Source organism: Ixodes scapularis, unplaced genomic scaffold (assembly GCF_016920785.2).
Source record: "Ixodes scapularis isolate PalLabHiFi unplaced genomic scaffold, ASM1692078v2 PGA_scaffold8__174_contigs__length_109621045, whole genome shotgun sequence".
Taxonomy (NCBI): domain Eukaryota; kingdom Metazoa; phylum Arthropoda; class Arachnida; order Ixodida; family Ixodidae; genus Ixodes; species Ixodes scapularis.
Genome location: NW_024609883.1, coordinates 49098374 through 49242552, shown reverse-complemented (window position 1 = coordinate 49242552; position 144179 = coordinate 49098374). Strand labels below are relative to the sequence as shown.

General features: G+C 44.4%; 6 protein-coding genes and 1 pseudogene across 6 annotated transcripts; 5 read left to right on the top strand and 2 right to left on the bottom strand.

Moving 5' to 3' along the window:
- Positions 1-1072: 1072 nt before the first annotated feature.
- LOC120836051 lies at positions 1073-3864 on the bottom strand. The gene is made up of 3 exons (XM_040209665.1): positions 3838-3864; positions 3256-3387; positions 1073-2284 (listed from the first exon to the last, which is right to left on the bottom strand). The coding sequence occupies exons 1-3, from the start codon at positions 3862-3864 to the stop codon at positions 1379-1381; spliced, it is 1065 nt and encodes a 354-aa protein (XP_040065599.1). The 3' UTR covers positions 1073-1378.
- Positions 3865-15329: 11465 nt separating this feature from the next.
- On the top strand, positions 15330-28121 carry LOC120839312 (zinc finger protein 493). The gene is given in 2 exon segments (XM_040500610.2): positions 15330-15826; positions 26859-28121. Coding segments are annotated over 2 exon segments (1698 nt in total). The 5' UTR covers positions 15330-15342; the 3' UTR covers positions 28073-28121.
- Positions 28122-43395: 15274 nt separating this feature from the next.
- Positions 43396-53491, top strand: LOC115311228 (zinc finger protein 660). The gene is made up of 2 exons (XM_040209573.3): positions 43396-43599; positions 51349-53491. Exons 1-2 carry the CDS (start codon positions 43578-43580, stop codon positions 52908-52910), a joined length of 1584 nt encoding a protein of 527 aa, XP_040065507.1. The 5' UTR covers positions 43396-43577; the 3' UTR covers positions 52911-53491.
- Positions 53492-66168: 12677 nt separating this feature from the next.
- LOC115325623 (zinc finger protein 883) lies at positions 66169-83997 on the top strand. The gene is made up of 2 exons (XM_040209564.3): positions 66169-66429; positions 76960-83997. The coding sequence occupies exons 1-2, from the start codon at positions 66408-66410 to the stop codon at positions 78768-78770; spliced, it is 1833 nt and encodes a 610-aa protein (XP_040065498.1). The 5' UTR covers positions 66169-66407; the 3' UTR covers positions 78771-83997.
- Positions 83998-86658: 2661 nt separating this feature from the next.
- On the top strand, positions 86659-103018 carry LOC115311229 (zinc finger protein OZF). Its single transcript, XM_029969864.3, has 2 exons — positions 86659-86929; positions 99198-103018. The coding sequence occupies exons 1-2, from the start codon at positions 86908-86910 to the stop codon at positions 100499-100501; spliced, it is 1326 nt and encodes a 441-aa protein (XP_029825724.2). The 5' UTR covers positions 86659-86907; the 3' UTR covers positions 100502-103018.
- Positions 103019-114098: 11080 nt separating this feature from the next.
- Positions 114099-120526, top strand: LOC120839374 (annotated as a pseudogene).
- Positions 120527-137612: 17086 nt separating this feature from the next.
- Positions 137613-143839, bottom strand: LOC120839291 (4-coumarate--CoA ligase-like 2). Its single transcript, XM_040209556.3, has 3 exons — positions 143607-143839; positions 138832-139083; positions 137613-137906 (listed from the first exon to the last, which is right to left on the bottom strand). The coding sequence occupies exons 1-3, from the start codon at positions 143833-143835 to the stop codon at positions 137788-137790; spliced, it is 600 nt and encodes a 199-aa protein (XP_040065490.1). The 5' UTR covers positions 143836-143839; the 3' UTR covers positions 137613-137787.
- Positions 143840-144179: the final 340 nt, after the last annotated feature.

Below are 144179 nucleotides of genomic sequence, written 5' to 3'. Positions count from 1 at the left end.
CCCCTAGAAATCTGAGTGATAAAGTCCAGCATCCTCCTGGCTCTTGATAATGCCTGGTTGATGTGCGTAGTGAACTGGAAGTCGATGGTCAAGCATAATGCCCAGCAGTCTTGTTTGATGACTGTGGTGGAGGGCCCTGCCAGCAATGGTTAGTGTCGGTTGCACATCAGGCTGTTTTCTGTGGGAGACCAGCATGGCAGAGCATTTGGAAGGGTTGAGCGGCAGGCGATTTATCAGTGACCATTGGTGTATAAGATCCAGGTCCTCTTGCAACTCCCGATAGTGCCTAGAGCCTAGGGCAGGTTGTAGCAATGTGACATCATCGGCATAGAGAAAAGGTGCAAATGAACATGGTCTCAATGCCAAGTCCTCCCCGAAATATGGATTTTATGCTGAAGAGTTAACTACAGGCAAAAGTTTCAAGCACAAAGCTCTAGCTGCCTTTGGTACAGGAACATATGAAGAAATAAGGTAAAATTTAATCAAAATTCTTTATACTCTCAAGTACAAAGAGAACACACAAGTACAAAGAGAACACTCTGCAAACACCTTATGAACAGTTCTCGGTTATCATGCACAGTTATAAAAGCCACATTGTTTTATAGAGCAAGGAATGAAGTGTGTCTCTTTGTTGAAGTTTGCAGGCATCACAAATAAAACATGGGCAAAAGGGTATCGTTTTGTGATCTGTACAACATTGTAAGTTTTGGCAGCTTTGCGGAATATTGCAGTGCGGATGTGTACACAGCAATATATATATTTATAAATAATTTGTCATATATTGACAACATAACTAAATACAAAACATACGCCTGTTCCATTACGTGCACATTAAATCCACATTAAGCGCCAATTCCCAAATCTGTAAAATCTGAGGAAATACGCGAAATACATTTATATGAAAAATCGATGACCGGGCAAGCGCCCATCCCCCATTCTCTTGCGATTATTTCTAAATTTCGAGTGGGCGCTTGCCCGGTATTTTACGGTAGAATATGATCAAAAGAGTGAAAAAATAACTTTCCACAGGATTATTCAATCATACGCAAAAGATTGGGTGTCCAGACATCTATGATAGCAAGGCTTTTATTGAAGCCAACAATAAATAGTAAAATCACAGTCAAAATCCCTTGTGAGAAATGAAACATACCATATGGCTCTAATAAAAAAAAAAAAAATCTGCTAGTGTTTAGACAATGATATTTCTAACACACAAGCCCAACAAAGCATGCATCATTGATCGTAGCACTCATTTCAACTTACACTAAGGACTATGAAATAAAATGCTGTCAAATGCCTTATAAGTTATAAAAAATTATAAAAAAGGGACATGCCTGAAAATGCATGGAAATACTTGTTTACACTGCAGGGGCTATGTTTAACCCTTCTCAAATTCCTTGTCCCTTATAGCCTCCTCTGCCCTCTGACTATAGCAATGTTCCAGGGCGGTGAGCTTGGGTTTTTTTAGAGCAGAAGTGCCAAATGATGTCAAAGACCTGACCCATTTTCTTTTTCTTTCTCCTGAACAGCCCTCAGTTGGCAAACCCCGCACAACAATGTCACCTGATGTAGGTGCTCCTTCCAATAAAAGTTTCTGCGCTTCAGTTAGATACAGATGAGCCTTCTCTACCTTCTTTTTGTTGGTGCAATACACTGCCATCCCTTTTACTTTTTCCAAATTGTTCAGTAGAGACCCTCGGAGTTTTGACAAGTGGTTTGTTTTCCTGGTTGGAAGGCTGCCGGAGCCAAGTTGGTGTGTTTCAGCCTCCGATTCTGGCGACTGGATGTTTGACCCTCTTTGTGACAGCCCATCAACTGTGTCTATCGCTAGTGGCATTCCTGACCTGCAGTCGAAGAAAGGGGCAGCGACCTCCTGATCGAGGTCGCTGCACCTTTCTTGCCTTAGCGCCATTTGTATGTGATTGCCAATGTTAGCATTCGTAGGGTAGAATGCTCGGCAGCTAGGGTCAGGGGGTTGTTTCCCCGCAAAGAGGACATCCTCCACATAGTGTCGGAGACATTCTCTCACCTCTGGCACTGAGGTGATGCCTTCACGGACCAAGTCCCTGATTCGCCGACTGACACTTGCGTCCACGGTCAGTCCAAAATTGGTGAACACAGAAAAGTCATGTTCTGTGTGGCACGATTTTCTAGACATTGTCAAGAATATCATTTTGTGTGTTTCCAGTGCTTGTCCCGAAGAAAGTGCTTCAGTGAGCCTCGCCAGTTGAGCAGTCTTCAAGCGTTTAAGTTGGTGCTTTGAGGTTCCTTCCGCTTCCTCAACCTGTGAAAGGTACGGAAGGACGCAGAAAATTACATGTGAAAGAAATGCTACTCAAGTGTAAACAAAGCGGACAGCTCAAGCGGTTCCGCATTTGAGCAACTGGCCCCAAATTCAAACACGAAACAACACAACCAGACCGGAGAATAAAACTATCGTCATTACGCCAGTGTTCGTGCCGTGCAAGACGAGTATCACGCCAGCGCTCGCTTTTCAGACATTTTTCTCTACCAACAGATAAGACACACAGAGAGAGAGACAGGGAGAGAGAGAGAGCAGTGGGCGTTGGATAAACAATTATGTCAATCAGCCCCCTGTGCACCTTTGCCACGGAGCAGGGGCTGTGTGCGGTCAACGGAATAGCCTAGCAGACGAAGCTTGCACCGGAAAGATCTTTGTGCGCATGCTAAAGGTGCAAAACTATCAATAGTACTATCGATAGTATCGATAGTCACCAGAAATCTGACTATCGATAGTAAACAAACTATGAATAGTATTATCAATAGCCGACTACCGGAAAAATATCGATAGTACTATCGATAGTCGACTGTAGAAAAATCATTGATAGTACTATCGATGGTCAACTATAAAAAAAACTATAGATAGTAGACTATCGATAGTTCTGCAACACTATCGATAGTTTTGGAAAAACTATCGATAGTATCGATAGTCAATTTGTCGATAGTTTTGCATCACTAGCGCATGTGCCTAATCTCTACCGTATCACCGCACCCCTCGGCGGCATGGCGCTGGCCAGCCCGGTGGTCGACGCTCGCATGATTTTATTAAAGGCTTGGGCCACTGTACATGTGCCTCTTCTGCTTTTCTGCCCTCGGACATAACCAGAGCTAACTCTATTTTTTCGTAGTTATATCTCCAACTTGAGCTTGAGCGCTTGCTTGTTATTTTACGATAAACATTAACACAATAGCGATAGGTTTCTTTATAAGTTTAAAATGCTTTCTGCTACTTACCTTGAAATCTGGAAATGTCTCAATGATCTTAAGGTGCATGGATGCCACACAGCCCTTTTTTTTCGTTTTCTGCAGTTTGGTCTTTGTCTTTCTGAACGTCTCATGAGTCCAATCGTGGCTCTGATCTTTAGTCTAAGGCAAAACAGGAAAGTGTTCAAATTTTTGTTTCACGAATGAGTGTATAATGCTATCCTCATTATGAATTGAGCTTGTAATATGAAATTTTACTTATGGTCTGCTTTCACCTAAATTACTATAAGTTTTTTTTTGTGATGCTATATTGGTAAATTTATGGGCTAAAAGCAACTACACTTATTAAATTAAATGCTACAAATGGTGTGCCAAGATGCCACTTCATTTATACAGTTTTTTGTGCACACCACTATTAGGCTGTGTCATAGATATCTACCCCAATATGTCTGCTTTTTAACCTTAAAACGTAACTTACGAGCAGATACGAGGAACAATACAGAAATGACAGGACAGGAAAGATATTTCCAGCCTTTAGCGATCTCTCACTTAGCAATAATCAAGCTTTAAATAATTGTCTGACTGCTCGTCCTTTTTTGCGTCCTCCTTTACTAGTCTTTGCTGCAGCACTCGGTTCATAACAGAAAATAATATTTGTTTGCTTTTTAACGGATAATTTACAAAGTTATCTCTCCTTATTAGGCCAAAATGTGCTTGAGAAAACTGCTCATCGCACAGAAAAACGATTGATACCATATCAGTCAGTGTGAGAGGCCATTTAGTGAGGCACATTGCATTTTAAATAATCTGTCCGCATATTCTCAGCAACTAAAAAAAATTTGTGCAATAGACCGCTTGCTTGATCCCCCAAGCGCCCCAGACCGCACTCGAGGAATTATGGGAACAGTGGTCCTGATCAGCTACCTAGTGATCAGTAATTTCGACCAATTTGATGGTTACACAGTTTCGAGTGTAATCCGGAGTCACCCTGAACAAGCGTCGTTTAAAGTCCAAAGACCTGTCATATCACTTTTAAAATTTCTCGTCGATGTCAGCGTTTCTGATACTGTGCATGCAATCCACCTTTTACCCTGGCTGAGCTGCAGAACTCTCTTACAATATTATCATTTTTTGTGATTGTTCTTTTAGCAGGAATTGCTTAAAAATCTGAGGAATCACAACCAAAACCAGGATTAGTTTGGAGTCAGTGGGGCTGTTTATAGTATTTTAGCATTTCTAATTTAATATCAGTCTTTGAAGCTGTACAAGAATGATAGCGTAAAATACCGGGCAAGCGTTCACTCAAAATTTAGAAATAATCGCGAAAAAATGGGAGATGGGCGCTTGTCCGGTCATCAAGCTTACATATTAATGTACAGTGCATATTTTCTCAGATGTTACAAATTTGGGTATGGGCACTTAGTGTGGTATGGGCGGATGCGCGGTATTTTACAATAATATTGCAAGAGATTTCTGCAGCTCAGCCAGACTAAAAGGTGGATAGTATGCACAGTATCAAAAACGCGGACATTGACAAGAAATCTTGAGCGATATTACAGGTCCTTGGACTCTACGCGACGCTTGTTCAGGGTGGCTCTGGATTAGACTAAAAACGATGTACCGTATTTGCACGAATATAACGCGACCACGAATATAACGCGAGGGCAGTTTTTGATGCCCCCCAAAAGAAAAAAAATATTATTACTATTATAACGCGAACCGATGCCGCGTCAATTTCTCGCACTCGGTGGCATAGCAGAAGTGAAAAGTCAATGGAAATAGAAGAAATATCAGTTTATGTTCTGACTGCACTCATCCTCACTGCTCAGGTCCTTCCGTTTACAATCCACTTGGCGACTACGCAGGTATGCAGCAGCACGGCACCTGCTTGTCTGGTAGTTCTTTTTTCTTCCGTGGGAGCTCCTCGGCAGCCCACAATCCAAACAAGGCGCGGAAGCAGAAGCACCAACACACAAACACCAGACCACTCTGGAGCAGAAACTAAACAATGCGCAGGCAGAGAAAAGACAGCTGAACCCGATACACGATCGTACTTCTTGTTCTGGTCCCTCTTCGGAAACAAATGCCTCGTGTTGCACGATTGCGTAAACGCGGTCGGTGGTCTTGGCTTGGCTTGTGTTGACTTGACTTGGCCCGGCTTGGCTTGGCTCGAATTGGCCGGTGCCCGCATTCCCGCATGGCGCGCGCGCGTGCGGCGTGCGCGCATTGTAAAAACACAAAAGCGATAAAAATGCTTTTTTATGTTTTCTATTCGCCCCTTCACAGGGCCCAATGGCTAGAAAATGCCCCTCCACACCCCCACTTCTTTTTCCATTGGATCTTTTGCATTGAGCTGGAGGGATGACTTTCTCCTCAGGCTTTCTCCAGACTCGCGCGCCTCGTGGCTGAACTCGATTCCGAATATAACGCGAGGTGCGTTTTGGAGCACGTAATTTCGAAAAAAAACTCGCGTTATATTCGTGCAAATACGGTAACCGTGGAACTGGTCAAAATTACCAATCACTAGGGCACAAAAGGACCACCATTCCCATGATCCCTCAAGTGCGGGCCGGGGTGCTTGGGGTATCTAGCAAAGAGTCTATCGAAATTTCTGGTCTAATGTCTAAGGATGAAAGATTTTAAATATATATTTGTTTTAATTAGCTGCATGATTAAACAACACATGATTATACTATTTATGTTTTAATTAGCTGCGTGATTAAACAACACATGATTATACTGCTATCTCCTCATAAGGAACAACATGGAAATTTTGATCACTACATTTGTGTAAAATGAAGAGGTGAACCTGCTGCTATAATAATTACACTGCTATAATAATTATTAAAACCATTTCAGTAACGATCTTGACCATTGAAGTTGCTCCTTCTTCTTGGGTGTTGTGCCGGTCCTTGCCAAAGAGACACTCCTTCTGTACCTTCGAGATAACCCTGAATGGCACATCCAGGCGAATTGGCACAGCACCTTTGTCCAAGGAGAAAAGAAGTCGACCTGCAACGATTAAAAAAGAGAGGAGAAAGCTTAATGGTGTTATTGTCGAAGCTCACAATAGTGTACTTTTTTTTTTTAGAACAACATTTGTAACGTCTAGCACATTGTATAGAAACACCATCCAATGATTGTTTAAAAAAGACGGCATACAAAGCAAGGTTGGGCAGTGAAGATGTACGGTATTTGGAAATACAAATACTCGGTTCATGACAAAGACAGCTAAAATACTGACACATGAAATACTTTCCTTACTGAAGTGTCATGATACCTATCAGAAATACATTTGAAAAATGAAAAAGTAGTTGGAAATACAAATACAGGAATTCAAATTTTGCCAGGGCACTATCGCTCAAATACATTTTTCTTAAAAAAAAAAAAAAAATTGCATTGTCATTTTTTATATACCACTGGGAAAAGGTTACGATTCAGAAAACAAAAAAGAAACAACCTTTTGCTACATATTCTATTTTTCTTTTTTATGGACGCAATCCCAAACAAAAGTAAGCATACGACTTCGCCGCTACACTCAACTACATTTGATGAGAAGTAACTTTTTAAAGAACCCGCCGGGCAGCCGCTGTTGATTTGGGCAACGAGTTATATTATAGTGACAAAAATTAAGCAGTCCACAAGTGTCAATGAACACGGGTTTATATTAAAACAAACGAAGACCGCTTTCACAAAAAAATTTGAAACCATACAAATTTTTTTTTTTAATGTGTATGAAGACTTTGTTTGGAGGTAGTAATATGCAGGCTTCGCTGACAGGGTTTGTACTTTTAAGGTAAAAAAGAAGTCCCCCAGTGAAGACAATAACTCACGAACCCGAAATTAGTTTCGCATAGAATTGCAATTTTCCTTTTAACATGAAGCTGTGAGAAATATGGGGGTCCTCAATAGATTGAAAATACTTTCCATCCTGCATGAAACGCAGTTCTCCTTTAGAGATGTAGAACGCATTCAAAGCACTATCATATGATCCTCTAAATTCGTTTTAAATATATCCAAATATCACCGAAAGGTCAGCACCCTCTAGTCCCGTGTCGGTGCCTTTTCTGCAGTCATTCTAAGATGTCACCTTGAACTGAAATAATGTTTGTTTATTTGATGATCTGAAAAAAGAAACTTTACGCTCACTCTAGAAAATGTACACTTGTAAAGCTCGTACACACAGCACCTTCAACGTTTTGGTTCAACAACAACAGTTGCCCCACTGAAACACCCCAAAAGACGTGTTATCTCTGGAAAATATATAAGGGAGTCTCCAATCTCAGGGTCATAATGTTTGAGACAAACCTTGGTCTGCATGATGACAAAGTCTCAAGGTCCCATTTACTGCACCTTCTACCCCCCTGAAGCACGGAGAAAGAAAGGAAACAGTCTCTTCAGCTCTCAGTTGGGGGTCACTTATTTATTGAGCATTGTAACGAGATACATTGGCCCGGTATTGCATTGCGATACAAGGAATACACCGAAAATATATTCCGATAGTTAAATCAAATACTAATTGGAAAATTGTATCACGATACAGAAATATAAATGCTAAAAGTATTTGTGAAATACTATAGCGGTACATTTGTATCACAATACTGCCCAACCCTCATACAAAGCATCTATGGCATAATAGGATACTAACGTGTGGCAATTATGAGTGAACACATCATAGAAAATTCCAGAGGTTTTAGCCTATTTCCCATGAAACGTCACAAATTAAGGTGCAGTGAAGTTTGAAAATAAAACTAATAAAATGGGCTCTCAAATTATTGTAGCCGAAGTTAGGCTTGTGCAATTTAACACAATCGTTATTGGTAAGTGGCAGATGCATAAAAATAGTAATGTAAGCTAAAATATGTTTGATTTCATTTACAATTTTTTTTTTGTATTTTTTGCACATGTACCTTTTTCATTAGCTAATTCAATCAACTTCAATCTAATAATTTGCACACTTTTGTTTGTTTATACCTTGAGCTTCCATGGAACTAGTGTCAATCTTATAAATATGGTGTTAGAAAATTGTGTCTTTATTTGACAGAATAATAAAAGAATTATATCTTAGTTTGTTTTTTTTTAATTTTAGTAAGACAGGTAGAAATATGGCACTTTTTGCCTATCACATTTGAGAAGTCTACAACGAGCAGTTTCTTGTAAAATGGTACAAATGTAAAAAAAAACACAATAGATAAAGCTAAGAGATGTTAAACTATATTTGACCTTATTTTTATTTTTTACGTTTCTACCATTTATTGATAACAATTATAATAAAGGTCACGAGCCTTACTTTAGTCATGCACACCTTAGAGCCCACATTATTCGGTTCACCTTTCAGAGTCCCACCCCACCTCGATATACCATTGATTACAGTTGGATTCAACGACGGTCAAGAAAATAACCTTTTGAAGATTGCACACTTTTTCCCACGACACTACCTACTGGTACATAGGTAGGATTTCTGGTCGCCTAAGGGTCACACGTATGGTGGACTCATCCAATTTATATATTTACCCGACAGCGCTCGCGGTGAGGCCATCATGCGATATTGCAAACAAATTAAATACTATAGTGACATTGCAGACTTCGATCTGTGGCAGTGTAACATGAACATGAACAAAACTATCTTCATTTTATTGTAGCACATTATCCACCTGAAGATCACGGATTATGGATACTGCTGACACATTAGGGGGTATAAAGTTCTGAAAGGTAAAAGTAAATTTATAAAGGAAGGCTTACCTGGATTTCCCTCCAAGTTTTCTAGTTTGGGGAGCCTGGAGAACACAGTCTTGAAGGAGACACCTATGGTTAAGAGCTCGCGCTCCATAGGCTCAAGTAGATCTTCGTTTCTCCAAGTGTCCCGTCCATGATTCCCCGACCTTGTCGAGATATTTCACATACTTCCGGAGCACGGCTTCTTCGTCGTCATTCGACATTGGGCGAGTGACTCCAGCAATGTTGTTTCGTTTTGCAAAAAATTGTCCATCCACCCCTCTAAAACAAACCAAAAAGCAAAAACAAACGGATGAGCAGTAAGGCCACAAAAAATAAATCACAAGCTAGGGAGAGAGAAATGGCAGAGAAGAGGACGAACACTATAAAAACAAAAACCTTAACTTTGGGCCGGGAAGGTGGGGGCACATATAGGTGCTCGCGTGGTCCCTGTTGTCACATGACTGCGCCCTAGCAAAGTGCAAAACAGGCGTCCCACGGGCCTCCGAGGTGGGGTTGTTGCCTTCCTGCGGTGCAGCCGCTCTCCTAAGCAAATAAATATTATTTTTAAAGATTTGTTAAAACTTTATTATTTTTATTAATAGCGCATAAATGTCATTCCGAAGTGAGCGTATAAGTGACTACCTTTCCTCCTGCAAATGATTGAATAACGTGCAGCGACCATGAAAATGCCGCACCCGTTGATTTCTCGAAGGCGCCGACAGCTCAGCGAGAATAAAGGATTTGGTCCACTGGCAGCGACAAATCACGCGCAACTAGCCTCGTCCCACTAGAGCAACAAATACAGATTTTTGTCCGGCAACACCGCAAAGTTCTGTGTCGCTGATCCTGTCCCACTGTAGCGACAAACACCCCTGGCAACAGCCGACAAGCATCGACAAACAAACGACGATGGACAAGTTTTTCTTTGTCGTCCGACTCAAAGTGCCACGAGCTGTCCCACTGAGGAACATCTATCGGAGACAAACTTGTCCTCCCCGCCAGCTTGTATCCTTGCTGCCTCTCTTCCCAACCTTCCTTCCATTCCTCCTGTGGTTTGTTCAGCTGCTCGGACTTGGGAGAAGGTCTTGCCGGCCACCTCGGCTTCCTACTTGTTCCCGTCCCTCGACAGTATGCTTCAAGGTGCCGAGGTCTACGTCCCTGCATCAGGATGGCTACGCTGACGTTGGAGGACTGGAAAGAAGACCGCTGAACACGAAGTAGGAGACGACATTCCGGCAGGCAAGAGACTCATAATTTGTGAAAGTCGGGATGCTGTATATCCCCCAAAAAACGCCTGTCCTCGATCGCTTGAATATAAAAGCATACTCAAAATCGGCACGAAATTTCGCGATGCTCAAAACAAGGTACGGTTCGGGAATTCGTTTGGAAAAAGTTGGGTGTCCATAGTCACGACGGTCCGCAGAAAGTCGCCAATGGCAAATTAAGACCAAAGAGGAGCTTTAATCAAGAAATAAATTAATCGTCTCTACTTTCACCACATTTGTCGGCACGTTTTCTGCCCAAAGAGCGGAGCACGAAAACCGCGTTGCCCAACTCTGTTTGCCAGTGTGTTTTGAAGCGTATAGTTGACAACTCCAGTCCCACTAGGAAACGGGTTTCCTTGTCCCCTTGTTTTGCGTCATGTCTGCCAGATGGGACAGCAAATTCAAGTGTCGTTTGTCGCTCATAGTTGCATGACGCCTTTTTTGCACGTGGTCGGGGCACAGCCACGTGACAACAGGGATCATGTGACCACCTTCCCCCTCTTCCCCTATCTTCTCAGTTCCTGTTTTTATTCTCACTGTGTTCTCCTCACTCCAAAACATTTCTCTCCGCACATTTTTTTTTTTTTTTTTGCTAAAAGTTGGAATTGGACATCGCGCCTGAAATAAATGTGATGTGTGTGCCAACGTACAGCTTCCGGCAGAGCAGTCAAAAACTTTGTTTCTGGTTGCGGGTCTAACAATCATGTTTTTTTAATACAGATGTGGTATTTTCCATGGTTTTTACACATAAAATTGTTTCTTTGGAGAATAGGTGTGACAAAAGAATTATATCTCGGTGTGCGGCGATATGCAGCAAGCTAACGAATCCAACCTTCAAATTTATTTTTCTACTTGCGCTTTCACTTTTGGCTTTCACATATTTTGTTGTTATATCTTCACCGTGCGGTAAACCAGTAGCCCAAGCTACAATTATGCAATAGAGAATATCGGGCGTTGACTCCTCTACAAATTGTACAAAGCATTCGCCTACACATTTCCAGGGTTTATTATTCTTTCAATTCAGGTGTGTTTTTCTCCCGGTTTATTTCACAAGAAATTTTGTTTTAACCTTGCACGGCTTCTTCGTCGTTATCCGACACTGTGTGTGAGACTCCGACGTGGTTTCATTTTGCAAAACCTTTCTCCACCCGCCCCTCTAAAACAAATAGAGAAGAAACAAAAATAAACGGGCAAGCAGAAAGGCCACAAAAAAGACCGAGTGGAAAGCGCCGAATAAACAAGGACGGAGAAGGGGACAGAAACAAAGCATACTATCAATTGAAGGTTTATTGAAACAAACATTGGCTATTACAACCGTCTATCTGGGTGTTGGCACAAAAAGAAAAACTCGTTATCTGTTAAGTGCAGTGACGGCGCACTAACACACACACTCTCCCCTTGCTCTCTTACGCAGAATGCCTCATGTATTTCTCGCGCTGTTCTGTTTGCGTATCTTCCCAGAACTGTTTTCTTTTTCTAATTCCAGGCCACATGGGCAGCTATCACAGTGCGCTGCAAGATTGCCCAGCCAGGACTGTTTCACTGGCCAAGCATGTTCCTTGGCCCTCTCATTTATGCAATGCCCCGTTAGGCCCACATACGATTTCCCACATATGGGCCAAACGGGGTGTTGCATAAATGAGAGGGCTAGGGAACATGCCTGGTCAGTGAAACAGTCCCGAGCGGCAATCTTGAGGTGCACTGTGATAGGTGCCCATGTGGCCCGGAATCGGAAAAAACAACAGTTCTGGGCAGATACGCAAACAAAACAGCACGAGAAATACATGAGGCATTCCACATGAGAGCAAGGGGAGTCTGTGTATTAGTCACCTTCAGTTGAGAGTGCGCTTCGTCTCTGTCCCCTTCTTCGTCCTTGTTTATTCGGCGCTTTCCATTCAGTGATGTACCAACTAGTCCATTTATCTATTCTACACATAAAAGAAACCACAAGCAGGGAGAGAAAGGTGGATCCGGTGGATCCTTGTTGTCAGGTGACTGCACCCTGGCGACGTGCAAACATAGGCGTCCCGCGTGTCACTGTTTGTCGCTCTAGTGGTTAATAAGTTCCAGGCTTCCTTTCCTTTCAACACTTCTCTCTCTCTCTCCTTTCTCTGGGACGCGGGAAGCACGAGTGGGGATACAAACAAATAGCATTCTTCCAACAAGGGAAGCGGAACACGCAAGCTGCGAGGGCAAATTTCTAGCGGTACCTACCGCGGTCGCGCAGGAGAAGAGCACGACGGTTGTACGGTTACAGTCGCACGGTTGCAACCTGCTCAAGGCTCAAAACGCTCAAAAGTTGCGCAGCTGCACGCTCCAGCCTCCACCACGCAAACGGGCTGCGCCATGTTGGTCTTCATGCTATGTTCATGTGGCTTCTGCTTCGTCAACGCCTCGGGGGCCGCTTGTTGGCGTCAATATTTTTTTACAAAATATGTGCTGAGTGTTTTTTAATATAACCTGCACCTCTCTTTTAACTTTTCTAAGTTATGAACAGAGTAACTCGTGATAACTGGCATCTATCAGTTAGGGGAGTTAGGGTACTCCCGGTCACGGATTACATTTTGGCGCTACTGCTTCTGTCTGTCTTCTGCAATCTTCCGGTCGCATCCCAGATAAGTTTGTTGTGCTGCTGTGGTAGAGGCGGTTGTGCCAGTTGTGCGTTGTGCCGTTGTGCAAACGAAAACCGAATAGTTTCGACTGACGGTTTGGACTCGTTGGGACGGCTTGGACCAGTTTCACCTGCGCGACTTGCGTTGCCTGGGGGTTGTTGCGGTTGATGTAACCTGAAGATTTTCCGGCACGTTTACACAGCGCTCGCTAAGTTCTCCCTCCCCAGAGATGGCCAGACCTCGCAAGATGCGATCTCCGTCCGAGGAGCGGGCATGGCAAGCGCGCCGCGCTGAGCAGAGTAGACTGAGGGCCGCGGCGGCACGAGAACAGCGAAGGGCGCAGGACCCCGACTATCATGCGCGAGAGGCAGCGCGTATGCGCCGAAGGCGTCAGGACCGCCAAGTACGCGAGGAAGAGACGAAGAGACAGTGTCAACGGCGGGCCGAAGGCGACGAGTCGTGGGAGCACGAGGCAGACGCGAAGCGGCGGGGACGACGGGACCTGCCCGACGTCGTTCCTTCCACTGTGGTGACGGCCGAATGTCAGAGGGCATCCCTGGACATCACCTCTGGGTACGTGAGTAACCGGCAGTGGTTTCAGGCACAGTGCTCACCAAACTAATCCGGGACACACGAGTTGTGTCTTATCCCATGGGAGCGCTATCCTGGCGCCAGCCGAAGAACCGTGGTACACTAAATAGCCGTATATGTAGGGAGTGGTCATTAATTGATGAGATAGGGCGAAAATAAGAGCGCGTCATTGACGGAAATTGTTTTATTGACCTTAAGTGTGTTGATTGAAAGCACTTGTGACCAACCACCAGAGCCGTAAATGGGGAGAGTCTGGCCAGTGGGTGTGGCGACGAAGGCGCTGGAGAGGAGAACATTGAAGGAAAGGGAGAAGAGCGCCGAAGGAGCGGGAGAGAAAGAAGGGGGCAACAAGGAGACGACCGCCATTTTTACGCAATGCTGTCAGCATGCCGAGCACTGTTGAGGCTATGTGTCGTCTGCTACAGGCTGCTTTCTTTTTCGCCTGAATAAAAGTTTGCGTTCAAACATGAAAAAAACCTTACTCGTTAGCTCTTGAAGCCACGGAGAAATAACACTATATTGTTTTCTTGCAAGAGCCTGCCAAATTAAAAAGAGAAAACCGAAATTTCAATGTCGATCCCATGCATTCCACTTGCATTTGAGTGACGTCGTCAATTTTTAACCTTTCGAGTAACTCGAACGTCGGTGTCCTAGTGTATGCAGCGCGACCATCTGCATGCCGGGTAAACTGCTCTTTGCACAAACGCGTAAAGATATTGCTCGTGCATAAAAATGCAATTGTGTGTCATGTCTTGGGCCCGTTCGTGTTGTCCATGTGCTTGTGTTGTTTCCCAAATAGCCTGTCTTGAAAACTTTTCAGCATGTTTATGTCACTTTTTTTTTATGCCTTCTCAAAACCTCATTGAGTAAGATTGGCACGAAGTGTGCGATTGAATTTGAGTCCTCGTCAAATGCTGACGCAGTACTTATTTTCGGTACGAGCTGAGCAGGGAGTTCTCGCCCGACACTGACGCAGCTCTCGTGTCCAACACGCAGTCACAGTATGTTCCTAAATGATGGCATACTCGGATGATTGCCGCAGCAGCTACTAATGCCATGCCCTTTTCAAGAGGGTCCATTGTGTGTCCACGAACGACTTCGGAGTTTTTTTGGTCGCTCGTGGCAGCAAAACATTTGGCTAGCATGGGGGAGGCAAACGGGAAAACCCTTTGAATTGACTGATAGACCTTTTCCGGAATTCAGTGCCATCTGGTGACTCAAATGGCAGTTTAACTTTTACCGTACTAATGGCGGCAATGAACCTGTGGTCTGCAGTATATTATGGGGCACCGTCACTTTCGCAAGTCAACGGTAAACGAGAATGTGCGCTTCACTCTAAAAAGTTCTTTTCCAATCTCTTTCAGTGTCAATGGCGAAAAGATGCAAACAGTAAGAACGAAGCGCCAGCCCAGCTTCACAAAATTTTATGCATCAAGGGGGTTTGAAGCCGAGTGTGTGCTACTAAGAAATGGACAGGGCCCGAGTCAGAAATGAACGGGAGGCACTCGCTTGATCGAATGACGTTTTAGCGAACGCCCACGTTTCATCGAACGACACTTTAGCGAATAGTCGGACGCCGCGAAGCGGCGTTTTCGGGTGGGCCAAATGGGTTCACATTTTTGTAATGAGTTGCCGAAGACTGTCGCCGCGAAGCGGCGTAAAGCGCAGCGCGACGGATGGGTTAACGCTCGCCCCCGTTATTCGCTAAAACGACCATTCGCTCAAATGTCGCCGTTCGCTAAAATGTCATTCGCTCTTGTGATATGGACCCGAAATGAACGCTTACGCAGCTCTTGCATCCAATTCCTGCTTCACGTCGCGCTATTGTCTAAAATGTATAGGCATCGAGTCCTCTGCTTAGGAGTATCTTCAACTTCCTTCATCACTAAACAGGAGGCCGCCATTAGTATAGCACATATGCCATTTTTCAGATGACGATAGTTATCAAAGTTGCCAGACTGAAATCCGGAAAGGGTCTATTACCATCGCATCAAGAAAGGCTTAGTGTTTCTCAATGCGAGGGTCATCAGCCATCGCATCGCTGTTGCCACTGCCAAAGAAGGTTGCGGTGTCAACGAAGGGTTTGGAAAACTCATCACCCTACTTTTGTTCACAGATGCGTCAACAATCCTGTTCCTGGCACGGCATCATCTCCTGTGCCACATCAAGGCCCTGTGCCACATCGAGGTCCTGTGCCACATCAAGGACCTGCGTCACATCAAGACCCTGTGGCACATCAAGATCATGTGTCACATCAAGACACTATGCTACAACAAGACCAGCCTGCCATTGAACAAGAACCGTCAGTGCCAGTATCGTCGCAAACTGAGAAGGACCTCTCAAGCGGCGACCATCTCTCCTGCAGCGACAGCAGCAGGGTGTTCGCAAGACTCGCCAGCCTGCTCCTTCTTACAGGTTGGAAAAGCAAATCTTTTTTGCGACATTTATAACTTTCCATCTAATTGCACTGATGCTGCCGTCACTTGACACTTCCTCATTTCTTGTTTGTATAGTTGCGCGTTCAATGATGGCAGATTTCGCTAAACTTTGTGAAGGGTGAAACAAGGGTGCCGAGGCTTCCATTCCATTATCGAGAGAGAAGTGAGGAAAGTGCTGAAAGAGGCAAAAGCGAGTCCAATAACTTTAACAAAGGGGTCTCGAAGAAATGAGGGCCGAGGTTGGCACGCTTGAAAGGGAAAACAGGTCCTCGAGAAACATTGGCGTCCTATTTCCAAAAGGAGCATGTAATTTTTGAAAAACCGAACTGAACAGAAAAAATATTGGCTTATGCTTTGCGAGCATTACTTTGGAAACCATGATGCTGATATGAGGGAGATCGGTGGCTGATCGTGTTAGGGCACTGTAGCATGGAGTACATCTCAGCCTTTGCCAGTTTTGATTTGTACAAGCGTCGTACTGGCATGCGGTTGTATTGCACCGGCTAAATTTCTCATCTACAGTGGATATACCGAGCACCCACCAGGGCCGGCTAACTTCCTTTCTAAAAAGACTCCCAGCACAATTGCTTTTGCAGTGCAGATCTCCTTTTGTCTGCCATTTTGTTTGACCAGCATGACCCCTTTAGGTCGCTGGAATCACAAATAGTGAGGGTAGGAGATGTGTGAGGCGTGCTGATTTTGCAGCCTGACTGGCGTTCTAAATGTCGGGAGTTACACCGAGAAGTTCGGAAGTTTCCAAACTTCTCGAATTTGAATTTCCAATAATTTACCTTATCATTATACCCGTTTTCACCTCAAGCAAAAAGGAAATTTTGCTCAATGTTCATACGCCGCACAAAGTAGTTCTTACAAGATTTAGTTGCCGGAGGCAGAAGCAATGCTTTTGGCATTTGAAACGCGTATGTCTTGATAAGATAATGTGTATCTAATCTAAAATGCACCTACATATATCTCAATTTTCGGCATAAAGAGGAAAATTAGTAATGCTCTGCGAGAAGCCATACTTTTCTTACTACGGTTCTTGTGGTGAAAACGAGTATTGATTTATACTCGTTTTGCTAAACACAAACACAAGAAAAAACTAAAAATTATTATTATTTTTTTTACGTGTGTTTTTTAGGGTATAACGGAGGCAGAAAAAATTTAACGGCTTAGCATCGGCTTATTTGTTGGCTTTCCTGCATTCTGAGAGAGCATTTTTGTTGACATATCCCCTGTTCTCACATCGCTTAAAGGGGCACTGACACCCCAGGGGTAATATTTTTTTTTGTCTAAAACATAGGCGTAGACTAACGGTGGGGGAGGGGGGGCATCGGGGCTCGTGCCCCCTCCCCCTTGTGAAATCCAGGGGGTGGAGCCCCCCCCCCCCCCCCCCGGGCCATGATCTTTACCGAGACGCTGTTTACATGCCATGTAACGAGCTTCTAGTAGTGGCATGTAAACAAAATAACGCACACAGCGACGGACACAGGGAGATATACATACGCTGTAAAATGTACCCCCTCTAAAATAAACTACTTATAATTGCTGGTGTAAAAAAATTGTGCAGAAAAGCACCCCCCCCCCCCCACCCCGGAGAACTTCTCAGCCTGCCCCCCCCCCCCCCAGGAAAATGGAAAGTCTACGCTGCTGGTCTAAAACGATGCAAGTTGTAGTCATAGACACGCAAAAAAATACCGCATAGCGAAAGAAAATATTCTTACGCACGTGCGTGCCTTTTTATTTTTGTTGTTTTTCTCTCCCGCTCCTCACCTCCTCGCTTCTTTTGATTTGTGACGTCAAAAATCACGAAATTTAGAAGCTTTGTAGGCGACATTTCTATAAAATTTAATAACGGCAATTGTAAAACATGTTTTTTAATGCAATTGCGAACGCACTACGGCCCCTCTTTTTGAAACACCAAAAATTGGAGTCCGGTGTGATGTCGCCTCCTGGATTTGTATCCTCCCACGGAAAACATGCCGCCTGGGCAGGTGGCACCACTCGCCCGGAATAAAACCGGTTATTTCCCGTCTGCCGGCGCCCTTATCTCCCGTCCCTCACCTCCTCGCTTCTTTTGATTTGTGACGTCAAAAATCATGAAATTTAGAAGCTTTGTAGGCGACATTTCTATAAAATTTAGTGACGGCAATTGTAAAACATGTTTTTTAATGCAATTGCGAACGCACTACGGCCCCTCTTTTTGAAACACCAAAAATTGGAGTCTGGTGTGATGTCGCCTCCTGGATTTGTATCCTCCCACGGAAAACATGCCGCCTGGGCAGGTGGCACCACTCGCACGGAATAAAACTGGTTATTTCCCGTCTGCCGGCGCCCTTATCTCCCGTCCCTCACCTCCTCGCTTCTTTTGATTTGTGACGTCAAAAATCATGAAATTTAGAAGCTTTGTAGGCAATATTTCTATAAAATTTAGTAACGGCAATTGTAAAACATGTTTTTTAATGCAATTGCAAACGCACTACGGCCCCTCTTTTTGAAACACCAAAAATTGGAGTCCGGTCTGATGTCGCCTCCTGGATTTGTATCCTCCCATGGAAAACATGCCGCCTGGGCAGGTGGCGCCACTCGCACGGAATAAAACCGGTTATTTCCCGTCAGCCGGCGCCCTTATCTCCCGTCCATCACCACCTCGCTTCAGGTCGCGGCGGCAACAGTACAAAGTCATGAAAAAAAGTAGACTCGCAGGTCTCTGCAATATTTGACATCAACGCACCGGCGTGAATCGCGCGGGAACTTCGAATTTGGCATTTGGAAATTGTTTTTTTATTTCACAAATACTGAATTCCCAAGTTTCGAATTTTGAGGGTAATGTCCCGGCATTGTTTTCAATCATTTCGGTTAATAAACAAAATATGATTTTGATGTGTCAGTGCCCCTTTAAAGGTAAGATGATCAGACGTCCCGTTTTGACCGAGACAGTCCCGTTTTAGGGGTTCATTTCTGCCGTCCCCCCTTTGGTCTAACGAAGCCTCATTTCCCATTTTTGTGGGAACATGCTTGGTTGTTGGGAAATCAGTACAGTATTTACTCGCATAATGAACGCACCCCCCACAACGAGCATGAAGATTTTGGCTTTTTTTTTCCCCCTCGCCTAATGAACGGATTTCCAATATTGACTCCGCAAGTCTCGAACTGCGTCCAATCAAGCTAGCTACCAAGCGGCCAGGCCAAGCCAAGCCAAGCCGCTCTCGTAACGGCTGCAAGTGCGTAGTTGTGGAAGTGATCAACCGTGAAGTTGAGTGGCGCACACCTAACGAAGCTTGGGTCGAGGAATAGCCCAGCCCTGGACATGCTTCGCCCATTGGATGCATTGATGCCAATGATCACGTCGTCGTCTGTGGTCCGTTTTCGGACAGTGGAATCGTGAAAGTGGTTAGGCCTAAGACCGGTCGCGTCGCTCTTCATGCTGAGTGAGCTTCGCAGGTCGCTCTTCCTTCGGCAAAAGCCCTAAAAAAGGTTTGCAGTTTATAGAGTAGAGCACTGTACAGGTCGGAATTTCTAGGCCTGGCCCGACCCGGCCCGTTAGAGGCCTGGCCCAGGCTAGGCCCGAGCCTGACAGAAGATTTCATTTCTAGGCCTGACCTGGCCCGGTGAAGGCACGGCCTTGGCCCCGCCTGAGCCTGATAGAAAATTTTATTTCTAGGCCCGGCCCAACCCGGCTCAGAAGAGCTGCCCGGGCCCGGCAGAATTTTTAGAGAGAAGCTTGAGCCCGGCCCGAGCCCGATAAAATGTTTTTAAATATAAACCTGAGCCCGTCCCAAGCCCCGACATATTATATACATGAGCCCGAAAATGTTTGCAGGCTTTAACCTAAAAACTGTCTAAGCATAAGGTGAGCATATTTGGTTTAGATTTCTTTTAAACTCGGACAGAGTTTTTTTGACACAATATAAGTATCGCGACTTAAACGATGCATTTTCGAGAATATGGGCGAAACATGCTCTTCAAAAGTGATTTTAAGAAAAGAAGGACAGTATTTTATTTACTGTATGCATTTCTTGAAGAAATATTGGACTTTTCGTTGTACAATTTGTTTCACAGAAAACTTTCCTCTCTACATGTTGTGAAGAAACAATCAGAATCACGCTAGTGCATATTCAAAAGGCTGTATTAGCTTGAAATTATTTATGGTAGTTAGCTTATCTTTGGTGGCATAGTAAGGCCCCCTGCACAAAATGCAAAGTCAAGCTCGTGTTTCTTCTTCTTTTTTTTTTTTAGTTTGAAAGGCAGAGGACAAAGGCTCATGTTGTACCCTGCGACTGGAGTGCCCTGGTTTTTTTTACCTCACTTTCCCACTATGCTGGTGGAATCCATACGTTTCCTTTTATCCACGTGATAGCTTTCCAAAAGCAAGACGTCTTTTTTTTTTTTTCCTGGAATGGTGCCATAGTGTTGTTTTTTTTAACCTAAAAGATTAATGAGCACACTTTTTGTTAATTACCAATTTAAGATTTTCGGCACACGACTGCGGAGCGACGGCCTGGCTCGGGCCAGCTCCAGCATGGCCTGAAAAATATTTGGTTCAAGCCCGAGCCCGGCCTGGGCCCGAGAAAATGCGTGCTACCCGGCCCGAGCCCGGCCTGTGGGCAGGGCCGGGCCAGGCTTGGGTTTTCGGGCTGGCCCGGGTCCGTGCAGTGCTCTATTATAGAGCATGGGGACTGTGGCGCTCCCATAATCAGTTGCAGGTGCGCGCTGCCATGTCATAATGGCACCTATGATGACATTCGCGCAAAGTGTATAAATGCAGAAATTTTACCCCGCGTAATGAACCCCAATATGTGTCAATGTTTCGGGAAAAAAAGAATGTTCATTATGCGCGTAAATACAATACTAAGCGACTGGAGGAAAGCTGAACGAATATTTATTTCTTACAGATGTAATGTTACAAAAATAAACATAGTATGAAGCATACAGTAGTTGCATCTGCCAAAACATTTTGTTTACATAAACCTATGTGCAGGAAACTCTCCTATATTACTGAATGTGATGTGCTTCAGTTGGCAATATTTTTTCCCCGGTGTTAAAAATTGGGGAACATGAATACCACTTGTCAACCAAGCACTTTGGAAAAATGTGCGCGTTTATGTTTATTTGAAGCAGAGCTTTTTTATTCTGCCCTTCCCCTCAATGACTCGTTTTTTTACTCTGAGGATTATGGTCACCCTATTTCAAGGCCAACCTTCACATGGCCTGCACGTGACGTCGGTCCATTCCTCTTTCTGGTGGCGAAAAGCTCCTCGTTCACACAGCAGAAGCTACGCTCTCACGGGCCCTTCCTCATTATGTCTGACCAAGTGACATCACTGCGAGCTATGTGTAGAATCGTCTTGTGCTGGGCAGAAGACCGGTTCCCGCTTTCCTTCCCCATTCTCTAGCACTCTTCTCTCCTCCCCTATAAAAGCGGGTCTCTGAGCTACTCCCCACTGAAAAGAGGAGGGTCCTCCCTCTTTGTCAGGTGGAAAGGAAGTATTGAGGGAGGGTCTCTTCCTTTCTGTCTGCTCGTCGGCCTTTAAGGCAGTTTCCTTGCGCTTGTCATTTGTTGCAGTTGGCCCCTGGGAGGGCCAACTTTTGAACCCTTGAATTAAAATTTTTAATTTATTTTTAATTATTTAATTAAAAATTAATAATTAAAATTTACAGGGTAGGTTGGCGGTCATGCTAGAGAGTGCATAACAAATTTCAGGTCTGTCGGTCAAGTGGGAAGGAAATTAGGGCAGCTTCTATCAGCAACACCCCTACATTGTTTAGTTAATCTATCGTCGGAAAACTATCACATTATTCAAGATTTCTATTCACTAGATAGGTAGCAGAATGCCTAGGAGGTGCGCCTATGGAAAGATTTTTCTAAAAAGTCATTGATTTCTATAAATTTTCTTTTCTGCAATTTTGGTCTTCTGCGTCTTTGACAAAATGTCAACATTTTTTATAAAAGACATCCGTAAAGTGACAAACAAACTCCATAGCCGCATTCCTTATTAAATTTCGAGTCAGGAAAAGTGAAGAATGAGCCTTCCCTGTATTCCCATTATCAAACGATAGATTGGCTAAAATGGAATTTATACCAAAAAGTGGAACGGAGAAAAATGTGTTCGAAGTGCTCCAAACCCTACCTTTTCTTTAGCTTCGGTGGACAGAAAATAATCTATAAAAAATGAACTATGCAGTGTAAACTAGTGAAAATTTATAGGAATACTCTTTGGATGTAGATTGATGAAAATATGTAATTTTTCAAAATCAATGTTTTTTGCAGAATTGTTTTTTTCTCTGGGTAGTGTCCCCCCTTAAGGGAGCTGTGCAACAATTTCGGGGCTTTGCTTAAATAATTGTGGAAGTTGATGCCTGACACTTCTGCAGTGAACTACAGAAAACAGATTTGGCCTGGATACCCTAGTTTTTATTTAAAAAAAAAAATGAAAAAGATCCAAATCTTTGCCGCCTCTCAACTCGTACGTCGTCTTCCGGGTCACGTGCGCAGTGACGTCACTTGAGTAGGTGCGGGGTTCCGGAAAAGTTCCCTCTTTAGAGCCATCAGCGAGGAGCGAGAACTCATCCGCTCGCGACCACGTGACCACGTGCTGGCGGGCGCCCTGCGAAACTTAGGGTGAAAGGAGGAAAGTCTCATCCGGGTTCGGCCATACCCGTCCTTGCCCGTCCGGCGCTGTCCCCCTCCCCCTCCGGCTTCTGGCGGCTATTCGCGGTTTTGTGGACCAAGGATAGATGGCGCCACTAAAACTCCGAATAATAAAAGTTTTGTCGACGATACCAGGGTTTTGATGCATTTATATATATGTTGGAACAACAAGATTTATAGAAAATTTACCTTTTATCGAGCAGGCATTCGTGCAACTTGGTATCTTTCTACAAGATTCCCCACTGACGTCACGCCGCTTGTTTCTCATGGCCGCCGCTCGTGGCTGCAGGTCGGGAAATATTCTAAGTTTTGCCTCGCTATTACGCAGCGGAATCGCAACATTTCGATGAAAGGAGGTGTGTTTTCTGTAATTTGTGACACAGTGAACATTATGAAAAGCAGAAGATGCCAATTCTTTCATGCTGTATTTTAAAAGTTATAGGCAAATTAAAATTACAAAAACAAGCAAAAATAACCTCCTTCATGAAGTCCTTGGTCGGTTGAGTTGCCGTGAACTAGAGGGGAAGTAGTGAGCTCAGCGAGCGCTCACGGCTGCCGCACTCCGTGTTGACGGCTCGAGAGGGCGCCACTAAACCATGTTCTGTTTAGGGTGTATGAAGTAGACAGCCAAGGTGGCTCGCATTGCACTTGCTGCACGATTAAACACTAATTCGGCATGACACTTCATTGGCCACAAACTACAAAAAACACGGGGTAAAGATCAGTTCAGAACGGGAGCCACTTTGCGCTGCCATACCGCCAAACGGCCAAAACGCAAGCCAAACCTTCTCGCCGGAGGCATTCCGAACGCTCGGAACCGGTCGGATCCTCCAGTCCTTATACGACCGCAGCGCCGCCGCATACATCCGGGACCTTTCTATGCTCGCTGCTCGTTGGTGCCTGATCCCACTACACCTTTCTACTATGCGCCGCCCTTTCCACCGGGTATGTCGACGGGTCATTTCTTGTTTTCATACTTTCTAAACTGCATTTCTTTCTTTTCTGATCTAAAATACTGAACAGATACTACTTTTATAGATAATTGAAACGGTTCGCGCTACTTATATATTGTATTTTTACTGAAAAGAAGCTTTTCGTGGCTTTGACGAGTAGTAAGCCCAGGACCAAAGACCACATTTTGCACGCTTTTGGCACCGCGGGTCTCCTTTGTAGCTGGAAGAGGTTTCCGCGTCGTCCGGCTAAAATATGACGCACTGATATTTAGTTATTCTCTCCGTGCCCGCCGGCTTGCCCGAACGCCAAAAGACGTGGAAACCGCAAAAAGGGTAGACGGTTAAATATGATTGCAGGGCCCCTCCGAGCGAGCAACAAAAAGCGAAATAAGCTGATGCAGCAACAACAAGAAGGACTCACTAACCCAGATTCAGCGTCTCGTGGGCCTTGAGCGTGCGCACGTACCGATAGCATGGCGGCAGGCGTAGAGCACGTGCCGGAGGCCGGACATTCACAGGACATTCCCTGTCGTTATCATTCAGTCAGTGATGACAGGGTCTTCTCTTTTATCGGGCAAGACAACTTTTGAGCAATAAAACTTAGTAGCAGCCGTTACCTTCAAAATCCTTTGATGCATGAAATGCATTACAGGGTAGTGGTGCGTTACGTGACGTATATATTTTCCTGCCAAATTTAGCGGGGAAGCTGAACTGTTGTACAGGTCAGGTGACGTCAATTTCCCCGGCTGAATTTAGCGGGGAAACTGGGTTCGTGTCTAGGTCACAAGACCCGAATCTTCCCATTAAATCTAACAGGTAAGTGAATTGGTGTATGCATCACGTGACGTCAGTTTTTTGCCAAATTTAGCGGGAAGACCGAGTTGATGTCTTGGCCGCAAGACAGGAATTTTCCCGCTGAATTGAGCGGGGAAACTGAGTTGTTGTATAGGTCTTGTGCTGTTAGTTTCCTCAAGGTGTATGATTGCGTGACTTCACCTTCCCCGCTACATTTTGCCGAAATTGCACTGAATGGACAAAATTTTTGGATTGGGGGGGTAGCGCTAAAAAGCATTTCATGCTTTAAAACAACTCTTTTGTGTCGCTCAATTTTTGTGTATTTAGTGGTGTTCCATGTAGGGTTGGTAGGTCAGTATACCGGGTTTTACAGCAAGGCTTTAAGAAATTTCTTAACATAATGTTTGTTTGAGAAAATTAACTTCGGAAAAAAGTGCCCGCCACGGCAGATGTCAAGAATTGTGGAAAAAAAACGGACATACTTTGAGCTAAATAAAACTAAAATTTACTGATACAAGTCAGGGGTGGCATTTTACGGCGTTCCAAAGAAACAAAATTTATAGTCAGCTTTCCGAGGGAGGGGGCTGGTCGGGATGGTGATGACCGATGATGGTGTTTGCCCGATGGAAATCCCCCAAGAAGTCAAATAAGAAAAAAAAAAAAAAAGATTAAAAGTTCTTCGATCTTGCTGGACACATTACGACGTTGGTTGGTTTACAATGGCCAGTGTGGCCATGTTTATTTCAATACAGAATGACAAGTCAGCAATAATATACAAAACTTCCAAAATTAGAATCTATACTTTAGTCCCCAGTCTCAAGAGCCGAATCCCCTGATCTCAAAAGCCGAATTCCTCGAGAATCCTCTTGGCACCCCTTTTCTAGACTCGTAAAGGCCTCCTTTTCCTCCAGAGACTGACCAATCACTTCAAATTTGCCCATTGTCACGTGGTACACTCTTACCAATGAACAGCGAGCTGTCAACGTGACCCCCCTCTGATACCTCAACAGTCAAACCCAAATTCCTTGTAGAGTCACTACATGCTTTCGTCGTCGCTTGGCTGGCGCCACCCATTTAAGTTATTGTGTTGATTAAAAGCGAAGTTTCTACACTAAGCGGCGAAATACACAGGGCACAAGCACACCCGCTTAAAAGCCACAAGTGCGGAAAGAAGCCCAAGACACGGGTGTTCCGGCGCACCAAACTGAAACCCAATCGATTTGTTAACGAGCAGGGTCCGACTCTTCTCCACCGAGCCCCGCGGTTGCTCGAAGCCCCCCGCGCGTGGGGGCGGAAGACGACTCCTCGTTCATGCTCTCACTTCCTGCCGCGGGTCTGCGAGCAGACGGCCAAAAATGCAGACACAAACATAGGCAGACAAAAAAAAACTGCCGACGCAACTGTAGAAAGATAGACTTTAATAAAACAAATCTTACTTATTTCGAACAAAATCCTTCGTTACTTAGAAGGTATCTTACCGGAGTGCATCTTAGCACTCACGGTCCTGCTCCCTTGTGGCCTAGATGCGCAAGGTGCATGTGCCATACTTCCTACGAGGGAGGCAAGGCGATAGCTTCGTGCCTTGGCCACTGGAGAGCAGGACTGCAAGCCGAAGGATGTGCTCCGATTAAAAATACAATAAAAAACCAAACCCTAGAAATGTGTCCAAATTGAGCATTTTTTTTGGAACGCCATAAAATGCTGCCCCTGCACTGTATCTTTCTAAGATGAGTTGATTTAGTGATTTTTTATGATACTTAGCATGCTTTTCATTGAAACCATATTTTTATTTTCACCTATAAGAAAGGTAATTAAGGAGTTTGAGTTAATTATTTAGATGATTAGCATACTTCTTGCAATTTTTGATGCCTGGCAGTTTGTTCTTGGAAAGAATAGTTTTTTCTTTGCACTTTATTTTTTATATTTGAAAACCTTTTTGAAACACCTGGTATACCATAGAAGGAGTGCCTTAGTGTGGTCCATTTTAAAGCTAAGGATGACACATGCTCTTCTGTATCACAGTCCTTACTGTCCTTACTGTTCTTCATCTGACTTTATTGTTATGCGTTGAACTGTTGGTGTTTGTAGAGAACTGATACTCATACAATCAAATGTGCTTTTGACTTGGGCGATGCAATGAGTGATGCCATTTTTAAAACCCATGTTGCCTGAGGAACACAAAATCTTCAGTCACAAAATTGACAAACCTTTCTTAAATTCTTTAATTTTTTTTTTTTGTGGTTAATTTGAGAATTGATTTAAGAGCAAAACTAGTGTGCAAGTGTATGTTGTCATCACCGACGAGGCCTATAGAAACAATTATTTTTTAATGTGAGCCAGTAGAAACACTTCAACCATTTTAACCTTGCCATGAACCAAAATGCTTACTTAGTGTTGCCCTGGTATTCAAGATAGTACCTTTCGCCAAAGAAACCATATATAGTATTTATTGGGGAAAAAAAAACACCAGCTTGCATGGACCAGTTCACACTAAATAAATAATTAAAGTAAGGTATATTGGTGTTAGCATGAAGCAAATTCAAAAGGAATCGGGAAATGAATCGCTAAACCTAAGCCGTTTGTCATAAACACATGGTTTATTCTTTTAGGTAAACAGGCTGCACTGTTGGAGGATACTAGCCACCTGTTAAAGGGAACTGAAGACATCCTCTTCAGATGCTGGTTTTGCACCCACATCACCACAGATCTACGTGGAATCTTAAGTCATGTGGTTGCCCATGGAGATGAACAGTTCAAGGGCCAGTGTTGTTTTTCGCTGCTTGGATCTCTGTCCATATTGTGCAGCCCTTTTGTGATCCACAAACCTAATACATCATTTGACCATCTCAGCCATCTGAACTTGTCCCCCAGTAAGCAGCTCTGTTTGACTCCTGTTTGTGTACGTACAGAACCGAGACCCTACAAGTGCCAGCAGTGCACCAAAGCCTTTAAGAAAGGCAGCAATCGGAATAAGCGCATTCAGACATACTCAGACGAAATGCCTTTCAAATGTGAGCAATGTCCCAAGAGCTCTTCTCACTCTTGCAATCTGTCCATTCACATGCTAGAACACAGTAGTCAAGAACCCTGCAGGTGCGAGTTGTTGCTCAAAACCTTCACTGAGCTTGTACATATTTTAATTTACTTGACTGAAACACCCTACAAGTGCAAGCTGCATCCCCAAAACTTTAGAATGCATGAATTCTTTACTATTCATGTTAGAATGCACAGAGGTGATAAACCGTACCAGTGCAAGCATTGTCTCAAAGCATTTTCATTCAATAACAATTTTACTATTCATGCTCAAATGCAAAAATATGAGAGACCTCACAAGTGTGAGCTATGCCTTGAAAGCTTTTTTAATCCTGAGGTACTAACCAGGCATGTTTGCAAACACACAGGTCAAAAACCTTGCCAGTGCAAGCATTTTTCTAAAGCCTTTGCTGCCAGTTATAGTCTGAAGGACCAGATTCAAACACAGGTGAAAAACCTTACAGGTGTGAGCATTGTTCTAAAGCCTTTGCTAGAGCTGCTCCGAAAAGCCACATTCAAACACACCAATGAAAAACCTTATGGGTGCAAGTATTGTCCCAAATCCTTCCCAAGAATTTCTAGTCTGAAGAACCACATCCATACACACCAAGGGAAAATCCAAAGATGAGTATTGACTCTAACCTTTGCTTGGAAAAGCACTTTGATTGTGCACAATCAAATGTGCATGGATATAATGCCGTACAGGTGCGAGCAGTGCCCCAAATGTTCACCTGGCTTGAACTCTTTACCAATTGCAATCAAATTCACAAGGACAATCATTACTTTGTGATTCCGGCGAAAAAAGAATTGCTGTCCCTCTTCTTCCCCTCCCCCCCCCCCCCTCCCTCCGGCGAAAGGGTTTTTGACGACCCCTGTTGCCAGTTGCTCCTTCCCTTGGAGGGGGGGGGAAAGAGAGAGGAAGAAAGAGGGAGATATTCTTCTTCTTCTTCTTCCTCTTCTTCTTAAAGGTCCCCCCGGGAGAGGGCCAAGGACCAGGGGGGAGGGGATGTTGAGGGATGGGGACGAACCCACCCCTTCCCCCCCCCTCCCTTTGGGAGGCGGAGAAAGGGGCCCAGGTGGGAAATACGGAGGAGGAGATTGGAGACATCCCAGTCAGCCGGGCAGGGAGGATGGTGGGGGGCCGTCCGCCTGATTTACTCAAATTACTCCCTCCTCCCCCCCTTCCCCCCTGGGCCCGGGACATGTCCTGGCCCCTTCCCATCCTGGGATTGGCCACAGGTGCAAGCTATGCCCCAAAGCCTTTGCTTGGAACAATACTCTTGGTGACTACTATATACAAAAGAAAAAAAATTTTAGAAGCATGAGCATCAGCCAAAGTCTTTCTTCAGAAAAGCTGTCTTACAAGCCACATTCAAAGGCACGTTTAAAATTGCTAGCAGTATGAAATCTTTTGGTTGGTGTGGTTTTCTAGCCCACCACTCTTTAGCACGTGTGTGTATGAAATTAACCATACAAGTATGAGCAATTGGTCAAGACTTCAAACCAAGTGAATGCTTTGAGACACTGTTTGCACCTCTATGACATTTCACTCGTGTGCATTTGATTGTGTATGATCAAACTGACCTTCTTTGTGACAACACTTCCACTTTGAGTGTTTTTACCTTGGTGTTAATGGATGTGGTTCTTCAGGCTTGCATTTTTTTAAAAGGATTTGGGACAATACTTGGCATTTGTAAGGTTTTTCACCTTTGTGTGTTCGAGTGTGGCACGTCAGAGTATGACTTGCAGCAAAGGTTTTGGGACATTGCTTGCACTTAGACGGTTTTTCACCTTTGTGCGTTCCAATGTGTCAAGTCAGCCTTTGCGGTGTTGAAAATGTTTCGAGGCATAGCTAACATTTGTAAGGCATTTCACCCCTGTCCATTAGAGTGTGAAGTGTAAGACTAATTCATTGAAAACATTTTGGGCCAATGCTTGCACTTGAAAGGCTTTACAGCCAGGCGCATTTGAGTGCGCTCAGTCAGGTGGCCCTTCCGAGCAAATTCTTTGAGGCAGTGCTTGCACTTACATGGTTTTTCACCTGCATGTGTTTGAGTGTGTTTCAAATTGCCATTTGCAGCAAAAACTTTGGCACAGTGCTTACACTGGTAAGGTTTTAAAATTGAGGGTGTTAATATGAGGACGGACTGGGAGATCAACATTTTTCAGATGTGCGGTGCTAAGTGCTTTTTTTTTTGCTTTTTTACTTGTGTATAACTAGCTTTTCTCATGTATATGCTCTGTATTCCCTCTCCTGCATTGGCTGCCAATTGGCAGCCAGCAGTATGTATAAATAGTAAATAAATAAGCCGCAGTGAGATGGGTTGAGGTATGTGCTGTTTTGGGGTGGGGCATATACATGTTTGTAAACATTTTCATCTCAGTTGTTTGTTATCCACTCTTATGTCTCTTGCAAAAAAACATGAAAGCCTTACAGACAATAAAGGCGTGACTGGACTTCTGTTTTGCTGTTTTGGCTAGTAGTTGAACTTGTGTGGTACTTTTTCTCAGCTGCTGCACACCTTGGTCAGCTGAAGGAAGTCTGTTATGATTGGTAGACGTCTAGTTAGCCTTCAGAATTTTTTTGTTTTCTCCTTTGGAGTGCCTTGGTTGGTGCAAATGGCTCGAAAATTATGCTCAGTACTATTGCAGGTCAATCTTCTTTGGTCTTGACTGTAGGCAAAACTTTCATTTTAAAAATCTGTGTCGAGAAAGCGGGGAAAATGTGGGTCAATATTTGAATAAGTATGGTAGTCAAGGTTGTTCCCTTGGAGATGTTCATTGAAAGGGCACCGAACTTTGACCTATTTCTGGTTCCAACACTGCTAAAGTGCAGTGCTACTTTTTAATGTGCAACCATAGGTTTTCATAGTATTTGTTGATGGTAGTTTTTGCATCTTGTGATATGGGAATCTTGAGTTTTCAAAGTTCAGAGAACTTCGTAAGACACATTTTTATTGATAGATGTCTTAGTGGATATACTGTTTTTTGCAGGGATTTTATAGGAATTACATTTTCAGGCTAAATAAGCTATTGAATGTAAAAGGGAAGGACAGAGGGGCTTTATCTCAACTAAAGTATTGCAGTATGCTTCATTTTAGATTTTTTTTAAATACTATTTATAATTGTAAACAACTATTTTGACTTGAGCCTTGTTTCTAAAAAGAATGCTGTGCGTTACATTTAGCAATGGAATGACTTTTTCCTTTTCAAGTGATGAGCAAACAGATGTTGGCATCTGCTCTAAAGGTGTCAGTGGCTGCTCCAGACCAATGTTTTGCCTGCTACAGAACCTGCTACAAAATGTCGAATGCCGCTTCCATCAGTGCTAACATCAACGAGGACCACTTGATCAGTGCACGAGGTTTAAGCCGCATCTAGTCAGTGCAGCTGAAGGCGGTTTTATCGCATGAATTGCAAGTTCAAGATGCGACATTTTATTTCATTACATCCAGATAAACATGTTACAATTGTAAGTGAAAAAGATATAAGCGACGAAAATCCCCAAGACATGGTCGCAACCCAAAAATAGCTTTCCACGGAAGGAGTTGATGGAAGCAAGGAATTCTAGTGTTTTCATGTACTGTATCCAGTGGGTCAGAAGGAATGAAACCACTGGTTGTAAGTCGGGTATTGTGCAAAATTATGACTTAATTTCTTAACCAAATTGCTATCTTGATTAGGTTTTTTAAGCATTCATAAATACACAGTTTTCTTTTAGGTGATCAAGCTGCACTGTTGGGCAGGACACGCTACCTGCTGAAAGCCACTGAAGATATCCTATTTAAATGCTGCTTTTGCTCTCATGTCGACACGGATCCGCGTGGAATCGTTAGCGAAGAACATAGCCCCAACCGTTCGAGCAAGATGCCAAAGTTTCAGCACCAACCGTTATCTTATACAAAAGTTATAAGCGATTTTCTGAAATTTTCAATGGGGAAAAAGGGGCCCATTTTTGCCCGTTTTCGGTTTCTGGCGCCGTAGTCAAATGAGCACACATTTCACGCGATTTCCGCTCAAATAGAGGACATACAACCAAAATATTACATTTCTAGGTTCTCTTTTCTGGTAGTTTACTGTTATATCTAAACAAATTTAAAAAAAAAAAAAAAAACATTTACAAAAATAAGGTTTTTGAGAAAAGCGACCTCAAACTTTCAACATTTGTTATTTCTCCCAACGTTTACGTGAAGGTAGCGGAGCGGCTACTTAGCGGATAATAATGATATTATTATATCTATACTGAGCATGCTTAGGGCTTTCTATAGAGCTAAACAAAGAAAATGTACCTTTAGTACAGACCAGGTACAGACAAGTAATGACCTGTCAAAAAAGTTGACCAAAAATTTACCTGAGTGACGAGGTTGACATTTTTTTTAGATATCAATAACATCTCTATAAATATTTGAATACATCAAGGTATCTTTGTAGCACCTATTAAATGAGGGAGAAAAAGTTAAAAGGGTGTAGAAAAAACACTCGCGCCAGTACAGGGTGTCAAACACGCGACCTGCGACGGCGGGCAAAAACACTAGTTTTTGCCACTGCGGCTTCTACGCTTCGTAACTCGAGAACAAAAAAATCAGTTGAACTAGACTTCCTGTATAGGCTCCCTACGAGAGCCAGAGTTGCGCGTTTGTTTTCCCCGCGCCGCCACGCCGCTATTCGCCGAGATCCATCACGTGAGGAGCAAAGCATCCGGTGGCGTGCAAGAAAGCCACCTTTCCGGTCGCTTTGCCGTTGTTTCTCGCGCCCCGGCGTATGTTCCCCTGCTTTCCGCCTCCTTTTCCTCCTCTCCTGTTTTCACGCACGGCGGCGCGCGCGGCACCGTTATTCGCCAAATTTAGTCACGTGAGGAGCAAAGCATCCAGGTTGTGCGGGAAAGCCGGCGCTACGGCCACTCGCCGAAGCTGAATGCGCAACTCTGCTACCGTAGCAGAGTTGCGCATTCAGCTTCAACTTAGGAACTCTAAGTTGAACATGCGGTTTGCGCCCTCTTTCATCCGAAAAATGCCCCCAAAACATATTTTTTTCGTCAAAATTAAAAATTAGACCCTTTTAGCCTGCCCGATTTGAGATGAAACCACCCATATATATGGGTGGTTTCATCTCAAATCAGGCAGGCAAAAACCAGTGTTTTCTAGTTGGCACCAAAATTTCGTGGTTGGCTGTAGGGCTATTCTTGGGCTATTACTAAGGGTGCGGCGAACTCTTGTCGAACCTCAGGTTCGACTAGTTAATTATTAAAACTTCTAATCAATTTCGAAAAAAAAAAATTGTTTCTTTTTTGGCTAGTCGAGAGGAGCTAGAGAGAGGAAGGAGAATGACTTCAAATTTCTACAAACTTTGGGGTTTTCACAATGCGCAGAGAAGCAGTCCTAGCAGAGTTCAAGCGGTCTCCCCACAGCGCAGTGGAACAAATCAAACAAACAGATTGCACTATTACCACAGGCCCAGTAGCGCGTCTTCTACCCGGACGTAGACTGAACTCTCCAAGCACAGCTTTGGTGCCCATTTTGAAAATTCTTAGGCATCGCCCACTTTAAGAAAAGAAACAGAATCAAAAACAGCGTGAACCGGAACGGGGAATGCTCATATTCTACACAAAGAAAAATAGAGGCGTGGGTTAATTATTGGTAAGAACCTTAGATATAGGGGGTTCTGGTTTGAAACTCCCAGTTCTGACTGTTCTGCTTCTGCATTCTGTTCTTTTACTGTATGATCATATCTCCCGGGCTTCACAATACAGCTATGTATGTTTTCTACTTCTGAAAACCTACAAAGGATGGGTCATTGTTTCACCTCGCCCCTGCTCATCCTCGACAGCGCTGTGAAAGCTAAATATTGGCTGGCCTAACCAGCTATGTGGCTTCTTTCACTTGACTTCGCACTTGCGAATGCATAGGGCAAAAACATAAGGGGTACAATAACAACAATTCATTGAAAAAAAATGAAAAATAGCGTCAACCCTGCTGTCAGTTTAAACAGTAGCTTTCGACAGCAGGCGTCAACAAAACGGCTTGAGACATCCAAGCTGGGGTCAGCGGATTGCGCCTGCGGGAACGTAGACCGCAGTTTTAGGGAAAGGGAACACAGCCCGAGCTTTCTGAGAATAAACAGTGGCTGACTTGGACACTAGGGTTGAGAAGCCGCCTGTAAACGCGTGAAAGACGCGGCAGCGTGCTGTTCACTGGAAGTTGTGTTTTTTTAAATAATTGATAAACTGCAAAATCAGTTCAGCTGAGAGATTGTGCATTAATGTTTCGTGTGACGTCTTAGTTCTGATAAGTTTGGTGATCAAGAAAGAAGATCGAGTGGGTCATTTGGTCGGATAGCAGCCTTCATCAAAAAGGTGTCTGAAATTTACCCAGACGCAAGTACCGCATCTTGGTCTCACAGCCAGTCTGATTTAGTAGGTAAACCAGCCTTTATTTAGGCAACATGCAGCAAACATAGAAAAACCATATCTTCAGGGGAATAGTGTTTTGAAGCTCGCCGATGCCAAACTCTGATTAATCTGAATGGCGTGCGTGCCTCCACCGCCCAAGTGCATTCGTCACATGTTCATGGGATTTAGTTCTTCCACGGTTGTATACAGCGCAAGGCTCGTTTATCCTAAACACCTGTTTAAGTTCTTTATAATTTTATAGATTCGTTCTCCTGAAATTATTAGCCTAAAATGATGCGTACATTGTACTGAATGTGTTGCATTTTTGTTTTAATTTTGATGGGGCCCCGAATTTTACAATTCGCACACGCTGTATATAGTGCGACTTTTTCGTGTTTCTTTGGAGTAGCGCAAAAGTAATCGAGTAAAGTAACCAAGTAATTAATAGATTACTTTTTACATGGAGTAGTTTGTAATGGTAATCCATTACTTTTTAGACCAGGTAATTGTAACTGTAATTAATTACTTTCTTGAAGTAACGGGCGCAAGTCTGCCACGATCCCCCAATAAAGTTTCAGCTCCCCAACTACCAGGTGGAAATAGAAAATTGTTTCATTCGTTTTAAAATTAATTTCCTTGCATTTACAAAGGAGAGACTGATGTTGCTCAGGTGCTGATGCGACATGGTATATACCTAAGCTGTCGTTTGTGGTCAAATGAAGTCTCATGCCGAATTAGTGTTTAATCACGCAGCAAATGCAACGAGAGCCGCTCTGGCTGCCCGCTGCATACAGCCTATCCAGAACATGCTTTAGTGGCGCCCTCTCACGCCGTCGACACAGGTTGCGGCAGCCGTGAGCGCTCGATAGGCTCACTAATCCCTCCTCTAGTTCATTGCCACTCAAGCAACCAAGGAGGTCACGAGGGAGGTTATTTTTTGCTTGTTTTTGCAATTCTAATTTGCCTGTAACTTTTAAAATAAAGCGAATTTCGAGAAAAGAAAAGTTTCACTAAGTTACTACGTTCAGTGCGCTCAGGTTCGGTACAAATCAAAAACCAGTAAAGAAGTCCTTGCAGGGCCCCTTTAAGGCCCATGTTGCTTGAGGAACACAGGAATCTGCAATTCTGTGCCAATATTGACTGACCTTTGCTAACTGCTTACTCTAGCGGCTAATATGATAGCCGCTGTTTTAGCAAAATTAGTGTGTAAGCATATCTCTTTAATTACAAGGCCAGCATCAGTACTAACAATGTAAGTTGGTGGGAAGAGTTTGACCCACCGTAAAATATTGGGCAAGCTCCCACTTAAACTTTGGAAATAATCGCAAAAAAATGGGGGATGGGCGCTTGTCCGGTCATCAATTTTACATATAAATGTACTGTGCATATTTTCTCAGATCTTACAAATATGGTAATGGGCGCTTAATGTGGAATGGGCGGATGCACGATATTCTACGGCATTTTTACCTGGCCATGAAGCAAAACGAACACCAAGTTACGCTTCAGTATTCAAGATAAACATACACCAAAGAAAGAATCTGTTGGTGACTTCAGCAAAATCAACGCCGCATAGTGGTAATACCAAGAAACTGAGTAGAGGTTGTTTCACCACTGTTGTCTGCTTTTGCTGCTTGATTCTTGTAGGCAACATAGCTTTACACTTGTTTATCAAAATTAACTATGTAAACATGGCTCAGTGGTGTCACAATAAAATAAGGGATAAACAAGGCCATGGATAAGCTTACTGAGGTAAAATGTATTTCGTCCTTGAGGTAAGAAAAAACAGATTTATCATAAAATATTGCCACAGAAGTCTTCTTGGCAAAAAAGAAATTGAAATCCATTTTTAGAAAAGTAATTTTTCTACTCATTAATAAAAAAAAAATCCAAAACTTCAAGCACTCAAAATCATTTATCTATTCAGATGATTTCATCACACGTTCTCAAATATCACGATGGTCTTATGATGAGCGTGCAAGTTATTCCAGCCCTACCAGGGATTGTGCGAAGACAGACTTTTCCCAAATCATCTACTACTATAGAAATCAGCGGTGCTAAAAATCATGCAAAATGTCAACATTGCATAAAAATGTTCAAACTGTTTTATTCAGCATCGTTTTAAATGCATACAAACATATTCGTTGGATCGCATGCGATTCTGTCTAGGTTTCATACCAAAACCTTTGCAATACAATAGGCCATAATACAATAGGCCTCTTTTTAAAAAAAAGTGGACTTGAAGAGCTCTTTTTGCTCCTTGTGACTACCCGCACAGCCATGGTGATGGCAGTCACAACTATTTTGCCCCCTGAAATCACTTCTGCTTGGCTACAAAGGTTTACAAACCTATCGTCGCAGGCCGTTCTTTGTTTCCTAGAAACAAGAACCTGTGGAGGACGTTCCAAGCGCATTGGGCAAAGCCAATGCAAATGCTAGCTTATTTGCATTATGACGTTCCAGGGAATGATGCTTAGTTGGTCTACAATAATTTGATATGGTATGGAGGTGCTAGAGAATTTTTCATTCCTTTATTCCACCTCACGAAATTTAGGACCACCAAAATAAACTAAGTCTAACTTTGGACAAATGCGTGCATCAACCTAGCAGAGGAAAGCAGATAGTTTACAGTAATTATTTTCGTGCTGCGTCACTCATTTGCACCGAAGAAGAATGTTTTTACAGTCCAAAAGATCGCTCTGATTTCATGTTGAACGTTGATGCCACGCTGCGATAAAGGAAATGAAAATTTTTTGCATGCTGAACGATGAAGCAGACCTTAAGCCGCCGTCTTAGACTATACTTCGCTTCACCTAAAGCCCAGATTCAGCCGATGCTACGAGGTGATGAGACCAATCGGACGGCAGCAAAAGCGCACCATCACAGTGCTTTTCACGTTTCTGAATGTGTTATATCATCGCTGAACTAATCATAAACAGAAAAGGCCAAGTAACTTGTACTTTTGACGTGATTGGTTCTCTTAGCTCGTAGCGTCGGCTGCATCTGGACTTAATCTGAAACGAAGTAAGAACTAAATGGCGAAAGCACAATCTCCCCTGCCTTTTCCTTTTTCTACCAACTCCTTATTTGCCGAGAAGGGATCACATATGTACCGAAATTTGAAAAGTAAATAATAAGACGGAAATTTTCAAAACGTATAACATAAGAGCGCGAAGTGAGACAGACAGCATAAATGCACCATCACTGCATCCATCTGATAAGGAGTTCTCTCTCCTGCGTCAGGAGTTTAATGATGTGTACAAATAACATACTTTTCAATAAACGATCTTGGTGGAAGTAGCGCTCAGTGTTGTCTTGTTCTTTGTTTCCGTCGTTGAGACGCGTAGTCTTTTTTAATGTACCAACGAGCACAATTTTCTATTTCGCCAAATTTGACTACACTGCTTGAGGGGAAGCAGCCTTGCAGAGTGCCAGGTTTGGAGCGGGAGATAATTTTTTCTCTGGGTTTGCGAAGTGTAGACCTTACACCGAATGAAGTCTGACGAGCGGGAAGCTTCTTGAACCTTCGGACATTGTGTGTGCAATTTAGACATGTGTAATCGCATTATTTTCAGAATTTGCGAGCGCTTGTTCAAAGCAGGCGTGTGCAAGCAGACGACGACTGAATCACACAGTGCTCGTGCTTTGCGCTTCCGAGGGATGGGAGAGACACACGACGGTTTCTCCTTTTTAGGTCGCTCGATTTGCTAATAGCATTCATACCAAAACACTTAAACTGGTATCAACCAGTTTATATTAATAAAATGGTTAATAGAAGGAAGACATTTTAGTGTTTTCAGAAATAGAATCTAAAGGGTATCGAGAATGAAACCACTGAATTTAAGCCAAATATTGTATCAAATAATGGCTGCTCATTTTTAGGCAAATGTCTGCCTGTCGGGTTTTTCATGTGCTCATACACATGTCTTTGTTTTAGGTGATCGAGCTACACCGTTGGCGGAGACCACCTGCCTGTTGAAAGCCACTGAGGAAATCCTGTTCAGATGTTGTTTTTGCACCCACATCGACACGCATCCGCGTGGAATCACGAGCCACCTGGTTGCCCATGGAGACAAGGAATTGTCCAAGGGCCAGCAATTTCCTTTGCCATTTGGATTTCTGTCCAGACAGCACAGTCTCGTTCAGATTCATAGAGCTGATAGCCATGTCAGCTGTTTGAGTTTGTCCCTCAGAAAGCATCACTGCTTGAATTCTGAACTTAAACCTTCAGAAGAGAGACCCTACAAGTGCCAGCAGTGTCCCAAAGCATATAAGGCACATTGCAGTCTAATCTATCACATTCGAACACACTTAGGTGAAAAACCTTTCAAGTGCAAGCAATGCCCCAAGGCCTTTACTCGGAGGTTCCGTCTGACTGAGCACATTCGAACACATGAAAAACCTTTCAAGTGCAAGCATTGTTCCAAAACCTTTGCAGTGAATCGGAGTCTGACCGTCCACACTTTAATGCATAAATATGGAGGACCTTACAGGTGTGAGCTATGCCGCAAAGCCTTTCTTCGTGCTGGAGAGCTGACTTACCATATGCAAAAACACACAGGAGAAAAACTACACAGGTGCCATTATTGCCCAAAAGCCTTTGCTACAAGTTCTAACCTGAAGTACCACATTCAAACACACACAGGTGAAAAACCTTACAAATGTGAGCATTGTTCCGCGGCTTTTGGTGCAAGTGGAACTCTGAAGAACCACATTCGATTGCACACAGGTGAGAAACCTTACAAGTGTGAGCATTGTCCTAAAGCCTTTACTGTAAAATCTGCTCTGAAGTCCCACATACGAACACACAGGTGAAAAACCTTACAATTGCGAGCAATGTGCTAACTCCTTTGCAAGGAAACGTTCTGGTAAACCATATCTGAATGCACACAGGTGAAAAACCTTACACGTGCGAGCAATGCCTTTTTCCAGGGTGATACTCTTAGTTACCATGTACAGACACATGCACATACCTGCCAACTATTCCGAATTTTTCGTAAAATGTACGAATTGGGACTAATTTTACGATTTTACGAATCTTGCTTCAAATCTTACGAAAAATATATTTTTTTAATTTTTTTAATTTTATTTTATTATTTTTTTTTTTTGTTGATTTTGTAACTCCGTTGTTGGCGGTATCTTCCACTGCCACAAGAGGACGATAGGTACCGTCCACAGCAGCGTCGTGGTTTTTACTATCCGTCTATCCGGTAGCCACGGATCGAAAAACCAATCCAAAGCTCAAAGCCTTTGTTCGTGTGTTCGGCAGTGCACGGGTCGCGCGTTGGTTCGGCATGTTCAGACGTTGTTGGGCCTCGTTGTTTCGGCCAGTTTCGAGGCGAGAAGTATGGCGTCTCTGTTGCACGTGTAACTGTAGCATTCTCCTGGTCACTGTGGCTTCGCAGCGCAAATGCTGAACTCCAAACCCTCAAAAGAGGTACTTTCAGGTGTTCCTGAAGTCCTACACGTCGAAATTTCCATGCTTCGTGCCGCCCAAAAAGCGAGAAGTTTGTATTCTGTAGCACGTACACGTATGATGTAAGCGTTTCGCACACTGGACAGGCTGACATTACGCTGCACATCGCTTCGCGTAACCCCCCCCCCCCCCCCCCCCCCCCCCCCCCCCCCCCCCCGCCGTGGGCGCGGGGCTTTTACGAATTTGAAAGTCCACAGGTTGGCAGGTATGCATGCAAGTGAAAAACATTGCGGGTGAGCCCTGTGCCTTCCTTCGGAAAAGCAGGTTTACTTGCCACATGCGTAAGCACTCTGGTTAATGGCCTTTGAATTGCATACAGTCCCAAATCTCTTGCTTGGAGTAATTATCTAGCTGCACTCTTGTTCACCTGTGTGATGTTAACCTTAGAAATGTGGAGCATGTAATATCCTGTCTTGCTTCAACATGTATGTTTCAAGAGCATTGTAAACCTAATGGTGTTAATATGAAGCTGACTGGCAATGAGCCTTACAGCACCAGCAATGTCCTAGACTGGTTTCCTACATGTATCATGCAGTCTGTTTCGTTTAAAGGGCAACTCCGCTTCATTTTTGATATTTAGAAAACTATGTAGCCCTCTTCAGTATCATATAGGAAGACCCCATATCAAATATTGCGATCTAATTTCGTTTATATATTTAATAAACTGGCCAACAAACCTTCAAGCGAGCCAAGTCGCCGAAATCTGCCAACTCTAGCGTGCGGCGCGAGGCGCAATCATCAGCGCAGTCAATGCCACGGAGTTGGAGCGGCCAACGTTGAACCACTACGTCAGAGGCATGTGTACGTCATTCTCACGTTTTGCTTGTTTTTACTTCTCAGAGCGAAATTGAACGATGACGTCATGAGTTTCTCCTCCCGGTGTTGGCTGACCGGGCGTTCACGTGATCACCGTAACGCGGATGCGCTAGTTTGCGCTGCCCTGCGCGCTTATCGGTCTGTTTCTCCGCTCCCCTTCTCCTCTTTCGTCTTCTCCCCTTCCCTCTCTCCCCTTCCCTCTCTCCCCCGGGCCATCACCATCCACGCCAAGCGAAACGACCTGCCCGCGTCCAATAAAAAAAAAAAAAAAAAAAACCTGCCCGCGTTGCGTGTCCTGTTTCTCGCTCCCTCCCGAACGTCACAAGGCCACGTGGTTCGACGTGACGTGCCATGACTCTGACGACCCGAGACCAATGTTGCCTGACTCAACCGAAGTTTCGGTTTCGGTATCAGCTGGTGTTTAAATTAGGATTACTCAAAAATTATTCCACATTTCGCGAATCCGAAGACGTAGAGTTGTTTAGTAGTACTTTGTGAATGTGAGTCACATGGAAGCCTAAATTTTTCGAAATTGAGCGGAGTTGCCCTTTAAGCCTTTGACCAGAATGCCTCGTTGCATAAATGCAATGGTGAGTGAAGGATGATTTCAAGCCAGCAGTGGTATAGTAGGTCAGTTGTGAGGGCAATTTTTCTTTATACTTCATTACAGTGAGAGGGTCAAGGGTGGAAAAATGAGTTAGCCACACGACAATACAAAGTGATCCATACTTTGGCTCTTCTCCATGGTCTGTCACTGTTGCTCCAGATGTGCTGTTTCAGGGTGGGGCATAAATATGTTTTCGAACATTTACACCCTGGTTGTTTGCTTGTGTTATTCGCAAGAAAGCCTTGCAGAAAATAAAGGCATGACTGGAGTTCTGCTGTTTTTGGGTAGTAGTTGGAACTAAGGTTGCCACGAACCTCCCAATGATCGGGTTGGAAGGTTCCTAAATATTTGGACTTCGCCAAGGTTCAAATTCGAAAAGTTTGCCATTTTAGAACCCCGCTGAGGTTCGAATTCGAATTGTACGATCATGTCAAGGTTTCTGAAAGTTTGAGTTCTAAAATTTTGAATATTTTGACATTCGTTCGAAAAATTAGAACATTTCAAATTTATTTCAGAATAAAGTTAGAAAAGTTTGAACATTCCGATTTTTTTGAGGTGCAAGTTCGAAAAATTTGGAAGTTGCGATTTTTAGTTCGAGGTCTTTGAATCTCACGAAAGGTGATCAAATTCCGCAGTTTCAAACTAAGTTTGTAAGAACTCTTCTAAAAAAAATCGCGAAATGTGCTGCAAATTTTACTGAAACATGGCAATTTCAAGCCTGCAGATCAGGGATCTGTTGGCCCACCGGTTACCCCGGGGCAACCTGCGGAGTTGTGCGCGGGAGAGGCTTTGTGCGGAAGTCGAAAGAAAAAGGTGCGAGGTATTCGGCCAAGGCCAACCCCCAGAGTGATCATTCAGCGCTTTACAAGCGACTTGCCAAGTGCAATTCGAACTCCATTTCACACATTCAAATCTTGCGTTATTTATTTTTGTTGCCTTGAACTTAAGGGGGTGATCTTGGTTTGAACTTCATCGAACTTTAGTTCGAAGTACATTGAACTTCCAAACTCGGCAAATGCGTTGCAAAAGATGGGCGTTGCAAGGTTCGACATTGTGTGACCTCTTCATGACTGCCCTCTACCAAGGTTCAACATGCAACAAAAGACGTCTTGGGTTGTCCTTCGCGGGACATCTGTTCTGTGATATCCTGGTCCTTAGAAAAGGTTCGGGTGTGGGCTAGTATGGTTTTTTGCTTCATGCAAGATATACAGCTGGAGTGTAGTGAGTACACGAAATATGTTGTGCTTCAAAACGTCGCACCGTGTTTCTTTTGGTAGTCACATTTGGTTGATTGGCCGATTTCGGCTCAGGTAGCGCTTCGTCTCCTCAGCCTGTCAGTGTCCAGTGTTAACGTTGAAAGGGCATTCTCGAAGCCCAGGGTCATTAACCGGAAAGAATGAACTGCGATAAACGAGGAGAACCTGGGGAAAATGCATGTGTGTTTACTATAATAAGATCACGTAATCCTGATCTACAGAAGGTGAAGTTCTGTGTTTTTTGGGTACTAATTTGTTTGCACTTCTGGTTTTTTTTTTTACAGTTGCACAGATTTGTCAAATGAAGTGTCTGTTTTTCTCAATGTATCTGTGCCGTTATTTTTTGAGTGATCACAAATATCAGAGCTACAAGGATCATCTGATCCGGTGTCCAATGGTGTATCTTTCATATTCACCGAAAAAAGGTAAACTTTTGTGGGGATAAATATACTACACCGAAAAAAAAACTAAAATTGAATTTTAAAATAAACCGAAAAAAGTAGGCCGAATTTTGAAGAAATAAAAACGAAAACGCAGAACCTTAGATATTCCTCAGGATCGTGTCCGGCACCAGACAAATGTCGACACAACACTCTGGTTGCCGCCGTCGCTCATAGATGGCGGTAGGTGTCCAGAGTGTTGTGTTTGCCGGTTGTCTGCTTGCCGCCGTCGCTTATAGATAGCGGCAACCCCTCCAGCCTCGGCATCCAGGCAACTGTTCGCTGCCGTCGCTCATAGATGGCGGCAACATTTCTTCGGAGGAAGAAGAGCGGCGATGTGCGCAGCAGCGCGAATGGTTCCGCAACTGCCGCGAGGCCGCTATCGCCTAAAGTTCCACTGTCTAAAGTTCCTCCTTCACCAGAGTGGAAAGGCTGAAAGTTTTCTTACATAACTATCGATTAACATATAACTAAAAGCCAATAATATTTTTATACAGTATGGAACAGCTCCCTGGAATCAAATGTTCCATCACCGGTGTTTTTTTTTGTTTTTTTTTCTCCAACCAGTTATTATATAATATTGCCGGTTCAGGAGCTTTGAAAATGCGTGAACATGTGCTTGTCAACTGTCAAATCGAAACCACTTTTTTTTTTTTTTTTATTGTCCGAAACGATTGAAGACGAGGCCTCGACATTACCCTCAAAATTCGTAACTTGTGAACTCAGTATTTGTGAAGTAAAAAAAAAGAATACAATTTCCAAAAGCCGAATTTGAAGTTCCCGCGCGACCCGCGACAGTGCAGTGACGTCAGAGATTCAGTCGTTCTGCAACTCGCGTTTCTCTCACGCCTCCTTGTCGCGTTCGCCCCGTTCGCCCAGTGCGTTCGCCCGTGTCGCTTTCAGTTCAATCCAGAGATTGGCCGGTGGCTGGCGCCACCTGGCAAAAGAGTACATTTCGCTTTACCTTTAATTGTTGTGTACTAATTTAATTAATGTTACGCTCTACCTTTCCTTTGATTTTACCAAACATTACTTTTTTTTACTTAATCTTGTACGTTTAGAGGTAAATGTCCCCAGCACGGTGGTCCCCAGTTGGTGCAAGGGTAGGGAAAGCCAGAGCCGTATCCGGGTGAAGCTACCACCCAAACATTGGGTTGTTTTCTCGTTGTTTGGGCGGTTTGACGGGTTCGGTGCAGGTCCTCTCCTGGTGTCTGGACGGTCTGAACTAGCGTCTTGCGCTCTGAACTTTGGACGCTACAAGAAGTCGCGAGACGCGGCAACGATCTGACGTAGCTGAACACGGACGTCTTTTCGAATGGAGCAGTCCACGGAGCAGGGTAAGCGATCACGGTCTAGAGCTGCGATTGCCAAACAATGCACCGCGGGCTGTCCGGGGACTGCGTTCTATTGTTCAGAGCCGCGGTTCCCAGAAACAGTGTACTGCGGGAGTGGAGCACGATCGCCCCGAGTCCAGAAAAACACTTTTTTTACGTTTTGTATTCCCCGCGTTCCTAAAACCCCGTGTTCAATGATCCCATACACTGTACTGAGTAAAGCTATACGCACTCCGGAGTGCACTTCGGACGGAAATTGCTATACGCACTCGGCGGAGAGCTCATGCCGCTCGGGCCACCCTTTTCGAACGGCGCGTGTATCACTGGGGAGCTCGTTAACACAGCCCCCTAGGGAGGCTCAAGTAAGGGTGGGTGCAACTCCTAGATCGGGGATCACGGGACATGGACGCCATTTAATTGCTAAATTTTGCTGGGAGTCTATGGGGCAAAGGGTCGTTTTCTTTCCTAACTCAGGTTATAAACGCCCATTAAGGTGCTTGAATAATTTACACAAGGTATAAATGAGTACTTTTCCATAGCCATCAGTTTTGTTGCGATAGGTTAAGTATTTTTTAAACGCGAAAAATGGTAAATTCCGTCATCTTGGTCGTTGCTGCTTGTCTGGCAACTTTTCTTTCTTCTCTCGACGTTTGCAATTCTTGGAGCGAGAAGGAAGCGAGAGAGGCTGTGCCAAGGCGTTCGTTGCTTGCAATGGGAGGAGAGAGGAGGAAAGGCGCATGGAGCAACAGAGTTGCAACAGAGCGGGCGCCTGCTCTCATGCAGGCAACATTGGCGCGTATCCTTTCTCGAATCCTCTCCCTCAGGCGCCGCCATTAAATTGCAAACGCTCTCCAGGTTTTGAGTTGCGCCCACCCTCACTAGAGCCTCCCTACAGCCCCCCGCCTGCGTTTACGCCGCTTTGCGGCGACAGTATGCGGCTGCTAATTACAAAACTTAAAGGGGCGATGCAACGATTTTTGTATTTTGCGCAAATACCGCTTAGAACGAATCCCTGACGTTAATGACCTGTGAAATACCCGTTCGTTTTTCACTACACGCAATCGAAGTCGCCGGAAAATATAAAGAAAAACGAGCAGAATTCACCCCCTCAACTCGCAGCCAGAACAAGCGGCCACGTGATCTGGAGCCGATTATGTGCCACCAATGTTGATCATAGCCACGCGCTGGGGTTGGCAAAGCACAGGACACGCGCTGAGTTCCAGACATTGTTATGGCTCGGCTGTTGTCGTCATTGCAGCGATTGGACACGGGACACTACCCGAATGCTTCTCGAGCTATAGATTATCACGAGCCCAATTCGAGTGCCCACGCAATGCTCGGGTCCAATCTATGAGCCGCATTCAAATATCGTCACTGGGCGGTACTGCTACCGCCGAGCTACGTCATCAGGTTTTGCGAAGGAGAGATTGAATGAAAATGCTCGGTTTTGTCCTCAAAATTACAGCGCAACAAAAGAGTTTCTTGGTCAGTGGCTTTGCATGCGAGCATCTGTGAGTCCCATTAGTGCCAGTAAGCTCGTGTAAAGTGAACATCATTCCAATTGAATATTGTTGCACCGCCCCTTTAACCAGTACACGCCGCTTCGCGGCGTCCAGCCGGCAACCCAAGCCCCGCTGTCCCCGACCGCACTTTCGGAAAGGGAGTCCCATACCATTTAGTTTGTCGACGTTTAGTCCGCACAGCCTAAATTTTTAACTTTTAAACATGTATAGTCTGTGGACTATAGCCCGGAAAGTACGGTATTTGGCAGTATTTCAGACCAATGGCGGCGTGGGCAAACTACAGGGGGTGCTTCTTTAGCTATCATCATCATCGTTTGTGATGTCACGGGTAGGACAGACTGCACAGATCACGGATCCCTCGGCTCGTCGACTTGCTTCATGCGCTGTTTGGGTAACGCGCGGCAAAGCCTGTTTCATTCATGCATTGTGTTCATTTGGTGAAGCGGTATTTGTATTAGGACATTTTGCCAAATCTTGAAAACGTGGAATGCATGGTCGTGCTAACGAACACTTTTGGCGCTGAGGTGTCGAAGCGCTGGGATGGCGGTGTGCTGTTTTCTTCCCCGTACAAAAAGCTGGATGATGAAAATAGAATACCCAGCGCTTTACCCCACTACAACATGTACAACGGCGAATAGGGTGTATTTTTTTATTATGAGTCGGAAAAAATAAAACTGAGAAAGGAATGTCTCATCAAACTGAAAATAGGAAAGCGAAATTCAAGAACCGCACGTGTGTAGTAAACACTTCAGTGAAAGCGACTCGGATGTATCCTGTTGGTTCCAATGTGTTGTGGGCGCTGGTCTCTTATTTAGTTCCAAGTTGATTCCTTTTTGAATTTTGTAAACCAGTAAACAAGCATTTCCTCAAAATAACTGGCAGAAAGAAGCGGTGGCTGGCTTTTGGAGTTGTTTCAATTAAACCCCTACTTATTCACCCGGTTGACACGAAACGTGCGAGACTCCGTCGCTATCGAAGTTTTAAATCTAGTAAGTTGGTGGAGCTTCAGTGTCCCAAAAACGAATAACTACCGTTGCTATGTTTAATTTTGTGGACCAAAATGCATATAGTATGTGATGGGCTTCTCAGCGAGCGATTTTAAATTTGTGAACATTCCTGAGTAAAAATTTGATAGAACAAATGAATCAATTGCCTGAATTCGCCAGGCCATGTCCAACAATTTAAGAATTTATAATAATTTCTGCTTTTCTTTGAAGTAGAATTTGCAATGTCACAAACTTCTTTACCAGATATTCGATGCGCTAGCAGCTAAGCTTCAGTTGCTGACGAGACTTGCTTGTTAGCAACTGTCGAGTGACACTTGGATAGAAGCGTCGGTATCTTGAGCTCAATATAGTTAAAACAAGTGTGCAGTGCTTTACAACATAATTGTGTGTGCGTGCACAGCTTGAAGACAACCCGCAATTTACTCTGGTGAATGCAAAATTTTTCTTTACAGCAGCCTCCACAGATCCGAAAAAAAAAAACAACAAGAATCAGAGAAGCTGTGAATAGCCCCGACGCACGGCGCGCAGGGTGTAATGTGAAGCTCTAGGCTTGCTTTTAAACATTTTGAAGCTTTTCCAAAATAAAAAGCAACTTTGAGGCTTTCATTAGAAAGATCATGCACTGGTCTTTAATAAATAATCTGTTTTTAATCGGTATAGATGAAAACTAACATAACCACTTCGTGTTTTGACATAGCGCGTCGTCTGCTCACATCCTACCAGCTCCATCACAGGAGGGCGCCCACAATGTGGCGCCACCAAAATATCTCGTCGCCAATAAAGATGTGGTTTGCCATCCAATTGGCTGGCAAACCACCTGGAATGTCTGTCCTAACAACTAGGTACCATCACTTGTCCAGAAATGCATAGGAGGCTTTGCAACGGGGCTCACAAATCATAGATCACAAGTGGTTGATTTTGATGGGCTCGGTTTGAAAAGGGTTAAGGTATTCTGGCGTTTTCTTTATGTTCCCCAATTTACCTTGTAAATTAACCAAACATACCAACAAACATAGCTGAACTGGTAACCCGAATATTATACCAAAATAATTTTTTTTGTGAAGTTAATAAATGTGCAATTTTGGCCCTCACCGCAGTTCCGTGGTGTCAAATGAGTGCTTTGGAAGCTCGCTCCAGCACCCGCACAGGAGCACAAAACAAATGATTGGCATACTTTGTTTTTTAGACTGTCTGCTCGACCCACCAGCCCGCCTGCCAGTGATGTCATAGCACAGAAAGCGCGCGTATATTTGAATCTTGATTTGGGCATCTTTTTGATTTGCCGATTTCACAATAACTATTTTGGATATTGCGATATTGTCACGGGTGGTGACCAATAAACAATAAATAAACAGAAAGAAATAAACGTTTAATGTGGCGAACTTGTGCCAAAAATAAAAGGGTACAAAAGATAATAACGGAGCGTCGCGGGCGTCGAAATCGGCGTAGCAGCAGAGTCAAACGCTGGGCGAAAACTGACTGCAGATCAGCACGCGGAGTCCCTTATCTACGCGCGTTGGGTTCTGGAACAATCGGCCTAGATTGTTCGGTGACTGGAACATTCAGAACTCGATCTGACGAGAATGGTCTCTAACCCACGAGAATGCAATGAAAGAACAAATAAAAGAGCATTTTACTGACTGGAATCGAACCCAGACTTTCTGCACGACAGTCAAGCACAGTAACCACTCGGCCACGCGCGCGGTCGCTCGCTGACGAGCGTGGCAATATTAAATAGTATACTATAAAGGGTAAAGGCTGGGGATTCAGAAATGATAGCTATTTGGGCACAAGTTTCTTCAGGACGTCCTAATGCATCTAGATGGCGTTCTAGTGGCATCTAGACAGATTAAAAAGTTCTGATATTTACAGATTATTCTCTGTGCATGCTGCTTTAGTGCCATCTAGACATTAAATTCGTAAATATGCAGACATTGTAAATAGCTTTTTTTTTCTTTAATAAATAGGTTTGATGAATGGTTGGGAATAATATTTTTTTCTTCTTTTAATATATGCAGGACTAAGTAAGGGAATCAACAAGCCACGAAGGATGCAAAATCAGCACATGTACATTTGCGTAGAGATAGGTAAAAAACTCGAGAAACAACTTCGGAAGGCACAATGAGGTTTCTGGGGATGTGGACGGAGTGTTACAGTTCAGCCACGGCGGCGTGAGCCCCTAAACATTGGCTTATATATAGGGCTTTGCGTTTTCGGTTTTTATTTTGTCGAAGTTCAGCCTGCTTTTTTCGGTGTTTATTTAAAAATTCAATTTTATGGCTCATTGGATATGTTTTTTGGCGGTGGGGGCAAACTTTTGTCCAAAGCCTAAACAGAAATATGCTACCTCTCCCGCGGCTCTTAGAAGTTTCGTGGTTTTGTTTGCGGCTCTTAGTCCGGGTCAGCCTGGCCACTCCTGGTATATACGCATTTGCAATTATTCTTAATTGCCGATGACAATCACATCGACTTTTCGCCGCAACTGCCACGCCTCCTCATAGTTAAAGAGAAATTCTGCAAAATTTTTCGGGAAAATGTGAAACTTGGTTTTCAGCGCTCCGAGCATAATCTTAAAGATTTGTGACTTGTTTTGGTAATAATCCCTGGTGTACTTGTTTTCGTATTATATCCCCGGGGGGTGCCATACCTGGGATGCCCCCAGAGGTGGCACCCCCCCGGTACCTGGGCCCCCCCCCACCTTTCTGTTACTATGCCACTAGTTAAGTTGTACATAAAAGTGCACCTCATAAATCAGGCATGAGTATGTAAACTATGAATGGGTATTGGAGCAACCTTTGAAAATGAATGGCCTTAGTGCGGTGTCATGTCCTCATCATTACCATGGGAACAAGTGGAGTTTGCAAAGTCGTAAAAAATTCTCATTGTTTTGCACAAAATTTTTGACATGATAACTAGAAAAGGGATACGGTGGAAAAATGTTCTCGTAAGACCCATGCTGCCTGATGAACACAGGAATCTGCAATTCTGGATCAAAATTGACTAACCTCTGATAATTTGCTTCCTTTGGTGGCTAAGGAACAAACTGGTTTCATGGCAAAACTAGTGTGTAAGCATATCTTCTCATTAGTGACAAGGCCTATAAGAATGAGCATCTTTTAATGTAATCTGGTAGGGACACTTGCACCCATTTTAACTGGACCGTGTTCTGACACGTGCCAAGCAGCATCACAGTATTCAAGATAGTAACTTTCACTAAACAAAAACAATAGATTGCATTTTTAGGAAAATTAAACAGTTCAACTTGCCTGAACCTGATATTGTAAGATTGTTTGGAGGTATGGGAGAGGTCACACTATAAAGACAGTCGCCATGAGGTTTTAATGTGTCGTTTGAGAACTAGGCATTCACGTGTGACCCTTTGACATCTTCTTTGTGGTGAGGACACTCCAGTCCGCAAGCTTTCCGGTGAATTGCTAACTATATTGCACTGTCTATGGCACTGCAGATTCTTTGATGAAGAACATCAAGCAAATTTCTCTTCACTTTCAGGATACTGTAAACAACTTAATTTTCGCGAAAACCTAATTTTCGGGAATTTCGCGAAAAATAGATCGCGCAAACGATTCCGGTAAAATGTGAACACAATGCAATCTATATTGAGATCCCACTGCGTTGCAAAACTTAGAACCTGTGAATTATTCTAAAAAATTCAGCTTTGACCTAAATCGGAAAATATTGAGCCCGCGAAAAATAAGTCATTTACAGTGCAACTCACTTATAACAATACCACATATAACGATGAACCGCTTAAAACGATCAGTTTCTAGAGTTTCTAGACTTTAAATGATCAGATCCTAGTCCAGATAAAACGATAATCGGTTATAACGATTGAAATCTCGGGTTTTCTCATTACTGTTAGAAGTGGGTTGCACTGTACGGTATCTTCCATTTCATTCAGCCTTTCTGCTGGTAGATGAACCTTTAGTTCCTTTTGTTCACATCTTAGACTTTCTTAAACTGGCTACCTGGGCAAGTTATAGATCTACATAGTAATTCCTTTCTTTTACTATAGACTCTTTTAATTAGTTCTTTGGCATATCATGGCCTATGCTGCTTTTTGTGCCATCAAAAATCTTAATAATTATCATCATCACCATGTTCTGACATGCGCCAAGTGGCACCTTGGTTTTCAAGATAGTAACTTTCACCGAAGAAAAATAATAGATTGCATTTTTAGGAGAAAGTAAACAGTTCAACTTGCCTGAACCTGATATTGTAAGATTGTTAAAGGGCAACTCCAGTCAAAATTAAACTGAAATAAATTGCTGGTATCGCTTTAGACACAAAATATGATAGCAGCAGAAATATTACGTCTAGGTGAAGTCTCGTGCTCCACGAAAACCAATAATAAAGATGCGACCAGCTTCACTTCAGCAGGCGGCCAGTGGGTTAGCTGTTTGCCAAGCAACACTGGGCTACAACATAACATTGGTTCTTTGGTTCTTCAAACACCCACCTGCAAGCAGACATACAACAAGCAAAAACACTTGCAAACAACCATAATGGCGTCTGAAACTCCTGCCACTTAATTGTACGATTGAACAATTAATGAAGAGTATTCACTTACTCCTTTTATGTATACCATTGATATTAATTTCTGCAAGAAAAAAAGCAAATAAATACTCGGGGTCAACCTTTTGTGGCATTTTAGTACTGAAGACTCCACGTGCACAGCTTTCATCGGTTGTCAAGGTGTATGAGCGCACGGGCACCCATAGCCTTGTATTCATGCTACAGAAACTTGTCCCCAAGTGTAGCAATGCAACCACGCTGCACGCCTTGTGCTGGCCCCCAGTGACCAGCACCGAATGTGCCGCAGCAATGACGCGAAGCCTGATGACCAGTGTTGCCGTCCATCTTGGGTAGTTTCATTTTTGCCATAGATGCCTGTAACCAAACCCGTGATATTTACTAAACTACACGGTGTCGATGTAAGAGATCTACTTTGTATTTCGGGGACACTGATTGAGCTAAAAACAGTCGTAATCCCAAATTCTAAAATATTGGCTGGAGTTGCCTTTAATTGAAAGTATTTTAGTGTTACCATGAACTGAATCCAATGTTTGTTAAGAAGTGAAACCACGGTCTGTGAGCAAAGTATTGTGCAAAGTGATATGACTGCTCATTTCTGAGCCAAATGGTTATCGTAGTTGTGTTTTATACGTGTTCATAATTATAAACATACGGGTTTTTCTTTTTAGGGGAACGAGCTGCACCGTTGCGAGAGACCAGCCGCATGTTGAAAGCCACTGAGGACATTCTTTTCAGATGCTGTTTTTGCACCCATGTCACCGCAGATCCGCGTGGGCTCGCTAGCCACCTTCTTGCCCATGGAGACGAAGAAAAACCCAAGGGCCAGCATTGTTTTTCAGTCCTTAGATCTAGGTCCATATTGAGCAGTCCTGTTGTGATCGATGGACCTGGTACGTCATTGAACTGTCCTAGCACCATGGATGCGCCCGAAACCTTCACCCAGCTTGTATACATTCCAATTCACATGGCTGAAAAACTCTATAAGTGTGAGCTGTGCCCCCAAATTTTCAGAAGACTTGAATTTTTGACAATTCATTTTAGAGAGCACACAGGTGAAAAACCGTACAAGTGCAAGCGTTGTCCCGAAAGGTTTTCGTCTAGTCATAGCTTTGCTAACCACACTCGAACGCACATAAATGAAAGACCTTACAAATGCGAGTTATGCCCTGAAAGCTTTGTTTATCCTAGGAACTTGACAAGGCACATTCAAACACACACTGGTGAAAAACCTTACAAGTGCAAGCAATGCCCTAAAGCCTTTGCTCGGAGGGATACTCTTAATGACCATATGCAGATGCATGAAAGTGGAAAACGCTACAAGTGTGAGCATTGTGCTGAAACTTTTCTTCGGAGATCCATTCTTATCGGGCACATACTATTGCACAGGGATGAAAACCCTTACAAGTGCAAGCTATGCCCTAAGGTCTTTAATTGCCATGGAACACTGACTAAGCACATTCAAAAACACACTGGTGAAAAACCTTTCAAGTGCAAGCTGTGTCCCAAAACCTTCGATGGAAGCTTTAACCTGAAGTGCCACGTTCGAACACACACGGGTGAAAAACCTTACCAGTGCGAGCATTGTCCTCGTGCCTTTGCTTATAAGAACAGTTTGATTATGCACAGTGAAACACACACTGGTGAAATGCCATACAAACGCAAGCAGGGCCCTGAGGCGTTCACTCGGCTTGAGGTGTTGACCAATCACATTGAATTGCACGAGGATGACAAGCCTAATCAGTGCCCCATATCCTTTGCTCAGAGCGATTCGCTTGATGGCGATGTTCAGACATTTAACCATAAAATATGTTACAAGTGCGAGCATTGTCCTAAAGTTTTTGCTTGGAAACATGCTCTTGTCAACCATGTTCGAACACACACAGGTGAAAAACCTTACAAGTGCAAGCAGTGCCCTAAAGTCTTTGCCCGGAGTGATACTCTCAGTAACCACATGCAGACGCATAAAAGTGAAAAACGCTACAAGTGTGAGCATTGTGCCAAAACCTTTGTTCGGAAATCCTATCTTATCCGCCACATACTATTGCACAGGGATGATAACCCTTACAAGTGCAAGCATTGTCCCAAAGTCTTTGCTTGGAAACATGGTCTTGTCAGGCATGTTCGAAAACACGCAGGTGAAAAACCTTACATGTGCAAGCAATGCCCTGAAGCCTTTACTCGGAGTGATACTCTTAGTGACCACATGCAGACAACACATGCATGCAAATAAAAGTGAAAAACGCTACAAGTGTGAGCATTGTGCCAAAACTTTTGTTCGGAGATATGGTCTTATTAGTCACGTGCAAGAAAAGCACACTGGTTAAATTTCTCACAATTGCAAAGCAGGCCCAAGTTCTTTGGAATGTTTATCGAATCCATCACTCGAGCATGTGTGTTACAATTGCTGGCCATCTCGGAACAATTATTGATTTGTCTTGCTTCAGCAGGCATGTGTAAACATGTAAACATCACAAATGATAAAAAAATTTGTTTAAATGATCTAGATATGACAAATTTTTTAAAACTGTTTTTCTACAGGAAAAAAATATTTTTTCCCACAATGTTTATGCTGTTAGACATAATTTGGATGGAGATCACTGCCTGCTCTAAGCCCTGCCCACAGAAAAACGGTCCCACCCATTACTAGAGTGTCTTGGCTGTTCGGCCGTACATGCTCGCAAGCCTAGGCTCCCTGAGACGCCGTCCGGTGCATCTGGTCTGGCATCTGACGCTGCCTGCTAGTCGTGCGGGCAGACGAGTGGCAGCCTCCGGCATTGTTTGGTAATCTACCACCGTTTATCATTGTCTGCATTATACCTAGAAGTTGTGGTGTGGCATGAAAAATCATTGTGCGGTCCTCATTACCTTCATATTTGATGCTTGCTTGCTTAATATAAGTGTACAAAAGTTTCTCGGAGATAGTGTAGGAAACTACCGACGAATATTGCCGCGTGTGTGGAGGAGTTGGCAACGCGGCTGCCACTTGGAGGAACAAAGTTCAAACCCCACTCGGCCTGCTTCATTTGTACATCTATCAATGTTTTTATGGAAAGTCTTAACCCGTTCTTTGCTGTTGCCATGTGTTCTGGTTTTGAACATTCCTGAATGTACAGCGTGTACAAGAGGAGCGGTAACATTCTGCTTTGGCACAGTGACCCTTCCGTCACCAACTCGGGATACTCAGTACCCTTTGTTTTCATCCGTAAACACAAGTTTGCCTCATTAAACATTCACCTGCAGTTTTACATTCATTTACCCTTTTCCATCCATAACAAATCACTAACACAAGCATTTAGTGTAAGATTATGGAACACATCCTTTATAGTAACATCATTACTCATGTTTTCATGCTTTGCATGCCTCACACACAAATCCTGTCAGGGTTATTTTTGTAGCACTCGTATAGTTTTCATTTATGACTTTGCTACAGATATCGACAAGCGATGGAGTGTTCATTGAGTGTTTCTTGATTTCAGTACAGCTTTTGATGTCGCTCTTCATGATCTCTCAATGTCTAAGTTCCGCCTTTATACAGTTGACGACAAACTTTGCAAATTAGGCTACGAGTGGTATTATCTAAAAAAGCAGGATGTGGTTTTTAATGGTTTCCAGTCCAAGACGGTTGATGCCACTTCGTGCATACTTCAAACCTCTTGACTATGACCACTCTTGTTCCCATTTTGCATAAATGATGTTGCTGTTAATGTTTGAAATTGACAGTCGTCTGCATGGGTCAACAGTGTACATAAGAATGTGATTTTAGAAAAATACTGATAGCATTGAATCGTGTGGATTGTGTGCAAATGACAATCTAAAGAAAGCTGCGCATGTCATCTTTATAAAAAAAAAAGTATCAGCCCTGGCATTTATTTATATTTGTAAATAAATAACGAAAGTGGAAACTGAATGAATTTAAATATTTGGGTATACCTTTATCTCCCACCTGTGATGTAGCAACCATGTTTGCTATATCTCCCTGAAAGCCTCATTGGTGATTGGGTTTTTACGTCGCAATTTTAAGCTACCGCAACTTATTTTTCACATGATCATTCCATTCTTGGATATACATGAGTTGCTTGACCTTTGTACTGTATTTTCTGCCCAAATTATTGAGAAAGGTCAAAATCTGGCTTGAATGTTTGTTTCGGAAAATTACGATTAGTCACTAAGTAGGCCAGATTGTAAACATAGGCAATTACTAAACGATCCTAGGAAACTCCCGTCTCAAAGTTTTTCACTATATTTATAATAAAAAGATTGGTGTAAACAAAAATAAGCATATGAAAAGCCCTTTTCTAGACATTGCTAGAAACTACTTTAAGAATAGAGAAGTTGCATTTTGCGGTAACATACTGCAACACTTTTTGTTGTAGAAGCTGCGTGTGATTTCCGTCACACAGTCATCACATTCAATGATGCCCTCTTTATGCACCAAGTATGTAATTCATCTGTTAATGTGCATTCACCCTACTGTATTATCAAGTGGAGAAGCTGGTAGTTAAATCAAGTAATAAGGGTACGCTAATGTCATATATGGAAAATAAATATTTTAAAACGAAGGACGTCTCGCGTGAAACAAAGGTGTTCGAGAGTTATGGTCTGTGCTGAACAAATTTTATTTTAACACCAATATAAGTCACCTTTATTGAATTCACAGTGTGTTGCAGGTTAGAATACCAGGACAAGTGCCTAGGTTGTTTGCACATGACGTCAATTCGCCATTTTGTTGTTAGTTTGTTTTTTCAAACAAATTTACTACATTGAAGGATTACATCGTAACCGATTGAGATGATGTCAGCGGTGCTCTACGCATTTGAGGGGACTTGTAAATCCTTGGAATGCTCGAGTTTGGCACACCCAGACAGCGCACAACAACAAAATGGTGGACGAAATTACGTCAGTGAAAACACACTCCACTTTAGCAAAATGGTTGCTGTGCTAAAGCAGTCTCTTTTCTAAAAAAAAAAAATTCTACTCCAAATCGCCGTGTTTTCCCATTAACAACGTGTTGCATTGTCTTGGAGTGGTGGAACTGCTGCGCTAATTGCGCCAAACTGTGCCAGAATGAATAACCTGCTAGATGCTGCCCGAAAGGCTGTATTTCTGCACAATTTGCTCCATGTCTGTGCCGAAAAGGAGCTTTTCTTAAAAAGGAAACAAAGTGTTTGGCACGTGGCATTGTTGGCGATGCCTCTGAGAATTAATGAAGAAAGTAGAGTTTTTTTTTTTTTATAGGGCTGCATGAATATTCTAATTTTCTAATAGTATTTCTGAATAATCTGTTATTTGATAATAATGCAATTAATGCAAAGGTGCAAGCGAGGTGGGCAAGAATGACGATCATCCCCGGGAGAAGCTAGGGGAACACAAAGCTCCAAGCACAGCTAGGCGATTGGTGCTTAACCGAAAAAATCCGCCTGGTCCTGGTTAGCTCGGTTGGTAGATCGCTCCACTGGAACTGGAGAGGTCCGTGGTTCGATCAGGAACAAGCGAATTGCCTGGTCCTGAATCCCAACACTCCAACAACTGCAATTTTTTCTACGGGCTAACTTTCAAAGAGATTATATAAAACTTTCTGACATGAAAGCTCGAAATTGTCTGCTCCAAAGGTGGAAATTTCTGCTCCAAACAGTGTTGAGAAGTACTTAAAGTACTACTTTAAGTAGATTTAGGAAACTTGTACTTTACTTGAAGTACATCTGGTACTTTCCGAGGAAAGTACAATTCCCGACTTCAAAGTACATTCCCCAAATTTAGTTTTGTCAAATTTGTATCACGACATGCTGCTTTGTCAATTCCGAAGAAATACTGGGAGGGATATTCTATCTACTCTTACCAGAAATGTGAGCAGACGACGCTTCGCTCCGTTTTTTCTGGGGGCAGCTTTCACGTAGCTTTTTGAACTATCGCTACTTCTCGGTCGGTCAGCGCAAGAAAGGAGGTTTAAAATATTAGGAGAGCAAAATTAATCATAATGTAGCACCCGAGATTGTTTTGCGGAAAAATTAAATTTTCAAGTTGAAGTAAAAGACAACAGAAAACAACGTCAAAATGTTTTGAGAGATTATCTTTTGTCTTTTCCTTCTATTTGAAAGTTCCTCAATTTTTTAGCACCCCAATCTCAGGTGTCACATTATAATTAATTATCAACAGCTCGCTTGCACACTCGCTGTTTTTTTTTCATTAAGAAGAGGACACTCCTTTATGAAAGGGTAGCTTGCGGAAGCTACGGGGCTGATGTCATGCTCTCTCCTAGTGCAACAATCCAGCGCCAGGGGTGCAACAATCCAGTGCAAGGGGCGCCAAATTCAGAAGAGAGACTTCTGAATTTGGCTCCATTCCTGAAAATAACTGCTCTGTGGCCACTTGACTTTATTGAATATTTGCCGCTGTCCTTGAAAATAAGTCATGCACCCCTGATTATCCCTGGGCAATGCATACCTTTTAAAACAATCACTGTATAGGGTAATAGAAGGGCATCATGAAAGATTGTGTTAGAATACTTGTGCTTTACTTGCAAAGTACATTGTATTTACAGTACTTTACTTCAAGTACGTGGCACTCAGTGTATTTAATACTTGAAGTACATCACGTCTCATTTATTTTGTACTTTACTTGAAGTACCCTTTAGATGTACATTACCGAACACTGGCTCCAAAACCCACTCTCCCCTGCTACAAGAGCTGCTTCAAATCATCACTTGTGAGTTCCACCGCTGATCTTGTCTTCATAAAAAAATACTGCAATTTGAAATGTAGCTTCCAGACTGACATTTTTGTCGCAGTACGCAGTCTTGCTCCTTCGTTATGTAAAGAACTTCTCACAACATAAATCTTTTTTTCTTTTTTTTTTTTTAATTTGTGCCCAAGTGCAAGTTTTAGATTTCTGACACTATAAGCACATCCATTAAGTGTGCTTATATACACCCGATAGTAGTTTGAAGCATCAGCATGCATCCGTCATGTAACGAGTCTGCCTTCGTTCGGAAATTTGTTGGAAAGATTAAAGCGTTACTTCTCGTCGGTTACATTATGATGTGTTCAGCTCCTAAACCGAGTGTGCAAACGGAGGTGTGTTCATGATCTTTAACTCTGGTGACTGGGAAGGAACTTGAAGATATTATAAGGGATAGAAAAAAGGTGACAGACAGCATCTCAAATTTGGCTAACAAACTTTTTTTCGTACCACGCTTTTCTGTCCACTTCCCAAGGTCGCCCACAATGCAAAAAAACAAACGAACAAACAAGATTTGTCCTTCAGGTCACCCAATTTCTAAGCCAGTTCGTTCCAAACATACCAAGGCTCAAAACAATATCGGTAGGAGTGGGAGGGACCCAACCGAAACTGTCCAGCAAAATTAAGTTCTCCGCATACGGACGTTGCTGATCCACACATACTGTACATGGGCGTCGGCAGGGAGGTGCAAAAGGGGCACCTGCCTTTTAAAAAAATCACTGTATAGGGTAATAGAAGGGCATCATGAAAGATTGTGTTAAAATACTTGTGCTTTACTTGCAAAGTACATTGTATTTACAGTACTTTACTTCAAGTACGTTGCACTCAGTGTATTTAATACTTGAAGTACATCACGTCTCATTTATTTTGTACTTTACTTGAAGTACCCTTTAGATGTACATTACCCAACACTGGCTCCAAAGCCCACTCTCCCCTGCTACAAGAGCTGCTTCAAATCATCACTTGTGAGTTCCACCGCTGATCTTGTCTTCATAAAAAAATACTGCAATTTGAAATGTAGCTTCCAGACTGACATTTTTGTCGCAGTACGCAGTCTTGCTCCTTCGTTATGTAAAGAACTTCTCACAACATAAATCTTTTTTTCTTTTTTTTTTTTTAATTTGTGCCCAAGTGCAAGTTTTAGATTTCTGACACTATAAGCACATCCATTAAGTGTGCTTATATACACCCGATAGTAGTTTGAAGCATCAGCATGCATCCGTCATGTAACGAGTCTGCCTTCGTTCGGAAATTTGTTGGAAAGATTAAAGCGTTACTTCTCGTCGGTTACATTATGATGTGTTCAGCTCCTAAACCGAGTGTGCAAACGGAGGTGTGTTCATGATCTTTAACTCTGGTGACTGGGAAGGAACTTGAAGATATTATAAGGGATAGAAAAAAGGTGACAGACAGCATCTCAAATTTGGCTAACAAACTTTTTTTCGTACCACGCTTTTCTGTCCACTTCCCAAGGTCGCCCACAATGCAAAAAAACAAACGAACAAACAAGATTTGTCCTTCAGGTCACCCAATTTCTAAGCCAGTTCGTTCCAAACATACCAAGGCTCAAAACAATATCGGTAGGAGTGGGAGGGACCCAACCGAAACTGTCCAGCAAAATTAAGTTCTCCGCATACGGACGTTGCTGATCCACACATACTGTACATGGGCGTCGGCAGGGAGGTGCAAAAGGGGCACCTGCCTTTTAAAAAAATCACTGTATAGGGTAATAGAAGGGCATCATGAAAGATTGTGTTAAAATACTTGTGCTTTACTTGCAAAGTACATTGTATTTACAGTACTTTACTTCAAGTACGTTGCACTCAGTGTATTTAATACTTGAAGTACATCACGTCTCATTTATTTTGTACTTTACTTGAAGTACCCTTTAGATGTACATTACCCGCTCCAAAACCCACTCTCCCCTGCTACAAGAGCTGCTTCAAATCATCACTTGTGAGTTCCACCGCTGATCTTGTCTTCATAAAAAAATACTGCAATTTGAAATGTAGCTTCCAGACTGACATTTTTGTCGCAGTACGCAGTCTTGCTCCTTCGTTATGTAAAGAACTTCTCACAACATAAATCTTTTTTCTTTTTTTTTTTAATTTGTGCCCAAGTGCAAGTTTTAGATTTCTGACACTATAAGCACATCCATTAAGTGTGCTTATATACACCCGATAGTAGTTTGAAGCATCAGCATGCATCCGTCACGTAACGAGTCTGCCTTCGTTCGGAAATTTGTTGGAAAGATTAAAGCGTTACTCCTCAGTTACATTATGATGTGTTCAGCTCCTAAACCGAGTGTGCAAACGGAGGTGTGTTCATGATCTTTAACCCTGGTGACTGGGAAGGAACTTGAAGATATTAGAAGGGATAGAAGAAAGGTGACAGACAGCATCTCAAATTTGGCTAACAAACTTTTTTTCGTACCACGCTTTTCTGTCCTCCCAAGGTCGCCCACAATGCAAGAAAACGAACGAACAAACAAGATTTGTCCTTCAGGTCACCCAGTTTCTAAGCCAGTTCGTTCCAAACACACCAAGGCTCAAAACAATATCAGTAGGAGTAGGAGGGACCCAACCGAAACTGTTCAGCAAAATTAAGTTCGCATACGGACGTTGCAGATCCACACACACTGTACATGGGCGTCGGCAGGGAGTGCAAAAAAGGCACTTGCCCCCCCCCCCCCTCCCCCCCCCCAAACCAGAGTGCCTACCCCCCCGTCCCTTCCCCAGCTCTCTCGGCTACGGGGGATCGAATGACGTCGTGAAATTGCTTTTCTAGCAAGTGGAGAAACTGAAAGCTATCCAAAAAATAAAATCCACACACTTTTGTTTCCTTGGATCCTTCAGCAATAAACACAAAAAAGAATAAGGTCTCCCCTCGGTCAGTTGCGATCAGCCGTGCCCAGCTGGCAAAAAAAAAAAAAAAACAACTTAGGGAGGAACATTTACTTCCTGTGTTGTGAAGAATCGCAGGCATTAGGGCAAAGGTCAGTCAAATGCGCCCAAAAGAATTGTCTTCTCCGGCTTCGGCATTTTTTTTTTTTTTGGGGGGGGGTTCGACCCCTCAAATCAAATTCCTGTCTACGCCACTGCTCATGCCAGTGCGGTATATGTGCCTCTGGGTTTTTCTTCTCCTTCGCCCGTAGCATGTTGCAGTCATGGGAAAGGAGAAGAGGTGGGGTCAAAATCGGGTCCAGGCGTCCTCTTTTGGATAATGCAGTTCTGCGAAGCTTTGTTCGTACCATGTCAACAACGATACTCCCCCGGGCCATAACTCACGCGGGAGAGGCGTGTCAGACCGTCCTCGTTGACACCCACCGTGTTCACACGCGTGACACTCGAATATCTGTGACAGGGTGGCACACTTTGCTGTTGCTGTTGCTGGCTCTCTCTTCTTGGCCCAGTTGCTTGAAAGATCCACATTCTGCACCCAATCCCGCTTTTTTATATAACCGTGGGCTGATATGGGGGGTGGGGGGTCAGGAGTGAAAATGGACACCAGCTTTTTTAAACGGAAAGCTGACAGTGATAATGACAATCCATCTTGTGCAACGAAGAAGCATGTGACCTCGGAGCTGTTTCATGACATGGAATCTATCGATGCACCTGCTGTCTCCGTCACTCCTGATCATCCTCCGGCTTTAAACAGCCAGCTGGACATTGGCTCTGCCCTCAACTCGACTCTCACAGGTATGTCAAACTCGTCTTCAACTGGAGTATTCATGCAAAATTGAGCATGATCAGATATATAGCAACCAATATAAAGATACGAACCAGCGGGCTAAAATTTTACTCCAGTTCTGAAATGAGACGGAGCGAGCATGGCAAGCTAAGGGAACTCGCGTCGAGGAAATACGGAATTAAAACTTGTTGTTGGCCTAGTTGGTTCATGATTCAGTAAGGAGGTTTTTTTGCGCGACACAGGGGACAAGTACAAGCGAGTAGACACGGACAAGCGCAAACTTTCAACTACTTTATTCGTGCGCAATCGACCACGAACATCCAGAAAGAGCATGCGCAGCACGCTACACAGACGAGAAAAAAACCGAAAATAGATAGTAAAGTCATCCACCAAGACACATTCCACGATAGTCATTATCGAACCAGCAACCCGGATAAAAACTGCACTTCACTTTCAAACAAAGAAACCGAGGTATCGCTGACACAGTCATGGTTCTTCTTTATATAAAAAGCTTCCATCAATTCTCTGGCTGTGCTGTCTTTGCTTCTACCCAAGATCCTAATCTCCCGAAATCGCGCATCACACCCACAGTCGGCACAGTGAGTAGGCAAGTGTGCATTGCCTTTTCGACATTTTCCCTTTTTATGAACGGAACGGATCTTGATCCTTCCCCTCTCATCCTGTCTAAAACTTTTTTTTTTTTTTTTTTTTTTTTACCAAGGACTTGATTATTTTGGCGAATGGCAGCTCTGTTTTGAAAATACTTCTTTTCTTCTTTTCTAATAACTATATTTTTAACATAACCAATTTCTAACCTTCAAGTTCCTTCCCAGTGTGAGGGTTTAAACATCACGAATAAAACGCACCAGCTCGCCTGCTCTTTGACCCTTTTTTTTTGTGCTGTGTTCGTGTCTTTCTGCAGAGTTGTGTTTCATATACCGAGCAGCGACTTATACCCAGCACTGACCTATGGAACGAGCTCAAAGGAGGCTCATCAGAGGTCTGATGCATGTTGAATGTGTCGAATTGCCGGGATTCTATGTGAACTTAATTAATGAATGTGTTTACAGTGTCAGATAATTAAAATATGCACTTGGGCACAAACAAAAATATTACGACAGCTTTATGAAACTTAAGAGAAATCGAGGCCGCGGGCTGCGGAATAATTCTTTCGCTAACCACAAGCAGACACATAAAAGAGTAACAATTGAAAATCAGCGTGTTTGCGAATAGATACGAATACTTGAAGGGGTCCTAGGTGTTTTATCCTTTCAAGTATTTGTACACAAGAGAGTTTTAGTGAGCAAGTGCATGAGAACTACACTCTGGAAATACCCCAGTGTTCTCCTATTGAGTGGCCGACGTGCACTGGCACGTTATAAAGGAGACGGTGCGGCATGTGCGGCGCCTCAACCATCTCGGTACAACAGGCCAACAACAGGTTCCAACATTGCCATTACGGCACATAGAGTTACGAGATGACACGGAGCTTTTGAAAAGAAACCTGAACTATCGAAGCAAGCATGTCAAATCCTTAGAAAATTATACATTACAGACTCGTGTCCCGTTAAAGGAACCGTAATAAAAACTTTTGGTAGATCGTCCGGTAGAACCAGGACCCCACTTGGCACTCCCGTGGGGAAGCTCAGTGCGTATCTATGGTGGCTAGCGTATCTTCGGTGCCTGTTGGAGGTAGGTGCCCATGGCTGATGCCATGCCATTCACGAAGTAGTTGAATGCGTTTAAAAGTTAGTAGGTTTTAAGTCTCTCAAGTATACGGACCCACGATACCTTCGGTAGATATGTAATTTCTTTGAGGAACTAGTGGTCATTCTTTTCATCCAAGGGATCAAGAAAGCATGTCGACCCCGTACAAGTAAATTTCAGGAGGCACCACGGTTGGTCCTTGGCGGTGGAATTTCTAAAGTTCTTCACTGCGGGTCCTCACAAAGATTTTTTTTAAACTTTCAGCAATGGTGGTATCACGGGTTGAGAGTCGCAGTCCCTGGATGATCGGCTTCACAATAAGGATGCTTGCCTACAGCTTTCTGACATGAAAAATTAAAGTTCTAACACTGCTCGTATATAGCAAAACTAGAATTACTCGCGCGTCGCAGGCCTAACCTTATGCTGCTGTTCTGCGACGATCATCCAGATGACAGCCATTTTGATTGGCACCAGGGGTGCTATGTTGCGCTTTTTGGACTCCCAGGAGACTAGGGAGAAGGAAGTGACGTCAACGACTAGAGCAAACGCAGATTGGATGTTGACAGAAGAAAACGAAATCAACACCCAATCTGCGTTTGCTGTGTCGTTGAGGTCACTTCCTTCTCCCTAGTCTCCTAGGAGTCCAAAAAGCGCAACATAGCACCCCAGGTCACACCCTGTGCGGGGTGCCAGTTCGCTTGCTTCTTTCACAGGGGATGCAATGATGTCAGAACGCCAAGAATTTATTGGCTGATTGAAAAAAAAAAAAAAAAATAGCGGGTAGACCTTAAGGCATCTAGCATTGAGGTCTACCCACTATCCTTTCAATCAAAGCTAATCCGAGCTCTGCGTCGTCCTGAAGTCACCGCCTCCTGCTCCTGCGTAAAAAGCAGACGACTTGCTCTCCACATAGGTCGTGAAAGTTGCAAATAGCCAACCAAAATCATAACACCCCCCCTCCCCCGGGAAGTTCGCCCACTTCGCTTTTGTTTACCTCTGAACACCAGGCACCAGGCCCCAGCATGCGGCTGCAGTGATGCTGAGCTCCCCGCGTAAAAGGCAAGTGAATTCCCAAATCGGCGCGGATCTCTGGGTGTTATACATGCCTTGCGCCTGACGTCACACCGCGATGCCCCGCCCCCGATCGCCATTGCTCAGTACCACCGGAGGACCGGAGAAGCTACAAAGCGTAGTCGACGGCGTGTTTCGTCCGACCGTGACGCGTTTATTCAGTTTGAGAGCATAGGTTTTTCTTTTTTTTTGTGTTTGTTGTTTTTCGAACAATTTGTAAACAAATCGTTTTAATCTATTTTTACCAGCGCCTACGGGCTAAATATGCCGTCGCCGGGGGAGCGGACGTTGCCGCTCTGCGGAGATTTCTTCGACGTGCTCGTTGGGCCTACGAGAGCGAGATACGCGAAGGAGGTGGAACTTTGCGACGGCGAGGATCCCTACAAACTTCGCGTCGGCGTGGACACGACATTCGACGCCGCCTTTTTACCTAACGTAACTCGCTGAGCCTCGAGCGCTGCGACTCGAGGCTGAGCGATCTCCTTCGTCCGTCTAACCGAGCTTCAAACTCGGCGCCCAGTCAGGGTTCGTGTCATCGAACAACTTAAAAGGAGCTCCTGTAAAACAAAGAAAAAAAAACGCCATTCGCTGACGCGCTCACGTTCGCGAAACTCGGCGCAGCAGACAATACTGCGCCGAGTTTTACATTCAATTTTGCGACAGCAACCGGGTGAACGCGTCCCGAAAACGGAGAACGACAATAAGCATTTCTTCCCTGTAACAAAGTGCTCGCTGCACACCTGTGAGTTCACGTTCGCGACCAGGTCGGCCCTGTTAATCTTCGCAAACCACATGCTCCTTCGCTTCTTTGACAGTTCGTGTGTCCGCCGACACTGAGCGGAGATCACCTTCGGTAGTTTTAAAAATCTCGCATCACTGACGGTTTTACGATCACGATGCTTGTTGCTCTTAGTCCTGTTTGCACAATTAATAACCGCACATGCAACCATCTACGTAGCGAAACCTTCGCTCAGCGAGGCAAACTGACGGCAACTCCAAGGAACTTCCTATGCAGCGATGACGATTTGGTACGGCGCAATGGCGACAGCCCTCCCAGTATGCAATTTTAATGACGTAGGTGCAAGGCATGTGTTCATCGCGTCCGACAGTGACCGCCTGACGGATACTGAACTGAATTGAATCGGCTCGACAGAAATCGCCGCCTGTTAAGTCGGAACGCTCTTCAATTGCCGCATGCTCGCCAAACAGCTACCGGATCGATCAATCCCCCCGCCATAACTTGAAAATCGCTTTTATGAATGGATAAAAAAGGAAGCTTTTATTCAAGGAGTGGATAAATTAATGAATGCACAACAGCTGTTGACAATGGATTGGTCGGTGTCTTGCGCCACCTGGCAAGCGAATACATTTCTTTTTACCTAATTGTTCTGCGCCAATTTAATGTTAACGCTTTGCCTTTCCTGTGATAGTAGCCAAGCCTATAAAAAGTTTAATTTTTTTACTTAGTTTGTAGTACGTTCCGATGTGAATGTTTGTTGTGAAGGCTGCTGGCAAGGCAAGCCAAGCGAGGCCAGACCTGGCCAAATCGCCAAAGTAGCGTAGAGTGCCTTCATACACACGCGCGCTTTTGCTAGAGTAGCGCAATCTAGAACGCCGTCTCTCTGCGACTAGCGGCGAACACCCGGAGGTTCCAACTGCGGTCAAAAATGCATGGAGAACGTGAGAAAATCGTTGTTTCTTCAGTTTTGTGGGGATGTGCGGAATGGAAATCATTTTTGACATAATAATGAAACATTTTAGAATAATATGCGATAAGTTTTGTGCCATACAAGGACGTAACTTTTTTTTTTTTTTAAAATTGCCTGAGCGGCATCATGCAGCAGACGACACGGTGACGTCACACCGTTCACGTGACCCGCTCCGGCCAACCCGAAAAGCCCATCTCCGCAGCGAGCAAAACTCGTCTGCTTCAAACGCCATTGCCTTGGAAATTGCCTTCTCAAAATTTGCACAGGCATCCGATATTATTAAAACTTCGATAAAGTGTTTAGCGCTTTACTAACTTCACGACAGGCTAGTTTTGAAAAATGTGAACTCGCCGTTAGTTTTTTAATCAGCCGTGTTATGTCGATCTCCATGTATTCTCCCATAGGGCGGGCCGCCTCCTGGAACCCTGAGTACCACGTGACTCGCGCCGAGCCGCTCTGTCGGCCATGTTGTCGGCATAACACGGGGTTCAAAGGATTGCGCTACTCTGCTCCGTAGGAGCTATATAGGCTATATAGTGCTCTATAAAAGCCAAGCTGGCCAAGCCAAGCCAGCCAGGGTTGTTTGGGCCAGTTTGGCGGGTTTGGTGCTAGCGGTGAGGGTCACTGATCTATGTTGCAGGTGCTTGGCTTGGTGTCTCGACGTCTCGACCGTTTGGGACTTCTGACCACTTTGTTTTGTACGCTCTGAACTTTGGACGCCTGAAGAAGTCGTGAAACGTTCGCCCGTTCCGTGGTCCCTACGGTTCGGTGGAGCTGGGGCGAGATCTGACGCAGCTGAACACACGTCTTTTCTAATGGAGCAGTTTACGGAGCAGGGTAAGCGACCAGGGTCGAAAGCTGCGGTTGCCAAACAATACACCACGGGTTGTCCAAGGGACCGTGGTCTCCAAACAATGTACCGCGGGGGTGTTGCACGATCGCCACGCGTGCAAAATCCCCGTCGCAAAAGCCCCGCGTCTAGAAAACGGCGCTCAATTACCCCGTTTTCATGATCCTCGCTTGTCCAAAATCCCGCGTTCAGCGATCCCAGGGGTGCTATGTTGCGCTTTATGCACTCCCAGGAGACTTGGAAGAAGGAAGTGGCGTCAACTAGAGCAAACGCAGATTGGATGTTGACAGAAGAAAACAAAATCAACATCCAAGCTGCATTTGCTGCGTTGTTGACGTCACTTCCTTCTCCCTAGTCTCCTGGGAGTGCAAAAAGCGCAACATAGCCCCCCAGTTCTTATGCGGAGCGCAGTTTCTGCTGCTTTGGCAGAGGTGGTGACGTCGGGACGCTGAGTAGTTCTGACAGGCTGCGATTAAAGTTTAGTGGGAGACATCAAGGCAGCTTGCTGTGAAGTCTACCCACTATCCTTCGATCAGAGCCAATCAGAGCTCGGCGTTCTGACGTGACTACAACCCCTGTAAAGGAAGCAGACGAACTTGCGCTCTGGATCCCCGCATGCCAAAAGCACCGTCTTCACTTTCTTGTCTCTTTCGGGTCTACTCAACAACTGGCGAGTCGTAAAAAAAGCCTGGTGATATTGTATGGGTGGCCAAAATGTACTCAGTTTTCATGGTGGTAGTTCATATGTAAAAGGTCAAAGATGTGCTTGTCATGATTGCCCGGGATTGCGGACAAAGGGTCGAGGCATCCGCCGAGAGAAGAGACAGCCTGGTGATTTGTGGACAATGACTGGCTGCGAGCGGCTGTGCTCGTCAGCGTTTATTTAATACGAGTGATCAATGTTGCCTGCCGAGCCTGGCGGGCCTACGAAGGTTAGGCCGGAAGGGAGCGCCACATGATTGTCCCAGTGCTCCACCTTGAATATAACAAAATGATCAGTTTTCAATAGACCCTTTTCTGCACCATCTAGTAGCTGCTGTGCCAATACCTTAGTCTGTCATTCTTTGGTCATTAACTCTGAGCATATATACATGCCTTGCACGTGATGTCGCACCAGGGGAAAGGACCCTGCACCATGCTGTGGTTGACGTGACACCTCGGAGATGCGCTTCCCGAAGGCGTAGGATGCCGCTAACTGCCCGGACATGCGCTAACATGCACCATATTTTCGACAAAGATACCTTTCTTTTGACGTGTGAATTTGAAAGAACTGTTGAGCTTAAGTTGATAATGTTCAGCCAGTACTTGCAGAAGTTTTTGGCGTTGGTGCGATGCCACTACGAATATAGTTTTGACACGAAGGGGTGTTGGGTTGGGACAAGCGGCTCGCGGTAAAGTGGTTCAGATTTCTCAAAGTAGTGGGTATCTAACATAAGTTTATTGTGTTGTAGACGGCACAAGCCAATGCCCCGGCGGCGGCGTGTTGGCAAGCGTGCACTCGGGGCCGCTGCCGACCAATTGCCGCCTGTCTGGGCTCGCGGTGCGACACGCTCGCCCATACTCGGCGAGGGAGCCCCAAAGGTGCGCTCGAAGCGTAGAAACGGTTGGATGAAGGTGAACTTTAAAGGGCATGCACATCATGAACAGGTCAAGCTGACGCAAAGGCGTGCGCAAACAGACACAACAGTACAAAAGTGCTGTCACTCGCCGCTATGAAATGCGTCCCTCAAACTCGGTACCGTACGACCGCATCCCTTCCCTGCCACTTGTAGTTTCTAACTTGACAGCTACTCTGTCGCGGAGCATGCCGATAAAACAATCTTTGCGACATGTATACTGCCACAGCCCAACGTGGCTCAGTTTACCAAGGCTTTCATTGCAATTGGCCTTCATATAGACCGCCAACATGGTGGCTGCCGGTGTTCGACATAATCTTGGGACGTAGGTCCAAGGCACATGCTGGAGACGAGGGTTGCGTCGGTGTTCGGAGTGAACTCAGCTTGGCCCGCATCAAATACGACTGCGGCGTTGACGTTCGGGGAGGACTCTGATCCAATCGCATGCTTCATACCCAAGAAATAGTGACTTTCAATATTGCTTGGTGGACTCTTTGGAGAGAATATATTGCAGGAAGATAAAGCACATTCCTAAAACAGTGCCCTCATACATCTTCGCTTTTGTAGATCTCAAGAAAGATGAGGCCGGAAGCCAAGTATGCGCCTTGAGATTGAACCGTGTCACCACCATGCAGCCGAAATTTGAAACATGCGAAAGCGGGGACACCACCTTGGGTTGTCTGCTATGGGCGCACGTTTAGAAGTATGGATCTCGAAAACGCAAGCGCGCTTCCGGCTGAGCTGGACCCCCTTATGAAATGTTTATTGTTTCTATTGTCATTTCTTCTTACTAAAAGTTGTGCTGTGTCGTTTCACACGTGTGGACATTCAGCAAAGATATTAATATTAAGTGGTATGCTACCATAAGTTTAGTTTTGTGGTTTGTGGAACCGCTGGTTCCACATATTTCTTTTATCTCGCCACAATCCATAGCAATTTATCCATATCTTTATTGTTTTCTAAGACTAATAGCAAATGTCATGCATCATAAAAATAGTATCAATACATATCTTTATGTTGTCCAGAAGTTACACACACGTATGGACGGCGTGCGTGCCATCCGTGCGTGTGGGCGTGCAGCCGAGCAGCCACGTGGTGCGGGCGCGGCCTCCGGGGCCTTTGCCCATGTGTGCATTGCTACCGAAGCGAGGTGTTGAGGCTTCGTCGTGCGTGTGGTTAGCTTGGTTCGAGGCATTTTAGTGCGAGCTTATGTGCATCGAAGGGGACAAGTGCGAGCCAACCGCTCCGTACGTTGTTGACTTGCGCGCAAGCGCGCAATCTCACTTGTGAGGAAAGGGAAAACATGCATTAGTCCCAGTAATGACAAACATACTGAGAGCGTTCAATCGAGGAAACTGGGTAAAAGATTCCAGAAACACTTTATTCCATGACAAATAAAACAGTAGCCAATGCACAGATGCCACTCGTCCACGAGATCACCGATGAACAGGAAGCCCTTCTTGCGGCAGAACTCCTGGAGGAGCCAGTTCACATCTCTGTGCCGATCATTCAACGCCTGGTCTCGGCACTCTGACTACGCTGACACTCCTATGAAGAGAACCTGTTCTTCTGCCTCTGAAGGACGGAAGAAAAGGCGATTGCACCAAGGTCTGAGCGGCCAGCCGACGGTACTTGTCAATGTACGCGCTGGCACAAACGCTGATGTTGTTTGTGCCAATGTGCAAAATGACGGCATCAAAATCGAGCAGGGCATCAGATATTGTCTTGGAAAACAAAGCCTCAATCCTAATGCCACTAAACGCCTGCACTTTGACAGCCACCCGGTTATTCAATGGGAAATACTGGGACAAGTATTTCACCATCGAATCCGCGGCAACTACAACTCGAGACATGTCAGAAGTGCGACTGTGTTAATACACAAAGGGCCAAACTCCTTGACCAAAAAAAACAAGAAAAAAAAAATAAAATAAATAACGCTTCAGAGAAAGTCAAACCTGCTTGCGGAAAACCAGGCAGGAACGCAAGGAGCAATGGCTGCTGGCTGCTGAGCACACAGTTGCTGAGCACATGGCAAAATAATGGGAGGCCAGACCGTAGTGACCGTAGGTTGATTTCTGCGTGGACGGAGACGAAATTACAGTGATTAATATAACCTACAGATACATTGATAACAACAATCACAAACCACCCGGACTTTTATTGTGAGACCATCAAAGAACATGAAATCCATAACCGAAACAAAAACAAGTCTTATTAACACACGGTTGTCGATATTCCGGGCATTTTGACAAATCCTTGCTGTCGGAACTAAAATTTGATGATCTGACATCATTTTCGTGCTCACCCGTGCTAGCATCAGCAACAAAAATCTGTTGTATCACTGCAGGTGTGTCCTCGTTGGTAACGATGCAATGTTTCGCAACTGCTGTCTAGCGCACTTTCGACGTCGTCGCAAAGCAGTCGCTGAATTTGCCGAAGAGGTCTCCGAGCAGTCGTCGTTCCGTGGCACTGAGCTTGGGGTTAACGTCGAGCTGCGGCGGCGGTGTACTGTACGGCTGAGATGGCAGATATCGCCCTTTAAAATGGCAGAAATCGCAAGCATGAAAATGTTACTGCAGCCTGACTGTTTTTCTCGATTTGGTGGAGCGCACAACAGATTGCTGCTGCTGCCTCGAAATATCGGAGGCTGGGCACATCTGCCTGGGCAGAAAGTCATCAGTATCATACCTTTGGTAATTTGTTCTCTTTCCTTGGTTTAGATAGGGAATAATGTTGACAGCTTCTCGGTTCTTGCACTGCTTAACTGCTTTGTGACCATGGAGAAAATTCCTGTTTTCCATGGCTTTTTGTTACATTTGTTTCCGGAGCAAACTATTTATGTTTACAATATGATACAATCTATCTAAATGAATGGGCTTTTGAATGATGGAAACATCAAAGTAGAGACTTTAATTCTATTTCACTCTGAAAATCGTCAGATACAATGTTTGTAAAAAAACAATTGGTCTAATACGGGAAAATGAATGGATATATACAGAAAGAAATGTGAAAAAGAAATGTTACTTTTGCGAAAAGGATTTTGATTTACCAAAAGTCAAGTCAACCCTCATAACCGACATGCCATTGGGCTAAACATTTTCTCAATGTGATGAGGCACAGGTCATCAGAACTAAAATGTAGTAATCTGGCTTCACTGTCACTTCACTGCTATCAGAGTCCGAAAAATCGACGGAGGATTTGGGAGAATTGCTACGCATGTGAGCACATACCAGACTGGTGCAAGTGGCCATGGCTGTAACAAATGAGGACTTGCCGTGGGTGCAACGCTTGGCTTCAAAATCACTGCCATGTGGAAAAGGAACAAAAACACTGAAACCAAGGCTGAGTCTTCATACTACCTACGGATTACGCAGCGAGCGTGAGAGCTCCGCGGGATTTTTAAAATGGACCTCCGCACCCATCGACCAGGGGGATAGATGCTCCATGGCTGCGGTTAGGCTTCTAAACGGTATTAGCGCACACACAGAGAGAACAGAGAAGGTGCAGGAAAGAGTGCTACTCACAACAATATTTACTGAGATGAAGAGAAGGAAGAACATCATAAAAATTCATCACTCCCATTAAAGATGAAGAAAGGTGAAAAATAAATGGTAGGGTGTTCCCTCGCAGACACATGCTTCAAACACCAGGTCATTTGTTTAAACAACAGATCCGTTGTTGGCCGTCACGTTGCCATCATGCAGGGTGTTTTGCATCAATCTTGGCTCGTGCGGGCTCTTCATTGCCAAAGATGAAGACAAGCTCGTCATCCGTAGTCGGCTGCTGCATTGTCATCTTGCCTGAAGTTTCGCGGCAACCGTGGTTCATGCTGGTTCTTTATTGTGCATGTTGAAAAGTCAATTTCCTTGTTTGTTAGTGCAACTGATTCAACACTGATGCATTCCTTATCTGCAGATAGGATGTGGCAAGCTTCCAGCACCTCGCAAGTCAGTTTGTCTTTGTGCCTCCCTAGGATGCTTGTTTCCCCGAATAACGGACTGCATTTGCACTCGTTACAACGTGTTGCAAGATGTCCTCCTACTGTGGCTCCCAGAGAGTAATCATGTTCGCGTAGTCTATCATTAAGGCATCTGCCCGTTCGACTGACGAAGCTCTTGCCATACGAGAGTGGTATATAATACACCACGCCTGAAGTGCACGGAAGAAAAGGGTTGGCATGTTTCTTACTGCACCTGTGTTTTGTAACACCTTCGGCTAGCGAGTTTACTCTAGAGCAAATTTGGCTTATTTTTTGCAGTGCCGAGAAAACAACTTGGACCCCATAACAACGTTCTTTGTTTTTTAAATTGTGTGAGGTCTTGTGGAGATACGGAATTACCACTGGTCTCGTTTTGTTGGCATCAGTCTTGTTAGATTGGAGGCCTTTTGCCTTTTTCAACAAGGTGTCCGCCACATTAGCCAGTAGTGGTAACAGATAGCTGGCTTTTCTGAGTCTCTTAACCTGCATTGTGAAGTTGGCTCCCATAGTGTGGAAACACAATTTCTTTAGTGCAGAGCCCAAACAGGTTAGAGCAATGCTCCTCTTGAGAATCTTAAAGTGAGCAGAACTATAATCCAAATTTTTTTTCTTTGAGCGTAGGCAGCACACATGCGTGTCACCCAGGTGGAGCAAAAGGTCTGAAAGCTGAAGGACATTTTCTTGAGGGGCTTCATATGTGAATCTAAGGCCCCCTCCATACTCAGTAAATGTCGCCAAAATATCATTCACCTGTGTGCACAATTTTGCTACCTTCAAGAACAACCAGGAAATCATCAAGATAGTGGGCCACCTTGTTAACTCTTACTTTCAAGTGCACTTTCAATGGCACAGTCTACCGCTCCCAGGTAGATGTTGCTGAGGATTGGGGCTACGCAGGAGCTAATACATACTTCTGACTTTTGTGAGAACCATCCATCCCGCCACCCAACAATCATGGACGTTAGATAAAAATGTAACAGCTCTAAAAAGCTCTCGGTTGATATTCCACTAGAGCCTCTGAAGGAGGGCTCTCCATTGACTCCAATACATTTCTTCACTGACTCCAATAATTCATGTGGTAATGAGTAAAAAAGGTTCTCCACATCAATACTGGATGCGGTACCTATCTCATGACTTTTTAATTGCAGGTATTCAATGATTTCCTTAGAATTCACTACTCTGAAGTTGAAGAGTTAAGGCTGTTTGCTCACTCCTCTCTTTCTTTCTAGTTGAGGGAAGAGGTGTGTGTTCTCAAGGCAACCGCTTTTCTTTTCGAAGGATCTGTATTCAGTATTCCAATGTCATTCGAAAAGAACATGAGCCTCCCCATTCATATGGGTTCCAAACTTAAAGCTTTTGATCGGCCCCCCAGAAGGGTTCGCACCGAAGCACTTGACACAGTGAAAAAACAATCTTTCGAACTGCACAAATTCCCGAAGTTTCGTATGTTGCACTTTGAGGGTGACAAGCCACTTGGCAAACTTACCCCTTTGTGGCCTCGAAAGTTCTTGAGGGTGTTATTGGCGCCAATTACAGTGCAAAAAAGATGGAATCTGATGATCTCCACGTCGAGGTCAACACAAAGCAGAAAATTGATGCCCTTCTAAAACTCAACCACGTTTCCGACTACAACATAAGCGTCAATCCTCACCGCAAGCTGAACAGTGTTCAAGGGGTCACTTGTGAGGATGACATGCTTGACTCATCTGAGGCAGAGATAATTGAGGAGTTGTAGCTGCACGATGGATCACTATCTGCCAAGACGGTGTGGAGCGGAAGACAAAGCACATCATTTTGAATTTCGATTAGGGATGTCGTGAACCACCCTAGGTTGGATTTTGAAAGGTTTAGATATTTTCGAAGCGAACTGAGGTTCGAATTCGAAAAAGTTTGATATTTTCGTACCGACTGAGGTTCGAATTCGAAAAATTCGTAACTTTCGATCACAGTGGAGTTTCGAATTCGAAAAGTCTGAAGCTTTCACGGTTTCTAAAATTTCGGGTTAGAATATTTTGAACATCTTTTACCTTGAGGTTCGATAAATTTGAAGATTTCGAACTTTCCTAACTTGAAATTCGAGATATTTGAAAATTTCAAATTTCCTGGAATCTGAAATTCGAAGATTTCAAAACTCTTTGGATATAAAATTCGAAATATTCGAACCCTTCAAATTTTTATAGACAAAGTTAGAAAAATTTGAAAAATTTCAAACTTCTTTCTATATAAAGTTAAAAAAGTTTGAAGGTTTAGATTATCTTTTAACTATTATTCGAAGGAAAAAAAAAAAGAAGAAACTTTGAAGATTTTGAATTTCTTTTAGGTCCAAGTTTTCAAAGTTCGAAGTCCGGTTTTCATGTTCCTCCACAGTTTCAGTTTCAAATAACGTTTTCATAACTCACTGGTTTTCACAAAATCAGGTTTAGAAAAATTAGGGTGTGATATTTGGACTCCGCGAAGTTGGGTCAGGCAATTAAATGAGACGACGAGTGTCCCGGATATGCTGGAATATTTGCCAGTGCAGAGCGACGTGTGACCATAGATCAGTAATTGTGACTGCCAGGAAAATTTCCCGCTAAATCTAGAGGAAAAGTTCCCCCGCTAAATCTAGCGGAAAAATTTCCCCGCTAAATCTAACGGAAAAGTTCCCCCGCTAAATCTAGCGGAAAAATTTCCCCGCTAAATTTGGCGGAAAAATTTCCCCGCTAAATCTAGCGGAAAAGTTCCCCCGCTAAATCTAGCGGAAAAATTTCCCCGCTAAATCTAGCGGAAAAATGTCTCTGTGGGTCACGTGACACTCTTCCCCCCCAGGTCACGTGACCCCCCCCCCCCCCCCCCCCCAGATCACGTGACCCTCAGTACTGTTCCCTCCTCTTCCTCAAGAGCTGCGCTCTAATTCGGCGTTGCAGGGAGTTGTAAACGGCTTTCACTTTTTTTAACACAAAATTTAATTTATTTATCTTAATTATTTTAACACAAAAACCCCTATCAAAAAAAAAAAAAAAGGAAATGTGCGACAGATGGTTTGAGAGTGCTTAGGGCTCACATTATGTTATGCCAAAAAGTAGCCATCTATATAGAAATAACCCGATTTCAGCATTATTGATTCTAGATCGCATCAGTTTCAATGGAGATCTGTCTTACAGGTTCATGAAGTCGTGCCTAGCATTCGACTTCAGCCAAACGTATGGGCAATCACTTCTTTCGGACCCTTTAATTTTATTTGGCAAAGTTTATACAAACAAAGCATTTCAGACTTCAATTGATGGGCCTGTCACTCATCTGATGTGTCAAGCATGTTGTAATCAAATGTCAACGTTGTGAAATGCTGCTGATAAGTACTTTAGCAGGGTCAATAGCTAAAGGAATTTCCCACCCGACCTAGGACAGATTATCGAAATATTTCTCGAGTACTTAATTTCTTTAAAGGAAACAGCCCGAGAAAATATCACTTATTTCTTAGAATATCTGCGTTATTATAGGGTACGTTTCAAGTGTCTAAAGTTCACAAAAAGTTGGTGTCCGCAAAAATCAGACAGTGTGCAGTGAACTGGCGACTTCATATGTTTTTTGCGATTCAGGAGGTTTTTAATCAGGTATTAAACCTGCATTTTTACTATACATCTACTCATTAGTCTCTTTATTAATGCGAAAGCATTAACTGTCTCATGGAGCGAGCCGACATCATCAGTTTGAAGCGCGAAAACGGTACCTAGTTTCCCTGATCCCAAAGGTAACATTGGCTGGCGCGCGGCGATGAGCCTCCCATTGGCCGCTGTGCGCGTCAGTTTCAATGATTGCCGCCAGATGTCGCTGTGTGTCCGTGCTGCCAGTGCGCTGATAAAACTAACCGCCGCAACCCCATGCCACTACGGGCCCCGCGCCGGTTAAAACGGACACGTTGGCGCACGCTCAAAGGCTTCTTCTGCTCGTCTCGCCACCGCCGAACATGGCGCTGCCTCTAGCTCCATATCGTCGCCGGTGCTTCTGCCACTACTCGAAAACATTACTCGCGTCACAAAACTCTGCGCATCACTCCGCGGCGTTTCATTGGACATTCATGCTTTCGCATTCACAACTCATAAGTGCTTAGGTGTCTTCCGACTTTTTATTTAATTTTTATGGAAACTAGGGTCGGTAGGTACGGCCATAGTCGGTTGAAATCCTCCTTGTGCATCATAGTCGTTTTGCCGCCGAACCTGATCGAAATTAACGACAAACATGACCAGATGCATCGTAAGGTGTTCGTAAGAAACTCCGCAAATACGACCCAAAACTACTTCGTGGTTCTCAGATTGGCTCAGTACCACCGCTCTATTAGTTGTGTGCTTTAATGGGCACATTTGTATTATGAATTTATGCGAAACTGACATAACAGATAAACACGGCCACGAGCGCGCTGAAACCGAAACCAATCAAATTGAAGCCACCCAATGGTGGCGAGTGCGCCAGTGGCCCTCTATCCGCCGGTCGGGTAACTGCAGAGATGAAAAGGTCTATACCATTGATATTAATTTCTGCAAGAACAAAAAAAAAAAAAAAACAAATAAATACTCGGGGTCAACCTTTGTGGCATTTTAGTACTGAAGACTGCACAGCTTTCTTTGGTTCTTGAGGTGTACGAGTGCACGGGCACTCATAGCCTTGTATTCATGCCACAAACACTTGCCCCCAAATTCAGGGACACTCACTGAGTTGAAGGCAGTTGTAATCCCAAATTGTACAATATTGGCCGGAGTTGCCTTTAATGGAAAGTATTTTAGTGTTGCCATGAACTGAATCTAATGGTTGTAAAGAAATGAAACCACGGCCTGTGAGCAAAGTATTTTGCAAAGTAATATGACTGCTCATTTCTTAACCATATGGCTATCTTAGTTGTGTATGCTGTGTGTTTACAATTATAAACATACGGATTTTCTTTTTAGGGGAACGAGCTGCACTGTTGGGAGAGACCAGCTGCATGTTGAAAGCCACCGAAGAGATTCTGTTCAGATGCTGTTTTTGCGACCATGTCACCACAGATCCGCGTGAACTCACGAGCCACCTTCTTGGCCATGGAGACGAAGAACAGCCCAAGGACCAGCATTGTTTCTCATTGCTTAGATCTAGGTCCATATTAAGTACTCCTGTAGTGATCGACAGACCTGGTACGTCGCTGAACTCTTCCAGCACCCTGAATGTGCCCGAAACCTTCACCGAGCTTGTGTACATTCCGATTCACGTGGCTGAAAAACCCTTTGGGTGTGTACTGTGCCCCCAAACTTTCAGAAAGCCTGAATTTTTGACAATTCACATTAGAGAGCACACAGGTGAAACACCGTACAAGTGCAAGCGTTGTCCCGAAAGTTTTTCGTCTAAGCGGGGCTTTGCCACCCACACTCGAATGCACAAAAATGAAAGACCTTCCAAGGACGAGTTATGCCCCGAAAGCCTTGTTTATCCTAAGGCCCTGACCAGTCCCACTGAAACATACACTGCTGAAAAACCTTACAAGTGCGAGCAATGCCCTAAAGCCTTTGTTCTGAGTTATACTCTTAACGACCATATGCAGACACATAAAGGTGAAAGACGTCACAAATGTGAGCATTGTGCCAAAACCTTTATTCGGAGATCCTGTCTTATCAGCCACATGTTATTGCACAAAGATGAAAACCCTTACAAGTGTAAGCTATGCCCTATGACTTTTATTCGGCTTGGAGCCCTGGCTAAGCACATTCAAACACACACAGTTGAAAACCGTTTCAAGTGCAAGCTGTGTCCCAGAGCCTTTGATGGAAGCTCTAAACTGAAGTACCACATTCGAACACACAAGGGTGAAAAACCTTACAAGTGCAAGCATTGTCCTAAAGCTTTTGTTGCAAGTGATGCTCTGAAAGACCACATTCTAACACACACAGCTGAAAAACCTTACAGGTGCGAGCATTGTCCTAAAGCTTTTGTTACAAGAGGTGCTCTGAAGCACCACATTGCAACACACACAGAAAAAAAACCTTACAAGTGCGAGCATTGTCCTCGTGCCTTTGCTTGTAAGAGCCGTTTGATTATGCACAATGAAGCACACACGTGTGAAATGCCATATAAATGCAAGCAGTGCCTCGAGGCGTTCAGTCGACTTGAACTGTTGACCGATCACATTGAAACACACAAGGATGAAAAGCCTTATCAGTGCCCCAAATCTCTTTCTCAGAGTGATTCTCTTGATGGCAATATTCAGACATTTACCCGTAAAATATGTTACAAGTGCAAGCATTGTCCCAAAGTCTTTGCTGGGAAACATGCTCTTGCCAACCATGTTCGCTTGCACAAAGGTGAAAAGCCTTACAAATGCAAGCAGTGCCCTAAAGTCTGTATTCGAAGTGATACTCTTAGTAACCATATGCTGACACATAAAAGTGGATACCGCCACAAGTGTGAGCATTGTGCTAAAACCTTTCTTCGAAGGTCCTATTTTATCAGCCACATGCAATTGCACAGGGATGATAACCCTTACAAGTGCAAGCATTGTCCCAAAGTCTTTGCTTTGAAATATGGACTTGTCAGGCATGTTCGAACACACGCAGGTGAAAAACCTTACAAGTGCGAGCAATGCCCTGAAGCCTTTACTCGGAATGATGCTCTTAGTCACCACATGCAGACACATAAAAGTGAAAAACGCTACAAGTGTGAGCATTGTACGAAAACCTTTGCTCGGAGATCCTATCTTATCAGCCACGTGCGAGAAAAGCACACTGGTTAAAGGCCTTATAATTGCAAAGCAGGCCGAAGTCCTTTGGAATGTTTATCGAATCCATCACTCGAGCATGTGTGTTACAATTGCTGGCCATCTCGGAACAATTATTGATTTGTCTTGCTTCAGCAGGCACGTGTGAAGATGTAAGCATCACAAACTTAGACTGAAATAAAAAAAAAAAATTTTTTTTAAAGGGTTTAGATTAGGGGTGGCCAGGCTGACGCGGCCTGAGAGCCGCAAACAAAACCACGAAACTTGTAAGAGCCAAAGGGGGGGACAAACTTTTGTCCAGAGGAATGAACGAAACTCAAACTACTCTCAATCTATCGGAGTCAAAAGTAGTCCAACTGTACGTAAGGTAACAGTAGCACAAGACTACCAAACCGCAACCTCTCCTTTAATATAAAACGCGTTCCATTTCTCTTTTTGGGCAAGCGGTCGTGTGACCGGGAGGGAGGGGGGTGTGTGTGTTGGGGGGGGGTAGTTGTGAGCCCCATGCGGTTCGCTAGCCGCAGCTTGGCCACCCCTGGTCTAGACATATATTACACATTTTTTAAAATTATTTTTCTACGGGAAACAATATTTTTTCGCACAATGTTTACGCTGTTAGACACAATTTGGATGGAGATCACTGCCTGCTCTAAGCCCTGCCCGCAGATTAGCGGTCCCGCCCATTACTAGAGAGTGGCTTGGCTGCTCGGCCAAACATGCTCGCAAGCCTAGTCTCCCCGAGGCGACGTCCGGTGCATCTGGTCTGGCATCTGACACCGCCTGCTAGTTGTGCGGGCAGACGTGCAGCAGCCTCTAGCATTGTCTGCTAATCTACCACCATTTATCGTCGTCTGCAACACCTGTAAGATACAGCCATAAGAGCGGTGCGTCTGCATCCTCCATTGCTTGTGTTTGTCTGCTATTCCACTTCCGTGTAAAGCTCTTTGCAAAGCTCTCAAGACGCGACCATGAAAGCGGCGTCCTAGCTTTCCATCATGCACAAGCAATGGTACAATACAAGCATCTGTCAGCGTCTGTCAATGTGCAATATGTAGTGACCGAAAGGACTGAAAAAATTCTCCAAAATAAATATGCTGTCCTTTCAGTTTTTCTCTTCTTTTCTTGCATAGCGGCCACGATCAAGGAGGGTTAGTGTCATGACGCACAATTAAAAAATGCAACCTAAACATATTGCCTTTAGCAGACCAGATGCACTGCTCAAAACGAGAGCTTCCAGCCTTCGGAAGCGACATGACAGAAACATACCTCAACAAACCTGGCAGGAGGTGAACTCCCAATTTCTTTCTGCGAAAAGGCTCGCAATTTCTTAACCTCTGTAGTTTACCTCTCAATACTGAAAGCATCGTTGCAATCACGGCAGTTGCATGATTATCAGAGTAGCAGGCCTGATTTTACGGGAACCAGCGCATTTATTCAGGATCCAAATGCGGAAACAAACAAATTAAGCCAGATCAAGAAAAATATTTGACGTGGAATGCTAGGCTTATGCAATACTGTGTTCCCCCCTAAGCTGGGACTGCGGTGGAAGTTATGTCCTTGTTGGGCCTGTCGTACGCCTCTCTTTCGCCACGTCATCACGCTCCTGGCCATACCCATGCACAAAGAGCCAGATCAGTTGATAAGAGGGACGCGGCTGATTGGACTGGTGGGCACGTAGCTCCCACCGTACTCTGCTTAAAGCGCCGTTCACACTCTTGCAACCGACTTTGACCGAGAGAGACCAGACTGGTTTTTAAGCCTTTTGCGACTTAGGACCGGATGCGATGCAGCGGAGCTGGGCCTAAGAGGTCGCGAGAGGCTTAAAAACCGGTCTGGTCTCTCTCGGTCTTACTCGGTTGCAAGAGTGTGAACGGGTCTTAAGGCTGAACAAAGAATAGTCCCATTCCGAAAACAGGCACCCTCTCAGCACTTCCGAAGGTGTGTACTTGCGACAGTTGTTCGCTGCAAACTACGTCGGTTGAGGATATCTTCCTCTAAACACCTCGGTGGACGCAAAATGACTCGCACTCGTAAAAACAGGCGAGCTCAACGAGCTTTCTAGCGCCTAAAATTAATGGCCGCAATTGCCGGCAGCCATGTTTGTTATCGTTCGAAACCAAAGGCGAAAAGATGGTCACGTGATATTTTCAAAAACAGTAATGGCCGAAAAATTGAGCATAGCTAACACTGTTTCTGGGTGGGGCTTAGAGTGAGCTACTTACACCTAAGCTGGGTCTAACAACAGAAATATTGTGCAAAGAAATGCTTGTTTTCTATGCAAAAATTTAGACGAAATACATGTCCGAAACAAGCACTTCCAAAAAAATGTTTATTTGTTTTCATTTTAGTGTTCCTTTAGTGGTGTTTTTATATAGATTGACAAAACATTGGTCTTACCAATACCCGCAATGTTAAAAAAAATGTTTGGTTTACCACATGTCTTGTGCACAAGGTCTTTCTTGTTTCAACAGAGTGCCACTCCTTGTCATTGCATTAAAATTAATTGATGGTGAGTGAAGGATCACTTAAAGTCAGCTGTGGTGACAAGGCTTAAATTTTTCTGCTCAGCGAGATTAATCAAAAGCAGACTTCTCAATGGGCTGCATTGGAACACTAACAGAGTCATACTTTTGCTCGTTTCCCCAAGGTGCGTTGCTCTAGATTTGCTGTTTTTGGCTAAAGTAAAATATATCTAAACATTTTCAGCTTCGTTTTTTGCTTCTTTTACCTTGTCTGAGGAAATCAAACCTATTTTCACTGCCTTTGAAACAATTCCATGCAATCACATCATTATCAGTGTCAATTTTAGTCTGTGTGAAACTACATGGAATAATAACTTATGGAGTTTCACTGGTGGTGATTTGTATACTGAGTTTTTCAGCTTATTGCGTTTTTTTTTCACTCGAAGTATTGTTTACTGAATTTAAACAAAATGATGATATAGGTGGCATAGTTGAAAATTCACACTGTTGCAGAGGTTCTTTACCAAAATGCTATGGTGTCTGAGATCAAATTGAGTTGTATAGAAAAGACAAAATTATGTGAATAAATGGCACCTTTTTTATGATCGAGAATATGTAAGAATGGTCTCCAAGCTGGAATTGTACCGTACAGCTTTTGAAGCCTTTGAGCATCAATGATCTCTGGATAAGATTAAATAAAAGGATCTTTGGCTTGCATGAGGCATTTTGCTCCATCGCGCATGCTTACTAAGTCAGAGCGAGCATGTTTATGCGAGAATTTGCGTGTATTGCAAAGCAAGAAACGAAGAGCATATATCAAATACAGTAAACTCTCAATTGAGCGAACTTCAAGGGATCAAAGGAAATAATTCACTTAACTGAAAGTTTACTAAGCTGAATATATGCACTAGAATATGGAACAGCATAGGGCACAGCATACATCGAGTCAAAAGTGTGAAATGCAATTTATGGAGTCAAGTACATTGATATGTACAAAGTGCACAACAGTTACGTTTTTGCCTTTCTCATTTTGAAAAAAGAATCTAATTTTCATTTACACCGGCGCTCTTAAAGCGCATGAAGTAACAAAGTTGTCCAGAGAGTCTGTTTCTTTGCACTTCCAACGGCATCGTCTGCGGGCTTGAAATATTCCGTGCAGAGTCGTTTCCTGTTAGGATTGAATGCAGTTTCTCCTTCAAGCATCGACTTTTGCTACAAAGTAGCCAAAAGCATACTTTTATGTCAAACACAGACCGAAGACTCCATCAGAACTCCTAATAGGTTAATTGAGACATATACAAAATTACCGGCATATGATTGTTCAATAAATGAATAAATATCTGTAGAAGTCAGGTCTCCTGCAGGCATAACACTTTAGTGTCTTGACACTCCAAAAACTGCAGTTTTTTCTACAGGCTAATTTTCGAAGAGTTGTATAAACTTTTCTGGCATGAAAGCTCAAAACTTTCTGCTCAAAAAGTGAGAATTTCTGCTCCAAAACCCGTTTTTCCCTGCTACAAGAGTTGCTTCGAATCACCACTCATCAGTTCCACCACTGATCTTGTCTTCGTCTTCATAAAAAAATACCAATTCTAAATGCAGCTTCCAGACCGACATTTTTGTCGCAGTCCGCGGCCTTGCTCCTTTATTATGTAAAGAAATTCTTAAAACATCTTTTTTTAATTTGTGCCCAAGTGCAAATTTTAGATCTGTTGCACTAGAAACACGTCCATTAAGTGTGCTCATATACACCCGACAGTAGCTTGAAGCATCAGCACACATCCGTCATGTGACGAGTCCGCCTTCATGCTTGTTCCATGGGTCCCTGCTCGGTACACGTGAAAATTTGTTAGAGAGAGTGAAGCGTTGCTGCTCAGTTCCACTAAGATGTGTTCGGCTCATACCCCGAGTGCGCAAACGAAGGAGTGTTCATCATGATCTTGAAACCCCTAGACTGGGAAGGAACTTGACGTTAAATTAGAGGGGACAGAAGAGAGGAAGCAGACAGCATCTCAAACTCAGCTAACAAACCCTATTTCCTACCACGCTTTTCTGTCCACTTCCCAAGGTCATCCACAATGCAAAAAAGCAAACAAAGAAACAAGCTTTGTTCTCCAGGTGACCCAATTTCTAAGCCAGTTCGTTCCAAACACACCAAGGCTCAGAACAATATCAGTAGGAGTAGAAGGGACCCAACCAAAATTGTTCAGCAAAATTAAGTTCTCTACAAACGGACGTTGAAAGCCCACACACACCCACAAAAGAAAAAACAGGTTGAACTGTAGTTTTAGACTCGTAACAAAGACAGCAAACCACCAAAATACATGAACACTCTTTGTACGATAAACAAGATGGTAGCTTGACAGCTGTGTGTCGTTTCTTTGGCTCGTCCTAATCCACTCACTCCGCGTCCCCAGAAATGTGGTCACCCTGTGTACTCGGCAAAAACCAAAAACACACATCCAAAAACGGACATCCGTTCCTTTGCTTTGGTGCTGTGTAAAAAGCAGCTCTCGTCAAAATGTGCCCTAAAACAAGCCCGATTCCGTTCGATCGGCGTGAGGTGACTGTCGTAGACATGTATATTGGATGTCGTCGAAGAAAGGGTAAATAGCACAGGCAAGCTGTGTTTGAAACTTGCGACTCTTTTGTCTGATTTTTAATCTTCTGTGTCTCCGGTTACTATGAAAATATTGGATATTTTGCTTTATACAAGACATTTTTCAAATAAACCCTGTTTGGATAATGCAGCACGTTGGGGTATGTACATACAATATGTTGTTCGATTGATGAGACTCGTATGTTGTGAGCGGGGAATACCCATGAATTTCGGCTATCTTGTGTGGCCAAATATTATCAACAGTTAAGACCTTTGTAGATTGAGACGGCCGAGTACTAGCCATCTTAAAAAAACAGCATTAAATGAAACAAACAGTTGCATTTGTAATGTCGTGCACAAACTCAACAAAAATAGCTTTCATTTGTTTGTTTTTGTTTCCAAAAATGGTGCAATGCTTTTTTGAAGGCCTCGAGAAGTTCTATTCGCCATAAAACACAATAGAAACAATAAAACATGGCAATTTTGCTGCCACCAGTGTCTGGAATTGTGCCTCTGCAGCCTGTCACAGCCCACTGACGAGATAACCTACAGCCCAGTGCAGTCGGGCAACACTGACATACTCTCCCAGAACCAGTGACGGGCGCTGTAAATCCCTTCGTTCGGTCTATACAGGATGTTCAGTCCACTCCTGGCCGCCATGACAAGGGGAAAGAAATACTTCCGGTTCTATACAGATTTGCAAGCCCAGTCTCGGGGCGCCGGCATCTTGCTCAGTTGGGGTGCGCTTTGGCACGGCCATAATCTGATTACGACACCTTAGCAAGGCTTCGTAATCGGATTATGATGCGTTCAAGCGCACCCGGACCGACCAAGATGGCGGCGCCCCAAAGCCGGACTTGCAAATGTGTATATTTAAGTTGTGTTTGGATGATTGCGTGATGGATCTTGGTTCAATAGTGAGCATGTGCATGCGAGCTACGCTCTGGAAATACGCCAGTGTCTTGCTTTTGAGCGGCCGATGCACACCAACATGTTATAAAGGAGAGGGTGAGGCAACTGCGGTGCCTCAACCATCTTGGTACAACAGGCCAACAACAGGTGCCAACCTTGCCATTACGGCACATAGAATTATGAGATGACACGGAGCTGTTGAAAAGAAACCTGAAATATTGAAGCAAGCAAGTCAAAGCCTTAGAAAATTATACATTACAGACTCTAGTCACAATGAAGGGACCGTAATAAAAACTTTTGGTAGAACGTTTGGTAGAACCATGACCCGATTTGGCACTCCTGTGGGGAAGCTTGGCACATATCTTCGGCACCTGTTGGAGGTAGGTGCCCATGGCCGATGCCACGCCATTCACAAACTAGTTGAATGCATTTAAAGACTGGTAGGTTTTAAGTCTCTCTCAAGTATATGGACCCACGATACCTTTGGCAGATATGTAATTTCTTAGAGGAACAAGTGGTCATTCTTTTCATCCAAGGGATCAAGAAAGCATGTCGATCCCATATAAGTAAATTTCAGGAGGCACCACGGTTGGGGTTTGGCGGTGAAACTTCTAAAGTTCTTCACTGCGGGTCCTCAAAAAGATTTTTTTTTAAACTTTCAGCGATGGAGGTATCGCGGGGTGCGAATCACACTCCCCAATTCCTAGATGATCCTATGATCGGCTTCACAATAAAGATGCTTGCGTACAGCTTTCTGTCATGAAAAAATAAAGCAAGGTTCTAATACTGCTCGTATATAGCAAAACTAGAATTATTCGCACGTCGCAGGACCAGCTTTATACTGCTCTTCTACGACGATCATCCAGATGACAGCCATTTTGATTGGCACCAGGGCACACCCTATGAGGAGTGCAAGTTCGCCTGCTTCTTTCACAGGGGATGCAATGATGTCAGAGCGCCGAGCACCTATTGGCCGATTGAAAAAAAAAAAAAATAGTGGGTAGACCCCAAGGCATTTAGCATCGAAGTATACCTACTACCCTTTCAGTCAAAGCTAATCAGAGCTCTGCGTTTTTGTGAAGTAGCCACCTCTTGCTCCTGCGCAAAAAGCGGACGACTTGCTCTCCACATAAGTTGTGAAAGTTGCAAATAGCCAACCGGAAGCAACATACTCCCCCCGGGAAGTTCGCCCATGTTTCTTTTTGTTTACCTCTGCACACACTGTATAAAAGCGATCGCGACTCGCAAGTGGACACCAGGCCCCAGCATATGGCTGGAATGATGCTGAGCTCTCCGCCTAAAAGGCAAATAAATCCCTAAGTCAGCGCGGATCTCTGGGTGTCGGCGGACTCGACTAATAAATGCAGCGGACGCTACTAGCCATCGCGTCCGACAGTGACTGTTTTCTGTTCACATACTTGCCCAGCTCCGTGACCCGAATCGGCTCCATAGAAATGGCCGCCTCTTCTCAAGCTCATAAGATCGTGAAGGCGGCACAGGACCACTGAATATCGGAGCGATATCGGAACGCTCTTCAAATGCCGTATGCACGCCAAAAAGCTACCAGATCGATGGATCTCACCGCCACCATGGCCACCACTCGAAAATCGCTTTTGTGAATGGATGAAAAAGAAAAGCGTTTATTTAATTAAGGTCTGGATAAATTAATGAACGTACAACAGCTGTTGTCATTAGATTGGTGGGTGTCTTGCGCCACCTGGCAAGTGCATACTTTTCGCTTTACTTAAGCGTTCTGTGTCACTTTAATGTTACGCTCTACCTTTCCTTTGATCCTAACCAAGGTTATAAAAAGTTTAATTTTTTGACAGCTTTGTACATTCCGAAGTGAATGTTTGTGGTGTTTAGCATTTCCAGGTAGGGAAAGGCCGATGGCAAGCCAAGCCAAGCCAAGCCGCCAAGCCAAGCTAACCCAAACATTCGGTGATTGGTGTCGTCGGTGTTGGGGCGATTTGGCGGGTTTGGTGCAGGTCACTGATGACTGGTGCGGGTACCGGCTTGGGTGTCTCTACCGTTTGGAACTTTTGACCACTTTGCTTTGTGCGCTCTGAACTTTGGACGCCTCAAGAAGTCGCGAAACGTGGTCCCGTTCCGTGGTCCCTACGGTTCCGTGGAGCTGGGCGGAGATCTGACGCTGCTGAATAGATAACGTCTTTTTCTAATGGAGCAGCCTACGCAGCAGGGTAAGCGATGAGGCTCGAGAGCTGCGATTGCCAAACAATGCACCACGGGTTGTCCAGGCAACCGCGGTTTCCAAACAATGTACATACCGCGGGGGTGTTGCACGATCGCCCCGCGTGCAGAATCCCTGTCGCGAAACACCCGCGTCTAGAAAACGGCGTTCAATTACCCCGTTTCATATTCCCCGCGTGTCCAAAACCCCGCGTTCAACGATCCCAGTTCTTGTGCGAAGCGCAGTTTCTGCTGCTTTTGCAGAGGTGGTGATGTCAAAACGCCGAGCTCTGACTGGCTGCGATTGAAGGATTGTGGGAGACATCAAGGCAGCTTGCTGTGGAGTCTTACTAGAGTGTACTAGAAGGAACGAGTGGGACGAGCTACAGGCTCCGCTCATGCTTTCAGTTGTACCTCAAAATGTGGAAAGCGATCAGGTGGAACCAAGCCACTTCGATCGCAGCGCCCCCTTCGCTGCGATTGCGCAACGACACAGGTCAAGATCATATGGGCAATATAGCCCCTTAGAGTCTATATTGTGCTTTTTATGATTTTGACGTTAAAGGTAACGTCAAAGCACCACCACACGACGACGTTACGCGACTCCAAGATGGTGCCGTAAGGCCGTCGTGACGTTGTGTCGAGGACGATGCCGATTGGCGACATGAAGTCGCTGTTGTAACGTGGTCGTGATGTCGCGTTGAGGACGACGCCGTTACGCGTCATCAAGTCGCCTTTGTGACGCGGTCGTGACATTGCGTCGCGTTGAGGACGACGCCGTTGCGCGACATCGTCACCCTTGTAACGTGGTCATAATGTCGCGCGCCACATCTAAGACGATGTGGAAGTGGTCGTCGATGCCGACATTGATGTCGACACTCCACGCAATGTCAAACATCGCTATGACGTCGCATTAACGTCGTCACCGTGAGCGTTAACGTCACGACGAAGCCTTGACGGTGTGCAACGTCGTCGACTTTGCCAGCATCAGCGTCGACGCGCAGTCACGACGAAGTCTTGACGTTGTCTAATGTCGTCGACGTCGTGAAGCTGTCGGGACGTCTTGATGATGTCGCGTGGCGTCATGTCGACAACGACGTCCACGAACTGGCACCAAGCGTCCTTATGACGTTGAATTGACAAGGACGCCGTCATCTTGACGTCGCGTGATGTTGTCGTCGTCGTCGTCATTGTCAACATTGACATCGTCGTCGTTGTCAACGGAATATTACGTCGGAACGCAGTCTTGATGTCGGGTAACGCACATTGTCGATGACGACGTTGACATCAAGGCGCCGTCCTGATGTCGCATGGCGTTGTGACGACAAGTCAGGTGGCGGTGACTCTATGTATGTGACGCCTGACGTCTAGGTTGTATAAAAAATACAGTCATTGTTCTATCGTTTCTATGACCTTGACCAGTGTGCCGGTCGAGCTTGACATTGGAACAAAACCCGTTTTTCATAAAAAAGAGGCAAAGTGGCTCGAATTAGCCGTTTTTTTCCACATGCAGAGGTACCAAAAAAGCACTCCGGTGGCTCCACTCATTCTTTCTAGTACACTCTAGTCTTACCACTATCCTTCGATCAGAGCCAACCAGAGCTCGGCGTTCTGGCGCCAGTAAAACCCCTGCAAAAGAAGCAGACATAATTGCGCTCCTCACTCCCTGCGTGCCAAAAGCCCCGTCCTCACTGCCTTGTCTCTTTCGGGTCTACTCTACAACTGGTGCCTTTAGACTATAGTGATGGACCGAATCTGCCAAACTTCAGATTTGGCAAAGTTTGGCACATGCCGAGCTTGTGAACTAATGTTCGGCAAAAGTTCGGCAAATGTCTGCGCACGTGCGAGAATGCGACGGGGCCATGGATTGCAAATGGACGCCATGCGGTCGTGCTGTTACCATCGTACAGTGTAGTACAACCAGCGGTTATGGCGAGCTGTGCAGTTGGCAACACAGTAACTGTGCTTTTGTGAGCCTTTGCGAGTGTGGTTCTCTTAAATATTTTCTGCCTCAAGAACAAGATCGACCAGTAATTTACGCAGTACACTGCGCAAGTGACAAATGATGCGGTGCATTCTAGATGACATGATTTTCATTTGACCTTACCAGGGATGCAACGAGGTAGTTGAAACATTGACTGACAATTACTTTAAAGCACTCCTTGCATTTAGAACAATCCTCTTTTCGGCTTACAAAGGGTTTGTGTTAAAACAAAATGATATTGCATTTTAATTAGCGTTATTGCGTGGTTTTAGTATCTGTATATAACTAAACCCAGAGCTATCATGCTTGACGTTGCACATCCGACATTCCTAACTCTTCCCCTCTTACTAAACGTCTGTGTGTGTTTTAACACCAGAAACCGGCATTTTAAAGGTTAAAAAGGAGACGTTGCGACTATGGGATGCACACTTCCGCGCAAAGCTGACATCAAGTGACTCAAATCGAAAAACATGCTTATTTACAATAATATTGTTATCTCTTTTGGTGAAGGCTCAGCAACCGTTGCATTTGTTTTCACGCACGAAACAGTGACTCCCAGAGAAAGTAAGAACACAGTGTTATTGCCTTTATTTCGACAATGTACACACACTTGCAGGCTTGCACTGATGAGGCCTGAAGACCGAAACTCTCATAGCGGGATTTGCGACTGCGTCCGCTATTACCCCACCTCGTTGTCACGCCACTTCTGCAAGAAGTCACGAAAATTGACAGTAAACATGGGAAAACAACACTGATACAATTATCTTGTAAAATATCACCTTATTTAGTAATAACTGTCAATATGCATTACATGTTGTATTTAACTTAAAAAAACAACAACATAAAACCTTTTTTCGCTAGAAAAAAACTAAATATCAACGTCTGGCAACAATGTATTTTTGCCGAATGTTGAGAAAAGTTAGTCAAAAGTTTGGCTTTGCCAAATCCCAAGATTCGGTGCTGAATTTTCGATTCGACAAAAGTTCAACCCATCACTACTTAAAACCTACGCGAGTCGTAAAAGAAGCCTGGGGATAAAGTATGGTTGGCCAAATTGTTCTCTGTTTTCATTGTGGCAGTTCCTATGTAGAGGGACAAAAATGCGCTCTACCTAGAATATATATAAAAATCAGTTTTCAATAGACCCATTTCATAATATCTGAGTCTGCTCCTGTTTGGGCATATACAGGGTGTCACAAATGAAAATTTACACGGTCTTTTTTACCGCAAAAATAAACTAGGCATCGCCGAACGCTCATTCTCCGCCCAAAGGTAAAGCTAGAGGTCACAACCAGATGCCAAAGTTTCAGCCCGATCCGATAACTTAATCAAAAGTTGTAAGTGATTTTCTGAAAATTTCAATGGGAAAATGGAGCCCAATTTTGCCCGTTTTCGGTTTCTGGTGCCATAGAGCTCCATGTGTTTGAAAATTCCGTCGGCCGCCATTTTCCCATTGAAATTTTCAGAAAATCACTTACTTTTGATTAAGTTATCGGCTGAAACTTTGGCATCTGGTTGTGACCTCTAGCTCTACCTTTGGGCGCAGAATGAGCGTTCGTCGATGCCTAGTTTATTTTTGCGATAAAAAAGACCGTGTAAATTTTCTTTTGTGACACCCTGTACTCCCTGAGCATGTATACATGCCTTGCACCCGATGTCACACTAGGGAAAGGAAGGGCCCTGCACCGATGCGCTCACGAAGGCGTAGGATGCCGCCAACTGCCCGGACATGTGCTGACATGCGCCACATTTTTGACAAACATACCTTACTTCTGTGATATGTGAACTTGAAAGAACTTGTTAGGCTTAAGCTGATAACGTTTAGCCAGTACGTTCAGCAGAAGTTTTCGGCCACGAATAAAGTTTATATATTCCTCCAATTCAGTTTTGATGCGAAGCGGTGTCGGTGTGGCAAAATGAGCCTCATTACGCGCCCCTTCGATTATTGGATGAGCGGCTCGTAGTAAGTAGTTCAGATTTCGCAAAGTAGTGGTATACAACACGAGGTTACCACGTTCTGGACGGCACAAGCCGAGATGCTGAGGACGGCACAAGCCGTCCACAGCATCTTGGCAAGCGTGCACTCGGGGGCCGCTGCCGACCGATCGCAGCCTGTTCGGGCTCACGCCGCAACAGGCTCACCCATACTCAGCGAGGGAGCCCCGAAAGGTGCGCTCGAAGCGTGGAAACGGTCGGATGAAGTGAACGTCGAAGTGCATGCACATCACGAACAGGTCGAGGCGATGCAAAGGGGTGCGCAAACGTAAGCAACAATACAAAAGTGCCGTCACTCGCCGCTACGATATGCGTCCTGCGAACTCAGTACCGAACGACCGCATCCCTTCCCTGTCAAACATGCTTTCTCTAACTTTACGGCTACTCTGTCGCTGAGCATGCCGATAAAGCAATTTTCGGGACACGTATACTGCTACAGCCAAATGCGGCGCAGTTTACCATGACTCTCACTGCGAATAGCCATCAACTAGGCCACCAGCAAGGTGGCTGCCGGTGTTCGACATCATCTTGCGACGTAGATGCAGGGCACGTACTGGACATGAGGGTTGCGTCGGCGTTCGGAGCGAACTCGGCTCAGCCAGCATCAAGAATGACTGCTGCGTCAGCGTTTGGCGAGTACTCGGATCCAATCGCATGCTTCGTACCCGAGAAATGGTGACCTTCATTATTGCTTGGTGAAAGACTATTGCGGGAAGATAAACCACATGCCTGGAACAGTGCCCTCATACATCTTTGCTTTTCTAGGTCTCAAGAAATATGAGGCCAGAAGCTAAGTATAGCTATTGGAGCTATCCAATGACGGTCAGACTCTCAAACGACTCAAGATAGGGACCGATAAAGAGAACACGATCAAGGAACTGGAGGAATGTTTGTGGAATGATTCCATTAGCTCTCTCCTTACCACTGGGAAACTGCCCATTAAAAAAACATGTTAAAAAAGAGAAATAATACTGGGAAAGTACTGTTTTTTGTTTGTTTTTTAAACACGTTTTAAAATGTTTTGGAGTATATTGTAATGTAGGACAATAAATGCCCTTTTTAATGATATAAGTATGAAATAGGAGTTTAATAAATTATGCACAATACAGTTCTCAAAAACCAAAATTATTGTAGCCAACACAACAATAATCAGAAAATTCTGCAGATATCTCAACGAAAAATGACAGCTAAAAATTTTCAGATTATACAAAACATAAGTAGCAAGAAGGGCTGCAAATTGCACTGTTCTAAATAAATAAAAAAAAAAAAAAAAAAAAGCCGACATGTTTTGTCACATAGTTTCAACCATTGCAAAGTGCATGCTATTGGGTGAAGCAGTTTCTGGACGTCGTAAAACACGTAAATGCTGAAGGTACTGCAGAAGACATTTGTCTTTTGCTCAGCTTTGCACTCCTCACACACACCCCGCAGTTGTGCCGCGTCTCCATTTTTGGGGGCTTGTGATGCAGTTGTTCAGGGGCAGGAAAGAGTCGGAAATGCCCTACATCAAGTCCAAGAAGTCGTTAGGCGAGCTCCGTTCAGAACGCCAGCTGATCAAAACACAGACTTCTTATCAAAACACACACCACCCGTTCGTATTGCTGCAACCAGTCGTAGACGTCCCTGGAAGATCGTCGGATTTTGAGGGGTGACGGGCAGGTATATGACGGGGGAGGCAACAGATGTCTGCGGCAATTGCTTGTTCAACGTCGGTTTCGTTGATTGGTGGGTCTTCTTCGGCAGTAGACCGAATTTCGGGGGCAAACCTTGAACACGGCGGCTTCCTCAGGCCTCGGCCGTTTTCACGGACGGTCTTCTTGAGCCGGGTGCTGGGCTTGCGCTGCGACGCCTCGGAAGGGTAGGCTTCAGAGATGTGAGACATGGCAGACAGTCAGACGGAAGGAAATGAAATGAACTAGAGGTTTAATATGGGCGAACTTGTGCCAGAAACGAAAAAAAAAATAACACGCGCCGAGAAAGCAGCAGCGAGTGTCAACGGCCGCAGCAGCAAGCGAGGGTACGTCGGCGTAACAGCTGGCAATCACGAGAGAGAATCGGTGAATGAATCGGCAATACGACGCTCGGCTCATTATGTGCTATGCTCGTCAACTCTACTATTCAACCTAGAATGTTCGGGAAAGAACTAGGGCGAGACTCACTAGGCAAGGTCATTCTGGCCTCCTTGTCCTTTACGCTCGGGGTAAGAGTACGCGAATCTTGTACATGAATGGCGAAGCACATCTTCTCGATCATGCACGCGGCAATATGTGCGCTTGCAAATTATTCTTAATCATAGAGTTATTACAATAAACGCTAGAGGCTCAGGTGGCGCTAGTGTGCTGTTGCATTTTGAAGCAGACAGCAAGCAGTCAGAAATTGACTTCCCGTAATGCATTTCTATGGGCTCGGTTATAAGAGCAAATATCACAAATTATTTGTACATACTAGGCACATTGCAACATTTCTCAGTCACTCAGACGAAATAACTGGTCAGTTACAGCATTTTTACTTGAAATTCGTGGCATGAAAAACGGTGTTAAAACTGCTTCGTACGTGCATTTATGTGCACTGTCGTACACTGTTAGCGTGAACACGGCGTCGACGCTTTCTAGCATGGGGAATATACGTGCCAAACGAACGAAGGACATCTGGAAAACCAAGAGAGACGGCAAGAACCAGTGGGGCCAGAAGGAAGGTGCGGGGGCGGCGGACCGCCCCGGGTGCAGCGTTCCGGGGGGTGTCGCGCAAGTAACGAGCCGGGGGGGGGGGGGGGGGTTGTAGCCCTGGGCCACCAGCCCGGGTGCCACTGACCTTAGTGACGCCACTGGCAAGAACTACGCAGTAACACTGGATAAGTAACTCCTTGTGCATGCAGACGATCAAACTAAATTGAAAGCCACGTAATATAGTCAGATTTGCAGTAAATAAGTACTGCTTTATCCTTTCTGCTCATGAATATGTGCGAAGATGCTTGCTCTGGGTTCAAATCATCACCCGCACGCTCCAAATCTTTGCAAATAGGAGGTGCGCACGACGGAGTTATTTTCATCCAATGACAGGACGGGTGTATTAGCCACCAAAATGCTAGCAACCCTTGAACACACTCTACATTCCTTTCGATCGTTAGTTTGCTTACACTCGTCGCTCGTTTTCACATACGTTCCTTGAAACAGAGGTTTGGGCCTGAAATAGAGCGAAGTTTAACATCATTCAGTGGTAAAGAAAAATGCTGTAACTAAAGCAATTACACTTTCACAATACCAATAAAGGTGCATACTATCCGGTACACCCGAAATGACAAAAGTTATTCATGTTATTTTCCGTTTTCCCATAGGAATACACAGGGAGGCTGAAAATGTAGACTGCATGCTGTTTGCTTCAATTTGCAACCGGAAGCACCGGAAGTCCCGTAGACACTAGCGCCAGCTGAGCCTCCAACGTTTATTGTAATAACTCTGTTCTTAAAGGACACATGCAAAGGAAAAAAAAAACATTTTTTTTAAACGGCTTAGATGGAAAAAGGACGCCATAAAGCGATTTTACAACGAAGAAAAAATTTTTTAGAGCTATATTTACGGCGCAAATAGAATTTGTAGTTGGCGCCCGCGGGCACCGCGGAAAAGTGGTCTGTATTTATCACGTGACTGGTCTTTATTTATCACGTGGAGCTTGCGCTCTTTCGGAAGCTTCCTATGGCCTCTAAAAGTAACTTATTCATCTTTGTTTGAAGTATAACAAAAAACGAAGACGAATAAGTAACTTTTAGAGCCCAAAGGAAACTCCTAAAAAGCGCAAACCTGTGCGCCGGTCAGACGACGGCGGCGGCGCCCCGAAGCAGACGAACTTGTGCGGCGGCGGCGACGGCGGCGTGGAGAAACGCGTTGAAGCGGCGTTCGCACAACGCTCAGCGTGCGGCGGCGACGCAGCGCGGCGGCGCGCGGGCCTACCACGTGACCAGCGGCGGCTCCCGCGAGCGCCCTAAAAATTTTGTTTCTTCGTTGTAAAATCGTTTTATGACATCCTTTTTCCATCTAAGCTGTCTAAAAAAAAATTTTTTTTCCTTTGCATGTGTCCTTTAATAGCCGATGAAAACCAGAACGCCTTTTCGCCACAACTGCCGATGGTGAGATAACTCGTCTTGACACTTTCTCGTGGATGAAGAGAAATTCTGCAAAGTTTGTTTTCGGGAAGATGTTAATTTACTAAATCTTAGGCTCTCCGAGCATAATCTGAAAGATTTGTTACTTGTTTTGCTATGAATTCGCCAAATGTAGCATGATTTTAGCAGTTAGAAAGCAATGCTGTTCATTGAAAATTACCTCGCCCTCATGTTCAGCCAGATTTAGGGCAGATGAGTGAAACACAGCTTCTTCGCTTGATGTGGGACAGATGAGTGGAACACAGCCATCAGCCAACCCCAGGTTGGCTTATGGCCATTGAATCCAGAATGATGGAGCCTACCCAATCAAGTAGTGAAATGAACTGAAATGGCTACCAGTTCATCCTAGTTCAAGGCACCCGAATTTGGGCAAGCCCTGTAAGGTTTCCCAAAAGTGGCACTTTGTACGCTACTATGTCGAGCCAACGATGAAGGAGGACAAGAAGGGATTAGGGTAGAAAACAGACAGCTTTTTCTTCGCTGGGGCCTGAAACATGCAACGTAACAGACGGTGCACACGTCCGAGACCACAAGACACGGTGATATAGGGTGTCATTTAGCATTGAGTGTTTTTCTGCGCAGACTTTTGGTTTATAGGAGCAGACAGTAAGTAGCCTTAGCTTTTTTAGCCTATTGGCTATGCAATTGGACTTGCGATTGTACCCAATATGAATGTAACCCTAAGGATGATAGTGCCCAGGGGTTGTTGGAGCATGGGAGCGATGCAAGTTGGTTTGGGGTGCAGGGATTATATCTGGAGCTGCTTGGTAGCTTTTCGTGGTGCTCTCCCATCCACATATTGGTTGCACACAAAAGTCTATTCTGAAAGCCTCATGTTCAAAGGGCAGCTATATTCATGTTCTTCTCCTATCTTTAATCGTCCGAAGTTCTTAGGCCCACTTTTGTTAACCGACTTTGGTCCATGTCATATTAGAGAACATTCCTCCAAGGAAGAACGTTTTAGCGAATACCAGTTGCTTCGTCAAATGGTCATTTCATCCAACATTTCGACAAATGGCCCTTGAAAATGGCAGATATCGCATGTATGAAAATGTTGCTGCAGCCTGACTAGTTTTCTAGATTTGGTGAAACGCACAACAGATTGCTCCTGTGCCTTGCGATATTGGAGGCTGGGCACTTCTCCCTGGGTAGAAAATCATCATTATCACACTTTTGGCTGATTTGTTCTCTTCCCTGGGTTTAGAGAGAGAATTATGCTGACGGCTTCCCGGTTCTTGCGCAGCTTAACTCCGTAACCACGGTGAAAATTCCTGTTTTGTGTGGCTTTTTGTTATGATTGTTTCCTGAGGAAACTATTTATGTTTACAATATGATACCGTATATATCAATGAATGGGCTTTTAAAGGATGCAAACATCAAAGTTGAGACTTGAATCCCATTACAATATGTAAATCGTCAGACACAATTTTGGTAAAAAAATGTTCCAATCCGGGAAAATGAATGAATATATAGTGCCTACAAAAAATGAAAACATTTTAATTTTGTGAAAAGGATTTTGGTCTACCAAACATCAGGTCAACGCTCATGGCTGACATGCCATTGGGCTAAACATTTTCTCAATGTGATGAAGCTCAGGTTATCAGAATTAAAATGTAATTATCTGGCTTCACCGTCAGATCACTGCTGGTATCAGAGTCCGAAAAATCGACAGAGGAGTTGCGAGAATTGGCACGCTCGTGAGCACGTATCGGACTTGTGAAAGCGGCCATGGCTGTAACAAATGAGGACTGGCCGTCGGTGTCACGCTTGGCTTCAAAATCCCTGCCACGAGGAGAAAGGAACAAAAACACTGAAACAATACTGTCTTTAAACTACCTACGACATTATGCAGCAAGCATAAGAGCTCCGTGGGATTTTTAAAATGGACCTCCGCGCCCATCGATCAGGGGGATAGGGGCTCTATCGCTGCGGTTAGGAAAGAGTTAAGGCTGCTTGCTCACTCTTCTCTTTTTTTCTAGATGAGGCACTGCTTTTCTTTTCGAGAAATCTGTATTTAGTATTGTCAGCCGTTGTCCTGTCTTTACTCGTTCTTCGTCCCTGTTTTTCTGAGGCTGTTTTTCATCATGTTCAACTCTTACCAACTGGCCCAAATCACCATCCTGCTTTAGTATTCCAATGTCGTTCGAAAAGAACATGAGCTGTCTAGGTACCAGGAAAGATTTTGCCAGAAAGCACTTGGAAAGCTGAATGTTTCAGACTTTTATTTGTAGGAAATTCTGTTGACCTCATACACTTGCTTTGACAAGTAGTATTCAGTGATGACTCAGTACATAGTTGTGTCAGTAAAACGACTTTTGAGTAATAAATCAATATTTAAGTGTTTAGGCGTTATTTTTTGGCATTCCACAATGCTTCCAGCATTGTGGTGTACAGTTGTACACATAGCTGGGATGCAAATTTGTATAACCATGTAAGGTCAGAAAGCAAAAGTCCCAATATTGAGAAAAGCTTGATTAAACGACTTTGCAGCTGTGACATTGTGCACTGCAGCTTCTACCACCTTTTGTTTTTCGCCGCACAAACGACTTTGCAAATGTTAAGTTACACATCAAATTGCACCTCAGGAATCAAGTATAAGTTTGGACACTATGAATGGGTTGGAGCAACCTTTCAGAATAAATGGCCTCACTGTGGTGTCATAGTCCTCATTATGACCATGGGAACAAGTAGAGTTTGCAAATTTACATGAAAATTTGTCATTGTTTTGCATGAAATTAATAACATCATAACTAGAAAAGGCATACGGTACACAAATGTTCTTCTGGCTTGGGTGACAAATCACCACCTAATACAATGCTATTTTTTACCTATGCTGGCCTGATCAACACAGCAATCTGCAATTCTGGCCCAAATTGACTAACCTCTGGTAGTTGTTTCCTTTGGTGGCTAAGGAACAAACTGGTTTCATAGCAGAACTAGTGTTTAAGCATATCTTCTCATTAGTGACAAGGCATATAAAAATGAGCATCTTTGAATGTAATCTGGTAGCGACACTTGCACCCATTTTAACTGGAATTTGTATTGACTCTCATGCCAAGTGGCACCCTGGTACTCAAGAATAATTTCCACCAAAAAACAAACAAACAATTGATTGCATTTTTTGGAAATAGCCAGCAGTTCAACTTGCCATAACCTGATATTGTAATGATATAGTTAAAGGGCAACTCAAGTAAAAAATTAACCTGCAATAAATTGCTGGTTTCGACTTGGAGACACGAAATATGATCGCAACAGAAATATTACATAAAAGTAGTCACATACTCCACTAAAACCGATATGAAAGAAGCGACCAGCTGCACTTTAGCAGGCAACCAGTAGGTTAGTTGTTTTTCAAGCAACACTGGGCTAGAATGTAACGTCGGTTTTTTGGGTCTTCTGCAAACACCCACCTGCAAGCAGTCATGCGGCACCCACTTGCAAAGAGTCATAAAGGCGTCTGAAACTCATGCCACTCAATCGTATGATTCAACAATAAATGAAGAGCAGTAACTTACTCCTTTTATGTATATTATTGATTTTCATTTCCCCAAGAACCAGAAGTAAATATTCGGGGTCAACCTTTTGTGGCATTTTAGAAATGAAGAGTGCATGTGCACAGCTTTCATTGGTGCCCAAGTTGTGCACGGGCACCCATAGATTTAGCTTGATGCTACAGTAACTTTCCCCCCGCGATGCAACCATGCTGCATGCCTTGCGCCGGCTCCCAGTCACCGGCGCCGAATGTGCCGCAGCACTGACGTGGCGTTTGATGACCAATGTTGACATCTCTCTCGGATAGTTTCATTTTTGCCATAGACACCTGTAACCAAACTTCGAGCCATGCTATTTAAACTAAACTGCATAGTGGTGATGAAAAAGATCTACCTTGTAATTTAGGGACGCTGACTGAGCTGAAAACACACGAAATCCCAAATGCTAAAATATTGGCCGGTGTTACCTTTAGTGGAAAATGTTTTAGTGTTTCTATGAACTGAATCCAATGGTTGCGACGAAAGGGAGCCACGGGCTGTAAGCAGAGTATTGTGAGAAGTGATATGGCTGCTCATTTCTGAACCAAATGACTATCTTAGTTGTGTTTTCTATGTTATTTATAATTATAAGCATACGGGTTTTCTTTTAGGGGAACGAGCTGCACCGTTGGAAGGGACCAGCCGCATGTTCAAAGCCACCGAGAACATTCTCTTCAGATGCTGTTTTTGCACCCATGTCACCACAGATCCTTGTGGACTTGTGAGCCATCTTGTGGCTCATGGAGACGAAGAACAGTCCAAGGGCCAGCATTGTTTTTCATTGTTGGAATCTGGGTCCATATTGAGCAGTCCTGTTGTGATCGACGGACCTGGTACGTCGTTGAACTGTCCCAGCACCATGGATGCGCCGGAAACCTTCACCGATATTGTATACATTCCAGTTGACATGGCTGAAAAACTCTATAGGTGTGAGCTTTGCCCCGAAACCTTCACAAAGCTTGAATTTTTGACAGTTCACATCAGAGAGCACACAGGTGAAAAACCGTATAACTATAAACATTGTCCCAAAACGTTTCACCGTCGAATGCTCAAGGGTGAAAAACCTTACAAGTGCAAGCTGTGCCCTAAGAGCTTTTTTAACCGTGCGCACCTGACCAGTCACATTCGCACACACACTGGTGAAAAACCTTACAAGTGCAAGCTGTGCCCTAAGAGCTTTTTTAACCGTGCGCACCTGACCAGTCACATTCGCACACACACGGGTGAAAAACCTTACAAGTGCAAGCTGTGCCCTAAGAGCTTTTTTAACCGTGCGCACCTGACCAGTCACATTCGCACACACACTGGTGAAAAACCTTACAAGTGCAAGCTGTGCCCTAAAGCCTTTGCTCGGAGCGATACTCTTAGTAACCATATGCAGACTCATAGAGGTGAAAAACGCCACAGGTGTGAGCATTGTGCCAAAACCTTCCTTCAGAGATCCTATCTTACCAACCACATGCTATTGCACAGGGATGAAAACCCTTACAGGTGTAAGCTATGCCCTATGACTTTTATTCGGCTTGGAACCCTGGCTAAGCACATTCAAACACACACTGTTGAAAATCCTTTCAAGTGCAAGCTGTGTCCCAGAGCCTTTGATGGAAGCTATAAACTGAAGTATCACATTCGAACACACAAGGGTGAAAAACCTTACAAGTGCATGCATTGTCCTAAAGCTTTTGCTACAAGTGATATTCTGAAAGACCACGTTCTAACACACGCATCTGAAAAACCTTACAGCTGCGAGCATTGTCCTAAAGCCTTTGTTACAAGAGCTGCTCTGAGGTGCCACATTCGAACACACACAGTAAAAAAACCTTACAAGTGTGAGCATTGTCCTCGTGCCTTTGCTTGTAAGAGCAGTCTGATTATGCACAATGAAACCTGCAGGTACAAGTATTGCCCCAAATAGTCTTTCTATAGAAATGGTGGTCTGAGGAACCACATCTTTACTTGGAAAAGGAGTTTGATTATGCACAAAAGTGCATGGGTGAAATGCCATACAGGTGCGAGCAGTGCCCCAAAGCATTAACTCAGCTTGAACTCTTGTCGAATCCCATCCAAACGCACCAGGACAAGAATAATCAGAAGCGCAAGCTATGTTTCAAAGCTTTAGCTCGTATTGATTCCTCAGTGACCACACGCAGACGCATACGGGAGTTTGAGCGAGTTTTTTGAGGAACGCACTGTTCTGAAATCATGAACGGTGCAGCTTCACCGTTCCGTGAAACCGTATGTGAAATTTAATGTTTTAGCGAATCATGATACGCGTGCAACCAATTAAACAATGATGATGATTGCATTTGACCAGCAGCACCCTCTCGTATCAAGCATCTTAAACATTCTGCAGCGTGCAAATCTGTTGCTCGCATTTCACGCCGCACACTGTTGTAAACAAGACGGTTGAGGCAAAATTTGCCGGTTGGAATGTCAAAAGCTGACAAGCTAAATGGAGTAAGAAGTTTCCGATTGACCACAAAGGTAGGGGATGTGTCTACCGTCTTCAACTCAAACGATCGTTCACGTCGCACGCTGCCGAACCAAACCATTTCGACTGCTCACGGTCACCATGGCGACTCGTTAGCCTGGATCACAAAAATTTAGTCACGCATAGTTTATGCATAGTCCTATTCGCTTGCATTTTGAGCGGTTTTCGAAATGATTTGATCGTAGTTCTCAGATGAAGCAAAACGTAGCAGGATGACAAATCTCCTCCCGCTGTGCTGAGCTTAACACTCGGCTAGGCCAGTAGGAATCGACCGCCATCTTGCTTTCCCGAGTTGTAAACGGTCTTGGCTGCATTGCCGGAATCCCGGAGAAAAGCTCACCACGAAACCAGCAGATGCAGAGAAAAGCTCACCGGCCATTGAGTGTATGCGAAAAAAAAGCTCACCAATGTTTTTTCTTCTTTTCATGTGGAGACTGCTGGATCATGCGTAACGTATATCAATTTATTATCATTAAAATTCGTCAACTTTGTAAAAAAGAAAATGTTATTTTTTGTAATATTTGTTAAGCTTATTGGGTATATGACCCCGATTTAATAATTGCGGGCGAGTGTTTTTTTTTTTTGTGGTTTACTGTCTAGGCAACGAAAGCCTAACTGAAAACTTTATGAACTTGAAGAGCAGGAAAAAGTTTGAAAACTTGATAATGTCTACGTAAAACGTAAAAAAGCAAAACTGTCAATGTCAAAAATCCAAAAGTGCATGCGCAACAATGCGGTGCCTGACGTTCTCTTTGAATCTTTTGTTAACCTTTGAAAACAAGATAAAACGGTGAGTGGGATGTCGAGGTTGCTTTCTGTTTACGGACAAGCACGTTTTCTAGCCGTTCGTGCTGGTGTTTCCACACGTTGCCTTTGTTTGATAGTACCCTTCTATGACGAGCCACCCATGACCTTCAGAGCCGCACACTATCACCGTTGTTACTCAGGACTAGATAAGAACTAGTCTTCTGTAAGGTAGCGAATAGGGCGAGATGGAAAATGTTATACATAATGAAAACCGCTCAGACGATGAAGACGGAATGAAGACAACTAACACGACAGGACACTGATTACATCAATAAAAGCCTACTCATCTATCAGGCACCACACAATCTTCGGAGCTGAAACGATTCACGCACCACTATTCATATTAGCTCGCAAAAATCAAACCTCTTTATCTGACAGAGCTACCGACGACGCATTGTCAACCTGTCAATAAATTGTCTTTTTACGGGTGCCCGATGTTCTGATTTCATACTTGCGGCGTCATTAATTTACAGACTGGGTGATTGCTAATTTCTGAGGAATTAGTAAATATGCCCAATGACCTTTAGGAATATTACAAAAAAGTGGATGATTATTTTTAAATTGATGAATTTTAATTGCGTTAAATTGCTACGTGTGACACACAATCCACTAAGCTAAGACCAAATTAAAAAAAAATCGGTGAGCTTTTCTCCGCATCCGCCGGTTTTGTGGTGAGCTTTCCTCCGGTGAGTTTTTCTCTGCCGCCTGCATTGCAGTGACGGCTCCAGCGGCCGTAGCGGGTAAACGAACGTTAAGCGCATCCAAAAGGCCCCAACGACTCGCCTACGCATGCGCAGTGGCGTCGGCGATTCATTCGAGGACGAACCGTTTGTGTCGAAATGACTAGCTAAAACTCCCAATCGAAGGAAAAACACTCCAAGTGTGAGCATTGTGCCAGAGCCTTTCTTCGAAAAAGCTATCTTACGAGCCGCGTTGGAAAGCCCACAGGTTTAGGATTTCATGGTCGGAGTGGTTACTAATTTCGAGCATGTGTCCGTGATATTAATCTAAAGGCCCGTACACACGTTCGCGTTTGACTCTGACCGACTGAGCCAAGACCGGCTTTTAAGCCTCTTAGTATGGCTCACGACTGGATGCGCAACAATGCAGCTGGTCGTAACTCGTCACAAACGGCTTAAAGGGGCCCTGCAATGACCTTTTTACTAATTTTTAATTTGCACCGAACCTAAGTGCACTGAACGTAGTAACTTAGTGAAACTTTTCTTTTCTCGAAATTCCCTTTATTTTAAAAGTTATAAGCAAATTAAAATTACAAAAACAAGCAAAAAATAACCTCCCTCATGACGTCCTTGGTTGCTTGAGAGTGGCCGTGAACTAGAGGAGAAGTAGTGGGGTAGTGGGCTCATCGAGCGCTGACGGCTGCCGCACTCCGAGTCGACGGCGCGAGAGGGCGCCATTGAAGCGTGTTCTGGATAGGATATATCCAGCGGGCAGCCAGAGCAGCTCTCATTGCGTTTGCTGCGCGATTAAAGGCTTATTCGGCATGACACTTCATTGGCCACAAACGACAGCAAACACGGGGTAAAGATCAGTTCAGAATGGGAGCTACTTTGTACTGCCATACCGCGAAACGGCCAAAACGCAAGACAAAGCTTCTCGCCGAAGGCCTTCGGAACGCTCGGAGCCGGTCGGATCCTTCTGCCCAAACGACCGCAGCGTCGCCGCGTACATCCGGGACCTTTCCGTGTCGGCGCCTGATCCCAGTACTCCTTTCTAGTATGCGCCGCCTTTTCCACCGCTTGGTGGCGGGTATGTCGACGGGTCATTTCTTGTTTCCGTACTTTATGAACTGCATTCGTTTCTTTTTTGATCTAAAATACTGAACAAAAACTACTTTTATAAGTAATTGAAACGGTTCGCGCCACTTATTTTTTGTATTTCGACTAAAAAGAAGCTTTTAGCGGCTCTGACCAGTAGTGAGCCCAGGACCAAAGACGTCATATTTTGCGCGCTTTCGGTACCGTGGGTCGCCCTCGTCGGTGGAGGAGGTTTCCGCGTCGTCCGGTTAAAATATGACGCACCGATATTTAGTTACTCTCTCCGTGCCTGCTGGCTTGCCCGAACCCCAAGAGACGTGGAAACCGCGAAAAAGGTGGACGCTTAAATATGATTGCAGGGCCCCTTTAAAGGGATACTACAACGAAATTTCGGCGCTCATTTTTTGGTCTATATGTGTTCAAAAGAGCAGTATCACATGGAACATACCAATATCTTGTTAAAAAAGTCTCGAAAAGGAATTAAAACGAATTAAACGATTAGCAAAGAGCACCTGGTGGATGTCGCTAACGCCTCGGTTGTAATGCTCGTCTAGGAACCTTGACAGATAGTGACGGAGGTTGTCTCGTCTCTGGCCATGACGAGAGAAGGGGGGAAGGAGGAACTTCCCTCTTCCCGAGAATCCCTTTTGTGTGTCGCAGAAGTCGCTATTGTCCCCCTAGAAGATTATAGAAGATTAACCCGTCACTCGAAATTCGTACAAAAGCAGCCGCTTCGGTGGCTGGAACGACTAGGCCATCCTCTCGACGTCAGCCTCGCCGTAGCTTTGCTCGTCTTGAGACGACCTACGTCACGATTGCGTTGTATGTCACGTGCTCTAAGCTGGGCCTTCTCCGAGCGCTTGCCAGAGTGGGCCGTTTATAACGAAAAATACAGCCACCATGATCAAAATACAAACGTGCGATTGTCATTTACGGATATTGTGGATCATATTCAACCTATTTTTGAACACGACGGGAATATTTCAAATTTCGTTGAAGTATCCCTATAAAAACCGGTCTTGTCTAGGTCGATCGGAGTCAAACGCAAGTGTGTGAACGGGCCCTATTAAATATGAGCATCTCCTAGAGCGTTTAACCATTCTTGCCTCAACTGGCACGTGTCAGTGCGCATGTGTAACAAAGGCAGTGACTATTTCGACGTCCACCGTCAAGATATCTTTAATACACATTAGAGCACTGTACGGGCCCGGGCCAGCCCGAGCCCGGCCCGGCCCGCGGGCCGGGCTCGGGCCGGGTAGCACGTATTTTCTCGGGCCCGGGCCGGGCTCGGGCTTGAACAAAAAAGTTCTCGGGCCGCGCCGGCCCGGGCCGGCCCGGGCCGTGCCTGGGCAATCTTGTGCCGTAAATCATAAATTGTTGCTGATAGCAAGAAGTTTGCTCATTAATCTTTTAGGTTCATTGAATACAAAAAAAGCGAAGTGCAAATTCACTACAGCGTCGTTAAAAATAATAACTAAACGACGTCTTGAAGCTAGAAGGCCTTCAAGCTTTTTCCGTGTGAGCGAGGGTTCATTGTTATAAATTGTAAACAAAATAAAGTCCCAGTCATATGCTTGTCAACCTGTCTGATTCATCGCTCTCAAAAATTTCTAGTTCACTATTAGGAAGATTTAGAAAAACGTACGCAAGCGCTTTGGGTACCGTAAAAATAGCGTTGCGATGTAAAACCTATGGCGATGCTAATTTTAGCTTGCCCAAAGTGCTTGAGTACGTTATTCCAAGACTCCCTTATTGCACAGAGCGCGACACTATATTAGCAGGAACAAGCAATCGTCGTGTTTTTATGTTTATCTCATAGAATCAAAACGCTCTGTTCAAAACTATTAGTGTTTCTAGAAGTACTCATCTGGGCCAAAGACCTAAGCGATATACTTTGGTGCCTACTAACACCATTTCGATGTAAAATTCGAAAAAAGAGCCAACGTCGTGTTCGCGGTATCAGTATCGCGCAGTGTACATAGTCCGTTCCGCGCTTGCACGTTTTGGGAACCATCTTGAAAAAAAACGTTTTAAGGGGTTAAGTAGGAATATATTCAACTTAATCTTGCCTGAAAGGGTTGTATATTTTAAGAACGCGTTGACATGTAAAGCTACTTAAGAACATATTCTTAAACAGAAAAGGTGCGCAGACCAGGCTTAGAACGATGGAGACTTTTTGCGAAGAGGTTGCGATGTGCAGGGCCTTATAAAAGTAGGTTGAAACGGGACGCGTTTAAACGCAAAGGGTATTTCGGAAACTGGTTCAAATAAGAAGGGCGTTTAGGGAATGGGTCGAAACAGGACAAATTCAAACGAGAAGGGCGTTTAGGGGACTGGTCGAAACGGGACGAGTTCATATGGGAAGGGCGTTTAAAGAATGGGTCGAAACAGGACGGGGTTCAAATGGGGAGCTCGTTTCGGGAACGGGTGGAAACGGGACGGGTTCAAACGGGACTGGGTTGTTTCGGGCTACAGCCATCGGGGCGGTCGGGCGGGGCCTAGAAATTGAAATTCTGTCGGGCTCGGGCCGGGCCCGGGCCGTGTCTCTTCCGGGCCGGGTCGGGCCGGGCCTAGAAATTAAAAATTCTGTCGGGCTCGGGCCGGGCCCGGGCCGTGTGTCTACCGGGCCGGGTCGGGCCGGGCCTAGAAATTCCGGCCCGTGCAGTGCTCTAATACACATACCTTTAATACACACATCTTTAATATTATTTTTGTCTATGACGGTCATTTTCGTGAAACGTCAAAATAGTGACTATTACTTAGACGTCCTTCGTCATTGCAGTTGCCGCAGTTGTGGCTGTTCCATGCACTGGTTTCGTGGTTTCGGTCTGTTTAGTGTCTGACGGTGTTGTGCTGGCGGAGTCACGGGTTGCTGTGTCTCATGCGTAAGAAGTTTCGGTTCTACTTGGCACTGGGACTGCTTTATTCAGCGTGTGTGCGCTTGACCGGCTGCACAGTATCCCGGTGGCGATGTTCTGAGCCGTGCATGCCACTTCGGCATGCATCTCACTTGAAATATTGTTTCCAGGACAAGGGCGAGCTGGATAGCTTTCTTGCCCGCATGTAAGAAATGCAAGTGCGTACACTACGCAACATTGAGAGTTTGGCAACCTTTTTTGTGCCTCCACGCCTCCACCGTGCGAGCGTGTCCTTGCACGGTTGCCAGTCTCGCTTTGCACCTGACTCCCGCCACGTTTTTAGCCGGGCTTTGTTGTTTAACTTTAGATATTTTTCTTGTTCTGTTTAGTGAGCGAGCTCCTTGCAAAACGGTTGGGATGTTGAATAAAATATGAGTGCAAACAGTGCCTCCTTGTTGTTTCTTGACCGATGCAAACGAACAACAATGGTTCTAACACGCTAGGCAAAAAATGATCATATTGCAGTCTGCACCGATGTTGTAACAGATGCACCCATTTTGCGACAGCAAATGTCTACCAGTCAACTGCAGAATTTAAGACTCGATTCAGCTCCTTTGTCTATATAAAACAGACTAAATAATGAAAAGCAACGGTGCTGCATTCTCTAATGTTTAGCAGGACCAAGCAAATTTTATGTGCGACCTAGTAGCCAGGGGTTTTCCCGGGAATTCAATTTGGGGGGTGGGATTGAGAGTAGAGGAGTCGTTGCGAATTAAGGGGTTGCTTTCAGAAAAACAAGGGAAAGGGGGGGGGGGGGGGTGTAGGGAAATCACAGCTGGTAGCCGACCAATTGTACTCTGGGTAATTTTTTTTTTTGTTGCATTTCCTATCATTTAGAACAGTGGTCTCAAACACGCGGCCCGCGACTCGCTGGGACGCGGCCCGCAGGCATGCGGCTAGGAGTCCCGGCTATCATGTCTCGAGCTCTAGAAATGGCATGCCCCACAGTGATCTCTTCTCGTCGATTACTTTTCGCTCGAAAAGTTGTTTTGCTCTTTTAACGTATTCACATAGTTTATACTTATCTGTGTTCATTTGCCCTTTGGCGCTTTATTTTCTGCTTCTCAGCTTTTTGTAATGTACAACGATTCCGGTACAGGCTGCAAGCGCGAGCTATTCGTTGAAGGATGCATCTCGGGCTGCTCGAACTCTCGATCAGCAGAAGCGACTGCCAAAGATTAAGCTACGGGTTCGGGATTCTTGCCTTCAAAAATATATCACAATTAAAAGACAAGTAACTATTTGTTCGTGTGTTGTAAAATTCGTCAGGAGAGCAACAAGTGTTATATTACCTGATTTGTTTTAGAGATATTGTTGAGCTTGGTTAATTCCTGCGTGGATTGAGCAACAGGAATGACAGTGTACGCAATTCTATTAAAATGCTGTACTTGTCCTATTAAAAATGTTGTACTTCTATTAAAAATGCCAGCACGTTGGCGGGGCGGTGTCATTTTAATGTTTATGACATCAGGTCAGGGCGTAAAGTAGTCTTATAAACAAATCTAATTTAAAGGTGCCCCTGGCAAGACTGAGTTCACAAAACGCATAAAGCACAAAGTCTCTCTCTCTCTCCTCCCCCCCCCCCCCCCCCCCCCCCAATCCGCCATCTTACGTTGGCCCTCAACCTTTCTTGTGGGGGGTATCTGGCCTCGATACTCAACTGAGTTTGAAACCACTGACTTGGAGACACTAAAATGGAAAGATGAAAAGATTTTTAAGAGCATGTTTGGGACACTGTTTTTTCAAAATTTTTGCACAAAAAGAAGTTTTTGTGCAATATTTACATCATTAGACACAATTTAGGTGGAGGTCACTGCCCATTCTAAGCCCCGCCCACAGATCAGTGGCTTTACCCATTACTACTGGATTGGCTTGGCTGCTCGGCCGAACATCTTCGGAAGCCCATTGTCTCCATTTTCCCCGACATCCGGTGCGTCTAGTCTGGAAGTCTGATGTACAGATCTTTATGTCAATGGGCAAAATGTAAAATAGCAGCGCCCTTAGCAGTTCAGGTGCACTCTGGGAGCAGGAGACTGTCAAGGGGTAGTTTTAGTTTAGGTTTTACCAGGTTGTGCATCTGTCGTCTGCTGTCGTCTCCGCACCGCCATTGCTCATGTCGTCGTGGACTGCTCTAGACTTACGCGCGATGCATTAAGTACGCTTTTGTACTCGTCGCTACATACAGTGATGGAGTGCTGCGGAATTTGCGCCTAACTACGTTAGAACGAATAACTAGCTACACGCTACTCAAAGGCTGTATTTGTACACAATAGACTCTTTTCGTTATTCGGTACCGTCTGGTGACTCAAATGGCAGTTTTACTTTTTTACCGTACTAATGGCAGCAATTAACCTATGGTCTTCAGTATTTTATGGTGCACCGTCACTTTCGCAAGTCAACGGTAAACGAGAATGTGCGCTTGGCTGTACAGCTCTTGTTTAATCACTTTCAGTGTCGATGGTGAGAAAGATGCAACCGGTCAGAACGAAGCGCCAACCCACATAGACGCCTTGATTAAGTTCTCCATCAAGGGGCTTTGAAGCCGAGTGTGTGCTATTAACAGACTGACTGCGCCTGAGTTAGAAATGAACGCTTACACAGCTCTTGCATCTAATTCCTGCTTTACGTCGAGCTAACGTCTAGAATGAATAGGCCTCGAGTCATCTGCTTAGGGGCACTTTTAACCTCTTCCTTCATCAGTAAACACCGGGCCGCCATTAGTACTGCACATATGCTGTATTTAATTTGTACAGGGTGTCACAAAAGAAAATTTACACGGTCTTTTTTACCGCAAAAATAAACTAGGCATCGCCGAACGCTCATTCTCCACCCAAAGGTAGCGCCAGAGGTCACAACCAGATGCCAAAATTTCAGCCCGATCGTATAACTTAATCAAAAGTTATAAGTGATTTTTTGGAAATTTCAATGGCAAAATGGCTGCCGACGGAGTTTTCGAACTCCGTCGGCTCAATGGCACCAGAAACCGAAAACGGGCAAAAATGGGCTCCATTTTCCCATTGGAATTTTCAGAATCAATTATAACTTTTGATTAAGTTATCGGATCGGGCCGAAACTTCGGCATCTCGTTGTGACCTCTAGCGCTACCTTTGGGCGGAGAATGAGCGTTCGGCGATGCCTAGTTAATTTTTGCGGTAAGAAAGACCGTGTACATTTTCTTTTGTGACACCGTGTATTTAGATATGGATATGCGGCTAACCCCTTTGTATCGGGGGATCCCAGCGTACTGGATCAGGCAAATTTATCTGTTATTTTCTTCTTGGTTTTTCGTCCACCAGTGGTCCAGTCTTCTTTTTGTCCATTCCACCAACGGTATGGGCCGCGGACCCCTGCCCACGGTGCTGTCGGCGCCGTCGTTGCCTCTGTCGTTGCCCTGCTCGTCGATTTCCCGGAAGCTCAACGCTACCGCCATGTCTCCGCCGCACTGCACCTCCGGCTGCTGGCTTGTGCACTCCAGGATGACGTGCTGCAGCGTTTCTTCGGCCCCCTGTGTGCACAAAATGCATCGCACGTCGGTGTCTGTGTACTTTGCCCGAAGCACGCGCGTTTGCAGCATGCCTCCTCGGGGGTCGAACACAAGTCCACTGCCCCTGCCGTTGTCCATGAATTCCCTCACTTACTGTTTTTCCCTGGTGTACAAGGCAAGTGCCGGCTTCTGTCTCGGTCTCGGTGACTCTTGTGCAGATGTTTTTCATTTGTTGTTCTGGAGTCGGGTAGAGAAGAGGGCTGTTTATGCGACACCGAAGGGCCAGCTGTCGTGTCCGTCGCACTTACTTAGTCGAGAGGCTCTTGAGGTGGAGGTATTTGAAAGCCTGTCTTGCCCACCGCCCTTCCTGCATTTGGCAGAGGCGTCGCTTGAAGCCCAGCTTGACCCGGGCCTCTCTGGCATCGAAGCTGGACCACCTGCATGCTCCCTGCACTGCCTTGTGAGGTGTTCCTCGGCTGGCTCCCAGTGCCGCCAGTCCCACTTCTCTCTGGCGCACCTCTAGGCACTCATGCGTGCGGGACGACAGGCGCAGAACTCCATTTCCAAAGGTGAGACCCGGCACTGCCACCATCTTCCAAACTGCCCGGGAGATCTCGAAACGGCTGTAACCCCAGAGGGCTCTGGCAGTTGATATCCCCTTGGACCTTCGCTCTTAGCCTGAAGCCTGGCCTCATGGTCTTCGAGGTAGTATTGACCCTCCTGGATGTGGATCCCCAGGTACTTGTATTGTGATACCTACGGTACTTGTTCCCCCTGAATTTTCAGGTCATCTGCCTCGGTGTCTCCTCTGTCCCCGAAGCTTATCAATGCCGACATCTTATCCCTGAAACTCAGCCCCAGTGCCGCCCCCATTGTGTTGCACTTGTTGATGAGGGCCCGCAGGTCCTCCGGGAGTCTGCCATCAGGACGATATCGTCGGCATAAATTAGCCAAAGGATTTTTTCTCCCCCACTGTTTCCTGCCTCCGTATATTCCAGGGTGAAGCCCTCGGCGCAGTCCCGCAGTTTCCTTTCGAAGCCCGCTATCTAGAGCATAAACAGCAGTGGCGACAGTGGGCATCCCTGTCTCAGACCCTTGGCGATGGCTACTGGATGAGTCATCTGTTGTTGCCACTGTGCCACCACAGTCGTCTCCCTGTAGATTTCCTTCAGCAGGTTGATCCACTCCCCTCCGAGCCCCCCTTTGCTGGCTGCCTCCACAGCTTCTCATGGTCGGCTGAGTCGTAGGCCCTGCTGATGTCGAGGAAACAGAGGTACAGTGGACGCCTCTCCCTCTGGGCAATCTCTACGGCCTGCGTCAGCACGAATAAGTTGTCCCTTAAGGCGTCTCCCCCACCGGAAACTGTTCTGTAGCTCCCCGAGGACTCCTTCTGCCTCTGCCCATGTCTGCAGTCGGTCTTGTATTATCTGTGTGGACACGCGGTAGTGTACCGATGGGATGGCTATGGGGCGATAGTTGCCGAGCGTCGACTTTTGCCCTTTTCCCTTGTAGATGAGTCGGAGTCTTGATGTTCGCCACTCCACCGGCACCCATCCTTCCTTCAGAATCTGGTTGAGGATCTCACGCAGCAGTGTTCTCGTCTCAGGCGCCAGTTCCTTCCCCAGCCTTATTGGGATAGCGTCCATTCCAGTGGCTGTGGTTCCTTCCATCCTTTTGACTGCTCTCTTTAACTCCCTCTCCGTGATTTCCTCTCTACTCGGTTGCTCCTACAGTTCGTCCTCCGTCTCCCCCTTCTCACTGACCATCTGTCGGCTGTCCCCTGCCTCTCTTTTCCGTTGGCTTTCGTCCGAAAGTGATAAAAAATCTGTTGTGATCACTTCCCAAGCTCTTGTCGCCTTCCTCGTCTATCCCCGTGTAGTTCAGTTTTTCATGCAGGTCTGGGGACACCAGGCAATAATCAATTGTAGAGCTCATCCCTCTGGCCCTCCATGTCATCTTCCCTATGCATTTGTCATGTGTTTTGACGATTACCATGTCCAGTTGTTCCGCCATGTCCTGCAGCAGCTTTCCATTACTGTCTGTTCTCCCATCGAACTCCTCTAGGTGTGCATTGAAGTCGCCTACCATAATGGTAGGTCTCTCCAATGTTGCGATATTCTTTTTCAATGCACTTGATGAGCTCGAGGTTTGTCTCCCTGCCGTCTGCCCCCGTCCACAGGTACACAACTGCCACGGCCACCTTTCTCCCCGCCAGTATCCCTGTCAACCACACGTGCTCTCTGCACTCCGAACTTTGTCTCTGTCAGCCTGGCCCACTAAAGCATCCTACCCCCCCTCCCCTTCTCTCTCTGCGATCTCTGCTTACCCATCCCAAAAAAGCCCTTCGCACTCAGGGGGCCTCTCTTCATCCCTGAGGTGGGTTCCTGTGACTGCGAAATTTCCCATCTTATCATCTTGTAACATCTGAAAGGCCTCTTCCCATTTTCCTGCTTTTCTTTCTCCCTGCAGGTTTAGAAAGGCAATCTTCACTTCTCTCTTTTTCTCTTTTGCTCGTCTGTTTTTCCTTGTTTCCTGGCCTGGTACCTTTTTGTGTTTTCCACCTTTCGTGTTGCTGCGGGCACCATCTCTCTTACTTTCTCTTCTTAGTGGGCAAGCGACTGTGTTCCTCGAGTCGCTGTAGTCTCTGGTCCAGGGTCAGCATGCCTTCCCTTCTTTCCCGTCGCCTTTTCATCGGTGTCACACTTTTTCGCTTGCATGTCGGTCCTAAAAAATTCCTTAGTCTGTTACCCAGTGCTTGTCCCTCTTCAATCGCCGCGTCTCTATTGTAGCAGCCGTCTTCCATGTCGTTTCCCGTTCCTGTGTTCTTTACCACATCCACACTCTCGGTCCCCGCTGCTGGCTGATCTCTCTTGATAGCCTGTTCCACCTGGCGCACCTCTCTCTAAGTGGGTCCCCCTTCCTTGTCTTTGATTTCTGGGACTTCATGCACCATAAAAGAGTGCTTTGGGGCTCTTATGGTCCAGTCCTTAAAGTGTTTCCATGATGATAGTGATCAAAGTGGCCAAACTGCTTTCCGGAAAGGGTCCATTTGCGCCATGTCTGCGCCAAAAGGGAGCTGTTCTCGAAAAAGAAACAAAGTGTCTGGCAGGTGGCATTCTAAGCAATGCCCCTAAATATTTAACAAAAATAATTGGGGTGTGTGTATATGTTTATATATTCTAGAACTTAGTCTGCCTCAACGGGCGACTTGTCTCCCAGCTGTAGATGAGAAATTTACTGAAAATGAAGAAACTACAGCTTTTTCTTTTTTTTCGGATGCTTCAGTACTATGCGAGAAGAGCAGGGCTGCGCGAGTATTTGAATTATCATATAGTAGTTTCAAATATTACGCTATTTAATTCGTTATTCGTACTTTTCGAAGCGTTGATCGCGGCAGGTTAAGCGCGATCCAAGTCAACGCGTTTTTGTGCGCGCGAAATTCGTGCGCTTTCCGGAAATTGCGTATTTCGTGACGTTTTTGCTGCTTCCGGTGCGCTTTCTGAGTCACAAGCGTGCGCGTTGGTTAGGACGGTGCGCTTTCGGGCCAGCGGAGAGCATCTGCGCCCGACGACGAAGAAACGCGGAGCCGGAACTGGTGCTTTCCACCGATTGGCCAAGAGAGGATATGGGAGAGGAGTGCCCTATACGTCACAGCGCGTTTAGAAAAAGTTGAAATCATCGAAACAGTTGAAGTTGAAACAATAGGGCGTCCATAGTGAGAAGACCGGTGGCTTTGCTGCGTTTCTATAGAAGCTAAGCCTTTTTCTTTTTTTTACATTTTCCTCAAATAAGTTCGCTCTTTGCAAATTTTATTTAAAAAATAAACCACCTGTGGGCAACACTGCACAAAATCGTAGCGCGATGGGTTGAGAAACCGATTTTTCCGGTCAATTTAAAGAGCCTGATCCCTTTTCGAGACACCCTGTAGTAAACCTTCGTTTTAATTTTTCTAAAACTTTCGGGGTCCTCTTAAAGAAACAAAAGCAAAAAAGAACAACAGCTTGTGATGGCTCTTTTTTTATTGCCTTGCAAGAATGCACGCTTTAGTCATATCGCACGTGATGCTGACACCGAATGTTTATATTCCCTATTAGAGAAAAAGAAATAATGAATATATAGTTTCTGAGGACAGGATTGTCAGTCCCGCTTTCTTTCCGTTTAGCGGCAAATAGCGTTGTTGCGAACCGAGAAAACATTTGGGGCTAGTCTCTGGGAATATCTCCTAAAATTCCCGTGACCAACGCTTTCAGGGTTACTTCACCGTAGGCACCGCCGAAGGGTTTGTTTCTGTAACTGAGTTCAAGACGTTGGATGAAAACACCTACGAGAAAATTCCGGTGGAGGACGTAAAGAACGAAGTTCTTCTGTTGATCTACACATCCGGAACAGCGGGTCGCTCGAAGACCATTGAACATACTCACTACAGCATCGTGGCCGGATACCTTCAGGGTGTGCTCTCGCGTAACTAATAACGTTGGCTCCTATTATGTTGAAATATGATTATATTCTAGCATTAACGCAGAATTTGATATATCCGAAATAAATGGCACAATTAAATCGAGATCGCATTTTGATTAGTTTCAGAACTGACCGTTCTCTTTATTCGAAGGTTATAAGCAATCTGACATTTTCAACGGGAAAATGGGGCTTGTTTTCGCCCGTTTTCGATGACTGGTCACTGGCGCCATTCAGTTCCATGTACTTGGGAGCTCCGTCGGTTCGTTTTTTTTCCCGTTGAAACTTTTCAGGAAATTCCTTATAACTTTTGGACAAAAGAACTCTTAGCTCTGAAACTTCGGCATCCTGTTTTGATCGCGAGGGCTACAGTCAGGCGGAGAATGAATGTTTGACGATGCGTGGTATATGCTCGCAAAGAAAAAAAAAAAACATATAAGAACAACATTTTGTAATTTTTTCCTGTTGTGTGGGATACCCTGTATATCATGATCATGTAGCATGTCCAAAATAAATCCTGGCGCCGTATAACAGCGGGAAAGTTCGTCAACTGTCCATAGAGCGCTCAAATTCTTGTCGGTTGTGCGTATGGATGTTGGATTTCGCCGGGTGAAATGTTTTAAAAAATGACGCCAACAAACTTTTCAGGGTCCGTGGTACACATGTTCGCAGACGACCGAGTCAGTGATAGTAGCAATTTGTGATGCCATCTCCCGATAGGTGCAGCGAACAGACGATCGTCTGGTTCTTTCACTTATTGGGAGATAATATGCTGCAGGAAATATGAACACTATGCAAGGAGCCTAGTTTCTAGCAGGGTCCACTTGAAGGTTTTTGTCAGCCTGTACAAATTTTAGGTGCCCTTTACGTAATGTGTCTGGCGCATGGCCCCAATGCTGCTGCGCCAATCACTCTCAAGCTAACTAACTCACCTGCGGAGATCGCGCTGCGAGTTACAGCCGTATACGAACATGGTTAGCGTACTTAGCTGGTAATCAGGAGGGATGTCGCGAACTTTTCTCGGACATTTAGGTTCGACTGGTTCAACGAAGCTTCGACTTTTTAGCAAAGTTCGACAAAATTCGACTTATGGACAGTTTTGTCCGGCTTCTACTCAAAGATTTCTGATTTTGAAAAACAAACGTTTAGAAAGTAGTTTATATTATATTTTAATAAATGATTACCGATGTTTACGCGATGTAAAAGCAAAAGTGGGCATACTTTCAATGCTTTCGTTATTTAGTAATGGGATGCAGTGAAGCAGTACATCTAACAAATATTTCATTTTTCTCCGTCAGGTGGTGTCAGCTCGTTTTAAAATTTTCGCGCATGCGCATGGAAGTCGAACTTCAGTCTAAATTTTGGCGAACTTCGCGTTGGAAGCTCGAGGAAGTTTAACTTGGCCGACCTCGAACCTCAGGCTAATGGCTGTACCGCACTGGCTATATTCATCATCTACAGCTGAGATACAAGTCGCCAGTCGAGGCAGACTAACTTCATGCTCTATGAACATACACAGAAACACACAACGCCGCGCCCTTATGCGCTTTAATTGAAAGATGGATGACCTTCAGAAAGAAGACGAAGGTACCATGTGATATATATATATATCACATGGTAAGGTAGAGCTAGAGGTCATAACCAGATGCCAAAGTTTCAGCCCGGTCCGATACCTTATTCAAAAGTTATGAGTGATTTTCTGAAAATTTCAATGGAAAAATGGAGCCCATTTTTGGCCCGTTTTCGGTTTCTGGTGCCCATGGAGCCCCATGTATTCGAAAACTCCGTCGGCCGCCATTTTCCCATTGAAAGTTTCAGAAAATAACCCATAACTTTTGAATAAGGTGTCGGATCGGGCTGAAACTTTGGCATCTGGTTGTGACCTCTAGCGCTACCTTTGGGCGGAGAATGTGCGTTCGGAGATGCCTAGTTTATTTTTGCGGTGAGAAAAACCATGTATTTTTTTGGTCACTCTGTATATTAGAAACTTAAAATGACGTTTGATTTTAGACATCCTGAGTTTAATCTGTCCGTATATTGCGACACTGTTGGTCGCTGAAGATAACAGATTTAACGAGTGTTGTACGACTGTTAGTTTGGGTTCTTTAACCTGAAGCACTCAGTAGTGATGCAGAACTACACGCCGGCACGATGTTTAAAGAGACGAACACGGGCAAGTGTGCAAATTGAACCCACCATTCCTGGGTTCTGCAGGGTGCGCTTTCGCTCCACGTGCACATAGCTGCGATGCGCGAACACACTCACCCATAAAACTTTCACCCGCTTCTAAGCATTTAAAATGTCGAAATGTTTGCCTGAGTTTTTATAAACATGGCAATCTCTGTTTGGTTGCGAAAAAAATATATTAAAATTTTCTCACGTAAGTAAAGCAACGACGCCCCGCCTAAAATGTACGCACGGCGTGCTCTGCAACCTGACAAATAAACAGCGAAAATAGCCATCTCACTGAACAAGTTTACCGCCTTTATTACTAATATTTTTTAAGATGTAACTGTCTTTTTGATGATGAGGACATTATTGCTTCTTGGATTTCTATTACAACGTTTCTCGGCTTTCGTCTTTACCTGTGTGCATCTTATACCGGAGCGAAGACTGTTTTCTTTTCGGAATCAGCTTGTACAGAATAAATGCTTGACGCCATCAAGAAACACAAGGTACGACACGCACACTGTACCCAGCAGTATCATTTCCAATAAATAATGTAGCATCAAACAATTTATTATCCCAGTGGCGTTACCGTTTGCGCGTTAGCAGGGTTAAATAAACATTTTATATCTAGTGGGAAACTAAGAAACACACTTTCTGAAAATGGTCTTAACGATAAAAAAGGGGGACTAGGATGAATACTGGGTGCTGAAGCTTTCAAAGTGTAACTGATGTAATAGTGCGAGTTATAAAAAAAATATATTTATTCGGATCTAATTTATATTTAAATAGCACATTTTTGCTAAAAACGAACACAGTTGCTATTTCCTCAATTATTTTCCGCAACGCAGCAACAGAGCACGACAGCTATTATTGAATTTTCGTTTCAGGTGTTCATGTGTGATCTTCACGTTGGCGCATCACGTGTGAGGCTTTTGTTTTAACACAAAATGTGTTTTATCAGCAAATGTTTTTATGAAAAAGCTAACTGCTACCCTTAAGCGTTACGCTCGACCATTACACGATGGTTCAAGTTGTGCATATAAAATATTAAGTCTCATAGGGGGTTATTAAAACCAGCAACCTAAAATACTCCCAAGGGTGGGTGAACGCGTGGGACCAAGGGATTTCTAGCCAGACACAATATAGCGACTGAGATAAGCAGAGTTTTTTGATTGGATAAGCAGCGCAGGTATGTGGGGGAGCTAGCGGTTGGTTGGTAAAGTGAAGCATCTACACTAGCTTAATCATGCTGACACTCTCGTCACACACACACAATCTACGCACGTCATGGGTATGGTCGCCTAATACATTTTGTGTCCCTCGGTCCTTCTCAGCATTATCAAACCGTGAAATGTTTAATTATTAAGCGTACTACAAAAATACCTTGTATTCATTGTCTTCAGTGCGCATTTTCTTGTCCGCTCACTATAAAACTCACGGCTTTTAAGAAAAAAAATTTATGAATAATGTTGTTTAAATGCTAACTTTCGTGCTGATGCAGTTGACTACACTAGTAGAAAGATTCACCACGATATTGCAACTTGCGAAGAAAATTGAGGATAAAGGGGTTCGGCTAAATTATCTCAAGAAAGTGATTTTTACTGGAATAAAAGCCACACTACGAATTGTGAGAAAACTGGAACTGTCGTTTTACTCATCTGTCATCAAACAATGTTATGCAAGTAACGAAATTGGCTGGAACTGCCAACCTCCAATGGATGCCTCCAATGGTATGGCATTGGATTTCCATGTCCAGTGGCACAAATTAAGGTAAGTTTGATGAATGTTATTGGTATTTACCCTATTAAGATTTCACTTATACTATAGGCTGTTTCCACGTCAGATCGCACAATGATTGTCCCCGGCTCATATTTTTTATATTTATGTCAAAAAACATACATGTGAAAGCCACGTCCTTGGGAAAAAAATTCAGCTATATTTGAGCGTTGTAACTAATTTTCTTCCGGAGATAATAAATTTCGAAGATCGAGACGTTGAGATTCCCAAGGTTTCACGATGGTACTTTGCACAGCCGTCACGTTCACACCAAAGCATGAACGCAGTACTATTTTTTCCTACTCTTTTATGAAAGGTTTACATCATTTACACAAAATATTTAAAAAAGAACGATAAAACGTTATGAAAAAAGCTACGAATCACGTGTTTAGTAAACACCTTTTAGAAAAACGTTAAATAATTATTTACCGACAAACAAACTGCCGGAAGCTCGGCAGTAGCGAAACGTGGCCGGCCACGCCACTACACCGCAGACGAACTAAGGGAGCGGAAGAACAACATTCATGCTTTTGCATTCACAACTCATAAGAAGTGCTTAGGTGTCCTCAGAATTTTACTTTGTTTAAATTCTCGTTAATTCTCTGCAGTGTCTTAAACTAACCTGTGGTGGCAAACATTAAGTAACTTACAACTTTCAAAAGTAAAAAAAAAAACAAAAAAAAACGAGAACAAATCTTTACTCTAATTGAGCCAGCTTGTCCTCGTTATAGGGTCTTTGCCGCGCGACGTCGGCTCCGAAGAGATATTCTCTAGACCCGAAAAAGGCTGTACAGTGGTGAAGCTCCATCGTAGGGTGTAGAAAGTCGTGCTATCGCTAGCTTAGATTCCATTTCTGTTGATCCTAAGTAGATCGTAGGTAGAGTGTTGATCTTATATAGAAAAAATGAAAAAAAAAAACTATATATCGATTGACATTTTTGCTTTAACAGATTTAAATGTTGCGTAAATTAGCAGGGAAGTAACGCTAAAGTTCCTGGTATATTTGTACAAATAATCTTGCTGAAAATTGTTTGGACCCTCTTCATCTGGTAGAAAAGGAAAGGGATGGTTATTTGTTTGCGGGTTACGTGAGGAAACAAGAAGTTAAAATGATACCCTATCACTGTTACATTCTGCGACACTGAAATCTGGATTTATATTAAACTTACCACTTAGGCAAAACACAAGCAACGACAAATAGAGCGCGCTTCGGGGCTTTTAAAGCCACTGGCGCGAGTCACAAAATGATCTAACGGGTTCGGTCGAGACCACGAAACCCGCGTTTTCGGCCCGCATAAATCAACTACGCAGTTTAGAAATACTGAAACTCTGCTAAATGTGACGCTGGCGGTAGGTAAAAATGCGAAAGTTCGAGAAGATGAAGTCACAGTAATCAAAAGGTAAAAGAAAAGGACGAAATCTCTTTAGCAATCGACGTCCTTGCACGTCATCATTATTTCAGCGATGGGAGGGGTTAGCAATAACAAATAAGGAACAATAAAGAACAATAATATTGTTTTCTTTCGCGCTGACAAGTTTAGTGCAATTAATTAACTGACACAGGTGCCCACAATATCATTTCTTGTTTTGACGAAATGAGGGTTAGGTGGACGTGCGTTCGTAAGAATATTCGTCGTTTGTTTTTATCTTTTGATCCATGTAACGTCATGTTCTCAAAGTTTGGCATTTTATCTCCACCGCTATCATCACGCTGCGACTGAATTTTTCAGCTTTCTGCAATGCATAGTTTATTTTCGCGGGCTGAAAAATTGCATTACGTTTTCTTAATCGGATTACGGGTTTAGCGACTTACGAAGAGTGGAACATACCGATGTTTGATCTTTAATCTCATTGTCATGCTGAGAGGACTTTGAACAAGCGATTAACCACAATAGATTTTTGTTGGAAGATTGTGGATATCAAGACTGGGAAGATCCTTGTACCCAACGAAGAGGGCGAGCTATTCGTAAAGACTCCGCCTTCCATGAGGGGTTATTACGGAAATCCTGAAACCACATCACAAGCCATCACTCCGAATGGTTGGGTGCGATCAGGTAGTTGATGCCGACCTATTATTAGTGATTTCTGTAAAAGATAAGTTAAATGCTAAATCCCAGAGTTGGGTGATGGCCGGGCTTGCAGAGCTTTTTACGAGAGAATTAATCAAATATACTTCACTAAGAGCCGAGGATGCTCAAAACTTGGCAAACCACCAATGACAAAATTATAGCTAGCCTGCAGTGAATTCACGTCGCGTACTTATCTTTATTTGTTATTCTTGTCATTTATGCCGGGCAGCTAATTTTGTGCTAAAAGTTTCTCCAGCATATAATATAAAAATATAGTATTATTGTTACTTAAAGGGGTACGGAAACAAAAATTGAAATATTCAAATTTCGTTCGGAAATGAGTCAAGCATGACGGATAATAACCGTAAATGATAATCGCACGTTTGTATTTTGAACGACTGACTATATTTTTCGTTTCAAACGGTGCACTCCAGCAAGCGCTCGAAGAGAAGCGAGCGCGATGCGATATCCGGCGCAAACAAAAACAGAAAGAAAAGATTCCCCGCATTCATGACGTAGCAAGGCTGGCGTGGTTATGAGCTTTGCCCTTGGCGGCGTTGTCAGCGCGTTACAACCAAGCCGTTCGTAGTACCCGTGGGGTGACGAGCGTGTGGCTGGCCCAAGAAGCACGTAGCTTCCACAACACTGTCAGCTTAGGGCCGAACGGAGTGGGGAAAGCAACTTTTGTTCAAGTTTTGAGCGACGGACGAATCTTCTAGGCGGAGAATGGCTTTTTCCGGTTGCACGAACGAGGGTTTGAGAAAGAGGGGAGTCCTTCCTTTTTGTTTTCTTGGACCGTTTGGTACAATGCGCGATTTGTGAGTTGAGCTAGGAGGAAAGCTAAGAAGGAAAAAGTTGAAATTCCAAAGGGTGGCGCTGCCCGGAAAGAATCTGCTATGTCACGACTTTCCCAGCGTTGCTAGATGACCTCCCAAATTGGCTCCGCATGCATCCACCAGGTGCACATTGAAAGATCGTTTATTTAGCTTTAACATTAGTTTTCTTGTGCCTTTCAACGGAACACTGGTGTTTTCGAGGTTAGGGTGCAACATGCAACACATTCAAGGTAGAAAATGAGCGCTGGAATTTCGTTTCCCTACCCCTTTAACTACCGAAGAAACAGCCCCGGTGGACAACTGAACTGAAAGCATTTTAATTCTAGCAAAATCTGCTTCAGTGTATTTTGAGGCATAAATAGGAGCGTACAGCATATGACATTTCTATAACATTTAATAACGGCAATCGTAAAACATATTTTCAACGCAATTGCGAACGCACTACGGCCCTTGTTTTTGAAATACCGAAAATCAGAGTTCGGTGTGATGTCGCCCCCTGGATTTGTATCCTCCCTCGGAAAACATGGCGGCACTCGATGCACATAGCAGAGAATGATCGGTGAGTTGAAGAATCGGACGAAGTGGTCTTTTTTAGGTGCCCGACGACCTCTCAGACTTGGAAAAGCAAATCGTCAAACGGTCAAAACAACTGGGTTTGGAGTCTGTGCATAGTAGTTTCGATTGTTACTCCGCCGGGGCAGCCTTTCAGACGTCAAGCGTCGTCTGTAGGCAGGCGGCACGGCTCGCACGGAGGAACTCAAACTGGTCTTTCCTGATAAGCCGGCGTCCTTCTTTTCGCTCCTCTCCGCCTTGCTTCGGGTCGCGGTGGTAAGGGCGTTTGGGTTTGGCGGCTTTGGCCAACGTTTTGCGCGGAGCGGAGGCGTGAAAAAAAGTCAACTCGCAGGACTCGGCAATATTTGACGTCACCGCACTGGCGCGAATCGCGCGGGAACTTTAAATTTAGCATTTGGAAACTGTTTTTTTACTTCTCAGATACCGATTTTACAAGGTTTGAAATTTGAGGGTAATGTCCGGGCATGGTTTTCAATCGCTTCGCATAATAAAACACAAAAAAGAACATATATGATTTTGGCATGTCAGTGCTCCTTTAAGGGGGAATGGAGTACAGATAGTTTTATAGTTTTAGCAAGTTTTAGGGAACCGTTTTTGCACATCCCATACCGTACGATGGACCCTCCGGTACGAACTGCGCATGCGCTGCCACAGGAGACTCCCGTATGCGCAGTGCATACCTTAGCTAGGGCCCACCTTACGGTATCAGATGTGCAAAAACGGTTCCCTAAAACTCCGAACCGATGAGTGTGCCACTCTCCGAGCAGGCATTGGCGACGGTTGCACAAGGTAAGGTATGTACAAGATTCACAGGGATTCATATATCAAAAGAAAACTGCGAGAGTGCCCTCAAGACGATATACGACTCGCCATTTTCTCAATTAACCCGCACCATAAGTCTTGTGCTTGTGCGGAATCTAAATTGCGGTTGGATACATCCAATCGAGAACAGATATTAGTCAAAATGGACGAATGTGCCTCACTGTCTGCTAAAAGCTTAATCGAAAACTTGTTCTTGGAGAAGCACATACGCGTATATAATAATCCGTGCTTCCGAGAACTTGTAATGCGTGATGTGGAATAGCAATTGATTGGATTTGAAGTTTTTCTTTGAACTGTAATACGTAGACCGATATCATTTTATTCGTTTACGTAAGACAAACTACGAACAAACACACACAAACCTGCAGGCTTTATAATCAACGTTAATGAAACAAATTACTATTATATCATAAATATTAGTGTTATAAATTTTAGTGCAAATTCTGCAAAGTTACGAAGAGACACCAAATATACTAGAAAATGGTAAATGTAAGCCCCTTCCGGGAGCTATCTATTTTAGAATTTTTTTTTATATCGTGCCGCTTGAAAATGTATTTCGTCTTTCCCCTCACAATATGTTATATTTGTTTAATTTTGTTTAGTTAAATAAATCATGAACATTTTGTTTCGCAGTTCTGTTAAATACATAATTCTTAAGAGTGCCTTTCCTTTTTCTTTGTTGTCGGTTCAGTGGCGGATGTCGGTTAAAGCAGCGTTGTTTAATACGCTACTGGTCACGAAATTTTGATCAAAGTTTAGGACAAGGCCAAACGATGCAGCCAGATTCTCGTTTGACCTTTCCCCTTTGTCTGAGCCACTCAAAATGTACAAGTCCAAGCAGTTTTAAAAACATTTTTTTCGTGCAATGCCATTTTTTTTTACCCCGGCACTTTTATCACTGTACGCAAGCAGCGGTCATTTTTAATTGATTTCTAATAGGATAACGTTTTAAGAGCACGAAATGCTTTTTAACGCTACCTCCCAATCCTAAAATTTTTTTCCGTCCGCCCGTCCGTGCATTTTCTCCTAAATTTAGCGGAGAACGTGGCGTCTCGTGACGTATACACCTTGGGAAAATTGACGGCACGTGACCTATACTTGAAATCAGTTTCCCCGCTAAATGTAGCGGGGAAGTTCACGTCTTGTGGCCAAAATATCAATTCAGTTTCCCCGCTAAATTTACCAGGAGATTGACGTCACTTGACCTATATGCCACTTCAGTTATCCGCTAAATATGGCGGAAATATTTGCGTCTTGTCACCTAGACACTCCCCCAATCCAGTTTCCCCGCTAAATACTGAGGGGAAATGGACGTCAGGTGACCTGACGTCGCGTGTCTTAGACAATCATTCAGTTTCCTCGCTAAATTTAGCGGGAAAATATACGTCACGTGGCACACCGATTCCCTCAGCAATTACCTATAATGCATTTCATGCATTATATGACTTTGAAGGTAAAGGTGGCTGGCAATTCTTTCGTAGCAGAGACCCGAAGATTGATCTCTGCAAGAGCTGTCGTCGTGGCGACGCGGTGTAGAGCACCGGCGACGGCTTGGAGAACGCGCGGAGTCTCGATGTCTTGTCGCAGCAAGGACAACTTGTTCGAGACGTTGGCAGGAGCTGCTAAGCGTAGCCTTGGGACGCGGTTGGGGTCTGGACGTCCTGCGCCATCTTAGGGACATCGCCTGCCGACAGCGTGGTGGTGGCGGCGATATCGACCGCGACTGCCAAACCTGCGAGTTCCGCAAGATTGAGGGGTACGGCCGCTCCAAGATACCACCTGGACGTTCTGTGGCAGCCGCTGGCTTTTAATGCCTAAAAGGCGGATCTGCGACTCGGCCTACAGGGACCAGACTACGACGAGAGCCGAACCGCAACGGCCGCGATTGGAGCTGGGGTAGGGACGGTGGTTGATCGTTTATTCACGGAGCATTGTGCCGGTCACCACTTGTGGGAAACAGATAACGCCAGGAACACCACTCGGTCGGTTGCATTTTGTTATTTACCTCCACATCAGCATCTTCTTTTGAACTGAGGCGCCCGAACGCGGAGATTTTCTCGCACGTGGCACTTTTACAGCATTATATCCCATAACTCGCTGTCTTCTCTGAACCTCCTCACCGTCCGCATTGGATCTTGCCTCCACCCACTCACTGTTCCTACACATAGACGAGTTTGGGAACTCATCCTCACAGTGTAAAACTGTTTCGCTGCAATGCGCATTATCACATATACATGCAAGATACACGGACCTTACGCATATATCAAGAAATATTATTAATATTATATTTACCGACTGATCAACGAGTGAAAACTCTTCGTCCTCATGTAAGTTTATTCCTTCTCTAAAAATTGTTCAGTCCTACAGGCTCACATCTACTGCTGCTGAACTCCATGGCATTAAAAAGTACTACGGCACATCCTGGAGAGCAGTCTACGACAAAAATGCATCATCTTTTCAGACTGACAACCCTGCCGAATAACCCAGTATAACTTTTCGCTATCGGGATTTTGGAACTGGAAATCTTTCTGGATTTTAACTGGACTTCAAGTTTTCACAAAGTATTCCGTTGTCTGCAATATGGGTTTAAGGCTACCAGAAGCAGGTCTCCAGTTCCATAATCCAGATAGTGAAAGTTTTTTTGGGGGGTTTGTCGGTAGGGAAGCTGCACCACGGTGCTTAAAAACACTAATGGCTAGTCGACTAATCCTGCATTCTTTTGTTTACACCACCTCATCCTCCCTTGTCGTCGTTTTATAGAACTTCTCGAGTCACCTCGTTTCTCCAGACTCCAGAAGTTATCCTTCCAGGGACAATACTGAAAAACCTTTTTAAATGTGGTAGTCTCCGTCGTCTCATTAGTGCCCGGGTACCAAATCGCCTTCACTATCCACTTCTGGGAAGCCGTTTTTAAAACGCGTTAGGGACCACAGAAATCGGCACTCGGCCGAGGGGTTCCTTTTCGCATAAGCGCGAGATCCTCAACCTTTAGGTTTGGTACTGTAATGTTATGTCTTTTATAGAGATTAACCTTCATGTTGCTCCTGTACGTTTGGTATATTCGGCGTCTACCTTTGACGATTTCCTGAGTATTAGTTACTCTCTTAAGCGCAGCTTGTGATCCGCCGGAAGAAAGAAACTTTTCCAGTGACCGGGAAGGTCGGGTTACATTTCAGGCCCTTTGAGTAATACCTGCTATGGTCAGACATATCCGCCTTAGGACAGTCCTTCCAGCCACCAGAAACACATGGGTACATATTGGTGCATTGCTTAATATCTCGAATCGCTCGTTCAACCAGACTGTTGACTGCTGGATGGTATTGTCCAGAGAACCTGAGTAAAATAACTCGCTCTCCTGCCTTTTGTTCGAGCTTGTTGCTTCGGAACACTAGTCGTTTGGCGGATTTTAGGACTTTAACGTCATTAATCTTTTCGCGGCTGAGCAGAGTTATGACACTGCTCGCGCCTTGTCTACGAGCTCATGCAGACATCACTCTGGTGCATTCATCAATGTAAAAAATAATCGATTTTGCCTGTTTTACTCATTCCCACTTCTTTTCTTTAACCCTGCAAAATCCAAGCGCAAAATCTCAAATGGCATCTTCGAGTTCTCAGAAGTATAGGTCGGCATTTTGGATCCGAGTCGCTCAATGTCATATCGCGTTTACAAAGTGTTTTCAGAATTCAACCACACTCATCACGAATTTTTCCAAGATCCAAAAGTCACCACCAGCCATATTGTCACCAATGACAATTGATGAGGCGACGAAAATTTTAACTTAACGTTTAATGGAAGGGAACTTGTGCTAAAAAAAAAAAAAAGGAATCAGAAGATAAGAATAGAGCGTCGCGGGCGTCGATGGCGGCGTAAAAGCAGGATCGAACGCTGGAGCGAGACTGACTCCTGCTCGCCACGTGGAGCACCTTTGTACCGTCGTGTGTTTTTGGAATATTCGGCCTAGAACGTTCGGCGCGTAGAACATTCGTAACTCGATGAGACGAGAAAGTTCTCGAACTTGCGAGAACGACAATTAGAAAGAATAAATAAAGGAACATTCCGCTACCTGGAACCCAGATCTTCCGCGCGACAGTCAAGCGCGCTAACCATTCGGCCACGCACGCTCTCGCTCGGCGACGCGTGTGGCAATATCACAAAGGCCGTCAATAGTCAAAAGTAACCACAACTTATATAACAGGGCTTATCAAGATTAAAACTGATATCACCGACTCACGAGATATCACGGACTCACCAATCTCACCGGTATCACCGACTCACGAGATATCACGGACTCACCAATCTCACCGGTATCACCGACTCACAGAATACCGTGAAATATCATTGACCTTGAAATATCACCAATATCACCCATCACCGACTCAGAAACATCATGCGTGTTCACCTCACTTTGCTGCTCGCTGTCGTTCGGTTCGGTTTTGGTAGTTGCCTTTCAAACCCGAGCCGAAGTAACCGCTTCCAGACTGAATGACGCGCGCTGCTCCGTAACGATGGACATGCCGCATTATGTGGCCCGCCGGTGGGCTTTGTTTGGAAACGTGCATTCTGCATGAAAATGGGGAACATTGGTGGTGTGCCCTGAGACGAGGGGATGAAAGTGTGTAGGGATGTAGGGTGAGGAGATTGACTATGGCGCTGCTAGACGAATGAAAAGAGCGCCGCTTTCACTTGTTTGGTTCTTTAGAGGCTTGCTCGCTCGTTCGTTCGCCCGCTGCGCCATTTCATGCTGTGGGCTCAGAGTCGGCGGTAGACGCCGTGCGCTTTGGATGCCCTCGGCGTACCTCGGCGACTCTCGCCAGGAGTTGTCATGCCGTCTGTTTGCTTACATTTAGCCTTGAGAAGTAGACATTCGTTACATGACTGAATGTATTTGCTTGTGTCCTCTTTCATGTTTGGCCATGCACATGTGAACGTCTTGACGTGCTTTCTGTGGGTACCGCGTTCCTCGGATTCCGGTTTCTCATAATAATCTTGCAGAACTGTAAAAACCATTGAATGGGGGCTTGGAACTTGCCGTCTTTAACGAACAGATTCATGCTAATAAAATCCGAGACTCAGGAACACAGAAGGGGACGAACACAACACAGCATCTTTGAGACGTTGTGTTGTGTTCGTCCCCTTCTGTGTTCCTGAGTCTCCTGACTTCACAAGAGACTTCCTGAGTCTCCTTCTGTGTTTATGAGAAGGGGACGAACACAACACAACGTCTTTGAGACGTTGTGTTGTATTCGTTTCCTTCTGCGTTCCTTAGTCTCCTGACTTCTCAGGAGACTTCCTGAGTCTCCTGTGTTCCTGAGTCTCCTTCTGTGTTCCTAAGAAGGGGACGAATACAACACAACGTCTTTGAGACTTTGTTTTGTGTTCGTCCCCTTCTGTGTTCCTGAGAAGGGGACGAACACAACACAACATCTTTGAGACGTTGTGTTGTGTTCGTCCCCTTCTGTGTTCCTGAGTCTCCTGACTTCACAGGAGACTTCCTGGGTCTCCTGTGTTCCTGAGTCTCCTTCTGTGTTCCTGAGAAGGAGACGAACACAACACAACGTCTTTGAGACATTGTGTTGTGTTCGTCCCCTTCTGTGTTCCTGAGTCTCCTGACTTCACAGGAGACTTCCTGAGTTTCCAGTGTTCCTGAGTCTCCTTCTGTGTTCCTGAGAAGGTGACAAACACAACAAAACATCTTTGAGACAATGTGTTGTGTTCGTCCCCTTCTGTGTTCCTGAGTCTCGGGTTTTATTACCATGAATCATCACCAGCTCGCTTGTTTTTTAAATATTATTGCAACGAACAGATGTTCGGTTCTCTTCGCCAGCATTGCTTGGCTTACCATTTCCTGATTGTCGACATTAAACGGAACAAGAGGTCTTGAAAGATTGTCACTGTAGGTCAACGATGATCCAGGACGACGCATAGTGTCAACCTGAAACTGCGGTAGCTCGCGAGTTGACTTTTTTTTTGTGCATCATTTAAAGAAGGTGAGCCAAGCCTTGGGGGATCGGTGGCCGAGTGGGCTGAAGCGCACACCCAGCTCGACGCGCGTGGAGCGAAAGCTCGCGCTGCCGAACCCAGGGATTCTGGGCTCGAGCCCCACCCCTGCCCGTTTCGATCTGGATGAGCATCGTACCGGCGTGCGGTCGTGTATCACTACTGCGTGGTGCACGTTAAAGACCCCAGGCTAGCGGTTGTACCGCACTGGCTAAATTGCTCATCTACAGTGTAAACCAGTGTCGCCCCTAATGGCAGACCAACCTTACGCTGTATAAATCACTCAAACGTCCAATTTGACTTTGACTTTGAGTCAAGCCTTGGCGGTCTGTGAAGAGCTTGAACGTGAAACCTTCCAAATATGAACAGAAAAACCTGACAGATTTTAGAATTGCCAGTAACTCTTTTTTGTTTATATGTGTAATTTAAATCCGAGTTTTCGAGCGTATACCTACAGTAGCCAACCACTTAAAGGCGTTTGTGGGCGGGGTGCTTTGTATCCCTTTGGTAGAGCTTGACCGCTGTCCCATAATTTGACGCATCAGTGTTCAGTTTAAGTCTGAGGGTTAAAACTGGAAAAAGAGAGGACAGGGTTTGATCAGATGGCTTGAACCACGTCGTGGTATACTCTTTTACACCCCTCCGTCTAGTCAAAATTCATATCCTTCTGCACAAGTCTCCTGAGACAGCGTGGAACGTGTTTTAAAAACAGAGTGTCGAACCGAACTTTTCTTTATCAGTTCAGTTCGGGTTCGGGTTCAGGGCTTTCGGTTCAGTTCCGGCTTAACTCCGGAAAGCAATAATATCATGCGCGTCGGCGAGCGATCGCGTGCGTGGCCGAGTGGTTACTGCGCTTGACTGTCGCGCGGAAAGTCTACGTTCGATTGCAGTCGGTGGAATGTTCTTTTATTTATTCTTTCAACATTGCGTTCTTGTGAGTTCGAGAACATTCTCATCTGATCGAGTTACGAATGTTCCAGTCGCCGAACGTTCTACGCCGATGGTTCCAGAAGCCAACGCGCGTACATAAGGGGCTCCGCGTGGCGATCTGCAGTCAGTCTCGCCCCAGCGTTGCTCTGCTGTTACGCCGACTTCGACGCCCGCGACGCTCTGCTGCTACTTGTGTTTGTTTTGTTGTTTTTTTTTTGGCACAAGTTTGCCCCAATAAACGTTTGAGTTTTCTCAGTTATTCTTTCTTTCCTCGCCTGGTCATTCGGGACAATAATAGCGGTTCAAACCTGTTTGAACCCCTAAAAGAAACAGTATTTTTCGCTTTATTTTAAGTTTTTTTTTATTGTCTGTGCATTGCCACTCTATATTTGAATAAAAACAAGAAATTGCGGTTTTCTACTAGACGAAGCAATCGAGAAACTATGCTAATATAAAAACTTCGTATTTATACAACTAAATATTAGGTTGTTTACCGGCCGCCCGCCCGGCCGCCCGCCCGCCCCCCGCCCGTGAATGGTTCATTGCGCACACATCCATATGTCTATTAGCCACTTGATAACACAGACGATTTGTCTCACTAGAAAGCGGCACGAGGGAGCCGTAACGATCGCAGTAGGTACAGTTTTAATTTCTTGCAAAGCTGAACGCCGTACACAATAAAATCATAAGTTCAACACAACTTTCAAGTTTGCTGTTTATGATGACATATACTTTTATGGTATAAAATGGTGCTAAGAGCTGTGTAATATTTACATTATTATATACTTACTCTTTTGACTAGTAAAATGTTTACAGCAGTTGCTTGACCATAAAAAGCACAATGAAAGTATTTCTGGGCTTGCAAAACCAGGTAAACAAAGTCTTGGGGAAGAACACCATGAAAATATTTTGCTCTAGATTCTATCTCAAGAAATATGTGCAACCTTGCGATGTAGAGGGTGCAGTATGTGGCCTCAGGATGTGTCCGTGCACTAGCAGTGACGTAAATAAGGCATGAGTTAAAACTGCCACATACTGTGCTCATCAAACTTGTACACAACGCACGAATTGTGTGTTTTCTTATGGCAACAATATCCTGGAAGACGTTTAAGAATGGCTTATTTGCGTAGCAGTTCCGGATGGCCTGTTGAGTGCCACGTCACGAAATCTTTGCTTGGTTGCAACCAAGATAGCTACGCATGAGAAAAGACGCAGTTGTGTTTTCATATAAATTTGGTGAGCCCTGTAAATACTGTTCGAGCCATGTATGATGATAACCACGAGATTGGCCTGAAATGAACTACCTTCGGGAACTTGCAAGGCCAAGATTTTTCAAAACAAGATATCACTCACTCACACGCACACACACACACGCACACACGCACACACACGCACGCACGCACGCACGCACGCACGCACGCACGCACGCACGCACGCACGCACGCGAAAACATTTCAACTGAGCTTGGGGGTGTTTTAAAAACTCATGGTGCCAGTTTTACGTTCCTAATGGGCAGATATGCTCACATTTTAGTGAAAAACCCGAGACTCAGGTATTGACAGACGGCGACAAGGAAGAGAAGTCTTTGCAGTATTTGAATATTTATATCGTAGCTCCCCGGAAAAAAAAAAAAGTGGTCTGAACAGAGGTGACCTATGCGAGCGCCGATGTCGACCGAACCATCGCCGCCAATGTCGCGAAGCCACAGGACCCTATGATGTGGCTCACGTGGCAGTTTATGAGATTGTATGTCATCTGCGCTATTGTACGTCTTGCAGCAGTGTCTCACAACGCACACGGTTGGAGAGGCAGGCGCTGACACGCTCACACAACACATGTGAACGACGATAGACACGAACCACAGCCTAAATCTTTCCCGAACAGAGGATGAGGAGCCCAGAAACGACAAGCAACCGAGCAGCCGACAGAGCCACCATTGCTATGGTTACTGAGGGGCAGAAGACCCGGATGTACTTGAAACTGAATCGCAATCACGTGATGCAGCATCATGCAAATAATAAAAGAGCGTCAGTACATGATGATTTGTTTTTTTATCATTTTCAAGTTGTTATTTGAACAAGAAATAAAGTTGAATATATGTTCCACTTTATATATAACTTACGATGACGTTTTGTTGCCTCTGGTTCTCGCACGGTGTCGATACGACCGTTTCAGAATACCCTCCAAAATTTTTTTTAACGCGGTTTGCAAAATTCATACACAATATTTGGCGGCAAAACTTACGAAACATCATCTTTGGGGTTTATTGAGTATAAAAAACATTAAGATGACGTCAATACATTTTCTTATCATGATCCTTTTAAAGACAATAACCCCCCCCCCCCCCTTCCAAAAGAGGAAAAAAAAATTAAAAATTTTACCAGGCGCTTTTAGATGATGTCAGAGGACTACCCTATCAATACTTTGCTACAGCGTCACGTATATTTTTAATAAAGTCAAAAAACGCAACTGCTCGAAACCGAAACCGAAACTGGACTGGGGAGGAAGAAGAAATGTACAGGGTGTCACAAAAACAAATTTACATGGTATTTTTCACCGTAAAAATAAACTAGGCATCGCCGACCCCTCTTTCTCGGCCTAAAGGTAGGGGTAGAGGTCACAACCAGATGCCAAAGTTTCAGCCCGATCGGATACCTTATTCAAAAGTTATAACTGATTTTCTGAAAATTTCAATGGGAAAATGGCGGCCGATGGAGTTTTCGAATACATGAGGCTCTATGGCACCAAAAACCGAAAACAAGCAAAAATGGGCTCCATTTTCCCATTGAAAGTTTTAGAAAATCACTTATAATAAAGGTATCCGACCGGGCTGAAACTTTGGCATCTGGTTGTGACCTCTAGCGCCACCTTTGGGCGGAGAATGAGTATTCGGCGATGCCTAGTTTATTTTTGCGGTAAAAAGAACCCTGTAATTTTTATTTATTATTTTTTTTTGTGACACCCTGTAGAATTGGAGAGAGGTGCCAGAACTCACGTGGGTACACCCGACCGCATTTTTTTTTTCCTTCGTTCTCCTGGCCGTGAAAGCAGACCAGAAACGAGCACGTCGCACAAAAAGTGCGAAACTCAAGCACTTGCTTGAGTTTCGCGTTTTTCGAGCTCTTATCAATTCGTGTTCGTAAGACGAGCGATGTCTTCAGCTGCAAAAAGGGCGACAACTCGGCGACGTCCTGGTGTGAGTCAGCTTGGTGGTCCGGCGTGCCGTACGGAATAAATCCTAATTGCTTTGATCGGTAAACGACTATCACGAGGTGAAAAACTCAGGTGAGAAACAACACACGGCGGGAGTTTAATCAACGGTTTCGCCGATCGACTCGGTTTTGTCAAGAGATGACTTAGAGGACATATCGCTGAGGCAAAGAGGTTGAGGACTGGGAGAGAAAAGCGTGACAACAGAAATGAAGAAAACAAAAATGTAATAGAAAGGTACGCGTTTCCACATAGCAAACAACTTGACCTGAGCCCGCACCTCCTGCGGGGCGGCGAAATACAGAGTGCGCTGCCTACAAAAATGGCTACAATAGGCCGTAAACGGGCGACGTCTTTGTGGCTGATGCAGTGGCGGATCCAAGGGGGGGGGGGGGGGGGACAGGGGGGGCGGCCCCCCCCCCCCCCCCCCCAAACAAAGTCGACCCCCCTCCCTCCCCCCTTCTCGGAGGGCAAATTGACATGGGTGGACCCCCTTGCACAAGAAAGAATGGGAGAATAGTATCCTTAAAAATCCCCCCCTCCCCACACACACACGCACACACAAAACGGAGTTCTGGATCCGCCCCTGGGCTGATGGCACCCAACGAGAAAATGCATTCCCGAATCCCGCGACGGTCGTCCGGTCCTGCCTGGGGTGCCGCGCGGGTCATGAAATCCGAAAAAGCATACATCGCAAAAAATTTTTGCCCCCTCTTCCAAGTGTGAAAAAAAAAAAAAAAAAAGAAAAGGTAGGGGAAGGGAGGGGTACGTTTGTGAGATGTGGTTAATGAAACACGCGTGCAAGTGAACAGCACGGTTCCACAGAAGACAGTATCCAGAACATAGAAACCGTAATAGAATAAACACGTGGCCCAATTCTAGTCGAAAATACAGTACCACTATGAAAAGGTAGGGTAGCTTAATGCTCTTATTGATGCAAGTGTTCCTGGACTCTCATGTATTCCTTTTTCTATAGTATTGAATCTGTATACGAGGGAGATTTGTACACGTTACGAAAAAGTAACCAATTACAACTACAATTACTTCATCGTAAAAAAGTAACCGATCACAACTACAATTACTTCATCGTAAAAAAGTAACCGATTACAATTACAATTACAGCCTGAAAAAAGTATTCGAAAAATTACTTTAAAGTAATGGATTACTTCCCACGTTACTTTTAATTCAGCTTTTTTTTCTTCTTACGGTAGCATAATCCTTGGGGTCTCGCGCTCGATTATTCCGAAAAAAGAAAAAAAAAAGGCTTCATTGTTTTTGCTTAGAGCTGAGTGAGGGACGCCAACATACCCAATCCCTCTCGTGAAAAAAAAATAATAAAAGGAGTGCTGTTTAAATACATTACTCACCAGAGGCTAGGTAAGGTCATCTTTCATACACGGACGTAGTTTTCGGTGTACCAAAAAAATGTAGCCACTGGGAACGAAGCATAGTGAAATGGCCTACTAATCCTCGAAGTCTAGTGCTTATGGGTTTCGAAAACGAAAAAAAAAAAAAAAAAAGAAAAAGAAAAGACCTTTGCTCAGAACTGAGGGGCTCCAGCACATCTAACCACTCTCCCCCCCCCCTCCCCTTAAAAAAATTAATTGAGAGAAATTGTAATACGTAATTTTGTAATCGATTACAACAAAAAAAGTAATTCAATTACAAGGAACACCTTTTGGCGGGCTAGTTGGTTCATGATTTGTAGAAATAAATGAACTGCGCAAGGACGAGGACAGGGGTAGAAACGAGTACGACACACGGAGCGCAGACTTCCAACTGTTTATTTGGCGCAGACACAACAGTATATATAACAGCAGCAATCAGTTTGCGGCGAAATAAGGTTTAAACATAACCATCCAAAAAAGAAAATTCCTTGTCTGATAGTGAAACAGATTGCATGCTTATGCAGTCGTGACCTTTCTTTTTAATGATGTAGGCTTCTACGAGTTTTCTTTCCGTTGCCTCATTTGCTCTTGCGAGAACACGTGTTTTTTTGCAAATCAGGATGACAACCGCATTTCAAACAATGTATAGGCAGATGTCCGCCTGTGTTGTTTTTTTATCGACAGAAAGTGTTCACGTGAACTCAGGTTGAAACAACCTCCAGTCTCGCCAATGTATACTCGCCCGCCAGAAAGCGGAATTTCATAGATAACACCGGATGTGCATTCCGTGTAGCGCGTGCTGTGCTCCTTTTTGCATTTGTTGATGTTCATTCTTGGCTTCATCATAGGGCACACTTTACTGAGTATGCAGGGCGCTGAAAAGACGACCGAGAGACCATACCTGGCCGCCACCTTTTTCAGGTTATGGGAAATGCGCGTGCATGTCATTCCGTATACGGAATGACATGCACGCGCATTTTTTTCTTTTCGCATCTGCTCATTACTACCAGTTTTCTGCTTCTGTAGCAAGCGTACACATACAGCAGAGGCCAAGTGTTGGGAGTACCCTGCGGCAGTAAGGCGGTCACACTGATTGCAGAAACTGGACGCCATTTCGTGAACACATGATTTTTCTAATGCTGATGTACAGCTGGACATAATGATGGCTCTTTTAACAAGCTTTGAGTGAGCACTTGTCAGGGCAAAAGGCCCTTCTTGGTCGTAGGGTGGTTTGACCAGCAGATGTGGTTGTCATTAAATGTTATTTTTAGATCTAAAAACTGGATGGAACCGTTAGCGGTCAATTCATGGGTAAAATTAAGGCCATCGGATGCTGATACGAAGATGGATAGAATGCTAGAAACAGCCTTGTGAATACAATGAGAACCTTCGATATCTAAAAGCACAAGGTAGTCATCGACGTATCTAAAAACGCGCACTACATGCTGATCGCAAAGATTTTGCTGCAAGCACCTGTCAAAAAAGGACAAATACATATCACATAGCACGGGGGCAACCGCGGACGCGATACAAATGCCGGTCTTTTGAACATAAAACCTCTCCTCGTGCGCAATTACAGTAGAGCTCAAGTAGAACCGCAACAGTTCAAGGAATCTCTCAGTGCTAATACCGCTTGCACTCTGAAAACTAATTTCACCAAACTCCTCAATGCTGTTCCTGACGGCTGTAAGCAAGCCCTCATGTGGCACCGAATAAAACAGGTCCTGAATGTCCACAGAGAAGGCAGTCTTTGCAGAGGTGAAACCGCTCTCCAACTCACGAACCACTTCACTGGAACTTCGAACCAGGTAAGGGTCCATTCCCACAATCTTGTTAAGACGGCTCTGGAGGTACGAGCCAATTACTTTTTGCCAACAACCGTCTAGTTTTCTACTAGACGAACTGGCCGATGGTGCAAAATCGTAGTTCCACGAAACCGTTGCGCGATATAAAATCTACTGCATGAATTATCCTCTCCATACTGGGACCATAATGTAAGATACACGCGGTGACCCCCTAAAAATTTTGCAGGGCTTTATTTACCGCAAAAATCAAGAACGAATCGCCCAATGCTCATTCTTCGCCCAAAGGTAGCGGTAGATGTTCGAACCAGATGCCTAAGTTTCAACCGGAACCGACATCTTTTTTCAAAAGTTATGGTTTTGTGACATTTTCACTTGAAAAATGGCGGCCGACAGAGATTTCGAACACATGGAGCTCGATGGCGTCAGAATCCAAAAATGGGCAAACATGGGTCCCTTTTTCCCACTGAAAATTTCTGAAAATCTCTTACTTTCGGAAAAAAATATCGGTTCGTGCTGACACATTGGCATGTAGTTCGGACCTATATAACGCTACCTTTGGAAAAAAAGGAGCGTTCTGCGACAAATAGTTCATTTTTGCGGTAAAAAAAAAACAAAAAAACAAAAAATATGTAAATTGTTGTTGGGAACACCTTGTATTGAAAGGAATTGCTAAAAAGGCGTGTTCATGATATCGTAGTTTGAATATTTACTTTTCTCCGAGCCCATACAGACTTTTTTTTTAATATCTGGGGAAAGATATCTTGTTCTATAAAAGCGCTTCATTTGATCTCATCACATTTTGCGCTTGACCGAAAATATTTGAATTCACAATAACGAGTTTATGATTCCGTCACAAAAATAGTGCTGAAATCGAGATAAATATGTTTTAATTAAAACAACAAAAAAATGCAAATATGACAGCGCCTAAAACAAGCTAACCCTTAAAATTTTGTTGTCATTCGGCGTCGGTAACCTGGGAAAAATGTATAAGCTTAACATTAATATTACATGTATGCATATATTTATCAAGAAAATAGATTAGTAGCCCGACCCTTCCGTTCAATTCGATATGTGTTTTGCTGCTTTATTTTTGCGTCTTTGAATAGAAATATCCCGTTTTTCAAACATAAAATAAGATATCAAATCGAAGCAAATTTTATTCGATGTTATTGATTACAGTTTTCTGAAGTACACGTAACAAGCCCTCTAACATCCGCGGCTTGACTAGGACTGTAACCTTTCAGAGCATCACTCTGCATTTGGTAAAGTGTCTGGGATATACATAAAGAACAGAACTTACAAAATCAAGTGTCCAAAAGGAACTCGATGAAGTTAAGTACAAAAATGTGCCTCTCTAAGAACTATGGTCGGAGGCAGGTCAAGAACCCAAGGCGGGGGAAAGGAAGGCTGGGGAGGAAAAAGCTGATGGAATGCTAAATAGAAGAGGAGGAAACATCGCCCTCTCTCCAGCATTCCGCCTGCTTCCTTCTACCCAGCCTTCCTTTCCCACGCCCTGGGCTCTTGACTTGCCACCGACCATAGTGTTACATTAAGGTGTTTATTAGACGTCTGGTCTGAGTTAATTGGTTTCGACTATGTTCACTTTTCTATAACTAAATCGAATCGAACCACCATATCGTGTACCACTAAAATACTTATGATGATACGGTTTGCTGAAACCGACGAGTCGCACTAGTCGTCTTGAGGAAGCTCTCTTAATTTTCTTCTGATGACTTTCCCGTCTTCGTTCCTCGGTATCGTTTGTATAAATTTTACGCCCGCGTGAAGGTGCATGTTGCTTTCAAGTTCGCCTGTGGAAAAATGAGAAAGCTCAGCGTACTTCCACGTCTCAAAGCACGTTAATAGAAAGGATTGTGTACTACCGACTGAACACCCATTTCTAAGGAAGCCCTCTCTGTTCTATCTTCTTTAAACTCTACTCTTTTATTTTATTTACAAGATTTTATTGGCTGCCCACGATTGTTCAGGGAGCATTAGCGTAGAGGGACGTAAGAAAATACACATGGAAAACAATTACGGAACAACTGCAGTGACGGAGTTTGAAAAACAAGGTCCAACTTCGTCACTACAGTCACAACAGCAACACCAATAGGTTATATGCAATATTGTTGCCGGCTATCCTTATCATGATATTCGAATCCGCCATATTGGTTTCTCATTTCACACCTTCCGGCTGTTGACGAGACGTATCTGCATTTAACTCGGTTTTCACGATATTAGGACAATGTACTTGTGCACTAAATGGGTTGCTGTTTAGTTTTGTTTCAAGGAAGAAAAGAAAAACGGCCGCGTAATTCTGGCAAAGGAATTGCCAGCAACGAGGTCGCAAGACTCGTCATTTAAGCAGTGAACTGGGCCATTCAGGTCAGTGAACGGTCTTTATCGAGGACGTTCTGTGAAGGGTTCGTATCGGACTCGCAGCACGTGATCATATTTTAGATATAGGACGCCTGCTTTGATGGAACCATAGGGTCTCTCGGGCGAACCTATTTGGTACGGGAACCCTCAAATATGGCGGAAATTTGATACTTGATCATATGTACACTACATGGCGCGTTTTGTTTCTTTTCTTTTTTGCATATAGTTTGATACTAAAAAATTGCAGTGTCTAAATTTAATATTACTATGCCCGCACGTTTTTTGTTAAACGTGTAGCTAGGTTATTTTATAATTTGATATTCACGCAGTGTGTATAATGTGGAGACCCATATTCACCTGCAACGAAGTTTTGGATCTCTGCTTCAGTAAGTTCGCTATGAGATGTCTTCAACACGACGAATGCCATGGCTACTTCCAGGTATTTTGAGTGAGGTACTCCAATGACAGCCGCGTCTGCAATTCCTTCGTGGCTGAGCAACACGCTCTCAATTGAGGAAGGGGCCACGAGGCTCCCTTTGCACCGGAAGAGCTGGTTCATTCTCTCAACGAAAAAGAACTGGCCGTCTTCGTTGTAATAGCAGATATCCCCTGTAAGCAACATTTACTGATCAGAACTGAAATGGCAGTTCATGTAAAGTAAGAGAGTTAGAAATCATATGTGGGAATTCAACATAGTGGTGCATACATGCGGCCATATTGAGTACACGATTCACATTTGAAGTATCGCGCCCATAAAACAGTACGTGCTGGCGAAAGGTTAACTTGATATTGAGCTGCATGCACAAAATATCCATTTGATATTTTTTGATCGCACAATGTCTTGGGGACGCCGTCTTGCGTTTCTTTTTAAACGTCTCTCGAGTGCCTGTCTATAGTGCAGCAAGGATGCTTGTGAAGAAGCAAAAAATTCCCCATGTCGGAGAATACTAGAAAACTCCTTCCGCTTTGCTTCTGCAGGCGATACAATAACTTGAATTTTTAGACTGTCTGACTTCACACGTATCCCGAGTTGAAAATGCAGATTGCGTCGTTTATCACAAACAAAACGTAAAAGGAAAAATGTGTTTTCGCTCTTTTGGAGCTATTATGTCTGGAAATTAACGCGACCGTTTAATCGAATAATTAATCGAATAACAAGTGCCGATTAATCGGGTTACATTTTTAATCGATGCCCAGCCTTAGTCATCATAGACGACTTACACGATCGACAAGTTTTCTGGGGAACGAAGGTGTCCATATTAACAAGCCATGACTTTACAACGACATTGAGGAGTGCGCACTGTCATTAGTAAATGTCGGCTTTCGCAATTTTGTGCCTTTCGCTCTGCATGCAGGGGCCCCACGGTGTCGACGTAACGTCAGAAAGAATAAGGGAGCCAAAAGCGTAGCGCTCATGTAAAGAAACAATGTCTATTTTGCTTATTCGTATCGGGAATGTGTAGGGGAAATCGTGAAAATGGATCGTGCTGATGCAAGTTATGGTGTTAGAAGAGAAACGTATCGTCCAGTCTTCGTCATTGATGTTATTCTCCAACACTGTATGGGAAATATTCCGTTACTTGTATACCAGCAGTTACGCCCAGATGAAGACACGGATGTTGCTACCAGGTTTCAACTGGGCAAAAAAGTGTTCCTCGAGGTGTATCTTGTGAAGTCGGCAACGAACCTTTGTCGCGTTCGGACCGGAGCACTATGTATTAGTAATACGAAGAATCACATTTCTTTATTGCGTCAGCATTAGAACGCTCGTTTTGACGAAATCCCGGCGGTGTATTTCGTTTGTCAGCGCCGGGGAGAGAGGGAGGAGGAGGGGGAGAGGGGGACGCGTGTGACGTTCCCATTGGTCCGAAGCGCTGACGTCAGTACGCGTCAACCTCTCCTTTTCTCCCCGGCGCTAACAAACTGACAGAGACCGCCGGGTTTTCGTCAAAACGAACCCTTTCGTTTTCATCCACCTCACGCTCACAGCTGGCGCGGAACCAGAGAGGAGAATGTGCTGTGGCGCGCTTGAATGCGGGCGTGCTCAGTTGCCGCTCTGCCGCCGTCGGTTGTTCTTCGTTCTGGGTTTCCGTAGTAGCGGTGCGCGGGCTGTGACGTGTGTGTGCTGTTAAAACGATAGATTCGGTTCTTCCACGAGTGATATGAATGACCGTATCCACGGGCGTCGACGTACTCTGACAGGCAGAGCACAGAAAAAGGGGGAACAAATTACTGAACGATCCATTGGTGGACTCTTAGGGAATGCGCTATAGCATGACCCTAAAGCGATAGCTTCGGTTCTTCCACAAGTGATATGGATGCGGTTCCTTCCACGACTGGTATGGATCTGGTTCTTTCCACGAGGGATGTGGATGACCGCATCTAAGGGCGTCGACGTACTCTGACACAGACTTGTACGCACTTCAACTACTCTATTCAAGTTACTGTAGTTTAACTACTTTTCTGAGTAGTTTAGTAACTTTCAATTCAGGCACGTAGCCAGGATCTTGTTTCGGGGGGGGGGGGGGGGGAGGGAGGGGGGGCCCGTTTATGACAAAATGCTGTATGAGGGGGAGGGGGGAGAGGAGGCCCCAGCAAAATGGAGGATCTCGGGGGGGGGGGGGGGGGGCTGGCCCTATGGGCCCCCCCCCCCCTGGCTGCGTGCCTGTTTCAATTACATTTTTATTTCGGCATTTAGTAGTTTACTTTAATTACTTTTTGAGTAACTTCTATTCAAATTACAAATTACTTTCGAATTTTAGTGCTTGTTTTGCCTATTAACAAACATTCCTGCAGAAAGGACATAAGGTGTTGGAAGATCAGCTGATATTTGCAAAAAAGGGGAAGCATGTGGCGTAGGAAGGGGGGAGGGGAAATAGTTTGGAGAGTCCAAAACCGCCCCCAAATTTTCACAAGCCCTCCCACCACCGCAACAACACTGCTACGAGGCGCGGGAAGCGAAGAGACACGGCGCAAGAAAGGCCGAGTAACTGCGGGACTAGCGCCGAAGACTGGCGGTTATCTGTGTCCTGAAGCTCAAGGAGAGTTGACCCATTTGAATAAACGACTGGTCTCCGCTTCTGCCCAACGTAGAAACTCTCGCCCACTAGAGGAGGTGCACACTCCGCATCCTCACTCAAAGGAGACAACAGAATGCAGCTCGTGCTCTGAAACTGATCTGGTGCTCCCGTAGCTTGTGCTGTACTCGAAGAATCGCGTGCTAAAGGGCAACGCAAAGATGACCTTTTTGCGTTGCCTTTCCTCCCAAAACTTAGAATATGCAAATCTTCAAAGATTCAAAGATCGTTCGAGAAACCTGTAGTAATTCCCCCAACGTTTTTATATAAAAAAATAATAAACAAGCAGCGTTAGGAAGTACTCTATGTACACGTATACTTAATGTACTAGTGTTTAGAAAAATTTTATTTTACTTGAAGTCAATTCTCTGAACATGTACTTGTATTTTCTGAGAAAAGTTAAGTTCCCGACTTCTATGTACATTCCCCGACTTTGAAAAAAAAAAAAAAGAGAGAAAAAAAAAAGAAAAAAAAAATGGCGGTATCGTCGTGTGAAAACGCGCTCTTTCGAGACGTCATCTGGTCATTTCTCTGAGTGAAGTAATGGCGGCTGTAAGACCGATGAAAATAAGTGCCTTATAAGTTGATTGCGTCAAATAGCTCGTCAGCGAGAATAGAACAACTACTCTTTCGGCGACTTGACCTTATACAATATTGGCAGCCATTTCCGTAAAAAACTGATGCACCTCCAATTACCCGAGCAATGCATACCAGTTAAAAAAAACACTGTATAGGGAATGAAAGGGCATCTCATGAAAGATAGTGTTAAAAGTGCTTGTACTTTACCTTCAAATATATTTATATACGTTACTTCAAGCACATTGCACCCGGTGTACTTACTACTTTACTTGAAATACGTAACCTCTAATTTACTTTGTACTTTACTTCATGTACTTTTTAGGTGTACTTTACGCAACACTGTAAACAAGCAAACACTGTCTAAAAAATCAAGCTCAGACAGTGCTACACCTCAAAGTAGAAATGACATATTCGCAGTACATCATTGACCAAACAAACAAGAAAGTACTAAACAATTAGACACACAGAAGCAGAACCAGCTATTAAAGCATTTCTGTGAAAAAAACATGCTGATTCATATTTGGCTAGCACAATTTTGCTAACGGATCAAAACCTCTGCACTTCCTTTTTACCATAAAAAAACATATAAAAGTAACTTCAAAAGTAATTCGCTACTTTTTACGGTAATTAGTAATTTTGTCAATTACTTTCTAATTGAGTAATTTCTACTCTACTCAAATTATTTTTGACGTCAATACTCAGTAACTTAATTACTTTTTTGAATAACTTGTACATGTCTGCAGTCTGACAGGCACAGTTCAGAAAAAGGGTGAAACAATTTACAGGAAGATTCATTGGATATGCATTAGCATGATCCTTGGGAAACGCCATACACGTCCCCCTTTGGGAATCGCAAACGCTGACCCCGCATCGAGACTAAAAAAAGGCAGCAAAAGAGAAAGCCAAAGCAGGAAAGTGAAGGAGTCAGCGTTAGCGATTCCCAAAAAGGGACGAGTGTGGCCTTTCCCATGGGTCATGCTAACGCATTCCCTAAATATACACCAATGGATCTTCCTGTAATTTTTCTACGTCTGTTGCTTATTGTTGACCGCCGAATGCATTCTTAGTCGTGTTACTGGTTCGTTAAAGAAGGCTGGACGAACGTTTTCAGTGCAGCATCATTTGATATCAGGCGTCAACCGGAGCTGTTTCTTGTCTTCTGCTAATGAACAATATCATTATTAATTACTCAATGCAGCGAAAGTTACTCTACAAAATATCGCTGGTCTCCAAGCTAAGTTGCGAGAAAAAGATGAATATGTACCATGAAATAACAGCGCGACAGCTGTTTATTTATTTATTTTTTTCTATCGACATTTTTAATGTTTTGAGCGTTCTGAGCTCTTAAACAAATGCATTTAATGAATTCTGTGACAACTACTTCAGGATTTACAATTCCATCACCCAAATGTTGAATTCGGCACTTAGTTTCGTTTTACAGGCATCATTGAAAAAAATATCGCCAGCATACATTACCTGTTCGCACCCAACCATCAGGAGTAATGGTCTGCAATGTGGCTTCAGGATTTCCGTAATATCCCCTCATGGCAGTCGGCTTCTTGACTAACGCTTCTCCGTCTTCGTTCGGTCCAAGGACCTTCCCACTCCTTATGTCCACAATCTGACAAAAAAGTACTCTTAACGCAACACTTAAATGAACGATCAAAGATGCAATATTGTTAACTCTTCTGGAGTTGCTAGACATATTCTAAATTACCTTATACACAAATGCGCTAAAAACTACCGACGTACGCACTATTTCCAATTTCTAATGTTCGCTTTCATAGAGAAGAATAATATAGTTTCAAAATTTAGTGTTGCTATAATAGTTCAACCGCTGAGTTAGCTAAACGCCCACGCCCCTCCCTTAGGTCCACAGTCTTATTGCTGTGCGTACCCTGCATGCATGCCAATGTCCCTTCTGTATTTTTAATGCGTTTTTGTATAGCTTTTCATATTGGTATGCAACGTTTTCAATAGTAAGTTACGGATCAAAGTTGCGATTCAGGCGAGTTGGTTCATTCTTAAAAAATTGTGATAACGCACTCA

What these genes read in the sequence shown, in the direction of transcription:
- LOC120836051 (XM_040209665.1), bottom strand. Translation starts at nt 3,864, where the DNA reads ATGAACCGAGTGCTGCAGCAAAGACTA. An exon ending in GAGTGCTGCAGCAAAGACTA is followed by an intron (nt 3,388 to 3,837) that starts GTAAAGGAGGAC and finishes GTTTTGCCTTAG; the next exon opens with ACTAAAGATCAGAGCCACGA. An exon ending in AGACATTTCCAGATTTCAAG is followed by an intron (nt 2,285 to 3,255) that starts GTAAGTAGCAGA and finishes TACCTTTCACAG; the next exon opens with GTTGAGGAAGCGGAAGGAAC.
- LOC120839291 (XM_040209556.3), bottom strand. Translation starts at nt 143,835, where the DNA reads ATGTCTAGCAACTCCAGAAGAGTTAACAATATTGCATCTTTGATCGTT. An exon ending in TGATGGTTGGGTGCGAACAG is followed by an intron (nt 139,084 to 143,606) that starts GTAATGTATGCT and finishes TGTTGCTTACAG; the next exon opens with GGGATATCTGCTATTACAAC. An exon ending in GATCCAAAACTTCGTTGCAG is followed by an intron (nt 137,907 to 138,831) that starts GTGAATATGGGT and finishes ATTTTTCCACAG; the next exon opens with GCGAACTTGAAAGCAACATG.
- LOC115325623 (XM_040209564.3), top strand. Translation starts at nt 66,408, where the DNA reads ATGGAGCAGTTTACGGAGCAGG. An exon ending in GGAGCAGTTTACGGAGCAGG is followed by an intron (nt 66,430 to 76,959) that starts GTAAGCGACCAG and finishes TTTTCTTTTTAG; the next exon opens with GGGAACGAGCTGCACTGTTG.
- LOC115311229 (XM_029969864.3), top strand. Translation starts at nt 86,908, where the DNA reads ATGGAGCAGCCTACGCAGCAGG. An exon ending in GGAGCAGCCTACGCAGCAGG is followed by an intron (nt 86,930 to 99,197) that starts GTAAGCGATGAG and finishes GTTTTCTTTTAG; the next exon opens with GGGAACGAGCTGCACCGTTG.
- LOC115311228 (XM_040209573.3), top strand. Translation starts at nt 43,578, where the DNA reads ATGGAGCAGTCCACGGAGCAGG. An exon ending in GGAGCAGTCCACGGAGCAGG is followed by an intron (nt 43,600 to 51,348) that starts GTAAGCGATCAC and finishes TTTTCTTTTTAG; the next exon opens with GGGAACGAGCTGCACCGTTG.